Here is a 144,179-nt window from a genome sequence, read left to right on the forward strand (position 1 = left end):
GGTAGTGAATTTGCCTTTTTAAGCATGTGCTAGAAGGATACAGCCTGTCATTCAAGGGTTCATGAATAGTTTAACAAAGGAAGGGCAGAGCTACTGAGTAATACGGACTCATTAATTGTGTACTTGCCAGGACGAGCTGTGCTTAAATCATTAATGCAGGCAATGTTTCACTGCTAAGCCATCAGAAAGAAAAAGGAGCACTTTTTGATTCTGCTGTCTGGAAAATACAATAATATTAACAGAAATAATGGCATTTCTGGTTGTTTTGCTTTTGTTTTTTACTGGGTCTACAAAGATACAGGTATTTTATATAAATGCTTGTTAAAAGTTGTTAATTATGTTTATTTCAAAATATGGGGTAGCTTAAGAGTCAAAAACTTCTGAGTTTTTCAGGCTGCTTTTGTGTTTATTCTTTCAAAAAGGAATTTTATAATGCTGCTTATTTACTTTGATAACAATAAAGATACAGAAAAACATCTATATATGCTGATAGGTAATTCTGTGATAAAATTAAGGGTTTTTTGTTCTTTAATATTGAATATTTTACAGATCTTGTGGAGGGTAGTTAAATAAGATGGCAAAATACTGTAGCTAACAGGTGTAAACATTTTTACTCTTGCAAATACTTTTGTGTATCTAAAAGCTTATTAATATCAGTTTCAGTAATGGAGTGCTTAAACTTCTGGGGCTTTTTTTGTTTTCATTTTCATGATTCTTGGTGAAAAAAAATGAAATAAATCTTTGCCCTGTTTTAGGCTGATTTTTCTAATACTGTTCCTGGAACAACATACAGTGTTACAGTTTCTACAGTTTCTTCTTCACTCTACAGTTCACCTGCGAGTAGAACATTGACAACAAATGTGACAAGTGAGTTAATAATGACTATGAAATTTGGTTGATCTTTTTTGAACTATGATTTTTATGTATTTATTATGTGCACAGGAATATCTGAGAAAATACAGTCAGTTTTGAACCATCATTAGAATTTTTCATATTCTCTAATAGTTCAAAAATACACTGTATCTAAGGTGTTCTATGACAGCATGAGTTCCTTTCTTTATCAGATATTTTTAAGCAGCAGCCCTGGATGTGATTTCTTGTGTTCATCCATTAGTTGGCTTATTAAGAAGAACAAAAGGGAGGTGGGGAAGGCATAAAGGGCAACAATTTATAAACTTGTGAAAAATTTGCTGTGTCATGTAGTAATATCGATACCCCAACTTATATGTATAGTGGTATATTTTGGAGACCTTTCAAAAAATGCAGCCAGATCAGACACGTTTTGTAAGAGAGTGGAGTTTGGTTTTGAATGGTTTTAAGGAAAGGAGCTGAAATTAAACTGCTAGAATACCTTAAATACTAAATTGGCATTAAATTCTGTTTTGTTCATGAAGATCTTGAATATTAACATTTTTTACATCCTTTATTTCCAGTGTTCCAAAATTCATTTAAGCATTTTTGTAACAAGACTTCAGCCAGGAAAAAAAGATTTTTATTCAACAGTACCTTAGTTTCATTAGTTTTACCAGTTTATGCTGGCAGATGATTTAATTTCTTTATAGAAGCTGTGAAGGTGTCTCCATTATCTGGAAACTTAATTAAAACCTGGTTTATATGTGTGTGTTTGTGTATGTGTACATTAAAACAATTACTTTTTGGGTATTTTTTTTAGATCCTGGGCCCCCTGCGTTCCTTGCAGGTGAAAGAGTGGGCTCTGCTGGGATTCTGCTGTCATGGAATACACCACTGCATCCAAATGGGAGAATTCTCTCTTATATTGTTAAATATAAAGAGGTCTGCCCGTGGATGCAAACGGCTTATACACAAGTCAGAACAAAGCCAGACAGTTTGGAGGTTCTCCTTACTAGTCTTAACCCTGGAACAACTTACGAAATTATGGTAAAACCTTTATGAATGCCTTTTTGTATTTTGAAATCTAACTTGCTGTTAATTGTATGAGTTTATGGTAGTTCCATATAGTGTTTTCTGAAGGACCTTACTAGTTAATGTTGTCATATAACAAAATGTATTAGCCAGGTATTTTTTGCAGTAGTAGTTTTTAAATCTGCTTTAAATAGTTTCCAACCAAACTAGTTTCTTCTGTTGATATTCTTATTGACACATGGCATTATGTGGTAAAAAGTAAAAAGCAAAGGGTAGAATTTTTAAAAACGTCCAGATACTTCTTCATCTTCATTGAGATTCAGTCTTTCAAATCACTGGTGTACTTTAAATATTACATGTAGAAATCATCTCAGCCAGATTCGGAAAAACACATAGGTACGTGCTTCTTTCTTTGATTTTAAACTTAGTTAGTTTAAAAATAAGTTTTCTTGCCTGAATATCTGTTTATCTGTAGCCTGTAAACACCTTAGTCTAGTTTCCCTAAACCTGGGAGTTTTGCCTAGTATCTCCTGATACAAATGTCATACTCTTTCATTCCCTCTCCATAGATTTTACTGCCTATATATTCACAGTGAATATCTACTGTTAAAATCAGTACATGTTCATGACTTCAAAATCAGTTCATGACTTCTATATGTAGAATTTGTTTACATTGAGATTAGTCACACCTTCTCCAAACCCTTCAACAATAAATGATTTCAGGTGGACAGAAATGAATTGCTATCCTCTTGGCACTATTTTCCAAATAGTTCTTTGCCTGATTTACTTCTTCCTAAGAAACTTGGCGAGATGCTTCTTTTCAGTATCAAGAATGAAATGGAATTATGTGCTTGATTTGCTTCATTCCATATCATGTAAGTTCATACAGTGCAAAGCTATATAAAACACTGAAGTTGACCAGACTATGAATAAGGCCTTACAGTGATTCTTTGCAATGGTGGTGCGTGTAAGAAGGTAAAAATGTAATTATGCCTGCCGTTGTGGGAAAGTTGCTCACTGTGAATCTAGTTGTGATGGCCATGCTGATAAAAGCCAATATATCCACAGCTGGAGAAATGTTTATCCTTTGATCTTTTGCCTGCAGTCATCTCCAAACAACTCCCCCACCCCCCAGGAAAATAACACACAAAAAAGCCCACCAAAAAAATGTTTAGTTACCATTTCAGGAAAGTATTATCATTTAGACTCTAAGCATATTAATCTCCTCAGAGAAATGAAGTTATTAAGAGAATTCAATTTACAGTTGAGTACATCAGTAGCACTTGCACTATTAGAGGTTTTCCATTCTTTGCTCCATATATGAATCTTCCCTGGGAAAACTGGGGGATATTTTAAATCATTTGTACAACTTCTAGCAATAATACTTTGCCCTGTGTTGATATATCTGACAGGCAAGCCTTCCCATTGCTGGTGCCTGAAACATTGAACTTAGAGCAGAGTTTGAGTTGGAAAAGTGACTTGTGACCCAACAATCTGTCTAGCAGGGACCACATGGCTTTTCTCACAAGTGAATAAAAGTCTGTTGGCAAGCTAAGGGTTGTTATGTTACGTGCTCCTTTGGTGGGTGCCCTGACAGCCTGACCTACAAGCAACCTCACAGATTAAATAATGACTCAGGTGGAAATACTTTCTCTACTTCACAGATGTGGTCAAAAAGTTACATTACAAATTATCTTACTCTTGAGCAATTTCTTGTGGGTCTTTAGTTATTTTTTGTTGTCTATTGTGTCATTTAAAAGTAGCTCTTGATTTTTGCATAGATGAAAATTCAGTATTGGTTTAGGCTACCTGGCTTGGTCCTGCTGTGAAAATCTTTCTGGTAAATACTGCGGTAGCAGAGTTCAACAAAACTTACAAGCTTTAAATATGGATTTCCAATCTCTTTTCAAAAATTCAATCTTGATTTCTTTACATCTAATGAAAAGAAAGAAAAATAGCAGTTACAAGTGCTAATTTGGTAAATATTGGAGAGCCGTGTATAATATTGAACATCTGATCATTGATAACCTTGTAAAAATACACACTCAGAATTTTTTCTAAACTTAAATAATTAGCAGCAATATCTTTAAAGCATAAAAATTAATACTCCTTCCAAATGTGAACTGCAGATCCTTGAACTTTGGGTAATACTTTGTTTTCTGCATAGGAAACTTTTTAAGTGTTTCCAAGCTTTTTTTTTTTTTTTTTTTTGTAATGGCTTTTTCTGGCAGTGATCTCTACAAGCTAACAGTAAACTGTGTATGCATTTATTTTGATTTCTGTTCAAAACTAATTGGTGTATGTAGCTGACACCTTTACCATGCAAATATTTGCATACTTCTGGCTTAGTACCTTTGAGTTCTCTTGATACCACACATATGAAATGGGAGTTTCCGTGTCTGCCTTAATGCGAGTTTTCTTTTCTGAACCCCTTCTGCAATACCTACTTTGAGAAGAGATAACAAAAAAATCAGTGTCCAGGTGAGGACATATCTTTAGATTTGTATGGTGAAATTTAAATGCTGTCAGAATTTTCTGATTGCCTGTCAAGCCCCTTACCAGGCAGTTTCCTCAGCTACTGAAATCAATGCTAAGAGCATTTCAAGTCATTCTCTCTGTGACACAGAAGTAGGTGGGTTTGGCTGGAGTCATGAGGTGTGCATGCCTAAAGTGCAGGTGTTTACATGGCTTGGGAAGGAGCTGGCCAATGATACAGATTCTCCCTCACCAGCAGAGCATGTGCTGTACTGGGAGGTGGTCACAGGCATATGAGTCCCTTACATCCTAGAAGTCTTCCCCATTGCTGTAGTTCGTCTGCTGTGTCTCAGTGTTTTTGTTTAAAAAGTTTTACAGTCTTCTGAAAGATGCATAATTTAGTCCTGGGAAGTGATTACAACAGTTATCCCATCTGACCTGCTGGTTCTTGCACTCCCTTTGCCCAGCATTACCCCCTATGTGCTGTCTGTTCCTTCTACTATGATACACATGTAGTTTCACACATCTTCCCCTTCTCACCCTGCCTTCCCCACAGTCTGCACTGTCAGTTCCATCAGCACCTTTGCCATAACTTTGTTACCTGACACTGGCAGAAGGGAATGACTCTACCAACTTTAACCTTGTTGGAGAGCTTTTCACTTTGCTGCTTCTTTTACACACCCCTCACCATCATTATTGGAATTCTGCTCAGGTTTTACCTTCTGTTCACTCTTTCACTTCTTTTGAAAATAAGGAGTCAGGCTTCATTCCTCTTTCATTGTAAGTATTGCATGCCATGGCCCATCACCAAGTTGAATTGTCAGTAAGTCATACTGCAGAGCAAGTAGCATCGTTATGTTTATATCCATAAATTCTAACAAAGTCTCAGTGTACTATGTTAGTACAAAGTCTTTGTTAGTCTTCTCGTATGAAGAAATTCTTTACAAAAAAACAAACAAAAAAAAACACCCAACCAAAAAAATCTTAACAAACAAGAAATTCTTAACAAAGACTTTCAAAGTCTTTGTCAGTCTTCTTCAGCAGGAAGATTCTGCTATGATAGCCAGCACTGAGTGCATCATAAGGCGCATCCGTAGTTCCATGGCCTATTATGTTTCTGCCAAAAGACAAGCTCTCCTTGGGTTCCTGCCCTGGTGGAAGTTAACCTGCTCTTGCTGTCCTTCAGGAGTTCAAGAAATAAAGGAGAACCTATTTTCCTTTTCCTCTTTTAAGTTATAGTACAAGTAAATAGGAATGGGGGAGCTGGTATAAGTGAATTGTAGTAAGGAAAAGGAGTGTTACTGATGTTATTCTTGCTGTTGATTTTAGCTTAAAATAGGGACTCAGCATTTTTGAAGTGTGGATATGGCCACATGTTTTTTTTAGTTTCTTACACTGTTTCATAAGTCTTCCATTTTATTTTTTTTCACATTTAAATGATGAGTGTAAATTAAGCAGAAGCTATAAAAGGCACGTTCATTCAAATACACACAGTTTGAAAGGTAGAAGGTTTTCATAGTCCCTGAAACTATATATTCTGTAGGTTATCTAATGTGGCTTTTTTTATTTTCTGTAGGTTGCTGCTGAGAACAGTGCTGGTGTTGGAGTATTTAGCGAGCCTTTCCTTTTTCAGACTGCCGAAAGTGGTAATTTTAATAAAGCTACTAAGTATCCATGACACATTTTACACTTGAACAATTCTAATGCATTTAGAACAAAACCCTAATCCTTTTCTTGTTCTCTCACTGAGTGGAAAAGGTGAATTCTGTCCTATTTGCTAGTAACAGCATTTTGAACGTTCACATTATGGATGTTTCTTATAGGCAAACTGTTTCTGTTGGGGTTTTCCCATGCCAGCTTTTAGGTAGGCTGCTTTCAGAAAGCAAGGTCACAGGAAAGCGGAGGTACCTATCAAGTGGACCCATTTACTGTTGCCTGCAGCAGTACAGACAGACAGACTTTGTTATTGGAACAGCTCAGGCATTGCCTGCTGATGTCAAGCCATATTTCTTTAGTGCTTGGAGTCAGATGTCTTCTCTAAGCAACACAGCACGGAATGTATTTCACTAAGTTTTTACTTCCTAGTTCTGAAGGAAAAACTAAATAAAAATAAAATGAAAGTTTAACTTGATGGTTTTGGAGATTAAAAATTGTAACTGCAGTCTGAATTTCCATAATATTTATTAATTTAGTGGTTTTAGTCTTGCTCATGCTGCAGGAGCATTTGTGCTTTGCCTGAAGAGCTGGCTCCAGGTCAGTTATGGTGGGGTGAACCTGTGTCACTGGCATATAGAATTTGTGCTGCTGTAGCAGCAACCATCCCTTCGTGTTTAGGAATCCTGGTTGGTTTCTGTAGCTATGCCTTATCTCAGTTAATGGCAGGAAATCATCACTCTGCATGAGATTTCTGAGATAATGCAATAACTTATAAAACCAAGTATGAGAAAGGATAGTAAACTTGCCACTTGTATGTTATTGCAGCTAGAAATCTGTATTGCCAGGAGATTTATTTACTTGTGCTTGACAGAGGACAACAGTAGCATTTCTTCATATGAGGCCTTAGATGCATTTTGGCATACATTTTTAGTAAAGCTAAAATCCCTTATTATAAGTGTAATTTGAATTTTTCTTTAAAATCTAGTTGAGAGTTACCACATTTATACTTTTACCTTCTCAACTTTTAACTCTCACTTTGGTGGTTAAGGAAGACCCAACATCTTGAACAACAAGAAGAGTTTCAGTTTAAAGTGTGAAAGGTAGCCAAAGGATGGAATTCTTTAAATACAAGGGAGGAAGGGGAAGGAGGTGAATACCCTGCAAAAGATTCAGCACGGCCTAAGTAAGAACTACATAATGGGGCTTGGATGACCTGTCTCAATTCATCTGTGGAAGATCTGTAATTGTGGACAGTTTTATGTTTTTAAGGCAGCATAACACTTTTCTCCCTAGTACTAAGAATAGCTATTGCAGGAACCGTCATATGGTCTTAAACAAACAAAAACAGGCCAAAATTTGCTACTTCTGACACAGTAGATGGGTTGCTTCTAGGAAGGATGGCCAAAGTTGACCAAACCAATTGCTATAGTATTAAGACTGAAATAATTATAATTCTCACTTTAGCTAGATTGGAAAAGAGCTGATTGCATATCAGCCACTTTATATGTGTTTGTGAATGCTTGTTATTTATTTGCTCCAGGGCTTAGAAGTGAGAAATGTCATTACCAAAATAAAAGGTATTTTTTTTTTGTTTCCAGTGCTGAGATGAAAAGTGTGTCTCACTGCTTTTATTTGTTTTGTTTTCAAGCTCCAGGTAAAGTAGTGAATCTCACAGTAGAAGCCTTAAACTATTCAGCTGTAAATCTGATCTGGTTTCTCCCTCGGCAACCAAATGGAAAGATAACTAGTTTCAAGATTAGTGTGAAACATGCAAGAAGTGGAATTGTAGTGAAGGATGTCTTGGTTAAAGTAGAGGACCTTCTGTCTGGGAGGTTACCAGAATGCAATGTAAGTGCTACAAGCCTTTTAAATTACAACTAGACTCAAGCCAGAGAATATAGTTTTACATTTAAATTTTGAGACATAAAAAAAAAATTTGAGCTTGCTTTTCAAAACAATCCCAAATACTTTACAGGCTTAGGCCCAGGGAAGGATATAATGCTTGAAGAAAAACCTTTCTGTTCAAAATAGATTAAATGGATGCTTTTCCTTGAGAAGCTCAATTTGATCAAAGAAAAAATGTTAAGATTCAATTAGGCATCCTTGTAACAGGGAATAATGAAGTAGAGAATTTTTTCAGCTATCAATGTTTAAATTTCTATTTTATACAGCATTCAACTAGAAAAAGCTAGAATTGGTGGAGGGGTTTTGGTCAATGGCAACATATAGGAATGTTAATATCTTTATATGTAGCATGATAATGATTTTTATGTTTTAAATGTGTACTCTGTGTACCATTTCAACGTTTGAAAAATACTTTTCATATTAAAATAAAAAGTCCCATGATTAACAGAGTGATTAAAAAAATGCTTTTAGTCTGAGTTGGTCTTTAAAGAAGCATTCCTTGAAAAGTTTCTGAATTTTGGCTATTCATCAGATTCAGACCTGTAACCAATGTATACATTTCAGAATTTCTTGAGGAAAAAATCTCTTTTCTAGTATTCATTTTCCTTTTTATTCTGAGCAGTGTTGTTTTTACCCAGATGTCAAGTTATCAAGCTTTTATTTCCCTTTGCTTTCCCCCCAGGATTTTAGGCTCAGTACTTTAATAAAAGTGCCATTTTAAATAATGAAAATTATCAGGACTTCTGTTTCAGATTGTATTTGGAAAATCATTTTAGGCATTGTGAGGGCTCTCACCACCAAGCTGATTAAATTCAGCACTGAGAAGGGAGACTGCCACCTGCTGAATCATAAGCATTGGTTACTGTAAAGTCTAGCAGTTTTTCAGAGGTGTCTCTTGACAGTCTGGATTAGGAAACCCCTGTCTGGTCTTATCCGTGATACATGGATATATGTATGCTATATATCTCTATACACATAAATACATATAACATACATATGATGTAGAAGGACTTCTCTGGAGAGGTTTTTTTTCAGAGACAGACAGTGCTGAAACTGGAATCTGGGGATAGTTGAATGAACCCTAGAGAGTTGCTTCTTTCAGTCAGATTTGAAATCTTCTGGAATAAAGCAGGAAACTGTAACAGTGTCACTAACAGGTTATACTAGCAATGTCAACTGATGAAAAGCTAACCTGAATTTGGAGACTGAAGGATAAAAAGAACCAATTTAGGGTAATTTTATTTCAAAGGGGGTCTGCTTTTTTTGTTCTACATACATTTACAGTTATAGAGTATAGATGCATCTTATCATGTTTCATATTTTGTCTTTGTAGGATAACAGTGAATCATTTTTGTGGAGTACTACTACTCCTTCAACTACTTTTGGCAAATCCACAATTCCTTCACGGACTACGGTTACACCAAGTGCAGAGCCACCAAGTCAAATGAGCTCTGTTTGGAACGAACCAATTAGTTTTGTTATAACTAACCTCAGGCCATATACCACCTACCTTTTTGAAGTCTCTGCAGTTACCACTGAAGCAGGCTACATTGACAGTGCAATTGTCCGAACACCAGAATCAGGTATTTACTGCTTTCAAATGGAAATACAGTTCTCAGATTTATAGGAGAACTTCACAATATCAAATTGAAGTTGTGTTGCAAGATACTTCAGTTCAAATCTGCCTTTATCGGTATCATGCTTTTGTATTTACATGATTACTTAATTTTACCTGATGGACTCAACTGAAATGATATATAACTGCAATGTATCTGATAGTGTACAGTTATTATTAAAAGTCAAAAATACAGAACTGTGCTCAAGATAAGTCAAATTTTATGAAAAACTGAAGATACTTTAAGAACTGCAATTAATGACAGGATGGGAGAAAAACTAAAAATACAGATGAAGGAAAAAGGTGTCAGGCATACTATTAAAAATATATGTGTATTGTATAGATAAAAATGCACTTAAAGTTTATTTGCCCTTGTGAAAAAAACAAGCAATACGAAGAAAACGCCTGTCCTGTTGTTCCTCAATCTGTACCTATTGCAGAAAGTTCTTCAGTGCTGAAAAAAATCTTTAAACACCAGGAAAGTTGTTTGGGTTACCTGCAATAAACTGAAAAATTAGAGTTGGAAACAAACATTGTCCAGGAACAGGAGATTTGTAATGGCTTAGGTAGTGGGAAACATTATTAATAGAGCCATCCCCAAAAGATGTTCAGAAGAATGTTATTCTGTCTGTCTGTTAGTACATCATTCTTTTGCCTGAAGCAGGTTGATGTTACTGGGTTTCCCTTTCATAGCACTGCTGAGATGAAAAAAAAAAAAAAAGTTAAATTCCTTCCCAGCACTGTGCATTTGAATTGCTTTGGTAGATGTAAAATATCCTTAGTTTGCTGTTCTGTCTAGGGTTAATGAAGTTTTGGATAATTTCTGTTCTAATGATCTCAGGCTAATTTCTGGTTTACTTTTTTACCTTGTTGATATTCTAGTATAGGTGCACTGCTAATAAGAAAACCCTGGAAAGTGATAAAAACGTTATGCAGTGGGGTGTAGATCTGCCAAATACATAGGAAGATGTGAGCTGTTTGGTAGATGAAATCTTCAGTCCTTGTGTACTGGGTACCTTCACAGCCAGGGTTCATCCATTAAAGCATGGTCTGGGAAAAGGGAGGTTGGCCTGCTATGCAGTGTGGCTCTGTGTGGCATGCACAACGCCACAAGCACAGTCAGCCCTCTGGCCCAAGCTTCAGTAAGTCCTTCAGTTTAGCAGCACACTGGTGCACCCAAGCTTTTGGACCCACCTGTATTAGATCCTCACCTTATGAGCATTAAGCAGCTTGTTAAAGTGCTCCCCATGAGTTCTGCATGCTTGTGTGCCAAGGAACCTTATTCAGAGGCTGGCGATAGAGCTAGTGGTTTGCTAGAAAGGCATTTGAGCATCTTTATGTAATCTATATAATGATACAGTGCATGCCAGATTTGGTGGAATCCCTGCTACCTTTGTCTTTTAAGCATTATTTGCATAGTTTCAACTCCCTTGAAATCTTTTGTGATACATTCTTACCTTTTCATTACCTTAAAAAAGGAAATGAAATAAAAAAAGGCATTTTACTGAGGTGCTTATAATGTAGCTTCCCTTCAGAATATTTAATGTTTATGTTTAAAATTAATTGTCTGATAATGTGGTTCTGGGAAATCCTAATATGAATTATTTTATGTTCAAAGACTTTTTCCAATATTGTTTAAGTTCCAGAAGATCCACCACAAAATATTGCCAAGAGCAACATTACAGCAAAGTCTTTCTCAGTGGTGTGGGACCCACCAACCATAGTAACAGGGAAGTTTAGTTACAGAGTTCAGCTGTACGGACCATCAGGTAAGTCACAATTGATGTTTCTATTTCTATTTCTTTTTAATGATTATTACCTTACAGTTGCATTCTTAGTGTCCATGCCTATCCAGAATGAATATTTGAAAGCAGTGCTGTGTATCTCTTTTACTATTAGACTTTTAAAATTGTTTAGATTATTTTTAAGGTAAAAGTCAGTCTGTTGTGAGGAAGAGTATGTAATTAAATTCACATGAGATATTCTTCGAAGTGGAGGAAACCAACTTTCCTCATCCATTCAGAGGGATGACAGGCTAAGATAGCAGCTTATCATTCTGTATCTTACCTTTACTCTTTCTGTTAAAGATTTCTTGAGGATTTGAATTCCTGTGCAGTATATGATCAACTGTATGAGTCTGTTTTGTCAGGTTTCTATTTCTTTTTAACTTGGACATGCATATATAAAGAAATTATACAATTGCCTGTCGTTAAGTAAGAAGTTAATGAGCTGTATTCTGTTGTTTTTATGGGACCACGCATAAAAAGCAATAGGAGTTAATTTAGAAACAAAAAAATCCCTTCCTCTTAAAATACCATACCTTCATGAGGTTTTTTTTTTTTGTCTGTTCATTTTTTTACTAGACATTCAGTATTATTTCCAACGAAGTTGACTCCAGATTAGCATTTTCACAAACAAATTTGGCTTTTCATCTTTCATCATCCTGTAAAGTGGCTGTGGACTGTTTTTATTTTTTAGCTAGAATCTCTTAATTTTTCATTCCAGGTCATATTCTGGATAACAGCACAAAAGATCATAAGTTTGTATTTAGTAACCTTGTGCCGTTTACAACATACCATGTGTACATCAGTGCTGAGACGGGTGCTGGGGTGGGGCCAAAGGCTAACCTTACAGTTTTCACTCCTGCAGATGGTAAGTAAGCATGGAGAAGTGAAGTAAATATGCTGCATATAATAACTGGTTTCAGTTTCCCTTCAGATTCTTTTAGGTACTTTGCAAAGGAAAGAATGAGTGTGTTACAGGAGCATTACAAGAGAGGGATAAAAAGATAATGAAAGAAATTAGCTGAGAATTTATTACATCAATTAATTTATCCATTTTTTTTCGAGTTCGTGCACTGTCACTAAATTTGCTTGCTGTCAGAGGCCTGTAGGGATTGTGAAAGAAACGTATTTTCTGCCTGAATGAAAGTAATTATTTTTGGATACGGTAATTGCAGATTCCGCGCTTACCCGTTAGATGGCAGCAAGTGGAAAAGAAAGAACAGCGCAAGCTTCCCCACCTCTGATTTGTTCAGCCTCAGTGTTTCTTACTAAAGCTCTCATCTGACTCACTTTCACCAAATCCAGGACCCCATACAAGTCTCTTATGGAGCCACCTTTATCAGAGACCATTGTTCTGAGGCAGACCCAATGCTGAGTTCTTGTCCTGTGGTAGTCAAATGGTTGGTTCTGCCCCTGAACCTGGGAGTTTTGGCTCGCAGTGGTCAGCTCACCAGGTGAGGGTTCTTTGCTGTATAGAAATGCAGCTTCAACTTACACGTGTGAGAGATTGTGCAGGATTTTTGATCTGCATCTGAAAATGCAACCAGAAAAAAAAATCAGTGTAAAATAAGCAGGTAGTTTCAGGATGGTTATTTCTGTGTTACATTTTTTTGCCTCCCCACACAAACGTAGACAAGCTCTCAACAGTGATTGCTGCAATGCTTGCTGGCAAGGTGTATCAGCAAAAGGAACACCCATCCTTATTTACCATATGCTTTCCCAAAGTATCTGCTTTTTTCAGCTCTCAGAGACAATTTCCAGAAGTGGCCAGCCTCAACACAGTCATGCTTATTGCTGTCAAAACTCTGTGTCAGAAGCAAAAGGGTATTTTGGTATTTTTTGTTGATGTATTGGGGTTGGGTTTTTTTGGAGTGACATAGAATGTCTCATTTTAATGCCAAATCTACAAATCTTCATTATGCAAGTGATTTCAGGTTTGTTTTTTTTCTGAGTTATGTAGGAAACAATTACTTTTCATATGAACTCTGAGTATCATTGAATATAAATGTATCTGATCTCTGGCAGTCCTGTGTAAAGTTCCATATCAAAACTGCATAGTTAAAGAAGAAATCAAGACAAAATTTGGTATAAAAGATATCACATGCTTCTCTTATTTCTTTTTTTTCCAGCTTTTTACTTAATTTTTCTATGGTTTTGATGAATTTAGAACTAGCCTTTCAATTTCAATATACTTAAGATTCCATACAGTAAGCTAGCATAGGTTTGCTTGCTTCTAATGCACTGACTTCCTGATTTACATCATCTTAGGATCTGGCCATATTCATACATATATGTCAAAAAACTGTGTTCATGCTTTTAGAACTGTAACTTGTTTGCTAAGAAACCATGTGAGGTGACTCTTTACCTGCATAGCAGCAAACAAAGAGATAAGGGTGTGAAATTTGATTAAATGCCCATTGTACTTTTCATGCAGTGCTGGAAGACCTTGTAATAATCACAGATGCTTAATGAAACCAAGTTTCTTCTTGAACATTTAGTCCCAGGTGCAGTATCAGATTTACATCTAGCAGAAGTGGAAGCCACATATATAAAAATTGTTTGGAGGAAGCCACAACAACCAAATGGAGTCATTACCCAGTACAGGGTTAAGGTAGACATGCAGGAAACTGAGGTGACTCTGGAAAACACCATTCTCGAAGGAAAAAATAAGGTATTCTTTTTTTTTTTAAATTTTTTAAATATGTATTTATTTGCTAGATTAAATTTGTTCCTCTGCCTTATCTGATAGGTACGGAATGTGGTATTAGCCACCATAGATGAGTTGTCAATGCTTTCAAAATCCACTTTCCTCAACCCACCCTCTTTCTCTGGCTGGGTTTTAAAGAGATTCCATTAATACTGTTTCAACAACATGAAAACAACACCTAATTCTCATAGAATGATCCAGACTGATGTAGCTGCTGAAGTCAGGAAGCCATACCTACAGTCATATCCTTTCTAGCCCTTGAGTTCTGTGCAGCATAGGGTAACCTAATAGTGAGACTATTCAGGTGCCTAGATTGAGTCATAGCCACTCAAGCAGACTCCTAGAAGATGTCAGTGTGAATCCTATGGAGAAATGAATTAAACAGAAATCTCCCAAGGCTGGTTAAGTGCTCTGCTTGCAAGGCAAACACCCCCAGACTTTCTGCCCCTATTTATATCCTTGAATTTACATGTCTGATGCTAGATGCTGAACTCCATGCTAAGTATATCTGTACACATCTACTGGATCAAATCATTTAGGGAACTTACGCTGACATTCAGTCTAGCTTTTGGATTTAGGGTGCTGATGTGCTCTACATGCTTAGATGGCATAGCTCTGAGCATGGAGCACAGAACAGTAGACTCCTAGACTGCATTCAGTTTGGGATTGAGTGCTTTCTGAGGTAGGGCCTTTTGGTCTGAATTTTGGGCATGGGTGCCTACAGTTTTCATAATTCCTTTTTTTTAGATAGTGGTGTCTTTCTCTGAATCTGACACAGTGTCTACATTTTTGTTGTAGAGCACAATTAAGGAGTTTTCTTTCAAGTTGAATGGTGTACATTAAATAGAGCCCTGGAGCCAAACATTAAATAAGGAGTAAGGAGGAGAAAAATGGGGATAAGGATTCGTTCATTAAACCAGGCAGGCATCCTTGGAAAATTAAAGTATATAACTCTGTAATTAAAGATCGTATCGTAGTACAGACACAAAAAAGATGAAACTTGTCTGCACAGAGCTGCTTTAATGATGGGATTTCCTAATTTTTGAGTTCTTAGTGTAGCGTCATTGTGGCTTTATTGCAGTTTATTGAATGTATTTTTTTTATTAAAAAGCAGATAATAAACATTACTTTATTTATAACCACATTGGCAAAAGCTCAGAGCAGCTAGATCCACAGTGCTAATGGTACTCAGTAAGTAGTAGAAGCAAAAAGCTGTTGTCTTATGCGTGGAAAAGCCTCTGAAGGAAAAATTATTTCCATGTGGGTTATTATTTTGCTATAAAATGTTGGTGAAGATAATGCATATATAGCTTTTACCTGTTGGTACTTAGGTGAGATTGGTGCTGTATCTCTGCCTGTGGTTAATCCTACCCTACTTAAAACAGAAAAAAGCTGCTTTGCCCTCTCTCCACCCAGAGTCTGTAGGGAAAGAGCTAATGTGAATTAGTTACATCACTGTAAAAGCATCTTTTTCTGGCAGTGAAGTGGGCCATATGTGTGAGTGGGGAGCATTCACAGATGACAGCAGAACAATTTAGAGACACTGGAGTCCTGGATTTGGTCCCAGATTCTGAAGGGGCATAATAGTCTAGTGCTTACACACCATTTTGTACCTATGATCTAGCCCCTCTTTTCTCTTTTTGTTTTTCCTCTCTTTGTAGGTCTTGCCCACCTTACATCTACTGCCACCCCTTTCCAACATTTGTTTTTTGCCCCTTCTGCCCTGTGGACCTCTGTATCACTTACCACCCTTTCACTCTTTCTTTTCATATATATACTCACTTATTTTCCCTCTCCCTTATATTTGCCTAGTAGAGGCATCTGAAGCCCTGTTATTTTTAATGCCTGCAATCCTGTTTCAGAACATGCTTAGCACAAATGGAATCTCCAGAGCTCAAAAATGGATTTATTCAACATAACTCCAAGGATAGAGCATTAAAGTTAAAGACATTACTCTAAAATTGCCACGTTACTATAAAAATCATATTTTAGGAAATAAAAAAAGTGTTTGATTAAACAATAAAAATGAATAAAAGGTTGTAGCCTATGGGCAGCTGAGCTTTTTTGTGACAAATACTGTGTTTTGCAAAATGAATTATTGTTGTAATGTGATGTTTGTATGCCAATATTTATATAATGTGTATATATATATGCACAAATATACAAACACTATTTCTATGTTATACATAAACTTAATTGAACACTTTAGCAATGACAGTGATTGTGATTCATTCTTACCTTTCTAATTTTTAGTATTTGGTTGATTCTTTGGAACCATACATGATAAATGAAAACATCAAACCTTCTCCCGCTTGGAATTCAATGGAAGCAGCCAATGAATTATATGAAGGTTCAGCAGAAATGTTTTCCAGCATTCAGACAGAATCCCCAGTCACATTTACAAGTGTATCTGGTGATAATTTGCCTGCTATAAAAGGAGCTGCAGAATTACATTCTGCTTTGGGTAAGATATTTTAGGATATCTTTCTACCTGCTGCTTTGTTCTGAAGGACCCCCATCACTGTCCCAGATATGATCTTTAGCACATGGTTCAAGCAAATGATGAATGGGTCATTTGTTGGAGTCAGATTTTTTTACCACCAAAAACCTTCTGCACCAAATGGGAATGCCACACAGGCAGGAACTAGCCCCTTGTCACCCAGCTGACCTTCTTCCTAGTGAAAGGAGGACCCAAAAGCCATCAGCCAAGCTGCATAGACAATCAGTTATTACAGTTGCCAAAGCAGGTGTGATTGTCAGGGATTAACATATCTCCAAGCCCTTCAGAGACCTTGATTTCTGTAAGCCTTTTGACTAATAGGTTTTCAGATGTCAGTGAAGGTAAATAGGTCAGAAAGTTACAACTTTTCTATATGGGTGACAAACAGGTGGACATGACCCCATGACATGGTGATGTCATTAGTGTGTACACTTGTTCTGTATTATCAATGGACAAGTATTTCTTTACCATGAATGGATATTTACAAATCATTAAGCAGGCCTCAACTGACAGGCAGGGACTTAACATACCAGTCTGAATTTTTACTGTGAGTTTTGAAGACTGGGGAGAAAGTCAGGTTTTTATTTTTTGATTCTCTTTTATTAAAGTCACTAAATTCCTCCATATACACCAGTAACTAAACCTGAAATTTAATCCATTAGTTTAAACTACAGTGCATCTTTTCTGTACTATATTAATCCTGGAGAATCTTTGTCATGTAAAGAAAAAGTACAGTGCTTTAAATGCAGATCTTTTTACAGCCTCATTCAGCTTGCAGTATTGAGTTCCTAAAAGATGCCTGTGTTGCTGAAAAATTGATTTCAGTGTCTGTTGTGATCTAACATGAGTATTATTTTATAGTCTTTCCTGTAGTAGTTAAAGCTATTGACAGCCAAATTTTCAACAGGGTTTCTGATTTTTAGATGCCTTCCTTTTAATGCTGGTCTCACAAAGCTCTGAAGCTGATACTCAAGATATGTGAAGTACCCACACTTTCATGTTGCAGTGGCATAATGTCTGCTTTGTAAGAGATGATTTTGACTCCCGCAGTTAGATTGCAGGTGACTTCAAACTTCATTGCAGATACACCAAAACCTCTTTGTAGGCATGTATGACTTCTTCATTCTGCTGACCATAACATTTTTGCTAAAAATACCAGTGTGAAGGGACCCATGAGGGAACCATCTCTAGTTATCATAGCACCTCTGGGTGACAGAATCTGCTTTTCTCTATTAAAAAAAAAAAACCAAACAACAACCCAACAAAAACAAACCCAAAACTAAATCTCCATTAACTTAGATTAATTTAGGAGCCATGGTTCTGAAGTCACTGGAAAGACTAGGCCATATGCTTCCCATCCTTTCCCCACCCTGGGGAAAAGGGGGATTCAAGGGTTCCTAGAGGATTTCTCTCATATTTTGGAAACAGCTGAGTATAAATCTCATGCATTTAGTTCTTGCCTGTTCATTCTTTTACCTAGGTGAATCTATTTGTTGTACACATGAGAATGGACCTATACTAGCCTCTCCTTAATTGTATTAAAGAGGTGGAGTGTAAACTTTTCTTTCTATTTTTGTAATTGCCATGAAAGTTGATTCTTTAGGAGTAAAACGGTTCCAGGGTGCTGTGTCAAAGTGAGTTTAGAATGAAAAAAAAAAATCAGTTTATGAATAAGTAACTATTTATCTTCATTTAATCACAGATAACATTTTGGCTGAAGAACTGTCATACGTTATAAAAGGCCTCGTACCTTTCACAGACTACACAATCAGCGTCTCTGCTTTCACTGCTGTTGGAGAAGGACCGCCATCAGTTCTTATGGTCAGGACACATGAACAAGGTGAAATGTAACTCTATTGCTATCAAAATTAACCTACATGACTTTTTTTACTGAACTTTATTTTTTGTTTTAATAGTTAATTTACTTTTCTATTTTTCGGTTTTTGTTTAAGTTCCAAGCTCAGTGCAAAATATATATTACAAGAATATTAGCTCCTCCTCTATTTTGCTGTACTGGGATCCTCCAGGAAGTCCCAATGGGAAGATCATTCATTATACTGTTTATGCGATGGAACTGGATACTAAAAGAGCATTCCACATGACAACTTCGAACAACAGCTTACTTATGACAGGTACAGTGTCATTTCATGAAAAAAAAAGTAAAAATAAAAATTGCAAATACATTATACAAAATATTTTTTTTCAACTTTATGTAATATAGCCATTTTTAAGGAGACCAAATCTCCCCCCTTCACACTCAGGCACATCCACGCACTCACTACAACTGCATGTAAAAGCAAGGTAGGATCACTCCTGAGAGGTTTTTCTACTGTGGAGGGGTATGTAGGGAATGTGAAATAGGAGAAGAGGGCTAGGTAAATTGAGCAGTAATTTGTGAAATGTGCCAAGTAGGAATTTCTGAAATATACTGAGAGGTAATTTGTGAAATGGATTTCTCCTTGGATTTTTTTTCCTCAGCCTCTTCTTTCCACATAGGAAAAATGTTCCTAAATTGTAAATTCTTTTTCAAACTTGATTTTTTTTTCACAGCATTCATCTGACATTAATAAGAATTTTCTTCTTCTAATGCAATAATTTTGATAGCAATTGAACAAAATGCATTCCTTATGGGTTTCAGTTATGTATTAATTCTAATCAGTATTATGCATATTTTGATGTACACATAAACATCCTTTGTTTTGACAAATAAAGCATAAAGTTTACAAGTTTGAAGCTGGTTAACTTCTTTCAATATCTGTTGATTTAACTGAATGCCTATTTGGCCTTCCTTAAATAAATGGTATTCTACGTATTCTGTCTTTTAGGTGGCAGATGTAATCAAAACCTCTTAAGAACAGTAACCATTTTGCTTGATAGTTTTATAAGTAGCTATGAGGAAAAAAAAATGTTTAAGAAGTCAGAATTCAAGGTTTCTTTTCTTAATCTTTTTAGGTTTAAAAAAATACACAAATTATAAAATGAGAGTTGCAGCCTCTACCACAATTGGCGAAAGTGCTTTGTCTGAAGAGAACGATGTTTTTGTTAGAACCCCTGAAGACGGTAAATACATTGCTTGCAATGATGATTTGAATTCTGTATTGAAGTTTGTGCTTCTCAGATGACTGGGTATATACATAAGGAGGGGAAGAAAGTGTACAAATAAAATCAGTATTTGTTGAAATTATTAGTTGTCTGTCAGTCAGTGACTTCATTCAGACCATTTTTAGGTAAGTGCTACAAATAATGGCGAAAGCTGTAGCATGAACAGCATTCAACAAATTTCAACTCTGATAGACAAAAGAAAGAAAGGTTTTTACAGTGAATGATATTATATGCAGTTGGCTTTGTGCAGCTTTGGGACTTTATTAATTATAAGACTAATCAGTAGTTTTAATGTAGGGTATAATACTGCTTTGTGAAGATTTCTGGATCTTCCTTGCTTTGCTTGCATGGCAGTCCCCACGCATGAAGGCACAGGGTCAGTAGCTGGAGTTGCTATTGGCCTTTGCAAAGAGGATGTGGGAACTTGATTTACAGGGCAGATTCATGAGTGTTAAACCTTAATCTTTTCCCATGTCTATCAGGTTTCTATTTTTCACTGGTTTCAGCAAAGTTATTTCTAGTTTTTTCAAAGTAATAAAGAAGATAACTATCCAGTTGTCGTTTGTCTCTCTTATTGACAAATATGCTACAGTATAGGAAAAACAATTAAGTGATAATAAAGGAGAGAAAAGGATTACAGGATTAAAAATCATGAGGATTTAAGAACCTTAGATGATCTGAATAACTAACCAAAATATCAAACAGTGAAACGTAGTCCTCATCATTTTTTTAAAGGTTGCATGCATCTGTGCCGTTAGTAGTTTGGAGAGGAAAGGCGTATGGCAAGATCAGATAATTGCTTATCTAAATATCTTTTTTTTTCTGAGAATTTGCAGTATCTTGTCTTTAAGCGTTACAGAAATGTGTTCAGAGTGGAGTTTAAGGCCAACAGTTCATCCGCTGGGAAGAGGTGTGTTGAGCCTTGAGGAAACTATTGAGAACCTTCCCCCAATAATTCCTGCCTTTTTGTAGGGCTGTGTGTAATTACTTTTTTCTTCTGAGGTCATTCAGGTTGAGATTGTTGTTTCCTAACTTTATTCAATCTAGGAGTGACAATTTGTTTGAGTCTAGAAAAGAGAGATACCTCCAAATGAAAGGTTAACTACATCAGTCTTAGATTATTTATGTTAGGATGGAAGACACTAGGCTGTTATATTTAAATACTTTACCATGCCAGATAAACTGCAAAATGCTTCTCAATTGAAAATTAAGCTTCTTCTTATGGGAAATATCCATGTGGGCAGTCTTATCATCCAGAGAGTAGTGATCTGTTACAGTTAACACTCTTCATTCACAGGCTCCGAAATCAGGGATGAAAGTTGTTTGTGAGGCCTTCTGTTGTGAGACAAAAATAGTCATGATAAATTCTGAAATACCTGTGTTATAGGTATTTATATATAAACTGGATCTCATAATCCCGGGTTCTTAGTACATTTTATTAAATTTTATAGGCAGGATATTTCAGAGGTGAAGTGGCGAAGCCTTCAAAGGAATCAAGGTTGACATTCAAAGTTTGTTTATTTTCTTCATAAGTGTGGCCCACTCACTCCTTCAACACTGCCATGCATTATTAGCTCACTGGAGTCACATGAGCTCATATGTTGACAGTAGATTTAGCCAACACGTTACCCTGGAGCTGGACTTGTTTTGTGTGTGACCTTCACACCAGTGTATGTGAGATTTACACTGGGGTCTTCATGGTCATCAATTAGCAGCTGTATCAGTAAACTAAAGGGAATTTAGTTACCGTGCATACAGTCCCTTTTTCATTCAGTGGCTGGTTGAGTGAAATGAGGTGGATGGTTATTTAAGAAAAAGCAGTAAGATGGCATTCAGTTAAATTTAATGAGCCTGAATTTGAGGAAATTTGGAGGATCAGTCTGTATGAGAGTAGTAGACAAAAGAGATTATATCTTAATAAATGCAAGTTTTGGATAGATTTATAAGTGGATTAGAAAAGAAATTGCGGAAAAGCTAAAGTGTCTGGGATTCAAAAACGTGCCTAGTTTTACAAGTGGAAAAGAAGACATACTAAAATTAACTGAGTTAAAAAGTGGCAAAGTTTTGAGAAGGAGAGTGAGCGAGTAGCAAAATGGTAGCAAAAGGAGTAGCCCAGTTAGCTAATCTAAGCGTTAAGATCCAGTAGGTTTATGGGATCAGTTCTATATTCAGTTAATTGAAAGTCTCAGAGGGTATTTTTTCTCTTTGATTTCTGTATTGCAGAACCAGACTCTCCACCCCAAAATGTAGAGTTAATAAATGTAACTGCAACAGAAATAAACCTGAGATGGTTACCACCTGAGCAGCCTAATGGTGTCATAACTCACTATGAAGTTCTTTACAGTGATTCCAATGATGTATTTACCAAAAATGCCTCATTTACAAATATATCACTAAGTGAAATGAAGCCATATACCATCTACAACATCTCTGTAAGGGCATTCACTAGACTTGGCCATGGGAATCAGTCATCTTTCCCGCTTCTGGTGAGAACTTCTGAAACTGGTGAGTATATATTAAAAAAAAAAAAAGAATTTGTATTCTAACACAGCTCTTTCTCCATGCCTAATGCCATTGATGCTCAGAACAAAAATCTGAATCCCAGCTGCGTGTGATAGAGATGAGAAGCTTGAGAAGCTGCAAAAATATCTTGTGAGACAAGAATAAAACTAGGGAAGGGTATGGAGAACAGAGAATTTTGAGGGAAATGCAGCCTATTAATGGGCTGGTGTGTTTGAAGAGCTCATTGGAGTTCTCCATTACTATTTTGCCATGAAATTAGGCAGAATTGTAGGCTGATTTCATTGCTTCTTATGGCATTTATCCCCTTTCTGGATATTGCATAACCAGAAATTACCTAGCTTTTTGAATGCAAAGTTTCATCAAGTGTTAGTGCATTTATAAGAATGTTTAGGGCATCCTAAAACCATCTCCATGGCTTACTTGACCTTCTGGGCAAATTGTGTTGTCACTGTAGGATTATGATTTTCTGGAATAAGGTACATTATGCTGTCAGTCCAATTTTGGATAATGGAAAACATATTTGTATATTTGTCTGGGGACAGGCAGACACATGCACACAAAACCTGATTGTCATGACACAGCAAGGGCCAGCTGCTTTGTAAGTGATGGGGTGCCAAGAGCATCCCTGGGCCAGCAAGGCAAGGTCCTCACTAGCTGGTGCTTGTCCCACCAACCCCCAGTGAAGGGACCAGTTTGGGGGTGGCAGCCAGAGCAGCCTAGAGTTCAGATTGCCGAAGTCCACATAGATGAAGCAGCTCTGAGGTCGAGCCAGGAAAGTGAGTTATCAGATTCAGTGACACTGAGTCAGATGCAGCCCAGTGACAGCTGAGCAGGTCTGTAGTGTTGGGGCCAACCTGAGGCCAGGCTGCAGCATCAGTCTGCAAGTCAGGGTCTAGATCAGTGGGTCCATGGCCAAGCACAGCCATGGCAGTGATGCAGCAGGAGCTGTAGCTCAGGCAGGGGCAGAGCACGAGAGCCCCAGATGAAAGCAGTTTGCAGGGCCAGCAGTCAGCCCAGGCTGCAGTCTCACTGCAGCATTGCCTGGGAGCATGTCATGAGCAAGGAGGAGGCAGTCCTCAGCTATGCTACTGCTAAACTGGCCCTCCAGAAGGCGGAATGTTTTCAGGGCCCTTACAGCAATATGTTAGGCTCCCTTTGTTTTTCCACACAGGTATTTACTTATGCAGTTTGTATAGATAACCCAAGGAAATAAATGCAAATTATGATACAAAGTATAAATTATGGCAGCAAATATGGGAAATTTCCTACCAATGGCTAACTTGGAGAGATGCAGGGATAAGAATAGGGTGTTAGAAGGAAAGTTTAGTGTCATGCTCAAGATTTTTTTAACTGTTAAGATTTTTAGTGACCTGTACCTTGTTGTTACAGTGTGTATCTGACATGTTTTTGATCTTCCAATTAGCCTCTTTTAACATTTATTTTATGCAAAAAAAAAGGATAAAAATCCAAATGTTCACAATGTGTTTCATTTAAACTGGTTTAGGGAAATGCTTAACAAATCACTGAAACTGACAGTAATCTGTAAGTCTAAATTTTGTCTTCTAGTTCCTGATTCTGCACCAGAAAACATAACCTATAGGAACATCTCATCCATGGAAATTGAATTATCATTTTTTCCACCATCCGCTCCCAATGGAATCATACAGACCTACACAATATATCTCAAGAGGACTAATGGAACTGAGCAAAGAATCATAAACACTACTCTTCTGACACTACGTATTACAGGCCAGTATATAATGATGTGGAACTTACAGCAATTGTAACTTGTTCTGAGAAGGGATCAACAGGCTGATGTAGATCAATTATTTCATTGGTTGGATATCATTCTTCTTGTCCTTATATAAAGTTACATGTTACATTTCTTGAGAAATAGCCTGTTGTGACGTGCCATAATATAGTGAAATGGGGCACAGATGTTATAGTCTAATATAAATCTTGTTGTATTTTAGACATTTAAAATACAGGGAACTTCAATAGATTTCTTTGCATATCTATCATCATACCAAAGCAAACACCCAAGTCACCTCTGTATGTTTTCCTATTTTATTCTGATATGTCTTTGTTACTGAGGCATGACACAGCAGTTAATGCTGGGAACTCAGTACCTTAACCAGCAGATTTTCAGAGTAAAGCCAAGAACAAACTAAAGCATTCTAGGAATACGAGCTGCAAAGTAGGGCTTTGCCCCTTCTTGTTCATGCAGAATACTTTGTGTTCAAGTTTTGTGAATGCATATTTCAGTCTCTGAAGACACAGATCAGTGTAAATTAAGGGTCACATCAGAACTACTTATGGTCCATTCAAAAACCTGATTTGGCCCAGTGGATGGTGGTTTTATCGAATTATTCTTCTTTATTTAGATTTAAAGAAATATACAGAATATACTGTACAAGTGTCTGCTAGTACCACAGTGGGGGAGGGCCTTCGTAGTTCACCTCTGCATATACTGACTGATGAAGATGGTAAGTCAGAACAAAAGTTGCATGTATCATCATCTGCCTGTAGTCCTAAACTATTCTTGCACTTCATGTCAGATATGTGTTGGTTTTGCATACTTTTTTTGCAATTATATCTCTGTATTGATATCTATACTTGTCTACACACAAACTTTATCTATCTATCTATCTATCTATCTATTGGTTATTTAATGTTTTTATGAGTACAAGATATGTGAAATGGCATGATTGTTATGCATTGACATTTTGGTCTTACCAATATCTTATTAATTTGAAGAATCTTAATTCACTAACATTATTTTTAATCTAATACACTGAGTAGTTAAATAGAGTGTTTGGTTCTAGATGTGTAAGAGCTGGAAAAAGGGAAAACCACCAAAGGCAATTTGAATGGTCCAGGGACATTTCTGGTTCTTCTTTTTGGAGATTTGTGGATTCTTCTAAACAGATGGATGTGGGGATACACATTATAGATGTAGAATTATTAATATTATGAAAATGCTCAAAGTCCATTATCTGTAGTGCTGGACTTCCAAACTGAGCAGGAGAGTGTTCTGCACTGCAGGTTGATGGTAGAACACAGTCATTGCGTACCTGCTAATTAGTACAGTGGGTCATAAATCTTCAGAGGAACTTTAAAATTGTATTTGTACTTTCAGTACCCAATTTAGTTGTAGAAAGTTATCATTGGTCCCCTCTGTTGTTTCTGGAGTGGAATCCTGAAATAAATTCAAAGCAGAATCTCAGCTTAGGTGCTGTGGCTCAGATTTTGGAGGAGTCTGTCTGTGCCTCTTCATTGCATAGGGAGGAAGTCTCTGGGACTGTAGCTGAAAGCAGTACTGACACAAATATCCCAGCAGCCATTCCTCAGTTAAGTCTCTTTTCATGTTTTAGGGAGCACTGACTTGCTTAAGATCCAGTTTTTGATGATAATGGATCTTTGCAAATCTCTAAGATGTTGATGGGCTTACTTTCATATTGTCAGTAATAATCTTTGCCCAAGAGTAACGTTGCTGGAGCACACTGGGAACAGCAAATTTGAATAAACACATCTTTTTCATAGAGTATTTTTATTTAGAAGAATGTAGATTCTATTTTTTAGCAAAATATTCACTGAGTAAGAACTGTAGCATGAACTAGACAGTAAAAAAAAAACTTGACATTCACAGTATGACAGATCTTCTATTATATAGCCACTGAGGATAATATAACAAGTAAAACACTAAATACAGCTGTCACCATTTTTCGCTAGTAAATACAGACATTCACTGAGTTCAGTGAACCTTTGTTCATAAAAAATATTTTTCTTTTAAATGTAGAGAGTTCTGAAACCTTTATGCCAACTTTTGAAATAGTGAAAGATGGAACAACAACTGAAAAACAATATTTATAATGCACCACATGTTCTTTATTCAGAGGAACACAGTGTTCCAAGGTTCAGACCAAATGTTTCATAGATTTGCTAATAGCTGTGCTCATATTCTCAATTTTCATGCATGACTACAGCTATGACCTGAATTTTTAGTGCATGATGCTCTTTGGTTTAATTTGAGAAAAACAAAAGTAATTCTAATATTACTTCATAGTGATACATATATCTGTGAATCAAGATGAAGAAAGATCTACTTCTCTGTAACATGCTAATACAAAGCTATATTACTTAACGCATACATAGGTATATTTTTACTCAGCAGTATTTATATGAACTTCAGAATGAAATGAAAAACAGTCTAACATTTTCGTTTTCTTATGTTGTTTCCCTACACAGTTGTGACATGGTGTTGTGTAGAGTTCATCTTAAAATTAATTTTAAGGGTCTCAGTCAATGCCTGTCTTTATATTTTCCCTTGTGACATGTTAAATGTGTGAATGTGGTCCTTATTTGATGGAGTGAATAGATTTTACCACTGCCTAGTAAACCCCATTTTTATAATCTCTCAATGCCATGCTTAATCATTTTCCCACCTTTTGGTGCTTTGTATAATTCTTTACAGCACTTCTTTTTCCTCAGGGGAACTATTTACTGTTTTTTACATGTGTTCATACCTATAAAGCTCTTGCTTTTATTAGAAGGGGAAAAAAAATTACAGCAATGTATTTGGATGGTAGGTGAATCACTGTGACCTACCCGTTGCTCTGTTTTCTCATGAAGTACTTTTTCCATTGAATCACAGAAACAGATGTTCTAACACCACCATGCAAAATCTTCTTTTATCATCTGTCACAAAAACGGAAAAGAAGCTGCGCTTTAACAGTAGTTGATGGGTAGTATACCGGTGTCATACAAAGTTCACTTTCCATCACAAATAATTAAAAACCTATTTAAGGGTGCTGTGCATCCCATCGATCTTAGCTGTTTAACAAGATCTTGTGTCCTGTTCTCTCATTGTATAGCTCCAAGTTCTCCTCCAGAATCCCTCTCTGTAAAACAGTTGTTGGGTGTCATTGTGAAGTTGTCATGGAAACCTCCGCTGGAGCCAAATGGAATTATCCTCTATTACACAGTTTATGTCTGGTAAGATTTTCTGGAAGTAGTTCTGAGGATAAATATTAATCTGTAACCTATCAGGAATGTTAGGTTTTTCTTACACAATGTGTTGATTACACGTGTTTGGAAAGCAAATATTCATCCAGCACTTAAAATACTAGCCTTTTGTATATACAAATTCAGATATAATGTAGTAGCTGAAAATTGAGGTATTAAAACTTTGGTAAGCATTTCCAACTTATTTTCTAAAGGTTATGGTAAATGAATTAAAATTTAAATTAGAGCATGGTGACTGTTTTCCTTATATTCTGATTAGGCCCATTGTAAGTCAGGACACAAGCCTATGCTAAATTGTCAAGGAGATTTGAAATAGTCTTAAAATAGAAAAATACTGCTTTCTGTTGTAGAAAGCGTGTAAAAGCAATGTTAGGAGTCTTTGTATTGCCATCAGTTATGTCTACTATTACATTCTGTACTTATGATATTCGTAGCAAATCAGTATTTTAAAATGGGGTTTATTTACTGTATTGTTTGGGTTTTTTTTTCTATCTATTATTTCTTTTTCCCTATTTTTTTTCTGTCATTCCTCCTGGGATCTTTTTCACCCTCAAAAGTTCTGTCACTTTAAAACTTCTAGTTTCTGTCCTACTGTCTGCATAACTTAATTTGGTCTAGTGATGTGGTATCTCTTCAAAGCTCTGTATAACTTTTGCTGGGAGAGAGATTTTGTTAATGATCACTTTTAATATACTGTATTCATCTGCAGTATTTTATTGCTACTACTAAAGTGCAGGAAGCAAATGCTAATGTGCACCTTATGAGATGTGAACCAGATGTGCAAATCAGCAGTTGTTATAAGCACACTACTATTGAGCTTACATTTATTATTTTAATGTCACTTGACAGTTTCAGGGTAGGGTTTGGCCTCAGTTCCTACTGATTTATTTTTTTTAATTATAGCTGCTGTTTAAGTGGTGATAAAGGGAACAGGAGTAAGCTCTTCTTTCCAGAAAAGTCAAATTAGGCTTGTCTTGTTACTTCTGCTGTGGGTCTGGTGCTCTTTAACCACAGAAACAAACCCCACTAAATTAAAGACTATCCTCTGGCTAAGGAAGAGTTAATTCACAATAACGATTATGGTTTTGATACAAGCTGTGTTTGAAGACTTGAGGTTATACAAGTTTACATCCTTATATTGCCTTAAAGCTTACTGATTTTGTTATTATGACAAATGAATTAGTAAGAATTGTTTTTTTAAAACTGTTGATTGAGCCATCTGTCTAAATATATAAATCAAACAACCACACAACTTTTTGCAGTAAGCCTTGTCCTTTTTCCTTCCACATTCTCCTTGCTCTGTTTTATCTGTCCTTACTGTGCCATATCTAAAATTAGAGAGGTATTAGGTATCATCTTGAGGCAAGGACAGTGGACAAAAACTTCTGTTGCCTTCAAAGGGGCCACAACTTCACTCCTTCCTCAGAGTTTGGTTGGAGTTTTTTTTGAGGGGGGATAGGAGGGAGAAAAGGACGAGAGGGAAATTTTAAGTATTTAACCGAATTGTCTATGCAATTTCGTGAAGTGCATTGTAGTGTGAGATTTGACAAGGTAAACTGCCATGCCATAGTTGCTGCATTTGGGAGGCATTTGATAGATTCTGGGGGAAACTGCTGATCCCAGAGCTTCTCAATAAGGCAGAAAGAAGAAATTTAATATATGCATTAAATAAACGTTCCTTCCCTTAAATATATTGGAACAGCTATAGAGAATTTGATAACCTTTCTTTAATGTATTCGGAACTGCAATCCACAACTACTAGTATAAAAAGGGTAATATCTGTAATGTTTTCATTGTTATTATCTTTCAAAGCATTTGTCACAGGACAGGGTACTTTTGGGTGCTAGCAGGCAGCAAAGCAGCATTCTGTGTGCCTTAAGTCTACAATATTCATACTACCTGGGTCTGCAGTTCTGGAGTATTAATGGCATGTTAACAAAATTGCTGAACTTGCATATAGCTATTGCCTTTTGGCATTATCCTGTTCTTCCTAACTGTGCCTGCTTTTGAGAATGTTTTCTTGGAAAATAAGATGTCATAAGAATGCAATTACTCAGGGCAGAAGTGTTTGTAGCAGTAAGCTGTGGATTTTCTTCTTACTTAAATTATAGCCAGCAATGTTTTTCCATACTAAGAATATATTAGGCACAGATCCAAGAAAAGATGTCTTTTCTTTGTATAGAGTTTGATAACTGCAGCAGCAACCTTTTATATTTCTTTGCTGACTATTCAAAATATCAGAAGTTTGGGGAAAATGTAGTGTCCCTTCTTTGTTACTGAGAGCATTTCCCATGTCAAAAGACATTTCATTCAAAATCTGAAAGGGATAGGGAGAATTCAGGCTTTTCATTCTCATGTTTTCTCATTCAAATAGTTTGGTAATACAACTTTATTTCATGAGTATCAGACAGTGATCTTTGTTAATGGGACATTCATTCATTGATCAAAGGATGAAAATCAGCCCATCTATTAATTTTGAATCAACATTTCTCATTTTTTTTAGTATTAGAACTCTTTCTCTTGTTTGTGAAGAGCTCCTTGGTGACTTCTGGAGCAAGATATTCAGTTTTACTTGTCAAATTATCATCCCTATATAAAATCCCATTAAAGATACAGGGCACAGACTCATACAGAAATCAGGAATGGAACCTTAGCTGGCTTTTTTTCCCTGCTACTTTTTTTCCATAAAAGATTAAATTAGTTTAATGAGAAATAGCAGACTTTTTGAATTCAGGTTAGCTATTTCTGTATCTTATTTTACTTTCTGATAATCATTTCATACCTATGCTAATACCAGTGTTTTATTAATGTTAGATCTTACGGTCTTTCTAGGCGGGTTTTGACCTGACTAGAGTTCCATTCTGATCCCCTGCTACATTCCACCAGAATTAACTCAGCACCAGCTAATTCCTGTTCCATATCATCTTCTATTATTCCATTTATAACTTCAGCCTTCTGACCAGTTTCACAGAGTCACAGTAGGGCATGCTCCCTGCTATAATCTTTTTATATTTCGCTATTCCTGTCCAGGGAGACAGTTTAGTTATGCCCTACTGTGTCCTTCCCAAGGGTACCACATTACCATTTGATAGTAGTTACTAGATGTACCTGCTTCTCCTTGAAATTCTGTATAATCTCTGTCTTTGCTGATGTAATTTACAAATGTATTTCTGTGGGGGTTTTGTTCTGGTTTTGGGGAGGAAGGGTTTAAAGCAAAATTAAAAGCACTATTGTGATGCAACATTACAAGTGTGCTTGTCAACATAAAAGACAAAAGTTATCTTGGGCTTTTTAAATGTCAAAATATTTGTAGTTACCACAATACTGAATTTTTCAATTTTGTATTGTATGCCACAGTTGTATACATACAGAAATGGTGTGTAGATATAATTAATAAAATAACTTTTTCTTTAGGAATAAAATGTCAAAAAGGAGTGTTAATGTAACAGAAACATCATTGCAGTTCACAGACCTGGAATATAACTATGAGTATAATGCTTACCTAACAGCAAGTACAAGATTTGGAGATGGGAACATAAAAAGCAATACTATAACATTCAGAACTTCTGAAGGAGGTAAGCTTATGTATAGTATGATGTTTTTATTTAATTCAGGCTTACATTTCTGTCGGCCTTATTTATGTTAATAAAGCTACTGGAAGTAGGAGTGGCATTTAACTGGTCAAGAAGAGATATTCTACCTGCCTGTCTGCACGTGTGTCTGTACATATATCTATGGCTCTATAAAGTTATGATGGGTATTTCTGTTAATTTACTGAGCAAAACTTTGCATTTCCCTTCAAGACAAGGAAGATTAAATTAAATTAATTTTAAATTTTGAAATAAATTAATTTTATAATATATTTTAATAGCTCTTTGCTTTGTCTTGCTGTGATGCAACTTCTAATACAAAAGATACTCTTTAGAGTCTATCTCACAAGTCTGAAATGGTTTTAATTTGAAAATGAAATCTGTAAGTGTATAGTGATTTGTTTAATTTAATGACTTTGTAATTCCAACACAGTAGATGACTTTTGTAAAGGATCATAATATATATACTGTGCTTTGAAAGTCATTCAATTTAATCATTGTTTCTGGTTTTCCTGTCTATCCTATTGCTATAACCCGTTCCAAAATGGATAGTATGTGGGCATATTTCAGAATCATCCTGCATAGATAAACTGATTTCCCAACACGCAATCACTGGCAGGACTAGCCATCCAAGCCATCCCTCAAAAGACTATCATCTAAATTATCAGGCTATAGGTATTCCCTGTCTTTGCTCTGGAAGCTGTAGTGGAAACATAAACTGACTTTTTAAGGCAGGATTTTTAGGAACTGATTGTGGAGTTCCCCTGGCAATTAATATTTTAGTATTTTAGTATTTTATACAGACTTGAAGAGCACAAAGCAAGAGAGATAAGGTAATTTTATAGTGTTCAATATTCTGTGGCATGTTGTGTAGAGCACTTTCTTGGATGGCAAGAAATACGGATTTAAATTCTCTTAAACCAGCTTAAGGAACTGAATAAGCGTTTCCTACATTGCTGTGCTACTGAAAAAGACCATATGCCCATATGCTGCCATTCTATTAGGAGGAAAGGCAAACTGAAGAAGACATAAAGGAGTCCTTCCTCCATACTAACAGGCTGGCAAAAGAGGAAGAAACAGAATTGCTTATACTGTCCAGGCTTATGTATCTGAAATACCTACTTGAGTATGGAGCCTAAATTATGTTTATCATTAGCAAAAGGAGAACAATGTTTTTAATTTAGTTTTCATGAAATATTTTCTTTTTCCCCTATAAGCACATATAGTGTAGAGGCCTCAGTCAACTTCCATGGCTGCAAATTAGACTTACCGTGTGCCCAAAGCAGTGAGTACAGGACAAATTCTATAAGAGTATCTGCTTACAAATGCAGCTAAATACAAACAGGTATAAAAAAAATAAAAAGAAATTGCATTTTCAGAATTTATTTATAACTCCTATTTTATTTCATCATTTCCAGAAGCAGTTTTTATACTGTAATCAGAAATTTATTTAATTTAACATAGGATTTCAAACCTATAGTGCATGTATCTTGGGCACTAAAGTGTACAAAACCTTGAGTTAGTTATGCTAAACTTAACATTCTTCCAGCACCAAGTGATCCACCAAAAGATGTTGTGTACAGGAACCTTACTTCCACATCAGTAATACTATTCTGGTCTCCTCCTCAAAAGCCTAATGGAAATATACTGTATTACTCAGTTTACTTCAAAAATAATTCAGGAATATTCATACAGGTAAGCTTTTTTTTTCCATTCTTCTTTTGTAGAATTCAATAAAGTGCTCTAATGATTCATTAAGGATGAAATCAGTTTTAGGGTTACCACTATATTGTTTTTTTCATTGTCCTTTATCATAAGGAAGTTTTTAAACTTATAAAAACAGAAGAACATCTTGGAATTGTGCCTCTCATTGGACATTCATCTAACTGGGTATTAGAGCAAATAGGTCTTGTGTATATTCTATATATATTCAAAGTTCATATGTACGTGCATATATACACATACATCTAATACATGAACAACATAGTTAGACACTGCACTTATTACAAATCCTTAAGATTGTTTATTTTAGTCTAATCTTCCAATTTGAATACATTTCTATGACAGTTCTGGTTTTACTTTTTTAATGCATGTTTTTACAGTACTGAAAGCAAGAAGACAATGTCTAAGTAGTGAATACATTATTATTTTGTTTTTTGTTACTCTTCAAAAGAAATTAGTGTTCAGTATATTGAAATAAAGATATTGAGATTCCTCAAAGCATAAAAGGCAAAATGTTATAGGGTTTTTTGTGATCTGCACTTTTCTATATAGGTTTTTCTGTTGCTACTTTCATCCTTAGTTATGCACCACATATATTAATTTTATACCTAGTTTTTCTATTTTCCTGTCTAAGAATATATTATGATACAGAAATACAATAAGAAAAAAATAAGCTTCCTTATAATAAGAAGAAATAAGCTTCCTATACAGGTTTTTGGTCACAAGCTTTATACATGTGGAAGAAAAGAAAGAAATATTAATTCATGGAGAAACTAATGCATGAAAAAACACCTCTATTGAATAACCTCATGCTCAAGTATGTATAGTGTGAGGTATGTGTGTGTTTGAGCATAACTAAAAAAGTGTTCACAAATTTTGCAAATACCTGTAGCTGAGTAATTGCTGTCATACTTCAGTGTATACACTTCTCCGACTTCTGTGAAGTTGTGTGGTTGCCAGGCTCTGTCTGCATAGTTTTAGGTGCAGGCATACCATGAATTGACATTCTGATGAGATTAAAATAAGGGCTACAGTTCAGAGCTTCAGCCTTTGCTTGCACTGTTGGTACACTACTGTTGGTAGCATTTTTCTTAGCCTAACAAACCCCTGGAGAAACCTTTATACCTGAATTAGCCCATCTGATGAATAGCGTCTACATTTATTCAGTTCTCAGTAGAAGCAATTTTAGAGGAAGACTATGGACTTGGGCTATTCCTGCCTTTAGGAATGCGGCACTCTGAGTGAAATAAGCTGAAACTATTTCACTGAGAGCTAAAATCCCTCTGGATGTACCTAGGGCTCTGGAAATAAAGGAGCAAGATAGGGAAGATGAAGCAAAGTATCACTGGTCCAGCAAGATGAGGGTCTGTGGCATATACAGACAGTAATAAGCTGTATGAGTGTATGCACACATACAGTTTGCAACTATCTGTAACATAGGAGTATCACCCTATAGCTGCAGGGTGTCTTGGTAAGTTTTGTATTGCATGTGCTTGGAAAGAAATAATCCTTAGCTGAATACTCTGCATCTAGGTCACCATTCTGCTTATGTTTATCCAAACTGTATTTTCAGTTTGGAAATTATACAGGTAAATTTAAAAAGTATGATCTTTTCAAATTTCTAGGAACCCCACCTTCTCAGACATGTTGCTATGGACAGTCATTCTCTGCTTCTTTGTTCAGGACATAGTAACAGAGGTCAAAGTTTTAAACCATATCTTCTAGATGCTGGAAAAACCATCCTGGCTGATGCTCAAGAATATCAAGCAAATAAGCATCTTCCGATGTTGTCATAATCTGAAATAGATATTAAAGTCATACTAAAGCTAGTGCTACTCTATTGCCTCAAACTCTCAGTTCTCACACACAGGCTTTAGTATGCCTGAGGAGTTTGAGAATATGTGAGAATCTGGTTATGAATATGTTAAAATCAGCTGCAGAGTAAAGGGAAAGAAGTCAAAGGATCTATGAAAGTAATTGGCTCATTGCTAAATACTGATCTATAATTGATATAATTGGCTTGAATAAACTCTTTTATTCAAGCTTTTTATACTTATATTTTTATTAGAGAGAAAGTGGGAAAGGTGCAAATTTCAGTACAGATAGCAACTGTCCTGTTCTGGCACATCATGCAGGGGAGCCAGAAGCTAAGTAGACAAAAAAAGCCCACAGCCCTTCTAGAGACTGAACAGTAGACCCCAAACATCCATCCATTTGTACTTCAGGCCAACCTAAGTGAACATGACTGGATATAGTTCAGAGTGAAGTTCAGCTTGGTCTGTCCTCAGCATGCAGACAAGGGATACAAGCAATGTGTTACCTTAACTTAACAATCAAGTGTTTTCTTTTACCAGTATGAGCAAAATAGGGATAAAGAGGAACTTTCCTAAAATACACTATTGCACATAAAAAGGAAACATCTTCTTCACTTAGGTTGATACTGGAACAGTGTAGATTATGCTCCTTGAGGGATGGCTTGGATTAGCCCTCACAGTGTCACCACTCTCACCTGATTACCAGAGACAATGAACCTAAAGAAGGAAACAGAAGGGGGGGGGGGAAAGGTTAATAGTGAAGAACAGCTGCACTGTGTTGCCTGTACACAGCTAGTTACAGCTTTATGCCACTGGAAATTTCTGCTGCTTCCTGAGGTGAAGATACTACTTTCTGCTGTCACTTTCATGGCTTGTGTGTATTGCTTACACTTAGCTGCTTTTAATAATCTGATACTTTGCTATGTCAAAACTTCTTTCATGTATGGATGAAGAAAGAGACAGAAGGAAGAATTTCTTCAGCTGTAGCCAAAGATCCCAAGCTGTTTGCTTTCATCTGCAGCCACAGTTAATTGTAAAACTTCCTATAGTGTTCTATCCCGAGGGTACAATTAGTACAAGTTCCATCTTTTCTCAGTTTGTACCCACACAGTTCTTCCTGCTCACCCTTACTCTTAATTGTGTTCATTCTTTTCTACGTTTTTGTTTAATGTAATCCCCAGTCCTTCGGCTACTCATAGACAGGGACCTACCACTTGAAACAGCTTTTGTTGAACCACCAAAAAGCCTGTTGTTATAGTGTTCATATTGGTTCACTGAGACCCTGAGTGCTGGACAGCTGACTAAATTCTTAATGTATGCTTTTTGAATTAAGAGGTGGATTTTCAGCTGTTCATACTTGTAAACTATTAAATATAGAATCAAAACTTGCTGTGGTACCTTTGACATTTTTACCTTGAAAACTGAGAGAATTAGTTAAGGTCTTTTAAAAAATATTAGATATTGCAAAAAAAAGTTAATTATTAATAATTACAATATCTAATAATAATAGGAGGAGAGTAAAATGGTGCTTCTGGGTCAGAAGGTTATACTGTGCTTGAACATTGAAAAGTTTAATTAAATACCTTAGAATTTGACTCTCCTTTTCCTGTCTCTTACCTTACCTTACTCAAATGTAAAGCAAAGGTCTTCACAGACCTTTTTGGTTAGTTACATGCAGATGGTGCAAGCTTCCATCTATGTTTAGAAGGAAGTCATATATTAAGGTGAAAGTCCTTTGCATTTTGACTGATGTTCACCTAACCACATCTTTCAGACAAACCTAACAGTGTGCTTTAATAAATTAATAGGACTGGATGTAAAAATGTATGCTGCCAATCTGTGCAGCACCTGTTCTGCGTCCAAAACAAAGGCTTACATTTTCATTGACAGACAAACTGTTTACTTAGGTTATGTGAGCACTACTGATTGTAGGCGAAACTAGGTCCTCAAATACTGGTGTAAAAGTCTCAGGTAAATAAATGACAGTATCACGTATTGCTTTCTGCAGAAAAAAAAATCATTTTGTCTGTACAAATATTGGTGAAATGTTACATTAGTTATATAAATTGATATGTATTGGTGGCAGTCCTCAAGATTGCACACTGAACTATCAGTTTGCACTCAGTACAGACTCAACTGGTAGAGCATATCACAGTGGCTTCTTCAGCAGGAATTTTCTTCTAGAGAAATATAACCCATTTTTTAGGATGTGGTTTTAGGAACCTCGTGTTTTTATGTGGTATTTCTGAATTTAAATATACAAACACTGCAGTCACCTTTGTCCTGTTTCAGCAAGTCTGCTATCACAGCCTCTCTTTTTCAGGAAAGCATTTAATTTAAAGTCAGCTTTGATTTTAAGGAGATAGAGTGTGTGAATAAGATGTTACACCGAAAATTGTGGGCAGGCCAAATAACTACTAGGCAGTGCATCAGGGGGTGGACAAAATCCAGTTCACCATGAAAATATTGCTATGCAGAAAGTCCTTTGCTTTCCATCATTCAGATCAGGCAAGGAAGTCACATAAGTGATAATGTAATCAATCTATGGGCACTTAGTAGATGATACTTTTTGTTGTTTTCTTGTTTGCAACATGGATAAACTCATTGCAATATTACAGATGCAATGTGCTTTAATAAAAAGGTGGATTGGCAGTCAACAAATACAAACAGGGGAAGCAGTCAATTACATACTCTGTAGTACTTATAGGGAATAACAACAGACAATAAATACAATAAATTACTTGAGTATTTCAGTAAAAATCAGGATTCATTAGGAGTCAAAGTTTAGGTCTATGTCTCCTGAACACTAAGGTGAATCATCTGTTGGTGGTGGTGATAGCTAAATGGGAAACTGGAAAGAGAAATCAGTGAATAAGTAATATTTTCAATGGCAACACTTATTTTATTTCCTTTAGAATTTCACAAGTTATGGTAATGACAGCAATGGCAATATGTCCCAGTCTGCAGTTCTGGATGACTTGGCAAAATACAGCCATTATACTCTATGGTTAACTGCAAGCACAGCTTTTGGAGATGGAAACAAAACCAGTGAAATAATAGACGTGTATACAGATCAGGACAGTAAGTTAGTAACTTTTTTAATGCTCAGTATATATCCGTGCTTCTATTAATTAAATATTCTCTAACTTTAAAAATCATTTTACTGTTATGATGGCAAAGTTAAAAAAAACCCAGTAAGTACTGCAGTATTTTTCTTGGCAAAGAAGACATTTTGATCTGAGTCTTTCTCTTTTAATACTGAGAACATAGTTCACAAGTTGTTTCTTTAGATACCAGCAATACAAATATTGTCTTAAACTATCATTAATACTTTTATTAAACAAATTTAACATAGATGGCTGTTCATACATGCCTTCAAAATATTTTGCTTTTGATAGTGAAACATAGAAGACTTTTAAAAGTTGTAAAAACACTACAAGTGGGATTTACAGACTAATAATACTTTGAACATTTATTTTTGTTTTAGTTTTGGATGCTTTATTGCTGTAATCCATGCATTTATTTTTTGCTTATTATCTCTCATAGTCCCAGATGGTTTTGTTGAAAATCTGGTCTATCAAAACATTTCTTCATCTTCTGTAAATGTAAGCTGGCTTCCACCATCCCAGCCAAATGGCTTAGTCTTCTTTCATGTTTCTCTAAGTTTATTGCAACTGGGAACCAGTAAGGTATTGTCTTTCATTACTTACAACACAAGCATCGTTTTTGACAACCTGGAGAAGTATACTGATTACATTCTGAAAATCACACCAGCCACTGATAAAGGATCTTCTGAACTGCATGCTCTAAGTTTGCATATAAGAACTGATGAAGATGGTAAGATAAGTATATTTTATTCATTCCTAAGGAAATGTAGAAGAAAAAAATAAATAGCTTTCTAGAAGGGGAAAACCAGAAAAGATTATGTTTATTTTTCTCATATTACTTAAAGCTTTTTTGTTATACAATGACACAAACAACTGCTAGACATTTCTGTGTTGGGACCATGAAATAGAATTTTCCAGTCATAGCACAACTTTAACTGATATCTAAAAGACACTTTTCATTGTAACTAGTATTTTCCTGAGGTTATCCTTGTTTTTCTTTTTCTTATTTCTTCATGTAGTTCCAGAATCAGCACCAATAATCAAAACATTTTCAAACCTCTCAACTACCTCAGTAATGCTTTCATGGGATCCTCCTGTTAAGCCAAGTGGTATTATAATAAGTTATGATTTAAATTTATTTGGTCCAGAAAGGAATAGCTCATTCTCTACCACCAATAATTTTATCATCTTGGAAGACCTTCTTCCGTTCACATTATACAGCATTTATGCAGCTGCAAGAACAATAAAAGGACTTGGTCCATTTGCCATGCTTCAGTTTTACACAGATGAGTCAGGTGAGCAAAATCAATTGTAACCAACTTTGAAATATTTGCCATATGTTACTGCATCTGTCTTAGATCTGAACATCAGATCTGGAGAAAGCTGAGATGAAAGATCCATTTTCCATTGGTCTCTGTGTGAAGAGCTTTTTGAAGAAGGAAATGCAACAAGGGGAGTGTTTTCTGAGTTCTCCTCCTCCCACCACAGTGTAAAAGAGGAACTCACATTCTGCATAGGATTACAAAAATAACTCCAGGGAGAAATGTCTTTTGCCTTTGGAATGTGTTGCAGTTTGCCAAGTGTCAGGGATTTTGAAGCTAGCATCAATACATTTCTCTTCATACCTCCACATAATTGAGAAATTATAAAACATGGAAGTATTTCTGAAACATTCACACAGGTCTCCTTTATATGGACATCTTCTCACCCGCATGGTAAATGATAGATCTTGTAAATGTATATTGAGTTGCACTCAGTATGTGATGTAGGAAGTGGATTGCATTCCAGCAATATACATGATACGACTTTTGTTAAATGCCTTAGTTCTGACAATGGGGTTTAAATGATGACTAGATTAAGAGATCTCTAAAAAAATCCCTTGCTGACTAAACATGTATTCCAGATTAATGGAATTTGATGCCAAAGAGAAAGAAAAATATGTAAATAGCAAGGAAGTACTGTTTTGTTGAGTTTAGATACAAATGGTAACAAAAATTCTGCTTCTCCAGAGTGCTTGGTTTTCCCTGGATTATTTGTAGTTTGGAACTCAATAGCATTTCTCTTTTGCAGTGCCATTAGCTCCACCTCAGAATTTGACCATTGCCAACTACACTGCAGATTCTGTGTGGCTAAAATGGGATCCAAGTCCTCAGGCAAATGGTGTTGTTATGAGTTATAATTTTAAGATTTATCAAAACAACACGGGAAAACTATTTTATCAGGTATGTTTATCATTAGCAGTGTTTAATTTTTTTAAATACTCTTTTCATGCTCTGGGAATATATGACAAATATCTTAAACGTCTGTTATCCTCGGAGAATTATGAATCTCCTTTAAACTCCTATTTATTAAGACAGCCTCCCACCATGACTGTAATTAAATTTCTAAAATTAGATAGAAAAGAATTCTTAGATTTTAATTTGCTTTGAGCTTCTAATATTTCATTAATTATGAGCTTTATTAATCTTTAGTTCATCTTTCAGTATAAGTATTATGTTAGCTAATGACAGAAGCTGCTTGTTTTGTGGATTTCTTTGTTGCTATTTAGTATCTGCAGACTTTCAAAAAAGACATGTTCCTCGTCATCTTGAAAAATGGCTAAATCTGTTTAGAGGCTTGCATTTTTTAGTTTTGCCAAATAAGGATAACTGAATAAATTTTAGCTGAAATAGATGCTATAAAATTATATGCAAAAATTGACCAAGTCATTTGTATTTGCTTAAATTTGTTTGCTTGGGTGGCATCAAGGGACTGTAAAGGCAGCAGGCTGAGGCCAGCATTGTATGTCAGGCTTGGAAACTATAGGATCATAGAATCATATAGTGAGTTCTGTTCACCAGAGACACTCGTAAAAGCTACAGAGAAAAGATATTGCTGCAGTGACGTGAGTTTAAGACATGCAGGTAAGGAACCTGTGGAACTGTGAGGAGCTTCATTGTTCCCATCTGCCTCAGCAATACAGTTCTTGCAGAGCATGCAAGGAAGTGCTTGTGCTGTTAAGTGTATGCATTGTGGAAATCATTGTGCCCTACTGTGCTACTTCCTATACAAGCTGCTGTTATTCCCAATTGTGGAATCAAATGCTGGCACCAACACAGTTTCTTCCATAGTCCTTGGAAGAGGGGAGCACAAGGATAGAAACAGTGGTTTTTAAAGCCAGCTGCCTTTGGAAATACGTTCTTTGGGCACTCATGGAGACCACCAAAGATTATTCTCTTCTGTCCATCTGAAGCAGACTCAAACCCACTTAGAATACAGAAACTGTCTGGAGCACTTGAATGCTATGCCTTACATTTTTTTCATGTGATCTTACATGGGCAAGAATTTAGATTTAGGTTGTGGCAGCAAGACAGGCAGAGCAATTTCTATAGAAATATTGTAGTTAGGCACCATAATTCTCCTATAACTTGGATCCCACAAGATGTTCACAAGGTTTTCTTGCTGAAATGCAGCTCTCTCCCTGTTGCTGTTATAATTTGCCCAACATTTGCACGAAACATGCCTGGCCTGCTCTGGGAAAAAAGCTACCAGGAACTGAGCTGTGTTTTTTAGCTTTTTCTAAAGCTATTCATTAGTCTCTGTGTCTGGCTAAGGTAGATTAAAAGAAATGAGAAATTATGGTCCAGGACATCTTCCACTGCAGAGATGTAGTGAGGAAGTAGAATTTCAGAGGCAGTTGATGTGGCAATGTGGAGGTGACACGAGTCTTCAATACTGGTAAAGAAAAGGCATATGTGGAGTTAATCTGTTCTAACAACACTATGGTAATTATGATACCATCCTTTGGCATATCTTCCTTGTGAGCCACAATGAAAGAGGGAGAGGAGAAGGGAAAGGAAGAATTTGACCCTGCATTCTTTTTCGTTGAGTTCAACAGACACTTTGACTGAAAGCTACCCAGAGTAGAAGAGGCAAGACTGTGGCTGTAAATCTTCTGTTCATTTTAGTGGGTTCAAGGTGAGGCCCACAATGTTTACTCAGATTAATTGCATACTAATAATTTTTCCTTCTTTAAGAACATTTCAGGTTCAAACCATGAGGCAAACCTTGTTGGATTAGAACCATTTAGCCACTATTTTATCAGTGTCTCTGCATTTACCAAGCTTGGGAATGGCAATCAGTTCAGTAATGCTGTCCAATTTACAACAATGGAATCAGGTTAGATATCACTTTTTCTAAGCTGCACTTCTGTTTATATGTATTTTCCTTGTATAGCTGAACAACAGTCTTCCTCTTCTCTCCAAAGAAAATGTAACATAACACTATCTCGTCGTCTTCTGCCTGTGTAACATTGACTCACATTCCTATTGTACCGGATAGGCTGGGTTTGAAGTTTGATGTCGGAAGTATAGAATTAGAAATGTCCTCATCTGAAATGAAAGGCTTATATGGCTACTATAAATCTTTTAATAGCATCACAGATAAAGGAAGGAAAATTAGATAGATATCAGTCTTTGCAGATCAAAGCATTAATTCAGATCCCTGTGAAAATAACTGAAACTTTAGCAGTATCAAAAGCAGCTGGGCAAAAGATTGGCAAATGATCTGGAAATTGTATTAAACAAATACAAATTTTTAACATTTTTTATGATTTATTTTAGGAAGGGAAGCTAGCCACTAAGTATCCTAACTTGTTAGATCTTATTCTTCGTGACAGCTGGGGAGAACTACACAATATAGCGGGCTTGATTAATTATGTGCAGTTTTGGCTTGTGCTTTCTACATATCTTTTGAAGCTGTAGGTTATTTTGAAATGAAAAGTTGTATTACATGAAAGTGAATATTCAGTGTTCACTAAAGAGAGCCAGGGAGCTCTGCAGATTTGTGAAACAGGCCTTTGTGCAAAACTGTAGCTCCTTAGCCAGGTCAGAGTGATGTTCAGGCTCATGTACTTTGATAAGGGCTGTCAGTGCCAGGGGACTAGCATGGGTTAGAGGTCTGTGTCTGAACATCCAGGTTCCTTTAAACTAACAGCAAAGGGAGCAGATGGAGTACCAAAAGATCCCATCAGGTGATTACATTTTTTTCAAGATCACACTTCCAGTGAAATATTCTTTCCAGAGCTGATAAAGCAGGGGTTCTGGGAGAAATGATGCTTTTTGTTGTACCCAGAAGTTACAACCATGAGACATCTGGACCATTGCTGAACTGATTCAGGCTGGCAATTGGATCCCTGCAGCTGGACGTTGTCCTGCTCAAGAGCCATGGTCATCCATCAATTGTCTCATTTCATCACTAACATTCCATACTTATGGTACTTTCTTAAAAAATGCTGGAAAGACATTGCCCACAGGAGTGTGGTCTAGTAATTTTACAGCTTTTGTCAGATTTTATGCTCAGCTAGTTGCAGCATTGTTTCTTTTCCTCCAGCCCAGATTTTGGAAATGAGCCATCTAATGAGGACCAAAACAGATTTTTGTCCTCTCAGTGTGTTTCTTTTATCAATTTGTCTGCTACTGGAAAATTTGACCCTTGCTATAAACATCGGGTCTGCTTCTCTGACTATATTGTCTGTGATTACCATTTTAATTGTGTGGGAATGTTAATCCATGGTGCGTGTGTATCTTTAAAGTACCAGATGCTGTTCAGAATTTTCACTGTATTGCAACAAGTTGGCAATCGATCCTGGTGCAGTGGGACCCTCCTGCTTCATCCAACGGTGTAATTACTCATTACATCATAACAGTTGAAGGAAATTCTACAAATTTTTCATTTTATGATACACTGCATACTTTTAGAAATCTGCCTTCCAATATTACCTATCAATTTAAAATAAAAGCTGCAACATCTGCTGGTGGTGGTGAAGAACAGACCTGCAATGCTACTACACTTCCAGAAAAAGGTAACAAATTATTCAAGTTAATCCTATTTAATTTAAATGATTACTATGAAGCAAGCAGGCCTAAAATACCTGCTTCAATTCAGGCAACTAAATCCTTCTGTTGTTTAAATTTCTTGCTAATAGTGGATGAGAGAATCAGGGCTTCCTCTTTCTCCTGCTTTAGAATAAACTTGGTGTTGAGAGTTAATTGCCGTTTAAAAAGCACAGACTACCTTTTTCTCTGTTAAAATTGAATGGGTATTTTATTAATTTCTGATCATTTGTTATTTTTCTGTTTTATAATCTCTGCTTTGCTCCTTATGCCTTTAACGTATTTGATATTGTACATCTGAACAAAAACTTGGGAGCAAAATTCTTCTTGTTTTGTTTCTACCAGAGCCCAATGCTATGACTGCATTGATTGACAATAAAGCTGTTCATAGTTTGTGCTTGACTTCAAGCAAACTTTGTCATTACTGTCAATGGATAGTAATTTTAAACTTTTAACAAGAAAGAAAATTGTGAGCTAAATCCAAAGGAGAATGTAGGCAGGCTTTTTGGCATTGGAGTAAAAAATTGTCACCCCAAAGTGTGTCTTCCTTTCTCTTTCCATGCACACTTCACATTTCATCTAATCCTGGCCGTGCTTTCATTTGAAACTTGAAACCTGGAGATGAAATTATATACAAAATAGTGTTGCTTCTTTGTAAATAGCTATGTGCCTAGCTTCTAAACTGAAAGTGAAGAGGAACCTCAGTCCCAGTCCAGGAAGCAGAAGCCTGTTTCAGTTCTCTTGCCCAGTCAGAGATGATTTCTGCTCTTGGGATTATTTATCTTGGGGTTTTTTTCCTTCTTCAGTGATATTTTAATATAAAAATAAAAGTAATGCTCAGCAAGCAGGACCCAGAAAAAAATACTTAACTTTCCTACTGAATTACAGGAGTGATGACAACATTTATTTTGGTTTGGGTATTTTTTCCCCTCTCCAGTGGCATCAATTCATGCAGTGGAATTGAGGAGCTCTATAATTCAGAACAGCTGAATCACTAGGAAGCATGGGGGTGGAATGGGGAAGCACAACTGTATCCCCTGATGCTTAGAAACCAAACCTAGCTTTTGTAATGTTGAATAACTTAAAAGATGAGTTGCAGCTCTTATATACATTTCAACTGAAAAAGTGCATTTTGCTCAGCTCTGTCAAATAGTAGTCTGCATCAGCAAGAGTGGTTAGGTTCTGGATGACAAGTGGAGGAGGGCAGCAGAGCCCTGTGCAGACATCTAAACTTTGAGGAGATCAGATTTACCCTTATGCTTAGACTTCCTGTTGGTGTCTTCCTGAGTGGCATGCAGTTCTTCAAGTTCAGCCTTTGGATCTCTCCTAAGAGGATCTCTCCAAGCTTTCATTTCCACATTTCTTACAATCAAACTTGAGAATGTGCATGTCTAAATGAATCTAGACCATGTCTGTATCACCAGCTGAATTACTCCTGCTTTGTTTCCATATCAAATGGCTGAGCTCCAAATGAGGACAAGCAGAGCAGCCCTTTGCTGGTATAACATGACCAACATTGTGAAAATGGCTGGTGTTGTACTTTGATGACTGACCCTCATAATACTGTCAGTCCATCCTACTAAAGCCTGGACACATTTCCTATATGAACTATAAGGTGGCACATTCATACCTGTTTATAGTAAAAATGTTCCTTCTAAATTCCCAAAAAGCAAGAGCTCCCCTACGAATTCTGCAATTTTCTGATCCCTTCTGCCTGGCTCCTTGGTGATTTAAGACTTCTGCCTGAGTAATCCACTCTCTTGTTTGCTCAGAAACTTCTGTCCATCAGCAAGGTTTCAAATCCACTTTTGAAGGAAGTGTTAAGTATTAGAGATAAGCATGCTTGTATCTCACAGGATTGGCTGGAAATACTGTAGTGAGCTTAACTGCTGTGCTGAACGTGAATGTATGTGATCATGCATCTAAGTACAGTTCTCAATTGCAGTTGAAACTCTCTACCCTTTCTTTTAAATCAGGGTTTCTAACCAGCAAACCCTGGCTCAGAGTTCAAGCAAGACTGGAATGGGTATGCAGACAGGTGGGCTGATGCCTGATTAAAATTGGACTTGTCCAAAACCTTCATGTGTTGGACGTGGTCTTATAAGAGGCATGTTACCCTCTGGTACAGACAACAGCAAGCTTCACAGCTTCCTCAGTTCTTGGAGGATGTGGGAAAGCCTTCTAGTACTATTAAAGAGGTCTGAAACCTAGGAAAGTTAATTAGTGTGATTTCTGAGAAGTCTGGAGTTGGCTATTAGTTAGTGCTCAAAGAGAGCCTGGAGGAGCTGTGGGTGTGGTATTAAGACTGAGCTTGAGAGGCAGACTGCCAGCCTGTTGTGGTATATGTAACACAGAGTTGTAGTAGCAGGAGAAAAAAGAGCATACTTTATTTTGTAGCAACCTGTGGCTTACGAGTCTTATCACATGGAGTTTTCCTAAGTGAAGGATTTATAGGATTTATACTACAATACAGGTTGGGGTTTGGGGGTTTTTGTTTGCCACATAACACTGTGCAGACCCTTTCTGGCTGTTTTGGCATTGGCTTACATGTTATTGCTTAGTCATATTTACAACAAACTAGTTATTATTAGGACGTTTCCTTCACCGTGTGTTTTCATGAATTGTTTTGTAGTGACTAGGTACTAGGAATTGGAGATTCATGGATGGGAATGGAAACAGTTTTATAGCTGTTGTCAACTTCTTATTTATGGTGCTCTAAGATTAGTCACAGCATATGTAGCCAGCACTGAGTCACTGACAATGCATTTATTTCTGACATAAAGTGAAATCGAATTTGGCTCAGTGTCTCACTGCATAGTGTTTGACCTTTACATTCTTAGCAAGATTATTTGCCTTTTTTTTTTTTGATGTAAACTTGTTCATCTCTGGGTGCAGTTAAACATGAATCATGAAGATTAAATTTATGAGGAGATTTGTAGTTTTGTGTCCAATCTAGCTCCAGTGTCATGGTAAACCACCTTTGCCAGGCTGCAGTATGTTCTAAAAACTGTCTAGCAGTAGTATTGTTTTGTGATTAAATATATTATAAAGGATATGAAAGATAATATAGCAAGTGCATGTGCATAAATGTGTTAGGATTTTATGACTGAACAGCTATCCTTGGATTATTTTCAAGAAAATGCACATATTAAAATGAAATTTCATTAAGGTGAGTGAGTTTTTAGAAGGGACAAAGAGCCATAAAATGGTAGGAGAGCTCTCCAAAAGCCATGCTAAAACTGTGAAGATTCAGTTAACTCACAAGTGTGGGACAAGTGTAATAGTAACTCAGTTAAGAATAAAAATAAAACAATTGGGGAGTTCAAAGCATGAATAATCAAAAGAAAACTTCTGCTTCTTTCAATCTTTTTAATTTAGATTTTTCTTGATAGATTTTTTTAATTCTCTGAAAATATTAATTGTATTGATTGTAATATTAAGATGTGCAGAGTAATTTTTCCCTTCTTACTGCTAGTCCTACTTAATATTGTAAGTGAACACAGTGTCTTGGAACAGGTTGAGGCCCCCACCATACTATGGTGACAGTCTTTACCATTTGTTTTCTACTAAACAGAGCTTCATTCATAAGTTACATTTAAAAGAAATATGACTAGAAATTTGTTCAAAAAGCATTTTTTTTTATTTAATCTGTGCTTAATCTTGCTGGCTAATACTAACTTGTAGCTACACACAAAAGCATGCCATGTGCATAATGGAGAGTAGTGTCTCAAAAGATCAGTAACAGATAAGTTTCTTAGGTGTTTTGGTGTGCAGGTAGCAAGTTAACATTGCCTGTTTTTACTTCTGCACAAAATATCTTTAGTCTCTGGATAGGAGAGCCTTTAAAGATTCTGTATTTGTATCTCCAGGATGGAAGTGCCCGTGGGAAAATATGGACCTTTGTTTCATCTAGGCCTGCACAAAGCATAGGAGGAGCTTAAAACCATCTTCATATCCAATCAAATTCTCTGTTTCCTTCACCATAAATCCATTTGTTAAGACATGGCAGCTTTGAGTTGGTGTTGCATGATTTCCTCATTAACTTGAGAACTATAGATGACCATATTACATTGGAAGAAATATTTAAGCTTGTACCCTAAAGGGCTATTCAGGGCCCCAGCATATGCAATGCAGTGTGCAGTGCAGTGTGTTGGCCTGATTATCCAGAATGATTAACCTACTGCAGAGCCACAGCATTGAAAATGGAAGAGCTTCAGTGTCCCCTGTCACTACTACAGATAAGAGCAGTGTTCCACATATGTTCAATTGGTGCTGAAAGTTCATGTTTCCAAACTGCATTAAAGTAAAAGCATACAAAAATTATAGAGTGAATCATGACTAAGAATCTTTGAAACGCTTCTGTCCAAGAAGACTGAAACTGACTTTTGTTTCCCAAACTTCAGTTTTCTTTATGTAATGAGGAGGGGGTTTTTTTTAGATTTTTGGAATAGTTGTTATGTCCAAATGTAAATTAATGGCTTTGATGTTGATGGCAAATCTTCACTAGACCAATGCAGATATCACTTGGTTGCTGCCAATGAAACTTACTGATGTTATTTTTATAAGCAGGTGGATAAAAATAGAAGAATCGTATAGTGTAAGATGAAAGAATTTTTTTTTTGTAAGGATTAGGTCAACTCTGCATTAATGTATAAGAAATTATAATGATGTATACATACAAAGCTGACATTGAAAGCATTTACAGATCAAATGTATTGTTTACTGAAAAGTAGACAGTAATCCAGTTTGTTGGAAAGCTGAGTATGCTTAATTTAAAACCGAGTACTCACAGCTTTTCACTGCTTTTCTAAGCTTAGCTTAAAGGTATGCATTTCTCCCTAGATTTGTAGGATTTGATTTGTCAATGCTTAGATCCCACAGTTAGAGACTGTTTTCTGATGGGTCAAGGCCTAAGAAATACGGTCCAGAGAGACTTTTTTAAGACATGTTCTCAACTGTGCAATTTCCTTTAAAGCATGTCTGATAGTATCAGTCCCAAGTCATGGGAAAAACAGCCTGCAGGGTTTTTATGGTTTTATGTTAGTAAAATCATTTGGGACCTATTTGTGATGTCCTTATTCATATTTATATCATGACCCCTGAAGCTAGCAGTCTATACGAAAGTAGCGTTTAGTTGATTCAGGGTTATCAGCTTAACCAGGGAACTCCTTTGGGTAACTAAGCTTTCAAAAATTAATAAAGCAGAATATTACATTTCTTTTCAGGTACCTCCATTTTATAAAGTCTTTTGGTTGTGTGCCCATTGCTATCTGTTCTACTTTGTTCTTCACTTTCCTCCTGTTGATGCTCTTAATACCACCCAACAGACTTCTAGGCTGCCGCTGTTCTTTTAATCCAAACTCCAGCTACAAGCAGCTGTTCTGTAGGCAGACTTTTTTTTATTAACTTCGTTAGGAACTATGCCCTATCATGTTACCATCTTCTGTTCCCGGCCTGCACAGCTGTAGTCATTGCTTTCCACAGAAGTCTTTACAGAAAGCCGTAACTTCTTTCTTTCTCAGTAGTTTATGTGTGTGTGTGCTTGTCCTTTCCTGCCCTTAGGTTAACTTTGTATTGAGGAGAAGACTTTTCCTACACAATATTTCTGCTGGTTCTCACCAGTTCCACTGGCCCAATTCAACTTCATCCGAGTCTTTTCACAGTCCTCGTGCCTTTTCTACCAGGAATTTATTTTCATTTAGGTTCTCAAATGAAAACTTAATCTCAGAGCCATCCACCAGCTTTGGAAAGGCTGATTAGCATTGCAGCCAGATGAGCATAGGGAACCAGGCCAAGATCTGTGAAAGTAACTTCTATTTAGGTGCTTAGCTTCCTGTCAACTTCAGTGGGAGTTAAGGCACATAAATAGGTTTTAGAAGCTTAAAATCCCATGTGGATCTGGCTTCAGGCATTTTCTGTTGGAATTTGGCCATCATGTGAACAATGGTGGATGAACCTGAAAATACCTCATTCCTCCTCTAGGCCAGAAACTGAATTCACCCGTATTTCATGGCCAGCTTCTCTGCCAGCACCCTGGCTGGCTTTCAGAAGCTGAATTAAAAGCTATTAAGTGGAAAATGATAGAATGCATTGTAACAAAAATATCAAACTTTGAAAAACCCCCTACTCCCAAGAGCTAGCTGGATTATAACAAATGCAATATAGTTAAATAGGTAAAGACTGTCAGATACGTGATGATGAGACTTTAAGGGATCCTACCCATTATTCTTGGGAAATTTAAATATAGAATTGGTACTGTTATGCTAGCTAACTAATCAGCAACTTGTGTTCTACGGCACCATGAAAACAGCCTTTTTCATGCTTTTTCTTTAAATGCACCTTTCTAGAAACCAGGAAGAATAATCTAGTCCCCATTAGTCACATATCAAAGCAGCAGTGTCTAAGAGCAGATACATAGATTTTTGTTATGGTTTCAATTTAATCTGAAGGAATAATTGACAAAGATGCAATTTTTTGCTTTAATTATTTTTGGTGTGAACAGTGATCACTTCATCATAGTTGAGTCATGTTTAGAAAATTTAAACAGGCTGCATGATTACTCTAGGAAGCATGGAATGGTTTGTTCAAATCAGTACCATCTGTGGACAGAAAAAGTTGGAGAAATTTTAGTCATTCTTGAGGAATGGAAATCTGATTCTCCATGCTGGAGTAATTGTAATCCTCTTTGTATCTGTAACCCGATAGTGTAGTTGTCTTGAAATTGTCTCGTTGAACACAGTCATCAAGAACAAGAGACACTGTGCCACTGGGTGTCACTGCTCCTCACTGTGACCCTCGGACCAAACCTCTAATTTGCTGAGATCACATCTTTTCATATGATCTAATAAACGATTACACTTGGATTTGGTTTGTCTGTGGAAGCAATAGGATGAAATTGTCTAGATTTTAAACTAACTAACATTTAGGGCTCTGATTACATTTTAAAGGTCTTTGTAGGCATGCTCAGAGAAAATTTTCCTGTGTCTTCTCCTGAGTGACCCTTTCTTTCATAGATTACAAATACTTTTTTATGTGGTTCATAGTAAATTGAAAAAAAAAAAAAAAAAGGTAACATAAAATAGGAATAAAAGCTTTTGCATAAAAGAAGTATTTGTCAAATCTGTCTGAAATCATGACACCTGCAAGTTGATCTTTCACAATGATGGGTTTCATGTAGTGTTGTCAGGATAAACACACATGCTATCTTCAGCCTTGTTGAGGGTGATGTATATGGGCTCCTTCTGCAACCAGTAGTAAAAAGGATGGAAAGAGAAAAATAATTTTTCTGCCTTCCATTCTTTCCCTTGATCTCTGGGAGTTTCTTTCCACCAAATACAAGGAGAGCTCAAGGAGACTGGCTTTATTAGACTTTTCTAGGTCTGTGTGAGAGCACACAAATCAGAGCCACTGTTACTTTTCCTGATAAGATTTCTAGTTCTGTGAAACTGCTAAGCATCTTTTCCATCTTTACTGCAACATTGCTAGCTCCCAGTTCTTTCTAATGTCATCATCCATATTGAAACTGAGCAAAAAGTGTATTCTCCTTGTGAAAGAAAGCCCACCATACTACCTAGAAATGGGCATTGCTCTTTCTGCCTGTGACTAGCTTCTTTAACCTGCCTTGTTTTAAGTGCAAAGACCGCAGTTGTGCCAACCATGGCTCTACCAGATGCACATTTGTGAAATGAAGGTGCATATTTCCACCATTCTCTTGGCAACCACCAAGCAACCAGTTGCTATCCACTTTATTCCAAGCCCATGTATTCAGAATTTGATCCAGTCTTTCACGTGCAGTATAGTCCAATAATCAATTTTCAGCAGACAGAAGTTAGCAATGGTAGACTAAGAGGCATTAGAGCCAGTTGTTTATATCTCCATGTCACATACTTTCACACTTTTATTCCCAACCTGCCAGGTCTGGCTGTTCCTATAGCAGCAAGAGTTGCTGGAGTTGTATACCTGAGAAGGTGAGATCATATTCTTTATCAAAAACAGAGTAATCCCCTCTGAGTAAGAAAGAGAAGAATTGAATTTTCTAAAGTTCTTTTAATTTTCATCTGTTCTGGTGTCTTTGGAATTGCTGACATTTAATTTTTTAATTTTTGTAATGAGTAATGGGTCTCAAAAATACTTTAATTCAAGTTCCGAGTAAGACTGGTGGTGACTTTCATTTCACACACTACAATAGTTTTATTCATTCTATCCCACATTTTATTGTCATCCTAATTGAGTGTGTAGCATTCATATTCTTTTCAGTATCTTAACAGATATTAATAACTTATATTACAATAGATTATTTTTAAGGAAAATACAGATTGTTTTTATAGCAATGATTGAACACTTCTCTGCCTTTATTTTCCACTAATTATTGGTATAACTAAGTCCTTTCTTGTTATTTACAAACATAGCAAAACCAGTTTATAGAGCTATTATGAAAATATTGCAGTGTGGGTTTTTTTTCTTTTGACAGGGGACAAACAGTATTACATCTCCGGAACTGATCAAGCAAGAGTGTTAATGCCTGCTTTGTTTTTATTTGCTACTTCCTGTGCTTCTCTTCATGCTGATAACAATAGAGCAAAACGGCTTTAATTTTCATATCAAGGAGTATGATGATGATGAATGTTGTTTCTAGCAAAGATTTTTTTCTTAGGCAGCTCACTCGTGTTTTGTCTCTGGTTAGTGTGTAGCAGGGTGGGAGCATATAGGGCTATAATAAGCTGCAGTGTTGTGTATGTGTTTGTAAGATCTGGGTTGAAGGATAAGGGAAATGCCCATGGTTCTTGATCCTGGCTCATCTCCTGAAGGCTCCACTTGCTTTGGGCTCATTTGAAGAGATCTGTATTTCTCAATCTTTCCATCATCTCAGCTTGCTTTAACTCAGAATTCACATTTCTTGTTAAATATTTGTATTTAGTGAAAACGCTTCAGCCTGTTACGTTATGGTGATTTTTAGAAATAAATTGTCGCAGATGAAAGCAGAGATCAGATATTCCCACAAGGATTAAAGAATAAAAAAAAAAAAAAGATAGGGTTTTCTCTTTCTTCCCGGTAACATTGGTCTGGGATCCTTTTATTCTTCCCTAAGCCTTGGGGCTTCTTTAGTTTCAGTTTGAGGATGTATCATGTGTTTTTCTTTTACCAGTGATACTTCTTCCCCCAAAGACTCTAAAGCACTCCTTAAAGCTAAGTGCACAAAATGATTTCTGAGCTGATTTCTCTGCACAATTTTTGCCACAGACAGTATTAGTATTATCTTACAGAGTCTTAGAGATAATATTAGCTTACTGTATGACTATGTGATATAGCACAAAACCATATGTTGCATCCAGTCTGTGAGAGCTGGAAGTACACTGTTGGCTTAATTTAGATATGGACAAATGGGTGTGCATGTGTGTATGTATGTGCATATATGCACTACTGTCTCCATGCAAGTGAATATAACCTGTGTATACCCACATATACATGGAAGCAAAGTTTATGGGAAGTTGCTTTATGTTGACATGCCATTTAGTTCTTCCTGTTGGTGTTTTAATTTGTTATTTGTTGAATAGCATGTAAAGCACTTATATAAAAATAAATTAAACATATTGCATGTATTGATACTTTCCATTCATAAGGTGAGACAGGGCTCTTAACTTAAAAAACCTCGAGGTGTTGCTTGTGGATTTCACATGTTACCAGGAGAGAGGGAGACAAATGAGTATTTCTAAATGAGAGGTGAGGAATCTCAGTTAGCAACAGCAGTAAAAGATGCTATGGGTAGGCCAAAAATAACTTTGCTTGATATGCCCTCCCTCAGTTGGGACATTGCTCCAAATGTAGCATCAGAAATGTCACACCTCTCAAAGCTGCCCCTGCATGCCACACCTAAAAGTATTTTTCTTTATTTCAAAAGCTATAGTAAACTTACACTACCTATATGTGTACAGTGTGATTTACACCAATGGAATTAGTCCTTATAAAACATATGAAATTGAATCTTCATCTTTAGACATGCTTATTAGAATAGTTTTTCAACACTGGATAAATGGGTTATAGTTGCAATCACTTTTCATTCAAATGAAGATATCTTACAAATGTTTTAATTTCTAGTTCCTAGTGCTCCCAGGGATATTGTTTTTTCCAATGTGCAATCAACAAGTGTGACCTTGAATTGGAGATCACCAAAATCTATCCTTGGATACTTTCAAAACTACAAGATTACCACACAGCTACAGTCCACCCACTGCAGTGACTGGGAAAACAAGGAATGTATTGAATATGAAATGCATCAATATTTATATAAAAATGTGGTGGATGACCAGATAGAAGAGACAGTGTATGGACTGAAAAAATACAGATGGTACAGATTTGCGGTTGCTGCCAGCACAAATGTTGGTTATGGTAGTTCTTCACCTTGGATTTCTACGCAAACTCTTCCTGGCTGTAAGTAAGGATGTCTGCCATGTGTAATAATTCTGTAACAATGTGATGTCAACTAAACAAGAACAGTTGGTAGAAGTTATTTCTTCATAGACTTACAATACTGGTGAAGTTGTTAAGGATTTATTGCAGCTCTTTATGTATGAAATATCATGATATAAATCATGTGGTAGCTCTAGATCATTGGCACTGCTTCAGATTTTAATGCCTTTTTTATGCTGTACTATATATATTGCTTACCCAACAGCAGTTTTGTTCCTCAGCCCTACTTCATGTCTTGAACTGGTAAGTGTGAATTTTGGGTTGATAAGCCATTTTCAGTACATCTTCATATGTGAGGTGTGTCAAGGAAAGTAGTCCTTTTTCTAATTCCTTGACTAAAATTCTGTTCACTTACATTGTAATGCTTTCCTGAAATTCTGTTGTATGCTCCTGGCAATAGAATTTAAACAATAGTTTCAGACTAATTAAGATTTCTTTCCAATACCATATCCACCTAAAGAGACTACTAGTCAGAGTAGCCATGTAACTCCTACAGGACTGCCATAATACATATTAGAACTGTCATGTCTCAGCTAAGGATTTTGGTTTTTAAGAGAAGAGTTAGTTTCACAGGTAAGTCATCACTAGATATTTGAGAGAAGTGAATGTGAGACATTAATTATTTAGGCAGTTGTCATGGGGACATATGACCTTCCCTCCTAGTCTGCAGCCAGCCTAGATCAGAGCATATCTGAGATCCAGCCTCCAGCCCTTGTAGAACAACTGAGAACCACCATGAACGGCCTGACTAAACCCCAGCTCCTTCACTCCTTTCCCCTTTCAGATCACAATAAAGATACTGAGGACTAAATAGCTGTATACCAAAGGCTGCTCAGTGGTCACATACTTATGTAGTTCCACTCATGTTTTTCCAATTACATAATATGAATTCAGGGGACTTTTATACAGTGCTCATCTCTGTACAGTAATACACCCATCTATTCTTAAATACCTCTCTGTTTTCCCACTAGGTAAGGAAATATTGTTGTCTTAATTTGCAGATGAGAAATTGCAGTATAGAAATTCTAAGCCCCAAAGGGCAAATAGATTTGGACACACACCATGAGAGTGGACATCGCAACAGCCCATTTTTCATGTAAAGCACAGAAGCCGTCCTTGGGATTGAAAAGTACTGGAACCAGCTGCAGAGTCGTTCTCATATGCATTTAATTTCTTTGTCCAGTGGTTCTTATGGGAATACTATGCCTGTAAATTAATGCAGTATTTTAAATGAAAGTGGCAAAAAAAATATCAAAAAACCATATAACCCCATATAGCAGTGAATAGCTAGTAGAAGTTGTACAGCTCTTGAGCCAGCAGCTCTGGGGAGATTTCTTACTATTAGATGGATAAATCTCAGCTGCTAGTAAGTGCAAATACTTAAAATAATTGCTTAGTTTAGGAAATTTAGGGATTTAAACTGGACAGAGAGAGGCAGATAATGGAAACATATATAAGCACATAAAGTTAAGATCCTCTTTGTGATTTCCTCTCTGGACAGTAATAATTTGCCTTACAAGAGAACTAGTTTCCTATCAGTCCTACTGAGGTAGTTAAAGGTATAAAGATCTCATTAGGCTGCACAAGCCCTTTCCATGGCAGCAAAGTGTCATTCTCAGCAGTAGGTCCTCCGTGTGCTCTGTTAGCTGGTTTAACAAACAGTGGTGGGGTAGAAGTTAACAAAGTCCCACCAGCCCAAGTGTCTGGGCTTGCTGGCCTGTGTCTCTGATAAGGGAAGTGAACAGCAACAAATTTCCTGTGAGCTAAGTCAGCAACACATCAGGAGGTGAGCTACCTATAAAACACACCACTGTGGAGTCAAGGAAGCACGGCCACTATTCCAGATGTTGTGGTGGAGTGCAGGTCTTTCTTCTGGAGTGATGGCAATCAGCTGAGGAGGCAAAAAAGGGGAAGGTGACATGTCACAGCTGGGTAGCCAGCTGGCAGCTCTGGTGTGCTTTAGCAGAGCTGGGAGCTGCCCTGAGCAGCAGATGAGCTTTAGCAACTGCAGGCCTCTAGCTACCTGACCTCATACTTTCTCAAAGACTCGTCTATAGAGATATTGTTAAACCAGCTAAAAAACCTTAGTTCCCCTCTTTCTTTTCCAAAGGTTGCTGCCTGTAGCACAGAAGAGAAATTCAGGATGCACAGATCCAGCACTGGGCAGCCTTGCAGAGTGTATCAAGAGAACAGGTGTCGATCCCCCTCTCCTTTCCCTCATGAACAGGGCCAAGCATCCTCTGGATTAGCCTGCTGGTGCACAGCCAATATACATGGTCTGTTAGGGCTTAGGGGTGCTTAGCTGCTACGTAAAATACCCTGAGTACTTAGCCCATAAAATCAATGTGAGTCGTGTTTGCAGATTTGAGGGCAGAAGTGAGGCACTGCTGCTGATTTTCAAGAATTGTCTCTGCAAGACATTGCTTCTGCCAAAGGGAAGGTTACCTTGGTTGTGAAATAATGGGTAAATACCTTTTCTTCAGAAGTAATTGCGTTCTCAGAAATCTGTGTTTCTGTCAAGCCTAAAGAAAATATTACAGTTGTTATATTCAGGAAATTACAGCATTTAAGCTGAAAACTCTTAGACTTTTCTCCCAGAATATGAAACGTCAATAACAGCAAAAATTACATAAGAGAAACCCTAAGTATTCTTTATAAGTGCTGAAAGTTTGACTGTTGTGCTAAAGGAGAAATACCTAATAATTCCGAATATCCAGTGACAAAGGTGAGGATTTTAGCTGTTTATTTCAGTTGCTCATTATGAAGGTAAATTTAAGGCTACTAAAGTGCTCTGCACTGAGGGTGGTTATAGTGTTAGTCCATGGAAAATATTATAGGTTGTTCACTACCATTCAGTTCTCACATTGCAAAGAAAAACTATTCAGCTTTCTGTCTTGCAGATTATCCTCACAGGAATTGTCCTATTGTCTCATAAAGTAGTTTGATGGCACTGCTATTACTTAGCTGATGGATTACACAAGAGCCAAATCTATTCTGCAAGATGAAATATTTTTAACATAACCTAGATTTATATAGTTACCAGTACAGAAGATCACAGTGTTGTGTCACAGTAAGGGAAAGGGCAAGAAGTGTTTTCCATACTTAGGGAAACTTTGTTCCCTCACACCTGCACTTACCCTGAGTTTTACATTTATAAGGAGAATGAGATTGGCTAAACATCCTTTCTAAGAGAAAAATCATTTCGGTGAGTATGTGTTAGGTGGAAAATGAATTGCATTGGGATCACTGACCTCCTTTTGGATCTCATACAGTTACACAATGCAGTGCATTTTGGTAAACTGCCAAGTCTCCTAATGCCAGGATATACTGAGATACAAAGGAAAATCCCAGATGTTTGAATGTCCCATGAAGGCTAGGACATAGATGCATGGGGCAAAGGGTTATGCTTCTCTTTTCAGCACCTTCTTTCCCAATCCCTGCTGATACCTGGTTGCTTGGTAGACTTAAAGAAATGGGTGAAAAGTAATGAGATTTCATCTCTTGTTGCATGCCCTTTCTTCTGGCAGGTTTTGCCTGAGAAAACTTGTTCTTTGTTCTTTTCATTCTCTCAGAAAGTAAATATGTCCTAGTATAACATTAAATGTTTAAATGTGGGTAAAAATAACCTAGATGATTGCAAAATAAAATAAATGAACCTCACATTTAATTTTTATTGGAAAAAAGAAAAAAGAATCTGGTCGTAACCAAACTGGCAAGCATAGATTTCTGTTAGAAGACTACTCAGTCTTATTTTTGAGGATTATGCTAAATGATGGGCTATCCAGACTTATCTTAAAGCTAACACACTTAACTGCTGCCTTAGCATCAGGACACAGATGGATGGGAAAGATGACCCTGACCTCCATAAGACCCACATTCCTGTGCAAGGATAGAAGCATGATAATCAGGAAATGATGGTTATTAGTTACAGAAAATGCATTATTGTGAAAACCAGGAGGAAAGTGCTTATGAGAGGAAGTGATTGGATTATGGGGGAATGAGAGAATAAGACCAGGTCATTTCTACTGAGTAAATTGCTGTGATTTATAAGAGAAAGGGTATAGTGATATCATGGCCTCGTATTGACTAGATTCATTTCACAAACAAACCTAAATCAGAACATGGCAGTTAGTTACCCACTGAAGCAAACACAGTCTTTTTAAAGATGTTTTTTTGTAAGACATGAGACCCATTAGACACATTTTTCTTTCTAGTTCTCTTTCTTTGTAATTATACTGGTTATTTCAGAAAATATTCCTAAATCTCAGTATCATTCAGTTGTTGTCTGATTTTGTACTTTTCATGATGAAAATAAAGCAGGCATTGATGCTTAGATGTATTTTAGATAAGTATATTTTTTAAATGCAGCAGACTCAAAATTTTCTTGCAAATATTTAAAAATGCATCAAATGCAAACTGCAAATGAAAATTATCCATATAAATAACTTGAGGTTGGTTATGCTTTAAAATTATTTCATGCCACTGTTGTCTAATGCATAAACCTAAAGTGACTTCTGGAAAAAAAAGATAAATTGAGAGATTAAACGCTCTATTAATGCTATAAAAAAGTAAGGAAAAATTGTCCTTGAAAACTTGGTGGGTTTGGAAACTAAGCTGTATGTGACTTTATACTGTGTTTGAGAAATAGCCTGCCATGGTTACTGAAAGCATCATTTACACTGCTTAAGCAACAAGTCTGACATTCATTAACTGCAAATTGAGCTTAATTGTGCTAATTCTAGTCTTTTAGGAAACATACTTGCACTTGTATTTTATCTGTTCTAGCTCCCCAGTCAACAGCCAGCCTTCTCTGAGCTCTGCTTTCATCACCCCTCATATGCTTTCATAGTTCATTCAATTACACTCTTCATTCAGTTGTTCACATTATTCAATATTTTTGGGGACCGCTTCCAATGGCTGAATTTGATCCTGCCTACAAAGTCTAGTATATTCCTGCTAATCCCAGCACAGCAATCTACCTCCAATATCCAACACCCTAAACTTTTCATATGACTTTATCAACTCTCAAGTCTTCCTGTTTTATTCTGCCACTACAGTGCAAAATTTTGACATTCACAGTGCAAAATTTGTGATTTATCCTCATTAATCTTTCACACATAATTTTGATAGTTACATACGTCCTTCCATGCTGTTTTTCCTTTTCCTAACCTGTTTTGTACCTAGAAAACTGAGTAGCTGAATATACACTCCAATTTTGCCCATTAACCCCTCTTACCTAATGACCAATGGTGAAAAAATGCATATTAATGCATTAATCATGTTTGAAAAAAGAGACTGCGTCTTCTGATTCACATAGATATTTTCTTATGTTTTGTAACAGACTGTTCACTGGTATGTGTTAATCATAGTTGCATTTTTTCCTGGTAGACAAAGGCACCCTCAAGCCAAGTTCTGGAAAAATGTACAAATCTGTTGTTGCTTTTACAACAGGCTGTTCACTGATATGTATCACAGTTGTCTTTTTTTTTTTTGTAGTAGTAGATCCCAAAAAAGGCACCATTGGATCCAAGTTCTGGCATCAGCTACACATCTGTTGTCACTTCTATCTCCAATTTTAGTTTTCCTGAAATTCACCGTGTTCATTATGAAAAAGTAGTACCACTTACTGGGAACTGCTATGTGGTTATGGTTTCATTAATTTCTTATTCATGAATAAGTAATAACTAGGTTAATTCACACATCACCTTAACAAAAGGAAATCTTAGGAAAATCACATTTCTTAATGTGAACATTCTTGCCTGCTTACAATACCTATCACTTTTGTGTGTGTGTTTTTTGGAGTTTTTCAACATGTTAAATATAAGTTGAAATGAAATCTAGAAAATATTTTTATTCTGTGTAAAATTATTTGTATTATTATTTTCCAACATTACTGGAATTTTTTTTCTAGCATGCAGACAACCTTGTGTTTGCACAATTTCTTGTTTGCATGATTTGTTTGACATAAATATATTATGCTTGCCTATTTGTCTAAATGGTTGTATATATTTTGCTTGTGTCATGTAAAATACATATAAATAATTTGTAATTAAAAAAACCTGTAATTTCAATTTAAGATGAAGTTGTAGGCTGTTCATGTTCTAGAAAAGTTGTATTAACTGCAATGAAAGATGTGTTTCTAAATCACACTGTATACTTTGTATATGAAAAAGTTTTATAATTATTTGAGCAGTGTATAATGTTAAATGTTTAAAAAAAACTACTTTCAAACTGAAAAATGCTCTCTACTAGGAGCTAAAATTGCTGGGTTATTTGTTGAAACTTCTTTGGCCATGATTCACATACATATTTTTTTCTACAGCTCCAGACAGTCCTCCAGAAAATGTGTCTGTTTTAGCCACGTCTCCGCACAGTATTAATATCACCTGGAATGAACCTGTCATCATTACTGGACCAACATGCTACCTCATACACATTACCTCAGTAAGGCAACTCTGTTTTATTGTTGGTAGTTAAACTGATGATTGCTGATATAAACACTACAGCAGATATTCTTACAGGAATTACAGGACAGACATGACTGTCTGGATTGGATTGAAAAACCTTATACTGTGTCAATTTCCACATAAACTCCACATAAGAATTAATTGTACATTTATAAATTCCTTAATGGGAGATAGACTAGTTGGTATTAAAAAAATTGTGCTAATTAGAGGTCTTGGATTAAAACCAGGTGTAGCTATAAATGTATACAGAAAAACAGTAGCAGAGCTTTGCAGAGGTGTACCTCTTTCTAACAATAATGATGCTGTTTACCAGTAAAAATAACAATTTTTTTTATTCTTCAAAGGAAGGAAAAGTTCATTGTCATGATTTTACAAACCAGAGTAGAAAGCCTAGCTAAAGGAAGTGACCTGTACAGTGTTACACTGCATCAGTCGAGTCAAGCTAGATTTCCCAGTCTCCACTTAGTGCTCTGTCTGTGAGATTAGCTGTAATTTGGTAGCACAGCAATAACACTTCTTCCTCCTTGATCTTTATAAGCAAAAACAGAGGCTGACTTAAGAGAAAAGCTCTAGTGGCCTTTCTCTTTTCATCCCCTACTACCCTTACAATACTCTTTAAAACAACCGTTAATAAACCTCATTTCCTGCCTGGTGGCAAGATATGAAACTTTCTAAGGTTAGAGCACATGAGAAGTTTTGAATAGGATATAGATTCCCTGTACTTCCAGAAATTATGCAGACAGGGATATTAGTGAAAATGGGAAGCAGTTTACCAGACTTTACCCAGGAAATCTTGCTGTTTGAGGCTTCAGAAGTCCTGAATCAGCCTGTTTGTTAGGTAACAGGGAAAAAAAAACCCAAAATTACTTTAAACTATGTAAAGGCTTTAAACAGAAAATTCTTTCAGTTATCTGAGAAGAGAGTAAGACTATTATGTGTATATTTTCAATGTTTCTAAGTTAGGTGTAAGAATTACACATTTGCTAAAATATTAATGCTGAGATTTTTGTGCAATCAAAATTGCTAGAGATCAGTAAAAAAATACCAAATATTTTTAAGCTCCTCAGTAAGTCTACAGAGTAATTTCTGTAATATTTAATAGATTTTTCCCTATGACTGATAATTCCTAGATTATAAACAGAGTGTTACCTGATTCTACACTATGAAAATGTTATAAATACCTTATCAATATAAGTGATAGTAAAATTCCTGATGTAAGATTTCATGTGAGAGCCTGCCAGCATTTGGAAGGAACTTAAAAGCCTGTTTCAAATGCTCAATTTGGAGGGCTTTGGTTTTGGTTTTACGAAGTTGTTCATTTGTTTATTTCAAATATATTTCACATACCTAGCTTTATGTTTAGGGATTCCTTGTAATCAGATGTTGTTTGTGTAATAATCAGTCAAGTGTCAATTCTTTAGATAATCACAGTAGACAAATCTATTTCTTCTTAAAGGCCAATAAAGCTGTCACTATCTTTTTCAGTGAAAATTTGAGTATACATTTTATTGTCCCCGTGGACAATTTTTTATGAAGACTCCAAATTCCACATATTTTGTGTATGTACAACTTTGCTCTTTCTAATACTCAACTGAGAGTCTAAGGATTTATAAAAATTGGCTCATAGAACAGAATAATTTCAGATTTCTACTCTGGGTGATGTCTTTATTCCTAAAAGGTAATAATCAGCACATATTAGTGAATGTTGTAGAGTTCTGTTTTAATTACTAGGATGTTCCTTGTTGTTTTATAGATAAGAAAAACTCGAAAGTACTCTCATTATTGTTCCTTCAATTCATGGTTTAATTTGTCTTGCTGCCTACTATAATTAGAAGTAGTCCTGAACAAAACATTACTGAAAATGAATAAGGAAGATGAACCATTTAAACTTCAGGAAGAACAGAAATGCATTTAATGATATAGTGCTATGATTGTGTTTTAGCTCTTCTATAAATGTTTATATGCCAGATTTTTCACAGTCAGATAGAAAAAAGTGTTTCAGTTCTTGATGGCCATCCCAGGAAATGAATGTCTGTTTAATCCATCAGAAAGTTTAGTTCAGGTTAAATCTCATAGGGATATATGCATATCTGTCAAATAAAAGGTATGCCTGAACTATTGTAAAGTTTTAGCAGCTGCATTTAATACAGATTTCATCCAGTGGGAAAACTACTGTACAGCTACCTAACCCTCTCTTTCAAATTACACACTGAATAATGAAAACATCATTAACTGAAGTAGTGGGAATAGACATAAAAATAATTTTGTAAGCGATACCTAATCAAATACTAGAAAAGCTTCAATTTTTTTAATCCTTTTTTAAACTAACATAGAAGTGATTAATTGGATATAAAGCCCAGCACAGAACTACAGATTATTTGGGTTGTAGGGATGATAGGGATCCCAGGACATAGTCCAGTCCATATCCTTCTTTGACACAGAAAAAAAGTGTATCTGCAGTCTTTGTCACAAATGATTCATTATGCTGTTCTTAAAAATTTCCAGTGCTGAAATTGCTCAACAACCCTCAATAGCTTGTTCTAGTTTTCAACTAAATAGTCATAGTTTTAGTTGCATATTTAGGTATATCATTGCAGGTTCTGTAATTTTTAATTCTAATAATTTTTTGGTGCAAATAAAATTTCTGTTTGTGTTTTCATGAACACTAGGAACAATAGGTTATCTTCAATTTAGTAACATCCTTTTTTATACTTTGAAGTCGTTACTATGTCTTCCACCATTCTCTCTTTTCTAGATAGAACCCAAATTATGCTGCTTTTAGCCTTTCTAGTGAGAGAATTAGTCCCTCCCTGCTGTCTAATATATACTGCTTCTATTAATAAATCCGAGAGGAATTGCATTTTCTGCGATCATATCAACTTTATATATTGGTGTTCAATTTTCTTTTTGTTAATTTATATTCCAGACAGTTTTCTGCTATGTAGTTATTCATCCTCTGGATCTTTGCCCAGTAAGATTCCCATTTCAGGTCACTAGAGCTCCCCTCACCCAGTATCTACTGACTGATTCATGTTTGTTTGGTGGAAGACAGTATCAAGCAGGCAGCCCTTTTCCTTAATCCTAACTATGTGAAGTGCTAGAGAGGGAACACATAGGTGAGATGGGAGTGTACTCTCCTGTGCAAGTTTTTAGACTTGGTACCTAGAGTGTATTTGTGAATCCTTCTATACAAATGGTTAGAAAAACTGAAAAATAAAAGTCAAATGAAGTGTTCAAATAGTAATATCCTGCTTTTGACTGCTTCAAGTCTTGAAATATTTTTATTATTATTTTACAGGTAGATAATGACAATTATAAAGCTCAATTTCTGAAGACAAATGATGAGAGTAAAGTCTTAGAAATTTCTAATTTAAAAGCATTTACAAGGTATTCTGTAGTAATTATAGCCTTTACGGGGGATATTAATGCTGCACTCCTTGAAGGCAAGGCTAGTTCTCCAGTAATTGTCTCCACTTTTGAAGCAGGTTTGTATTTTTCTTTACTTCTCATGAATTAAACTTTGCAGGGTTTTTTTCATCTGGCAAATAAATGAGTTTTGAACACATAGTGCACTTTTAATGCAGATTTGTTCTCACAGTATTTTTTCTTTAATATTTAGAAAGGTGACAGTCAACAAAAAATGTGGTGGTGATAAATACTAAGATTTACCCTTAGGAAGGCAGAGATCTTAGTTTGCTTCCCATAAATATGGATGACTGGAATACAGCCATCTAGATTACTTATACACAATCAATGTCAATGAAGTCCTATCTGTATTAACATGTATATATCTGTATTAGGAAGGGGTGACTCCCCCTGTGGAGGTGACTGTTTCCTTAAGAGAGTATTGAAAACTCCATACAGTGTCTTTGGTCTTGATGCAAAATTTCAACATAAAAAAAATAAGTGAAGTGAATCCTACCATTTATAAATGGTACCTGTACTGACTTGAGGACATGATCTGTGTATTGACATTGGAAGGAGGTTGCTAGTGAAGGCCCACAGGGATCTGTGCTCAAGTCAGCTGTTCCACAACTTCAAAACAATCTGGAGAGTGAGGTGGATACTGAGGTGAAAAAAGCTGCTGGTGCTGTTTAGTTACTCAGAAAAATAAAACTGAATGATGACAGTGAGGAACCGTGTAAGGACTTTATGACACTGAGAGGCTGTGTTACAGAAGAGTAGATAGAATTTGCTTAAGTATATATAAACATATGTACATGGGGAGATACAGTCCTAGTTTTATATACATATGCTCTGTCTAGTACCTTTGCTGCTCTTGCAGGGGGGTTGGACTAGATGATCTTTCGAGGTCCCTTCCAACCCTTGGGATTCTGTGATTCTGCAATTCTGTGCTTTTAATAGAATCATAGAATAGTTAGGGTTGGAAAGGACCCTTTTGCATTGTTCATTGAGGATATTTAAACAAACAAACATGCCAAACAACAAAAAAGTATTTTCTGAAAAGATGTTGAAGTTTTGTTTCATTCAAACTAATTATCAACAGTGTAAAAACTATAATTGCCTTATCTCTAGTGAGGTCAGCTTTTTCAGCTTTATACTCAGTTTAATTTCAAATTTAGACATACTACACGATTGTATTTATTACTTATCTTTCCTTTGATGTATGAAAATCTGATGTCCACAATGGTATGTGTGTGTATGTATATATATATTTATCTCTTTAATGCCTTTAATACATTACATTCTAAGAATTTCATGGCCTGTTTATATCCCTAGGGGCTGATATGGCCCTTTACTGTGGAAAAGTGAATGAATATTGAATCAGGTGGTAGCTGGGTCTGTCCTGCAAACTATCCTTTTTTGGTAGCCCATTCTCTTACGTAAAAACACGATACATTAGGAGGTGCAGTAACTTCAGAGAGGAACAGTTATTTTTTCCGTATCTTCTTGTCTCATTTGGTTTGTACAATTTAGCATATTGCCAAGTTAGGACCAGTTTGCACAGACTTACTCCAGGGAAGCCTGAGTAAGCATTAGTTGGCTGGTGTAAAAAAAAATGGGGGAAAAAAAAAAGACAACTGCATTTAAATCCATGGCTGAGGGAATGTGTTTACCTTCAGTTTCTTGCTTTCACTATTTAGAGGTCACACTACATACTTGTCTGCTCAGGTAGAGCAATAAATAATTTAGCTGACTAGAAAGAATGTTACAGCCTTTTCTTTCAGATAGGGGTATTGGGAAAGTGATTTATACCTTTGCTGTCCAGAGAATAGGCTACTGGAATAAGCGTTTGACAAAACTGTCTTTGGGAAAAATGTGTGTTGTGTTTGTGTCTAGGCATCAGCTAGTGGAAAGTTTTTCCCTGGAGTTAGCTGTGATAAGCAAAGGCTCTCAGGAGCATGGTGGCTTGTTTATATATTGGGAGGGAGCTTGCTGTTGACAGAGGGCTTTCACAAAAGGATATTCAAGACTAACACTTGCTTCTTGCTTGTCAACCAGTGCAAGGATTTGTTCACCCTGGATGTATTTCAAGGTGTAATGATGCCTTTAGGCTTTCTGAGTAGAAAATAAGAAGAAACTTCTCTGAGTAGAGACTGCTGAGGGTTATTTAATAATTATTTTTTATATTTCTGTTATTAAATGCTATCACTAAGAACAGGATTTCAATAAGTATTTAGCTTTTTATTGTTTTTATAAATATTTAGATATGTAATAAGTATTTGAGATATCTTTAATAAAAACAAAGACTACCAATAAAATAATAGTTATATGCAAAAATATAATTTGTAATTTTTCAGGTTTTACTTTAATTATAATAGTAGTAAGCTGATTATGTAGTTCATTAAAATATTTATTTCAGTGCCTGAAGATCCACCTAACAATATAACATTTCAGAAGATACCAGATGAAGTAACAAAGTTCCAAGTAACATTTGTGCCACCATCTGAACCAAATGGAAATATTCAGGTGTACCAAGCTATGGTTTACAATGAAGATGACCCTGCTGCCATCCAGATCCACAACCTTAGTGTGATTGATAAAACAGATCAGTCAGTCACTGCCATGATAGAAGGACTAAAAGGAGGACATACCTATAATGTCAGCGTAAGAACTGATAATTTTTCTTTGGATTTTTTCTCTCAGAGTGAGAAATTAGTCTGAATAGAGAGCTCAAACCTAAGCTAAATACAAGATTTTCATAGTGTTAGCTGGGCCATGAAGCTGTTGTGTGTTAGCTGACATGTGAAGAGAGACAAGTGTGAGGAATGAGGGGAGCAATGAAGAGGACAGAGTGGGAGCAACACACATCATCAGTGGTTAGTTTTGTACTCTGGACCACCAGTTCATGTTCTAGTAAAGCAACCTGTGACATATTTATGCAGGTACAAGACTAACTCTGCCCCTTAATTCCACTACTAGCATTGTTCATTTGGCTGAGATGAAAGGTCCAGTTCTGCAAGGGGAGCTTGCTAGAAGTATGTGCAAGAAGTCCTTTCAAATAAACAGAGACTAGGACATGAGGGGAGGCAACAAAACTGTTTTAAGTGGGCTTTTCTCCTTTTTGTAAGAGCTCCATTACAAGCGATGAAGTGTTACTGTACTTAGGATTGTAAATAAATATGAAGTAAGCTCTAGCAAAGTGTGAATGACAAGAAGAGTATTTCACCATCCATTGTTGGTTCAAATATATCCAGATTTGGCCACATTGAAGCTATTGCAAATACTAATTTTAAAAAGTGTTTGTTTTTTTTTAAGGTATATGCAATTAATGGTGCTGGTGCAGGGCCAAAAATTCAATTGAAAATAACCATGGATATCAAAGGTATGTCTCATAAAGTATCCTTTAGCTGAACTCTCTATAAATGTTGAAGAAATTGTTTTTCTACCTATGACTATACAGCTGTGTGCCTTTGTCTATTATATAGAGGCTGCATAATGTAGGAATGGGAAGACAGAACTAATGGACTTTTATTGCAGTGCTCAGTTTTGCTCCTTGTCACTGTTCATATGCTCTTTGTATCTGAATGATACTGTAAACCATGTGCAGACTCAGTGAAGCAATCATGTTGACTTCAGTATTTTAGTTACCATCAGTGAACAGCTTAGAAGAATATCGCAGAGCTATTGCTAAGTATACAGTGTCACAGTTGTGGAAAGAAATAGTCATTGATTGAAATTTGATGAAAAACTGAGACTCGATCTTTTTATTGTTTTCTCTTTGAATGGAAAACTGATATGAAGAGTTATTTATCAGAACACAGGTTGTAGAGCCTTAAGGCATTAAGCAGGACATTAGATTGTCCTGAAAATATGCTGAAGATTTGCCCTGCATAACACAGCTATGTGCCTGAACAAAACTCTGTGGTATATCTTTGTTTAAAAACAGAACCGCCACGACCTAAAAAGAAGCCAGCACCAGTTTACGACACCAATGGGGCATTACTCGTCACAGATACAACAATGACAATCAGAATGCCAGTATGTTATTACAGTGATGATCATGGCCCTATCAAGAAGATACAAGTTCTTGTCGTGGAAGCCGGAGGTAGAATTATATAAGTTCTCTTGAAATCTGTTTTCAAGGGGTTTTATTTCTTTAGCTTCAGGCTGTTTGTATTTTCTCTTGTGTTTCTTTTCTTGGGTCTCAGTAATTTCACGTTAGAAAACAGTAAACAAAGTCACTTTAGCTGTGGCAACAGTCCTTAGAGCAAAGCTTTTTCACAAGACCTGTGGGCTGAGTAATGGATTTTGGGAATGCTTGCCAACAACATCCATGCTGTTTTAAGTCACCAATGTTATTCGGGGCCTACTGTTTTCAGTACATCTATTTCCAATTTCCTTGGAAAAAAAAAATACATTTGACATTTTTGAAAGATAAATAAATCTGAAATATTTTATTACAAGGTTATTTTTCTGTTGCTATTAGTGTTGCCTGTAAATGTAAAATATCAGCTGCAGTCATGTGCAGTTGATGTTTCCATTTCATAATAGGGCAGAGGGATTTAGATAAATCCCTTCTGTAGACTGTGGGTTAGAATGTGTATTTCTTTGTACAGATTGATCAACATAAAAACAATGCCAGAATACTCTTTTGTGTGAATGCCCACCAATGTGAGTGGGAGTTTCGTGATAGGACATCATATAGTCAGGGTTACTTTACCTAATAAGGACAAATTCCAGGTTTTTAATTAATTTGTTTTGCTTATTTTCAAAGTATAGAAGTAAAGCATCCACATTAAGTGAATGCACATTAAGTCTCTCACCTTTTTCTGAATTTTGTATTTTAGCACTGATCCTACAGGCATTTACTTTGTAGCTATTGCTGTGAAATTTCTCTTCAGCTGATTGATATGCAAATACTATGTTAAACAACCTTTTAAAGATTTTTCTTCTGAGTTGCTGGGTACTGTTCACTTATGGAAATATTAATTTTGTTTATGAAGCAGTCTTCACTGTCGTCAGAGGAAGCATTTTTTACTGTCTTTACTATCTATGCTCAGTTTCAAAGTCTTGTACAAGAGATATCCTCTACGGGCAGAGGTCATCTATGAGACTGCCCCTGGAATTTTCTAGTTGACTTACTCTGAGTCAACAAAATGTAGATAGTGTTGATAATAAGGAAATCTGGGTTCAATTGCAAATACATTTATAGACTTGGTTGTGTAAATAGCATTTATAGCTCTTAAAAAATCTGTTTCCTACTTAATTTCTTTAAATAAGTCTGGTTAGAATGCAAATTGTATCTGATTATTCCTTTTCTTGACAATAGCTCAGCATGATGGGAATGTTACTAAGTGGTATGATGCCTACTTCAACAGACCAAGACCATATTTTACAAACGAAGGCTTTCCAAACCCACCATGTACAGAAGGAAAAGAAGATCTGAGTGGCAACGAAGATATATATGTCATAGGTGCTGATACTACCTGTATGTTACCAGGTAGTCAAGACAAAATATGTAATGGCCCACTGAAACCAAGAAGGCAGTACCTGTAAGTACATTTGTCTCTATGTTTGTCCCAGAGAAAGATTTAAGTGAAATATGCATTTATATAAACATACAAAATGTGTAATTTGATTATGCAAAGGTGGAGATTGAAGTGACTTTCACGTATCTCTGATTTTAAATGTTTTGGCTGAGCATGAACATGGGAGACAATTTTTTTAAATGCTTCAGGTACCAATAGGTGCTTACTGTCTTCTTAAAATAAATAAACTCAAACTCAAGATAAGTAATCAATAGTTTGATTGTACATTTAAGATCTGTTGACACTGAATCGTTGATGCCTGTCATAATGTCTCTTTAGCAGGTGAATAATGATTCCAGCTTATGTTATACTAAAACTGACAAATCGCTTTTAGTTTCTAAGTGAAATTAAATAAAATGAACATAAACCTTTTTTCGTTATTTTTCTTGGTTTTGTTTCACAGATTTAAGTTCAGAGCAACTAATGTTAAAGGACAGTTTACAGATTCTGACTATTCTGACCCTGTCAAAACATTAGGTAAGAAGAGTGTAATTTACCAAAGTATTTCTCTATTTCCAAAGAATCTAGACAATTCCATATTTCTTTTTAATACAGTAGTTTCCCTAAGGTAAATAATCTCTATTTTTGTTGCACCTAGCTTAAGCAGAATGGCTGAGGAAACTTACCCATTCCCTTGTATGTCTTTTTGTGGTTGTCAGGAGGTCTCACCTCAGCCTGGACTCTGAAATAAAGAAGCAGTGTTTATTAGAGTTTATTAGAAGAGATTCAGTTACACCCATAAAAATACCATTTTGCCAGTATATCTCATCTTGCTTGGTGAACTACCAGAAGCTCTACTGCTCGTGTAGTTTTCCTTTGTGTTGGATGCAAAGCTATTACTGCATATGCTTTTCTAGGTAAAAAGCTGACTGGATAGACAGTCCCGAAGAGTGCTGGTGAATGGAGATAAATCCAGTTGGCAGCAGGTCACATCAGGGTTCAGTACTGGCACCAGTTCTGTTTGACATCTTTATCAAAGATCTTGACAAGGGGATCTAGTGCACTCTCAGTAAGTTTACAGACACCAAGTTGGGTGGGATCTGCTTGAGGGTAGGAAAGCTTTACACAGGGATCTGGGCAGGCTGGATTGATGGGGTGTGGCCAATCGCATGAAGCTCAACAAGGCAAAGTGTCAGGTCCTACACTTGGGTCAAAACAACCCCATGCAATGCCCCAGTCTTGGGGAACAGTGGCTGGAAAGCTGCTGGGGGGAAAAGGACCTGGGGGTGTTGTTCAACAACTGGCTGAACATGAGCGAGATTGTGCCCAGGTGGCCAAGAAGGCCAAGAGCATCTTTGCTTCTGTCAGAAATAGTAGGGCCACCAAGACAACGGAAGTGCCTGTCCCTTTGTACTCAGCACTGATGAGTCTGCACCTCAAATCCTGTTTTCAGTTTTGGGCCCCTCACTACAGGAAAAACATTGAGGTGTTGGGATGGGTCCAGAGAAGGGCAATGAAGCTGAAGAAGGGTCTAGAGCACAAGTTTGATGAGGAGCAGCTGAGAGAACTGGTGTTGTTTGGCCTGGAGAAAATGAGGCTTGGGGAGACCTTATCGCTCTTTACCACTACCTGAAAGGAGGTTGTAGCAGGGTGGGTGTTGGTCTCTTTTCGCAAATAACGAGCAATGAGACAAGAGAAAATGACCTCAAGTTGCACCAGGGGAGGGATAGATTGGATATTAGGAGCACTTTTTTCCCTGAAAGGGTTGTCAAGCATTGGAACAGGCTGCTTTGGTGATTATCGCCATCCCTGGAGGTGTTTAAAAGATACGTAGATGAGGCACTTAAGGACATGGTTTGATGGTGGATTTGGCAGTGCTAGGTTAACAGCTGGACCTAATAATCTTAAACATCGTTTCCAACCTAAATGACTCTTCCAGTAACCCTAGCATAGGAAAACTTTCGGCTACAGATTATTCCTTCTACTAGCAGCTCAGAGGACATGACTCTTTAGCTCTTCATCCTTTAGATGCAGACAAAGCTCCATATTAATTAATAAATTGATATCATCTAATAGAAACCTTCTGGTCCTGGTGTCACTGGCCAATAGACTGGCTGTTATGGGGTCTCAAATCCAGCATAAATTCCTCCATGGCAATGTTGAAGGCTTGTGGCAGATCGTAGTAAAATTTGTAAGTTCTTTGAATATATTGGTAAGCCAAAACTTACTTATCTAAGCGTTAGCCCTGACTTTCTGAAAATGGATCCCAAGACAACTGGATGAATACCCAGAAGAATTTTAGTGGGCACATATTTTTCAGTTGGCATTCATCTTCTGTGATATGATCTCCCTTATTCATTCAATACATGTTAGAAATTCACTACATGATCTGATACTGAAGATCCTGAAATGCTAATTCACTACCTGAATATTCTGAAAGGATCTGGCACTATTTCTCTAGCCCTGACTGTTTTGAAAAGTGCAACATAACAGTTGTCTTTATGTGTTCTGTGTATAAAAGTTTTAAGTCAATGAAGCAAATAGTTTACCCACTATGGGAAAGACAGCATGTCCAGTCAGGGAAAATAAGTTTATTGGAAATGAGTCCAATTCTAGTCAGTCCTCTGGGCAACTTTCTCGTTTCTAACAGAAAAGTCTGTAATGCTTAAGGAAGTCATACTTTACTGGCAGACAGTGCAATTCATTCACTCTTTGTATTGTTGCTTTTGCTGTAGATCATAAAGAAGCAGACCTCTTTCGATGCTGACAAAATGTCATAGGAAAAAAAATAGACCTGATAAATTTCTCAGGTACCCATGGCTCCTCATACCCATCCAGTGCCTTCTGTGCTAAAATTTAATGTCAAACACTGCTTTTAAAATGGGCACTAAAGAAAACTCTTGTCTGGCCTTAACTTCTAAATTCCTGAGCCTGTCCTACAAGAAACAAAACAAGGGGAAAAGATAAGTAGAAGTTTCTTCTATATATTCTTACAGGTGTTGTGGAAGAACATCAAATTGATATATCATAAGACACATTTTCTCTCGAGATACATAACCTGAGGAATCTTGCCCAAGTGTTTCCTTATAGAACATGCTCTGGTTATATGAACTTCAGACTTGCTCTAGAAGCATAACCCAGAAAATTTATCAGAAAGATCAGTAGCTCTTAGGTATCTTTGTGACCAATTATTTCTATTTCACCTGTAACAGCATCTTTTCAGAAAAAATTTATGCTGCCTGAAATCAGTATTACAATTTAATTATAAATCACTTATCTTCTTCTGTAATAATAACTGAAATTCTTTTTTTTCCAACATTACACTTCCATTTAGTAGATAAAATACTAATTTGAATTTTACATTATTTTGGTTCCTAAGTCTACTTATAGAAGGGGTAGATCTGGGAAACCAGAAACCTAACCTTGTGTTTGTGCGATTTAATACTACATGTTAAATATGCCTGAAGCAGAAAAAGAATATGGAAAACCTGTGAGAGAGTTCTCTGTGACAGGCATCAGATGCTCTTGTTAAACAATAAGAATTTTGCTAGGGAGGAACACTGAAGCAGAAATTACTGGAATGCACAGCTGCAATAATGATTTTTTAATTATAGTGAAGGGTATGTTTTAATATGGTGCTCCCACTCAACCATACTTGGAGTATCACAGCTCTCCTCTTGAGATGGAGAAGTGGAGTTTCTTCCTCATAACCCATGACTGACATTGCAAATGTAACATCCATACTACAATGAAAGGTCAAGATTTTTCCATGAGGTAATTAAAATGTGGTGACAAATACTATTTAAACTTCTAATACATCAAGGCAGTTTATAACCTTTTCATAAACACTAATAACTAGTTCAGCAAATCATTGTGAGGCAGCTGGTAGTCCTGTGTAAGTGTAGACTTTTTTCATGTCAAATACATAGCTGATGAGTCAGGAAATAATCAAAATGAGGTTTTCTGACACTGCCTTTTGCATAGAAACCTACTTTGTGACATTTTGTTATCGGAGTTTGTTATCATCATGTACTGAGTTGTAGCTGCTCAGAATTACACAACATAATGTCTTCTGTTTTGTCTTCTTTTCCTTGCCCTTGGTCTTCTCTACAGACATGTATAGTTCTTCCCTGTTGCAAAGAAGTAGGAGAAAGTTATTTTTGTACTCTTGGTGGGTATTCTGCCAGCACTGTTTTGTTTTAGTAACATTGGCAATATTTGGACTGATATTAACTGGAGGGTTTATCATTGACTTCACTGGATAGATAGATAGATAGATAGATAGATGGATAGATAGATAGATAGAACTTTTCTAGAGGTTTCTCTGGAGATTTTTCTACTCTTCTTCAGCATTGCTAATATTTGGGCCTTATCACAGAGAGCAGTGAGTGGAAGGGACGTTTCCATTCCTTTTCTCCTTGCAACATTTTTTTATAGACATACTTTTCTATTCTCTTTCTCTGGCCTAAATTGTTCTTGCCTTACAGTGAGTGATAGCTGCACTCTTTAGAGTTGTGACTCTTCCACTTCTGGAGTTGAATTACTCCTGTTAGAGCAGTCTGTTCTAAGCTGAAGTAGGAGCTCAGCTCAGGCTAGTGTTCAGACTGGTGTTACCGCACTCTAGACTTACCTTCACCTGCTTAACAGGTAAAACAGAAAAGCCTCAGGGGATAGCTGCACACATGGCTGTAGACATATACTATTAACATTACATAGAGCAGCAGTGCTTAGGAACCTTTACATAAATTGTTTGGGTTTCTTACATTTTTCTTTCCCAAGCAGCACTTCTAATGACACAAAGTGGATGCAGTTGCACAGAGAGAAAAGTCTCTTGTTGCTTCCTGATTTCACCCTATCAGAAATGTAAAAATCTTAATGGGTCTATGAAATACTAAATTTTCACTTTCTGTTGCAGGTGAAGGAATGCCAGGAAGATCTGTAGAAGTTATCCTTGCTGTTACATTGTGTATACTTTCAGTTGTTCTTTTGGTAGCTGCAGTATATGCCTTTGCAAGGTGAGATCTATGTATCCTTACCATAACATGTTTGCAAGCATTCAGAAATGTTTTGAAGAAGAGTTGAAACAATCCTAGAAATGGATCCAATCTGTCATTTCAAAATGCATTGCTTTTTGTTGTCTTTCACGTAGAAACATAGAGAGGGATTCACAAAGGCTTTAATCTAGTGAGAGTAACCTCCATAGATGAAGGAGAAAAAACAATTTCTCCAGAGGGTAAATTGGAGCAGTAGCCTATCTTACCCTTTTAAAGTCACTTCTCTATTGACTTGAGGATACAGATTAGCATGTCAACTGGCTGAAGTTAATGTGATGCCTAACGCTATTGGCAGTTTGATATGAAGTAAATACTCTAAACTTTGTATTGTCTCTTACTAATAAATTTAGCAGTTAAATACTTTGAAGTCTCACATGGGGAAGAAAAATTGAATTTTAACTCAAATTGTGAAAAAGATGTCTGTGTAAAGAAGTAGACTGGGTACTGCATAGGTGATGTTGTCAGCTCAGTAATCAGAAGTTCTGTTCTTCCTCAGCTGCATCATTCAGGCATTGCCAAAGGATTTATGTAGCAAAACTAAGAATATATAGTCTAGATTCTTTCCGTATGAATTTTAGACAATGTAACTGTGGGTTTGCCTAAATTATGCTGTTGGAAGGGACAGCAGAATAAAGGCCAGTGAAGGTTTGCTGACAAGCAGTTTTCAGTTTCAGCCTGACTAATCAAAATATTGACATATGTGTCCTTAAATCTTTTCCATGTTTATTTTTCACCATTTTTTTCTGTTCAGAATTCGGCAAAAGCAAAAAGAGGGAGGCACATACTCCCCACGAGACGCTGAAATTATTGACACAAAGTTCAAACTGGATCAGTTGATCACAGTGGCAGACCTGGAGCTGAAGGATGAGAGATTTACACGGTAAGGGTACTGCTTAGGCAAAACAGTAGTCCAAAGGGCCTGTAGCCATGACCCCTTTCTGACCTTTGCTTGTTTGGAAGTGTTTGTGGTGTTCTTTATTTACACAGGTCACTGAGATCCTCTTTCAAAGAATGACCTCCATCCTCAAGACACTTCTCACTAGCTTTTAGAAAATCACTTAATCTTCAGCTCTTTTTACTACAAGATAAAGATCTAAGTGCAAATCACTGTTTAATTGTATTACCAAAAAGAGGGCTACATATTTTTAAACATGAAGAATTTCTGAGGTTTTTCTGATTGCCCAGTTTTTTGTGTAGACTGCAAAGCTCCATATGCATTTTGAGAGTCAAACTCCCAGAATTCTCAACTAATTCAGGAACAAATCTGCCATTGTTTAATAGAAATTCAGAACGCATGGAGTGTTTTCTTCTTCTTGTTTTTTTTTTTTTTTTGTTTGTTTAGTTTGAGATTGAGGGTTTTTTTCCATAAGGGAATTTGCATAACATCTGCATTTCTATGGGCTCAGCACACTACCTATCCTGACATCAACTCCTTTAAGTCGTGTGCATCAATTCCAGGCTATTCATATTTTCTGTCCGACAAAGACTCTTGTCAGGTATTTATCAGAAGGAAAACAACTCTTTCTGACTGCCAGAAAAATTGATATTATTCACCAAATAAATACGATAATGATTCTCAATAATATATGACATCCAACTGAGTTAGAAATATTTGGTGAACATTCTTTACCTGCCTGTATTTTCCCTGCTGTGTCAGAGATGAAACACTGTGGTAAGCAGTCTCCTTAAAGATGAGAAGCCTGAAATAGTCTTGCCCTAGCAGTCAGGCATCCTACTGTTGCAGACTAGGAATAGCTGGAAGATGAAAGGTTGTAGCTGTTGACCTGTTTTGTTTGAGTGTGTATATGTCTATGTGTGTGGTACAGAGTAAGTTGCATGTACAAACCTGTTCAAAATAGTGCACGCAGGAGTGGCTGCTTGTAACAGATGAGAAAACATACTAAGAATCATCTCGAAATCATCTACATAATGGCTGTGGTATGTTCTGTGTGGGGCACATGTCATTCAGATAGCATTGTTTTCTAATAACAGTGGAAAGTATTCTCTGAAGAAAGAGCCATTGCCAATGCAGTGTGATAACTTGTGACTCATAAATAATCTTGGTGGATCTTCAAAATGGCCTTGTTTCCAAACTGTTAGCTGAATAAGAATGGTACTAATTTTGTTTATATTCTAAAGTGTTAATGGATTTTACTTCCAGATACTCTTCATTTTTCTTTAGACGCAAGGAGATATTTGTCATCCAGTAAGTTCTTTGTATTATTGAAACAACATGGTGTGTTTTCCATTGTGTTCTCTTGTGTGCTACCATGCTACTTTCAATTATATAGTTAATTGAAATGTCATCTTTGCAGCTATACTAATAACAGTGGTATTTGTCATCATAAAATCATGTTTATTTTTAGTCCCTGATGTTAAAGTACAACAATTTCTCAACTATTTTGAAATAAATCAGGGCGATTTTTACATGGACATTATAACACATGATGACAATATAGCACTGATATATACAACCTATACTTGAAGAAAATGTAATGCAAATGTGACAGAAGAAACATGTTGTTTCTTTCCTTCAGCAGTTAGCAGTTAGAATGTGTGTAATTAAGAGAAGTTATCTTTCCCTTCAACTGCTTTTTGTACCCACTTACACTGCAGCTGTTTTGTACTATGCCACTTCAATCTCAGCAACATATCCACACAGTCACATCCTTTATCAGTTTGCAGAGTACTATTCTGCCACTTTTCTGTCTAAATTATGTGTAGTTTAGATTTGTACAGTCTCAAACTCTACAGGGTAATTGCAAACTATAATATTGCATACTTACATAGTTTACATTCAGTAGGTGATTTATGCACAGCAAGGCCTTTTCTGAACAGTGAGTTTTAGTTACATCACTCTTATTTTAGAGCCAGTCTCACATTTTGTTTTGCAATTTGTCATGTCCTTCCATCTGTATTTTAATCTTTCCTCCTTCCTCACTCCTTTAATGGCCAAAATGAAAGACTCTCTTCTTCTGCCAGTCACGTAAGGTACATGATGCAGCTGTTAAATTTTGGATTATTATTTTTTCAAACAGTAGCAGCACTGAAGCTACAGCAGGCTCCTTGCCCAGGTCCGTTGCTGGACATTAAAACACATTGTTGAAGTTTGAAATGCAGGCACTAACAGGACAGGATTCATGCCATATTTTCAACTAGAAGTCAATAAATGTACTATGGGACGCTACTAGATAACATGCATGTAGTAATGAGGGACAGGATATCCCTCATCTGCTCAACATTTTTTAGCTTATTACAGCTTTTTTGTAAGCTTTAAAGAATGTTTCAATACATGGAAGATTCTATACTGGTACTGTCAGTGACCAAATACAACTTTTTAGGAGTCTCTAAAGCTGTCTTTCATATAGATACATCCTTCCTAATCATGATGAGTTATATCAAGAAGCTGGCAGAAGCATGGCAGCATGCACAAAGGCAGCTTAATGCAAAACCTAATGTCTAATATTTTTGCTCCCTGTTTTCAGCCTTCCGAAGTTACACTACAAAAAAGCTCTTCTACATGATGCGTTTGAGGAATAGCTATGTAAAAGTCAATCACAGTCCCAGTTTTTGTGTTGTCCTTATCATTCTCATGATTTGTGGTTAAAGCACTGACATTAGCATGTTAAATTATTGTGTTACATGTTGATGACTACAGTGGAAAAGGACTGTGTATCACTTCATCTGCATAACATACTGCTGTACATCTGTGCTATACTGTCTCAGCTGTATTTGCAAAGCGTGCTATATTGCAGAATGCTGGTTTCAGTTCATAGCATCTTGTAATTCCATGAGGAAAACAAAGATGGGCAGAATTCTTTTCCAGGCTAGCTTGTTTGGATTTCTTGGATAGCAATAAATCACCTGAAGTCTCGTCCAACTAGGTATACTTTCTACTCTGAGAGGGTGATGGGGAGTTCCTGTGAAAATCTAAGGTGATAAAAAACAGGAGAGATTTTTTTTTCTTTACCTACTAATCATCCCATTCAGGGCTCATTTGAAGGAGCTGGTTTGGAAGCCAGGTGTTTTGTTACTTCTCAACCAGTATATCATTTATCATGTTAGCTATTCTAAATCAGTAAAGGGACGGACTTGCAGCTGACACAGTTCATCGACACAATCAAGATACTTTAGCCTGCTCCATGAGATCCTTCTTAACTTTCTCTCGTATGTTGTCTCTTCAGACATTCTCTCATACTTAGTGGATTGCGGCCTATCATCTTGGCTCATATTCTCAGAAAATTTGTGCAGCTGGTATCACGTGAGAAATAAAAAGAGGTAGAAAAGGTTTTTTTCTGTTCTATAGGAATATGACTTGAAATATTTTTTATCATTCTTAGCAGATCAAAAGTTCAACAGCTTGAAAAGTTCAATGAACCAAAACTCAGCAAACGTTCAATGTAGGTTAATCAAAACATTTTATTTCATACATTTTTATGACTTTTTTAGTATGAATTATTTTGCATTATGAGAGTCAGTTTAAGTAGAAAAAAATATCAAATGTAAAAGCACCAAGTATCTCATTTTTTCAATTTTGAAACCTTTTTGGGGTCAACTTTTTTTCAAATTACAGAATTCATGGTAGCTCCCAGTTCCCAGGAAATTTCTTAAAATAATGCTCATGAGAAAATAATTTACTTTAAAAGCCTCAGTGTTGGAAAAATACTAATACTAGCTTCTACATATACACCATCTTTCGTCAAGTCTTTGTTAGGCAATCAATTAATAGGATGTAGTTTCAGAGAGCATGCAGGGAATTAAGTTCTACTGAATTTGATGGAAGATGAGACCTGCTTTATGAAGCCAAATGCTAACTTTGAATGTTTGGACATATGTTGATCTCCATGATGATGGAGCTGATATGAAATAGGCAATAACAAAAAGAACAACCCTTTTCTAAAACATACATACCCTATCAGTCTAAATAGAATTAAACATTGATTCATTAAGCACAATATATGAATACTGGGGCCTTTCATCACTTTTTGTACATGTCCATAGGGTTTGCAAGTCAAGTTTCCAAGCAGACACACATCTGTGAATAGATTCTGTCTTTAAATTTTCAGGGTGCTCCAGGTTTGGTGAGTGACTATGAACTCATTCTGGGTGCTCACCTAAGAGACAACTTCTCTGGCACCCTCCTTTTGCAGTGGTTTCTGCAGAAAGGATAGAGCCATGTAGGTACCCATTTCTCAAATTCTATTCTTGAGAAGTTGCACCTTGTAGTGGATGCTTTGAAGCTTTTGTTTCATTCTGTGTGAAACAGCTTGTCAAGCAAATAGGGCACAAATTCAGAAGAAATATTTCTGAATTACAGGCACTGTAACACTTGCAAACACTGGGTAAGTAGAAGTCTTTATGGAGAAGCATTGCATATAAAATTGTATGATCTCACCTATATACTGTACATTCAGTAAGTGTCTGTATTCAGAGTAACACTTATGCACACACATTGTTTTCTCTAGACCAGCCTGTTTCTTCTTTCTTTGGATGGGGATAGGCATAGCTCCTGCCTTGCCTTTTTCTTCAACAAGTTTCCCTTTAGTAATCAACTATCAAAAATAGGCTTCCTAAGCTTTGTATCCCAGGAGTACAAGGTTTATGAATGTACGTGTCCTGGTACAATGGCAGAAATGACCATGTGTTCTCTTTCCCTAGGCTTTTAATGTTTAGGAAGGGTTAAGCTCCATATTGCTTTCAATTAACTTGCTAAAAATTAGTTCCTCCGTTGGTCCTAGGAAGTGTCAGTGGTGCTTATGAGTTAAGCCTTTTGCCTACATACTCATTTCTGTTGTTTTCTATTTGGACAAAGTTTTAATTCCCTGTGGATTTCAGATGATTGACCCAGAGAGAAAGCTGAGTCTGTGTGACAATATGGTCTTCAGTTACCACTGCCAACACAAATAAATGGCTTCTTTCTAGCTCTATCATAAGTAATCTGAGTGGGATTCAGATTTTTGATAGACTTAAAAAAATCCCACACATGAAACAATACACTGTTTTAAAAGAAAATCAGATTTAAGGCAATAAAGTGTTCTTTATCTTAGGGAATGTTTTTCTTTCCCGGTTTCAAAGTCAGACAAGTGGGAATTTGGAATTGTCCAGCTGAAAAAGGGAAATTTGCAACTTCATTGATTGATTCTAAATTGTGCTTATCAAGATTTAGTGATACATGCTTGTGTTTTATAGAAAAGACTGGGAAATGTGAAGAACAATATTGCAGGTAGATGAGTATTTTTTCATTGATTAAATACTGTAAGATTAGTATTACATATTCTAAGTCAAGAGACTTGGGAAAAAATACTAATTTTGGAAGCCTGAGGATGCTGAAGCTGAGCATAGCTGTCTTTACTGAACATATGAAATTCATCTTTTCTAAAGATTCTTACACAACAAAGCCAACATCTTTGCCACAGTCTTCAAGTTAGACATTATTTCTAACATAAGCGCTTAAATTGTTCTATTTTCTGAGCTGCCAAGACATTGCAATATGCACTTGCTACCAACAAAAGTGTGGGTTCAGTAATTCTGAAAAATCAAGTTCTTCACTTAAATGCCCACAGATAGATTCAAGTGTCAATCTGTAGGTGCCTTCTTTAAAAATGGTTAGTGCTTGTGAAAGATGCTATATGCTTATGCCTTAAAAAAAAATCACCTGTTATTAATATTAAAAATTAGCTAGAAAGCAGCATGTGGAACACTGTGTTTAGTTCCTTTCTTGAGCTATCTCAATGCTTTACTTCCCTGCTTTGAGTGAAAGTAAAAAAAGAAAATATTGAGTATGTGGTGCTGTTTGAGTTGTGCTGATTTCCTCTGTTCTTTGCTGTTGGCTCCATGTACCTTCAGCACTGAAACACCAAATGGTACACTCAGGTTGCTTCTGTACAGAATAGATGTAATTTGTATTCACTAATGATCAAACTACATTTGCTTGCTGCAAATTAGGTGCAGTAAGTCCCTAATTGCTATCAATTTGAGAGGAGGAAAGACAGTAGTATTCAAAAAATTACTGGGATGTCAACTGGGAGATTATATTTTTTTCCTATGGTGAAGGTAGGTAAATTCAAAGGAAAAACAAATGTAATTTCTTGGGAGAAACTGCTTGTAATTTTCTCCTGAAAAAAAGTTCTAAAAAGTTTTCTTTTTGCTCAAAGACAAATTTGTGTGCAGTACACTGGCACAGCTATTAATACTGTTAATATTAAATTTTAATTATTTATTAATTATTAATACCGAATAATACTCTTTCTTCCATAAACTTTAGGCCTGTAATGTTGCCATTATGTTGCCATTATTACTAGAAGATAGTTTCATCTGCCATGTAGTGCAAACAACATAGTGATACAATATCACTGGCTAGATGTCTGATCAATCTGAATAGAGCTGCATGCTTTGTCATCTTTTGTCTTTTTTTCATTCTAAAGCTCTCCTTCTCCCGGTAAAGGACATTGTCACTTTGAGTTTGAGCCCATTTCTGTGAATTCTTGCACGTCTTCTTACTCCAGTGAGACTGACCCAAGGCTTTCATAGCCTGTTTGCTTTTTGTGAAGAGAGCTGTCATAACAAAGTACATAGTACAAAGGCATCTTCAGCAGCTTTAAAATTAATTTGTCTGATACTTAATAATAAATGATTCAACAATTGTGTTAATCTATTTTATTATTTAATTTAAAATTTAAATATCTAAGAATAACTTCATACATCAAAGTATTTTTAAGGCAAATTGTCCTCTCTACTAAAATTATGGCAGTGGTAGACATTTGTATTTCTATTATAAAATCGGTTTTGTAATATTTGCATGTAAGACTGCATGATTTATGGAGAGACAGACACATAAAGATACACTTTTATCTTTTTCAAAGTGGCAAGTTATACTCTAGACTGTATAAATTTAAACGTTTTGGCTTGGTCCTTTAGACAAGCTTTGGGAATCTGAGTGCCCAAAGTTTAGTGTCTAAATCCATACTGTTGAGACATTTTTAAAATGGATTCAGAGGTGATGCTGATGATGACCAAATTTCAAGGTTGTCTGAAAGTCCCCTGAGTATAGATGCTCATGTATCATCTTTGTGAAACCTGCTGTGGGTTCAAGGTAAAGATTTAATATGTAGCACAGATTTAAAATCACTGTGCCCCAAAAAGAGCAGTGAACATGTAAAAATTAGCATGAAAACAGCCACTCATTTTTAAAATCTTTATGAAAGCAGCCTTAGCTGCTTGACTTTTGTAGAAGCATACCTGTAGCATGATTCTGCTGTGACCTATTTTAGATATCTGCTTAAAATAAGATAAATATCACAGCTATTTCTTTTCACTGATAATAAAAGGAAGTCAGAGTGACTTGCTCAGAAATAGGTGTCAGTATTAAGTCAGGTGAATCCTATTGTTATGCTCTGAAACGGCCCTAAGAAAAATATGGATATATAGCATAAAATGAAGCCTGTCAATGTGTATGAAGTAGTGTGCTAGAAGTATGGATTTCCCAGGGCCATATGAGCCCAGAGCACTGTAAAATGGTCTGAAGAGATTGATAGGAACTGTAACTATCATACTGATGTCTGCCAATACCCAAGATAAAAATGAAGCAAGACAATCACACAAGATACCTGACGTATAATAGTATTTGAATCCATGAGAGAAATTAATCTGGCACTTCAGTTACTTGCGTATTTAATCTAAAACCTATTAATATGCACAATATTGGTTAATTCTCAGCTTGCTACATTTAACAAAAATCTCTGTTGCAGGTTGCTTAGTTATAGAAAATCCCTCAAGTAAGTTGATTAAAGAGTTTTATATTGTGGTCATTGGTGAGTCTCAATGTGTGGTTCTCTCCTCTGTTTATTAGGAAAAAAACTCCAAGCTGCGTATAAATCATAAAAGCATGACTAATTGCATGGTAACTGGAGAAATGCTTTCTCTCTCTCTGGGGTGAAGCCTGCATGTCTGTGTTTTAGCTTGGGAAGTAATACAGGGATACTTAAACTCCTCAGGGTTTAAAAACCATGTCATTATGAGAATGAGGTCACTGCAATATTTTATATGTCTAAAATCTCGCAATGTATAAAATGTTTTCTGTGTGACAAAGAAGTATTATGTACTTTAGAATGCAATGGTAACTTTACAAATTTCCATTAATGTCAAAACCTTGCCTTGGAATGCTGTTACCTATAAAAACAATCCAACCCTACGGTACTGTTAACTTTAGCAACATTAGGAATTTGTTGAGGGGAAAAACAACAGGAGAAAATGCTTCTATTTTATGTGACTGAAAAAAATCAAGTAAGCATGCTGTAAGCAATTCACAGTTTTCTGCCTCTAAGTATCAGTTTCTACTGAACTGAAAAGCACTGTTTATTAATAAACTGCAGTTAAATAAGAATAAAAAAAATGACATAGAAATTCCCTATAGGTTTCTAATTCTTCTGTCATTACTTTCAGGCCAATAAGCAAGAAATCTTTCCTACAACATGTTCAAGAGCTTTGCACAAGCAACAACCTAAAGTTTCAGGAAGAATTTTCGGTATGTTGCTAGCAGTTGTCACAACATCGCAAGACCTTCAGTCGTTTCGTGTGTCACATTTCATGTCCATTTTAAGCAGACAAGGCCATGAAGGACTCTGGCCTTGATAATCAATACCCAATTACCAGGTTGATTGTTTAGAAAGTAATATTACACTGATTTGGATTCTTCAGTCTACATTGCAACCTGATCAGAACTATTCACCTAAGTGTCAGCAAAAGATGATCTTCTTTAGACTCTGATCTTTGCAAGAACACCAGACATTTATGCTTTTGCATATGTAGCAATGCCTACGCAGTTTACCTGATAACAGCTCATTTATAAATATTTTTCTAACATATATGCAGATATATTTAACTGCTTTAAATAGGTTCATTTTCCTGAGTGATGATGACCTCAAAACCAGAGTTGATACTTATTCTGTGAAATGTTCAGGCCCCAGTCATACTGCCAAGGAACTCAGAAATGTTTTTCTTTCATAGGTTTCAGTACAGAAAAGTACAGAAAGTAAAAAAGTTGTGCATGGTACTTTGCTTTTTGTTCCTCTACAAATAATGGGTCATACTTGTCATGCTCTTTAGAATCACCTCCATGTGAATAGCCTTCAACTCCTTATGTGAGTTAGATGAACACAGCAAGCCTGTCTTTCCTTCTGAAAAGAGACCAGCTTTCAAAATATATGTTACATATAATGCATATACACTTTCAATTTAAATCTCAAAGTTTTCACTATTTTCATTAAGTAACATTTTTATGGCTATCACATTTTTGTTCTCAACAATATCTTCTCTTCTTGTTATTTCAAAATCTTTGTCATCATCATTTTTAACACATACAGTCATTTTTCCCCCACAAAAATAATTTGTCAGTCTCCAGTGTCTGTATTATTTTGGATTGATAGATTTACCATGAATGGCTTAGCAGTTGCATTAATGAAAATGAGGACTCAACAACTGGCTTTTCTTCTGCTGGATTATAATATTTCAGTCTCTAAGGGAAAACCAACAAAAGTGTAAAAAGATTAATGGTTATTTCCTACAGCTTTTTTTGTTATGCTCCTTAGGTAAAATTGGTCTGGATTTAATAATAAAAAGCAGCATAAAATTCTCTGAGCAATAAAGTAAGAACTTTTTTCGAAGAGCAGAAGTGTTATTTTACTTGAACAAGAGTGATTATACTTATATTATGCATGACTCAACAGATGAAAAGTTTTACTAGCAATAACATTTTCACATATCAATGTTCATCACTGGAAAGTTTCTAGTATTATTTCCTTGAGGTGTGACCCACAGTGGGTAAGCCTTACAGCATTGTAATGCCTTAAACAATAGTGTTTTATCAAATCAAAATCCTGGCAATCCATTTCAAATTTAGAGAAATACAAGTAGCTGAGGCCTCATTCAACTAAATTATAAAGTCGGCTTATAATTAACAGTTTCATATGTCATTTAGGCTTCCAATGTTCCCTCTGAGCTTCAGCTTCCATCTTTCAAAGGGCAGTGATAATTTCCCAGATGGCTTGTCCAAGGGCAGGCAGAATTGGAGGGTGGGTCCAGTCCCTGATTGAGGGTAGATCTATGGTATCTGTAGTACCTGTTTTACCAGGCGAATAATAGGATTAACAATGTGCTTGAAATTACATCAGAAATACAGTGCACAGAAATGAGCACTGCATGCAGAAAACAGGCAGACCTTGTGACCTGCCCTGTTTCCATCCACATTGAGCATTTAGTTTCAGGTAAATGACTGAAGGCTTCTACAATGTATGTAGGAGAGATAAGCTCAAGTTGTAAAACCATGGGCCACAATGTCTGAAGCACATAATTACAAGATGCTGAGCTTGCTTGGGCTCTCTGGCCCTCTCTGTACTAGTAAATTCAACTATACCAGGCACTGGAAATAAGAATATGAACATTTACACTAATAAACTGTTAGCATGTTCCCTGACTTGAATTTTGTTTAAGCTACCAGTCTTCCTGGGCAGTTCCGAGTTAAGTTTTGGTAGGTAGTCTAGGGATCATTTACAATAGGCAGTTTATAGACAACAAACCTGTTTTGGAATTATCTAGGATAAATTTGGCTCTTTCTCTTTCACTTAGTCTTGGAATCCAGGGGTATTCCTGGTCTCATTTAATTTGCTATATTGACCAAGCTTCTGTGCCTGGAAGATTTCCAGGGTTGTCTCAGTCTACATGCAAACATGACCTGTCTGTAGACATGATGGAAAGAGAATCTGGGCCTCAGAATGGATCTAAATCTATTGCTTATCAGAAAAGAAATTAAAGAAAACATAGTTTTTCTGGTATTAAATTACTGAACAGAAGTACTTGTATAAGAGTTTCACAGTAAGTTCTGTTCTTGAATAAAAATGTAAAATGCCTCCAAATGTTACCATAGTACCATGAGATTACTATAGTAAAAAAAGTGCAAATCAATTCTTTCAGTTTTTTGAATCTGCAAAGAAAAATGGCATCTATGGCAAATTGTTATTGAATCTGGGAATCCAAATAGTCTTTCCCCAGTTCTGAACATAATCACTTAGACAGAATTGGTACAGGGCTTCTGAGCACATGTTCAGATACAAACATATCATTACAGAAATACCATAATCTGCTTCTCTTTTCCTTCTCTACAAGCTAAGACTCAGAGGAGTCAGGCAAATGAGGCAAGTTAAAGCTCACATGACACACACATGATATGGAATCCCATGGCCCATAACACCCCATTTCATCTGTATTTTTCCTTCTTGCAAAATTTAATAACAGATACTTTGTGGGAGTGTTTCAGCTTTCTGAATGAGAGGAATTTTAGCATCTCCATCCTTAGATGTGTTTTACAGTTCTTACCAAATCCTGACAGGAATGCACAGAAGTCACTCTACTGTGTCTTGCAAACAGGGATTGTTCTATAGGTTCATTATAGGACTGGGGCTTTAGTGCTCTGAGGGATTGTTGAGACAAAAGGCAGAGGCAACTGAATGGGTAAAAGAGTATTCTGCCTTAAATGTTGCAGAGGTTGATTGAAAGACGATTTTAACTGTAAAGAGTGCCCTTAAATACATTTTTCTACAGTATGTTACAATCCTTCATTTATTTTTTTATTTATTTCATGTCTGTTAACTATGCTTTGTAATTATTTAATATATGGGTATAAATGTGAAATAAACCATTCTTTATAAGGTGATTTTAAGTCAGAAGCTTTCTTTTTAGAAGGGGCGTAACCATATCATCCCTAGGAAACATAGGCACTTAGAGAGATTTTGAAGGGCATGGATGGGATCTAGTCCCTTGTTAATTTTCAAAGGGAGATGAGCATCTAGTTCTCTGTAATTCTTCCTCTAAGTCTTTCCCCATTGATGTGTCAGAGCCAGGAAGAGAAGTCAGGTCTCTTGTCTGAAAGTCCTTTGCTTTCATTGTGAAATCATCTTTTGCCTCGTGTTCAGAAGCACTTGCAGTTATATTATTGAGGATATAATTAGAAAAGTGGAGTAGTCCTCATGCTTCAGGCCACAGGATTTTTGTCAGATAGTGAAAAAGAAACAAGTTTCTAATGGGGTAATACTGCGTATGATACAGTTCAAGGGTTTTCAGGTCTCTTTTATATGTCAGGCATTATTCATCGTACAAAAATAGGATATCAGATTAGATGAATTATTGACTTAGTTTATTAATCAGGTTTTAAACTATCCAATTTTGCTAACGTTTATCTTAAATTATTCTTAGTATCTGAACCCATCAAATAAAGCTGACAAAATATTTGAATTAACAATGAAAGAAAAACACTGGAATAAAAAGTACTTCTGTTTTTTCCATTTTTCATTGCCTCTTTCATCTATTTGTTTGTTTATTTGTTAATAGTTGCGCATTAAATTTTATTTATTTGTCTCAAATACCTGAACAAAAGACCACTTAAAATAATTAATATTGAATCTGATAGTAGAGCAGTCTGCCCTGCTTTTTGAAGTAGCCCATCTAGAGACTATTAATATTAAAAGACAAATTTTGAAGGGATTACTCAGCACAAGCAGCAAAATTTTGTATTGTACTCTTTCAAAGCAATAAGTAGTTCTCTACTTTTGTGTCTTATCTAGGTGTTGAAATAGACTTGCCTATAACATTTGTGAAAAAGCAAAAATCTGTTACAGTTCATGTAGTTATTAGAAATTCTGGCTAAATTCTATCTTTGAGCTTTCTATTCCTTATCACACAAGATCATCACATCAATATGTTTTCTCCATTAACAAGTTACGAAGTTGTCTCCACTCTTTTACTCAGCTTTGGCAATTATGCCTATTTATGCATACAAACACTCCCATCAAATAAGTTCCTCAATATGAATGATTTATCAATCTCTGCCTTTCAGTAATAGAACTAATGACCAGTTATGAAACTGCAGTTCAGCCCAAAAGAACTCTTCCCACCCTTTTCACAAACAGTCCCATGAACAATAGCTAATTGCCAGTTGTCTCAACTTAATTAAATTCTCATCAGTTCTCATGCTGTGGCAAGAACTCTCCCAAGCTACAGGAGTCAGGAAAAGGCATTATTCAAGAGTAAGTTTGAGTCAGTAGGGCATGGTAACCAAGCATGTGACTTCATGAAAAAACAGAAAAGAACTACAAAAGGTGAGAGGCTGACTTTACCCAGACTTGTAAAGGTGAAAGTTCATGTAAGCTTTAATTGTTCAACTTGACAGCATTGTCTGCAGTGCTGCATCTAACACTGCTGGCGTAACTGGGGTTGACAGTGAGGTGGAATGTCCTGTAATGCTTCCAGCTGTTCTTAGAAATGCACTCTGTTGCAGAACTAAAGAATTCTTCCTCTTACTGGATGATTGTGTCATTTTTTATATTCACAGAAGGTGGAATGCAAAGGTATGCCAACAAACATTTATTCCTCTACAGGAACTTCCCAAGTTTCTTGATGACCTTGCTTCAACTGATGCTGATCTGCCTTGGAACAAGTCTAAGAATCGTTTCCCGAACATAAAGCCATGTATGTGTATTTACCGATCAACTCCTGTTTTGTGATCTACCTTCAATCATGCAGTATATATTTGGAATGCAACTCTGTTTGATCAGCCTTTGAAATGGCAGTACACTCATGTCCACATTATGAAATAATTTTCAGTCAAGTAATCTATCTTTTCACAGTGTTTTTTTAAAGACAGTTTTATTTGTGAGTAGCTTTAAACTTGCTCTCACAAGCTTTAAGATGCAGGTGCAAGAAACTGTAGCCTCAGTAGTTTCTTAGCTTTGTAATTGAAACTCTTTAACATTCTTCCTCATCTTTTTTCTTTTCGTCTTTAGTGAGAAGGAATTTTTTTTAACATATAAAATCCACGTTTGTTCATTCAGCTACCTCAGGAGCCAGGGTGTGCTTTTTTGTGGATATGTGTACATATGCTGCAAAGTTTCCACAGAAGATCAGAGTGACTGTATGATAACTTATAAGCCAAGGCTAGATTTTATCACAGGAGACGGGAGTCTGTCTCTCTGTACTCAACACTGCTTCATTTTTCAGTTAATAAGACAAGAAATGTCATTATTATTTTAGGCATTAGTTGCGATGTGAGATGAGGAGCATGGCATTCCTTGGTTAATAATGCTACATTCTGTGCTATTAACTTTTCAGTGCAGCTGTTCCTGCTATCTCTTGCCGTGTTCAAGATATACTCCAAGTTACAGTCACTAAAAATTTATTTATTAAATATAAACAGATAAGTTTCATAAATATTTTAACATTGTATTCTCTCTTTTTTTTTCCTAAGCTGAGGACCAAACGTTAAACGTTGAAATGTTTGGTTTCAGCGTTTACCCATTCACATACAACATCTTTCCTAGGTTTTGTCATTTCTGCATATGAACTGTAGGCTCAAATCAGAATGACCTTACCTTATGTAAAAGAATGTAAAAGTGCCAAGATCAGGCTCAAATCTGTTACCTGGACAGCAAGTATATAGGAAAGACTGACAGACCCTAGACCCTGCTGCCTGATTCACACTGAGGTTGTCTATGTTAGAACAGTATGACTTGAAGTGTGCAGGCTACCTTTAGGCAGAGGATTCTCCCATACATACACCAGATTGGAGGTTTTGGCACGTTCACCATTAAAAAGTATTTTATTAAAGTATGTCTGGAACATTAAAGGATCACAGTACAAAACTGGAAATTGTTTAGATTCCTTTTGTAATTAGTGTTCTACTATATCAAGTATTGTTAGTTAGCAACAATAACAGTATTTTTGATCTCTTAGCACTCCAGGAACACTTGTTACATATGTCAGTGGTTTTTTGGAACAAATTTGTTAGTTAACTAGACTTTGTTTCCATGATAGATAATAACAACAGAGTAAAGCTGATGCCTGATGCTGGTATTCCTGGTTCTGACTACATTAATGCCAGCTATGTGTCTGTAAGTAGAAAGTCTCTCACTTTTTTACTGTTTCTGTTTTATGGTAGAATAGAGAGTCAAAAATCACTTGCAAGAAGAACAGGATTCTAATTTTAATCTCATTCACTACAGCTGCTACAGCCATGGCATTGTTCAAGTCACTCTTGCAGCACTGAACTTGACTACTTCAAAATATAAATGATCCCATTTTCATTGCTAAGCAATGATTTTCAGTGATAATCAAAACTGTGTCCAGCAAATTAGTTTTCATAAGTTGTCTCATACCATTATCATTAAAGACAAGAGTAAAACTCCCACTGAGGTCAGTTGTTTAGTCAGGCATTATTTGATCTCTTGGTTTAGGAGCTGGAGTTATTGGTTATGAACAAGCAATGTAAATATAAGTGAACTGAAAAATTTCATAGGAATAGGTAGTAATTTTGGTGAGCAGTATTGGTATGTCCTCATTATTTTGTGAAAGTTATGATGAGTTAAAACTTAAAATGGGAAGTTTAGACTGGATATAAGGAAGAAATTCTTTACTATAAGGGTGGTGAGGCACTAGAATGGGTTCCCCAGGGAGGTTGTGAATGCTCCATCCCTGGTGGTGTTCAAGGCCAGGTTGGACAGAAGCTTGGGTGACATGGTTTAGTTGGAGGTGTTCCTGTCCATGGCAGGGGTTGGAACTTGATGATCGTAAGGTCCTTTCCAACCCTAACTATTCTATGGAGTAAAATGCAAATAGGCTTCCTGAAGAATAATATTGTATTTCTCATCCCCAGCTTTCTTCCTAGACTTTCTATTTTCTAATTGTGTTCTCAGTAGATTCTTCATCTATATTTTTATCTCATTTTCACCCTGCTGAAGCTTCAAGAGTGACATAATTATGCTTTTAATTTATTGTAGTAGTGGCTGGTGGTCTCACATGCAGTCAAGACTTGATATGCAGTAAGCACTATTCAAACATATAGCTAGACATGCAGACTGTAGTCTAAACAGATGAAACAATGGCAAGTAGAAACAGTTATTTCCAGGTAACTAAGAGACATTCACAGACAATAAGCAATACAGCTTACAGCATCTTCCTCTGTAATTAGCAAAAGCTGTTTATTCGCTTTACACGGAATGTCCTAGTTCTGACAGTTAGCAGGTAGGAAGAGCCATGACACATTGTTAGCTGGTGTTGGGACTATACACAGAATTATTGAGGAGATCAGAAGGCTTGGAGCGTGGCCTAGTCTTTACCATTCCTGTCACTAACTGACATGCCAAGGCTTAGGCAGGGAACAGCAACAGCAGCTTCCAGAAAAGCTGCAGCAAAAGCAAGCTGCAGAGACTGTGCCCTGCTGAGATTTTGCATGTGTTTACTGCATACAGGCATCTTGTTGCATGCTGACTTTAGGTCACTGCTTATCAGTGAATAGACACCTGTGATGTTACCGCATCTCAGGGCTAAAGCTTTGCCCTTCATATGCTTTCATTTTCTATATTTGTGGATGTATATATAAATGCATATTAGCTGTAAATATACATGTGTGTGTGTTTACATAATTATTTAGGTTAATGTATATATGCATGCATTAAAGAAAAGGAAAAAGAGGTCTTTATATAGTTTTAATAATGGGGACTTGGCTTCTACTTTTGTTTTCATTGGTTAAACCACAAAAAGTCAGTAACTGAACCATGAGCTTTGCATCCCTGAATTATAGCTTCTCACCTCACTCTTAAACTAGGAAGGATTAACATAGTTTCTCACTGCCACCTGTTCTGTATATTATAGATGGAGTAAGTAACAGGCAGCTGTGAATTACAGGGCTATAATGCCAACAAGGAACTTTGGTGGTGCTATAAACCACTGTGTCAGTTGTTTTCATCAATAGGCAGAACTCTGTGATATTACAGACAGTTAGCTCTGCAGTATTAATTTATTGCTGTTGCTGCTATTGTCATTATTTTAGACTTTCTGTAGTATGTAAGAGTTCCTGATTCTTTGTAGAAACAGACTCATAAGAACCCATGCACTGACAGCGTTTACATTGATTTTGTTCAACAAACTTATTTCTCCCCAAGATTTATATTAATTTATAAATGAACTAAACAGCAGAAGCCAACACTGAAATAAAAGCCAAGCTGTACAGTAGGTTTCTTGAAGACCTTTTCCCTTAGACTGTTTACTTGGGTAAGCTCCATGCCTAAGTTACAGCAGATCCTTGGTGATCACTGGAAGGACAAGGTCATGAGTGCAGTGTATAGCTTACACTAGCTCTCAGACCACTCCTTAACTGCTTCCCTGGCTCCACTGCTCCTTAATGCTATTTACTTTGTTGGCCACATCCTGACATAGTTCTTGGTGGCCTCTGGGTAAATCTGCAGTAAGACTATGTCCTGGTTAATAGGGAGGCTTAGATATATTTAAATGGGAATTACTGACCTGATGTCCCTGTAATTTCTCTGCTAAATTAATTTCTATCAGGATGGCGTTTCCCAAACTTTATTAAACCATTGGTTCATAACTCATCTGTTTGGTGGATAAAATGCCATTACTTCCTTAGGTTTCTAAGGCCATCTGCCACGCAGTGATTAGCCAGGCCTATGCCAATTTGTTTAGCATGTTTGACAAGGTTTTAGTCTTAGGTATGGTAGCTACAGGCACAACTATGAGTCACATACAGACTTTTTTCTTCCTGGACAACTTCTGTATTAAATATTTTCTTTTTCTTAGGGTTACTTATGTCCAAATGAGTTTATTGCAACTCAGGGACCATTACCAGGAACAGTGGGTGATTTCTGGAGAATGGTGTGGGAGACAAGAGCAAAAACACTTGTGATGCTTACACAATGTTTTGAAAAAGGACGGGTGAGTTACCATTGTACAAATTAACAGTATTTGAGATAATTGGAAATTTTGTATGTAGTTTCTGTCAGGATTATGATATGATCATTGCTAATTAGTCATCATCTCCCTGCAGATAAGATGTCATCAGTACTGGCCAGAAGATAATAAGCCGGTGACTGTGTTTGGGGATATAGTGATTACTAAACTGATGGAAGATATTCAAATAGACTGGACCATTAGAGATCTAAAAATTGAAAGGGTAAGCCAGAACTGGAAGGCGACTGAATAAAACCTATCCGGCACCTCAAAGAACATAAAATGTGCTCCATCCCACCCAACTACCCTTCAGTATTCTTTTAATCTGTTAATGTGTATGCACTGTACTGACTGGTTTTCCAGCATTTTATTTTCATTCCTATTTGGTTTTGGTTTGGTTTAGTTTCTTTTTCCTGAGAATTGTCCCATTTTCTGTCTCAAAGAGCTCAGATTTTTGTCCAACATGGTATGAAGGGGCTGTCAAGGTTACTGAATCTCTGGTCTGGTGGGAGGTGAAGTTTCTATTTGGACACCTCAGTTGTCTCTTCTAGAAAGGAGTAATCCTAACCATTCTAGGATCAGACAAATCCCTTTGAGTGTATCCATCTCAGATTAAAGGGCAAGATTCTCTGGTGGGTGCAGCTGCTTTGCATTGTATCACCAGACGTATTGGCCTCCACCCCCAGCAGATTCACCCAGTACAAAAGAGATTCATCAGTATTACTCCCACTCCACGTCCTGGGAAGGGGGCTGGGGGGGCACACCATAGGTGTTCATCTTTGCCACAATCCACAGCTACAGTTTCTACTCTGGAAAAATTAGCACCCAGCTTTAAGTCAGACTAGCAGGTAGGCTCAGAAAGCAATCTGGGCATGATGAATCACAATGAAGTTACCCTTCTTTTTCACTCCCACCATTGACCTGTGTTGTATGTAGTTCAGAGATACACTAGGACCTGAAGTTGGCTATCCCAATACATGCATTACCGTCCTGTGGCATGTGCACATGACAAAGGGGATTGCCTTAGTCGTCACCCCATAAAGATATGTTGTGCACATAGTACAGGACAACTGAACATTTTAAAATTGGAGATGATATACTTTTTTTCAGCTAAAACAAGACATAAACAAGACCAGAAGAGGAACTATTTAGAGTAAAAATGCATGCCAGCAAAATGTGAAGACACTTGTGTTAATCAGAGTGAGGCAGAAAGGAGAGGAGAAAGGAAAAAAGAAAAAGAAAAAACCTGAACTAAGTGATCCATTTACTATAGCTGAACTGTGCTGCACAAAAATCTATGATGTCCTTTATAAGCATGTCATTGAATGTGCCATATTGCTGGCTTTAAGATTGTACTTCATCTTCCATTCACAAATAGGTAGAGTCTTGATGATCTTCCAATGAAGGTAAATGGCATATGTGAGGCAAATCATTCACAATTATTACCATACTGTGTCCAGAGTAATTTCTCTTTTGGTTTTATGCTTAGCAATTTTAAAAATACAGACTCACAGTAGTTGCTCCATATAATTGTTCACAGTTGTTCAGTTTTTCTTGCAATGTGAAGAGTGGTTGGTTCAAAATGTAAAAGAGAAAGGAACTGGTTCATTACACAACAGTCGCAACTGTGGTACTCCTGCTGCTAGATACTGTGAATACTACAATCTTATAGGGCTTCATAAAATCTGGAGAAATTAGTATAAGAAAATTCTGACAACTACTATTAAATTTTGAGATACCAGCTCTTGACTGAGGCAGTTCACAAGTCACAAGCTATTAAGAATGGCAATGGTGTTCTGTGAAGCTAGATACATTTTTGTCATGTTTTGTTGGTCTAGACAGGCCTGTGGCATGATCCTGTGCTTTTATTCTTATGCCCTTTGTAGTTAATTTAGATATCAAATCATAACCTGCTCTTTTCTTTGAGTCCCTGTTGTTGCTGCTCTCACTGAGAGAGTATCAAACACTTAGAAAATATAGCTGTTTACCAGTGTATGTGTGTTAGCCTTCACTGCATTAGATCAACCATACAATGGTTGCTTTCTCCTAAATAAATTTGTCATCCCAGTTCACTAAACTTCTAACTGAGCCATAGAAACCTCAAAGGGTAATCTACAAATTACATTGATACAGTGATTGAAGCCAAATGGAGAGTGACTGTTGAAGTCATTAATACTTCCTGAAAGATGGACTTGGTGTGATCTCTCAAAAGACCTGCCATCTGACCCATGCAACACAAATTATCCCTTGATAAAAGTGCCTATTATAATGCCGCTATTCTGACTTTCCTTTTTCACATGAAATTGCTGAGAAGGTTACATGTAGCTTATTGGATCTTCTGTCACATTTCTCTTGCAAAACTGCCTTATCTTACATTCTTCAGCATGGAGACTGCATGGTGGTGCGGCAGTGTAACTTCACTTCTTGGCCAGAACATGGAGTCCCTGAAACTACTGCACCAATTATCCATTTTGTAAAACTTATCCGTGCAAGCAGAGCACATGATAATACACCAATGGTGGTTCACTGCAGGTAAGCATATTCACCAAATCATCAGTTAGTATCTTAGAATTTCAAATGCATATTAATGCTTAGGGAAGTTGCCAGGAGACAAGGAAAACTGAGTACACAGGTATGGTTTGAGTATGGGCAGCAGTGAAGTTTTGTTTAGCAGAGCTCCTTAGTCCTTTCTAGGAATTAGAATGTCAAAGCATGTCTATTTTTCTGTCTGTGAAAATCCCATTGAGGTGATGTCAGTGAAACACTTAACAATTACCGTAAGGTATTGCTAGATTTATCTCAATTTTCCCTTAATCATAAGAAGAGGAATGACATGTGTTTAATTACTTGTATTATAATTATAGCCCTTCTTAAGAAGTAAGTTTAAAAAATGTATTCATAATGTATGTCACATCAAAAAGAAACTATTTGGGAGCCGCAGCGAATGACAAATAGCATTAAAGGTTTGCATATGCCAGACTTCAAACTCAGATGCCTGTAAACAGCTAATATCTATATTTAGGCTCTTAAATGAGTAGTTTGGTGGTTAGAGTTGTTCAGCTGTCATGGTTCACACTGATTTCATACTCAACACCATTAAAGTGCTTTTCAAAGAGTGTGTGGGGAAGGCTAAGTCTTCACAAAAGTGGTGAGTGTGCCTGTGTTTTGGAGTGTGCCCACTGAATGAGTGGGCACACTCCAAAATAGCAATCTAGACTCAGAGGTCTGCAGCTAATTCTTTCTCATTGTCACTTAGCATGAGTCTCAAAATATGTGGAAGGAAAAGCTGGGTTTGGTGCCATGAATCTCTTTCCTAACTATCCAGTTTATCATGCATGGGAATTCTTTTTATTTGTCCTCAATGTCTTACGGGGGCACCCACAATGGGAGACTAAGCTTCATTTTATTTGGTATGGTTGTCACTGACAGCTTAACGTTTCTCTCTACTGCAGGGGCCAGGGAGACTATTACTGGAGAAAACCACAGGTTTTGTTGTTTTGAGGACAGTTAATGTTCTCTGGGGCCACTCTGCAGTCAATCCTGTCCCCTATTCACAACACAGCTACTTAAAGCGGCCAGCAAGGGCCAGATACCCCACCTGTGCTCAAATTCCTGATGGTTATAAAGTGGCATAATGTATTCTTATGTTCAGAAAACTCATTCATTATTTCCAGCTCATTAGAACTTGCAAGTTCAAGACAGTTTTGCTTACATTTCTTGATTATCTGCAGTGATATACTCTCTATTTATTACACTGATTGCAGAGTTATTACAGTGATAGCAATTTTGAGAAAATCCTGTGTTGTTTTACCCCAAATACCAAAAGCATCATAGAAGCAAAATATGATTTCACAAAATCTTGTGATGTCTTTTTCTTTGAATTAGTGAGCTCTAGAAAATGCACAGAAAAGTTGAAGAACCATTTTTCCATTTATAAAGGTTTGGTTTAGTTATATCTCGTTTGTCAGGTGCAACCCCTTGCAAATCAATCCAGATTTCACTTGATCCCATTCAAAAGGAGACACACAATTAAATACGGAAAAAGATTTATTTTTCTGAAATTTTCTTTTCACACTTTAATTTAACCAAAATATTATAAGAAAGTTATGCTGAAAAAAATCCAACAAACCCAACTTCCTTTTATCTTGTGTATTGTGTTTGCAGTGCTGGTGTTGGAAGAACAGGTGTTTATATTGCACTTGACCATTTAACCCAACATGTAAATGACCATGATTTTGTGGATATCTATGGGCTTGTAGCTGAGTTAAGAAGTGAAAGAATGTGTATGGTACAGAATCTGGTAAGATTTATATATTTATAAATATTAATATATATTATATGTAATAAAAATAATAATATATTTATATATTTATCTATATCTTGACCTCATCTTCAGCAACTGCACTTCAGAGCATTTTGTGAGACCTTCTGGTGATAGTATGTCATGCTGCTTCTTGTATGGTGCAGCCTGATTACCAGTTGCTTTCAGTTTTTCCATTTGAAGTCTTGCTGCAGCTAAACAAGTGCCAGGACTTTCCTGTGATGATAAATTGTGGGAATATCTTTTTCAACATTGTTTTGCACTTTTTACTAGGAATAGAATAATTTGGAAATAAGGCAAAGTCTGGAGGAAAATATAATGTCTTCCAGTCATAAAAAAAGACTTTCAAATAATTAAGAATATCATTCATTCTAACTGGGAAAATAACTTGTCACACATGTATACCCCAGGTATGTATGCTCCACTCTCCCCTGGCAAACCCAGAAAGATTTTCATTGCTAAATGCTCACAAGTAGCCGTACGAATGCAAGAGATGATGGAGCTTTCAGAGTCTGCCTTCTGAACTGGAATAAGCAATCTTAACTCCATTGAAGCTTAAGACTTTTGTTCTAGAAATCCATAACTGTCTAGTGGATCCGTTTATCATCTTGCCAAGTCAAGTACAAAGGCTAGTTTGAAACAATGCCATGTTATAGCTTCAGTAAGCAAGCTGTTAAAAAGTGTAATGTAATGAAGTACTTCATACTTCAGGGGCCTGTGAAAATCTGCTTTAATTACCCATGGCTCTAGAGCTGTGACCCTGAAACATACCCTTGTAAGCAAATTTCTCTTGTAAATCTGAGACACAAATGAAAAACTGATGGCAGTTCTGAAACAAAATAGCAATTGTTGAGCACAAAAATTACACTAATGTATTTACCTGTGCAAAAGTTAGGGGAGATAAAGTTATTTTGGTCATCTCCATCTATGGAGGTATTGAAAACCCATCTGGACAAGGTCCTGGGCAGCATGCTTTAGCTGACCCAGCTTGAGCAGTGGGGAGGTTGCACATGATGATCTCAAGAGGCCTCTTTCAATCTGGACAAGTCCATGATCTGGCTTATTTTCAGCCTGTATATATTTTCCTGCTGTTTTCATTCTCTGTTTCATTCTTACACTGCCTTATTTTTTCTCTTTTCAGCAATCATTACCCAGAGTTACTTTATGTCCTTGGAAGTATGCAATTAACTTCAGATGACTACTCTTTCAATTATAGTCAATTAAAAATGATCCTACAGTTCAAGTATTACTAAAAGTAATGCAGGGCTTTTTTGCTCTTAGCAATGGGATATGCTCCTAGAACACACAGAGTTAGATTTACTTTAATTTTTGCATTTGAGTGCACCCTGCTGGTTTTCTCTATACTAGAAAGACAGAAATTTTCTTCTAAATATTGCATTCATGTGGTTTATTTTCTTCAGTCTAGTGGCAAAAAGTAATCAAATGTATTTTCATAGAACAAAACTTTACAGAAAATGATGGAATAGCCAATTAATCTCAGTTATGATTAGTCTAATTTCATATATCTTTACTGAGCATAAGGATTAACATGGGTTGAGAAATTTTAATGCAGTATACCTTGTAATGAGTGAAATCGGATCAGACATATGCCACATAGTCAGGTATTGAGATTGCTGACTTAAACTACAGTTACTTTGAGAACATCTTGATGTTATATGGAAAATTTGAAAGCTTTTTTTGTATTAGAAGTACATTATTCTTTTAATCAAATGTCTTTACATTCATGTCTTACAGGCACAATACATATTTTTGCATCAATGTGTATTGGATCTATTGACAATCAAAGGAAGTAGTCAGCCCATATGTTTTGTAAACTATTCAGCGCTGCAGAAGATGGACTCTCTGGATGCCATGGAAGGTACGGAGCTACAGATTGTCTCAAAATCATTTTTTCATTGCAGGTGCATTGACTGTCAAAATGAAGAAGCAGAAAAAAATACTTTGACATTTGGGTTTTTGCTTCAGTAGTGTAAATTTCTAGATTTTGCTGCTTTTCAGTCTCACTCATAAAAACAGTCATTGCTTAAGGTTTCCACATTTTTCCCTGCAAGATCCTTTAAATTCAGCCAAAGCAGTTATCTGCCATTAGTCACTATTTATTTACTAGTTAAGTTAATCAAATGTATCTGTTTCTTTTGTAGGTGATGTGGAACTTGAATGGGAAGAAACTACCATGTAAATACTAAGACTAAACATTAAAGATAACGCGATTTTGGAACTCAAATTCATATTTTTCTAAGCACAGGAGCCAAAGTGAATTCCCCTATTTTGATGATTAAAACAACCACAAATGACTGAAACATCTTTTCTTCTATCAATGTGCCTTCATAGATACGTTAAAGTATTTTATCCAGATCACTGAGCAATAATGATTTGCACTTCTGGTGTTACATGAATATTGCATTCAGTATATATTTAAATAGAAAGTGTGTTTAAACATACTCCTTTTTTCCAGTTATAAGAAAAATGAGCCAAATATGATGTAAAAAATTCATATTCCCATTGAACTTATTTTGATGTGAATTTGCTGTGTTCTTTGTGGTTTGTTTTTCAGTAAAAGCTACATTTTCCTTGACTCTTTCTTGCTAGATTGCTTTCCATGTTGTCAGCTCTTGCAGATTAATTCCAATATTACCGCAGTGATCTTTACCTAACTGTATGTTCTTGTATTTTAAATCTTTCTTTTTTACGAGTGGTAGCATATCAGCTCGTGATCCCGAACAGCTGAAGAGTCACCTTCTGACATGGGGAGGATTATTCCAGTTTTACAGAGCATACAGTAGCTCTTCAAGGACACTTGGGGCTATTTAAGCTATTTTATAAGAAGCAGGTTGTGTTTTTTAGATGTACAATGGTGATTGCATATGTTCAGTGCTGAAGTTAGTATTGTACAATCCTGCTACTTTTTCAAGCAGAAAAAGTAAAACTATACATTTATTATGTATATTACAATTGTTCTATTAGATTGACTTGAGTAATATCTATCAACAGAGTAATATCTATCAGTATTAAATTGACACAAGTAATAGAACATTTATAATGTATTCACATTTCTTAAATATAACACTGGTATTTTGAAAGGTTACTCAAGATTTAGTAGCAATATATTTTATATCACAGAGTTGTCAAGTTAAAAAATTTTTGCTCCTTCCTCGGGTTTAGCAAATCACTGTAGACACTGAAAAGTTTGGGAATTAATATTTGGAGATTTAATAAAAAAAGCCATCTTCCATGCCCGCTGACTATCATTCTGTGATTCTGTGATCTGTAATTATCAGAACTAGATCTGAAACAGGAATGAGAGAAGCATTCTCTTATTTGAGAAGCAAAGTAAAAAGTGGCAGAGTAGGAAGACTAGAGAGACAAACCATGTACCCTGGTTTTACATGGAAGTGACAGATTTAGCCAATACTATGGGGGAGAAGAACTGGTTTCTAAGGTTTTCTCTGTGTAAAGAAATGTAGCATTTTGAGTAACACTAAAACTGTGACCTTAATCTGAGATGCAAAACATAATAGCAAAATGACTTTGGAGTTGCCATCTTATATTCTGTTTAGACAATAGAAATCCATAGCCTTGTTGAAGCATCAAGCTCAGGGAAGTCAGACAAACCTCATTAGATCCTTGGAGGATGTGTGTCTGTGGGTGTGTTTGTGTGCACACACTCTGGACAGGATAGTAAATGAACAAAACTTGCCATCTCTTAGCTGTAGCTTGCAGACAGAAGATGCTATACAGTATGTGACATGACAGTTTTTCATAAGTAACGGTAGGTGTTTGATGTCTTTTGAGAAGCTGGCAAGGATGGTGCAGTGAGGCGGTGAGGACCCTTTGTAATGTAGCAAAAAGTGCCAAATACCTAAAATGAAAATCAAGAGACAGCATTTAAGGAGATGGAAATGGTCTGCAGAGATATTTTGGGCAACTTGTCTTTCAGGAAGACTGACAGTATTGTAAACATCACCTGTCAAGCTAAAAAGAAAACAATGCTTTTTGAAGCTGGAGGGAGGGAGAAAGAGGTGATGTCCACAGCTGTTCAAGTCTCTGGCGGAGCATTCGGTACAGCTCTAGTTTCATTTGATTCCTATGAAACATGTGTTCTTCATTTATTATACATGCACTTTAAAGTATTCTGACAAATTGCTTATAGAGACTTACAGATGTTTTTCATGATTTGTATTTGTACTTGGTAGCAGCACATGCAGCACTGTGGTAAATTGACGTCATAGAGTCATAATCTTGTATATCCACAGTGGTGGGATATCTGTATGTATGTCATTCCCCTTTGAATTAAAAGAGAAAGCTAAGAAGCCGTATATAACTTACAGATGAACTCCAGAAGTTCCAAGTGTGCTTCATGTTTTATAAAATACTTGACTTAACAACGAAGATTCCTACATCCTCCTTTAGAGGTGGTCAGACACTACATTCAGTAGCATGTTTGTCTGACAACTTAGCTACTAGAAAATGGGACTCTCATTTCTGTAGGGGAAAAATAATAATAATAGAAAGTAATTCAAATAATTTATTGTATAATTTGATGAAAGCAATCTGATACATGCTACCTTGATACTTTTTGTATTGTCTTTAGGATAAAAGTAAATATTAAGCACAAACTGGCCACAATTCATAAGATACATGATCAGGAAAAGAAGTCTCTCCAAGCAGTTCTTTCCAAGAACTGATTTTCAGTATAAACACAGCAGCAGTTCACTGACCTTCTTGTGTGCCTGCCTGCCAGTGGTTTACAGGGATAGGGGAAGACCTGTATAAAAGGAGATCCCCTATACCACTGTTCAGTCATGAAGAAAGAATTTTTACATAGTCTCTTATCATCTTCCAGCCCTCCTTCATTTACACATTGGCACCTGTAGTGTGCTACTGACAGAACTGGAAAGCCAGAAGCAAGCAGAATTTGTCCAATTGCTTTCTAAAGAATGAATATATATAAAAAGCAGCACACCATTTTCATTTTTAATGATGCCACTTAATTTTGTACAGATTCTTGGTGCTAATAAGATAGCAAGAGTGTACTCTATCAAAATTAGAAACGGAATAAACAAAAACTGAAGAATACACAAATTTTGTAGGATTATTACAATTGTATTGAATTAGGTCATACTGTATTAAATTATTCAGGTAATTTCTATATAAACAAATATATCTCCATATACAGAAGAAACAGCCTTTATAGACAGTTATGTTAGATATCATTGGAAGAGGCTACTGTCAGTTTCCTCAAAAACTGATCAGATCTATTTACAAAAGTAATAGAAAGGCAGAACATCATCATTTAAAATGCTTTTATATACTGTTACAGGAGTGATAAAATACTTATGCATTCAAACTTGCTCTTTTACTGTATATACCGAGCTATTCAGTAATTTAATTTCATAACATTGTGTGAAAGATCTATAATGTGTATTAATCTCTGTAACATCATCTGTGTACTGCTGCCATACAAAGTATGCTCATACGCAGTTACTAAGAGACAAAGCAGCAAAGAATTAATCAATCATACTTCATCCTGAGGTACATGGCAGCAAGCTTTCCTGGTTATGTATAGATATGACAAAGCCTTCTATATGTGGACATGAATTTGCAGAGATTTAGGAGACAAAACCCCTTGAGGTCTGTGGCCAGAAGAGATTTTTTTCTGACAATATTTGGACAACAAGTCAAAATTAAACTGGAAAAATACCTGTTTCACAGTATGTATTCCATGGGTATTAAGCGTTACACAAGATTATTGTCTCTCCATGGAAGTAAACAATTAAAATAGATCCAAATTCATTTTTGTTTTCAGATCTAGGAAAGTTCTGAAACAGCTAACAGAGAGTTAGCTCTCTGTTTTAGGGGATATCCATATGGTAAAATTGAATTCAGGTTTGTTTTACAATTAAGTTACATGCCCATTCAGTACTGCAAAACCTGCAATGCATTGGGTGCATAGACTGTAACTGGAAGCCATTGACACATGGGGTTGGACATATCTTTGTCAATTTTGAGTTTAAGGAAATAAGTCACAGGAAATGTACTGAAAGTGATCCACTGTTTCAACAACACTTCTCCATGACTGCTGTGTAACCAGTCTGTGCATGGTGTTGAAAAGACAACTACTGTTCTCCATTTTATTCTGTTTCCTAACACTGTATTGTGACTATATTAGAAGGAATTGTAAACAGTAATATGGATCATCTGAATTCAAATCCTGCAGGCATGACCTACATTTATACATCACTCTTGGATAAGGTGTGTAGTGATTTTATTTCAAACCTCTCTGTCCCTTTCCCTATGAGTTGGTTTCCAGATGACACACAGAGTATCAGCTGCATTTCTGTGCTGGCACTTGCCCAGAATACATTTTCTGCCCTATCCTCTCTGGGGCTATGTTTATGAGGTATGAGACAAGCTCAAACAGACTTTTGTGCTGATCTCAGAGCTGAACTGTGCTATCACTTGTACATCTTTGCAGGATTGCCACTGTATACAATTGTAAGGATAAACTGTTTTCCTATCCAGAAGTTCCCTCTACTGCTATAGTAAATCCTCATACAAATTGTAGCGCTGGTTCAGTTCAGTGTCAGCTGAAGACAGCAAGATGAATCCAATGTTTGGTATTTTACAATGTTTGGTATTTTGCACATTGGATGAATCCAATGTTTGGTATTATTCCCTTTTCCCAAATGATGGTGAACTAATAACTCATTTTAGTTAGTTATTCTCGCAGCTCACTTATCATGTGGGCTCTTTCTCACATTCCACTATGGAAGGAAAACCGATGTCTGTGGTACCTTTCACAGATCCGACACCATCATGCACAGTTTGCATGAAGTTGTGTCACTGTAATGCAGTTGAAAAACAACATTTAGAAGGTTTCAGTTATATTTGGATCATCTTACTCTGCTTGTTGATTGGTGTTACCAGGGTGATCTTTTTGTAGGATGACAGCTGCACCCAGCTACCCACTGTAATCATGAATAAACCATTCCAGCACTCTTTACAGTCAATAATGAGCTGAAGGATGTTTTACAAGGATGTTCCCAAAATACTTTACAGGAGATGGAGTTCTGAATGATTTAAAAAAGAATACTTGGATACTGGAAACCTAATATGCAACAAAAGCTCCACCATTCACAGTTGCATTCCATGAAGTCTGCTGAACAGGAAGTGCGTCCTAGAATGTGCAGAGCATACCTGGGACAACATCACACAACCTATGAGCTGAGTCCTGCAAGATATAGGGCACTCTTGCAGGATAGCACTTCAATCAGCTTTACTGTCAAGTGTTCCTACCTCACTTGAAAAACACTGATTATGGCAGCTGGCAACATCCTTTGTGGTTCAACTTAGTGCTAGGAAACAAAGCACTCTAGTTAGTCCATTGTTTCACTAATCTTTTATACATAAACAAATATTTTGACACCACAAATGTAGAACATGGGCAGATAATACAAAGATTTTTCTTCTGCTAATGGAGGCATAGAATCATAGAATCATAGTATAGTTAGGATTGGAAAGGACCTCAAGATCATCTAGTTCCACCCCCCCTGCCATGGGCAGGGACATGTCCCCCTCTCTCCCTAACAGTCTGCTGTCTGCATGTGCTCATCAGTTGAGTATAACTGCAGATAAGTAAAATCTATCCACTTTTAATTTGATTAATACATTGGTAATCCCTTTCTCAGAATCCAGCATATAGCACTTACAGAACTGTGCCTTTTCATTTATCAGTCTTCTGCTGGGATTCACAGTAGCTCCATTTAACTATTTTTCTTACAGAACTCTACTAGTTCTCTGCCAGTAAAAAAGAAACAATGCACATAACATCATTCTGGGCTTGTGTATTGTGCACAGGATTCTTAAATGACCTGCAAGAACACAATACTGCAACCCAGGCATGCACAAGGAACTGACCTGAGGGGACTAGCTGCCTAGCATGAAATCTTACTCCCTTCTGAGAGCAGGATAGTTATCTGACAAGGCACTGTCCGGGTCAGGGAGTCCAGAGGAAGTTCCCAAAACTGACTGATGTTTGCATGGAGGATTTTAACCTGAACCTTTCTCTACCAAGGCTAAAAAGAAAATTCAGGCTAGCATTGCCATAATTGTCAGCAACTCATCTTCACTGCTTAGGACCCTAAGAAGCAAAACTGCATGTTCAATTGGTATTAATAGTGCCTTACACGTATGAAGACATGCTGCCTTTATCACAATTAACATTTAAAGTTTCACACATTTCTCTCCTTTATATCTTTGTGGTTTTTTTCTCTTTTAGACTGGAAATTTGGGAATATGTTGACTTTTGAATAGTTACAGGTTGCCTTAGGAAAATACTGAGCTGTCTTGGTAAAGCAGCCAGAAAGGAGGATGCTTTGATAAAAAGTATTCTATAATAATAATGTCCATATTGTTGCAATTTCTCATAAATATGCTTACTTCCTGTGGGGTGGCCATTATTGTAGGAACACATTTGCTGAATGCACTGTACACTAAGATTGTGACTGAGTACTCAAGAAGGCAGATGTATTTGTCACTTCTTGATTTTCCCATTCTTTTTGCCCTTCCAATTCTTCTTGTCCTTTACTGTCACTCCTAAGCAGGTTTTGGGAATGTATCAGGTTGCTGGTTAATGGAGGTTAATTGTGTCACCTATACCAGCTCTGAACCAAATTTAATGAGGCAAACATTCCTCTCCTGCATACTGTTATGCTCCCGGACACAGAAGGGATCCCTGACATTGCTGCCAGAGCCAACTGGCAGTCAGAGAAAGATGGTCCTGTGCTAGTGTGGGAGAAAAGCTGTGTTTAGTTCAAAGTTTTCACAGACGTTGCATGTCTGAAACAATTCACTTAATTTCTGGGTATCTCAACTCCCCAAGCAAGCAAGCAGCCAAGAAACTTGCATTAAACCTTTTTTCCTAATATTTGTGTTATATGTATTTGAAAGGGCTGTGAGGAAAGAATTTCCTCCCAAAATGCCTTTTCACACCACCTATCACAACTAAAAACATTGTCAAAGTAATACATTCTTTCTCTTATAAATTCATCCCAAACCAAAGAAATGGCCAGTAGATTGTAAGAGCCACTGTGGGCACCATCACTGCCACACAACACACATGTTTTACTTTGCCGGCACCATCCCTTCTGTTTTCTCAGCCTGACAATAAAGAACTAGTGGTAGGGAGGGGATTAGCTAAGGCAGCATCTGCAGGAAGCTAACATCATCTTTCTAGAAAGGTTCCAAGTGAACACCCCCAGAGCCCAGCAGGTACATGTCACAAAAGGCATCTTCCTGTTTTTCCAGTCCTTGGGGGAAAAAAAAATCTCTTGGCTGTGTGTCTGGAATAACAGAAAACTTACAAGTATTAACTTAAGATGCCAGTGTTTTTTAACTTGTGATTGCTGCTAAGATATCACATCCACACATCCTTTATCACACACACATGCACAAGCAGATACTCAAGCTCTTGAAAGTAAAGGTACATCTAAATTGGTCAGATCAGGCGTGATTAGCTTGCTTTAGGTTAGCAAAGGGAAGTATGACTTGGGTTAACAGTCATGGCCATGAAGTCTTGATATACAGAAATAACTGATTCTTATTTAAACCAAAAAGAACTTGCAAGGAGTCATACTGAAGCTTTCCCTTTCTGACTATGGACTGGAACAAGTGGTGAGTTGCTCTGACAGAGCTCTGAATCACTTTGGGCAGTCATTATCTGGTTCTCCAAAACTGGGAAAAAAGTTCAGCAGTGTCTTGTAAGGAGACTTTGTGAAATACAAAATTGCTACAACAGCTGAAAGAAGGAGAATGCTTTTATTGAGAGAAAACTAATGAACAAGTGTCAAAATAGACAGTTGGTGTCAATTCCAGAAGGATTTAAAACGTAGACATGAGCTTGAAGAAACCATGTTAATGGAGCCAATATCTGTATGAAAAGAACCTTGTACTTAACAAAAATCCATTGTGAACAACATATTTGACACAGCGTGTATTAAAATACTTAGGAGAGAAGAACAGTGTATTAATTATATAAAGAAACATTATATTCCGCTCATATTCAGCATCATATGATGTGTTTTCCTTTCTCCTGAGAAAGAAATTCCAAACACAAGTCAGTATCTTAGTGAACTTTGGTTAGAAATTAATTGTTCCAAAGAAGCAGATCTGTGAGGAAGCCTTTATGGTGTATTTCTAAGAGATTGCAAATCGAATGAAACAAGATTTCTTATTGCTATTTTTAAATCATTCTTTATGATCTATATAGGATATTTTGAATCACATTTAGGAGATCAACATAGTATATCCTGTAGAAGAATTGTGTGTAGTTCTGCATAGAGAAGGACTGCACAAATACTGCACAAATAACTCTAGGCTGTATATTTTAGCAGAGGCTAGCCTTGTGTTATACACAGCTTACACACAATTAAAACACAGTTTCCATGCCAAAGAAATATCCCATGACTGGCAGTGAGGGTCTGCTGGCATTGCTGGGTAATCCAAACCTCTGACTTCAGGAGGAAGTGAGCCAGTAGAAGCTGTTGAGGCCAACATCATCAAAATAGCCCAGACACTCAGCCCTGTCCTGTTTCACAATGGAGCAGTGAGATCACAGGGCAGTCAATGCCATCCATCTCCTGCAGGCGAGCCTTCCAAACATGTGCCTTCTTCTGCTTGCCTGTATACCAGGCAGACTTGTGGCTCTTGAGCACAGGAAGTTTTCAGTATACACACCAGAGAGATTACAAAACACTCCATATTCCATGGAGCTCTTCTGTGTGCAGAGTTCTACTTTTTCTCTCAGTCTTTTATTTATTTAATTTTTTATCAGAAGGTCAAAGAGAGAGGTATAGAAAAAGGAAAGGAGTAATGACATAAAATAGGAGCTGGCTTGTGCTGGAGAATTCCAGGAGCATGTAAATGTTACAGTGCTTAAATCTTGGACATCCTGCTGTTGAGCAGAATCCTCATCTGACAAGTAAGATGCCAAACTGAAAGCATGCAGAGAAACAGCCATTTAAGAAAGGCTCTCTCAGAAACTGTGACTGGAATTTAGGAGGCAACAAGGACTGACAGTGCAGATAAAAGTGGCAAAGTACACGTACCCACACAGCTCTGTGGTTGTTCCACCCTCTTGTTAAGGAACCTTCATCCAATTATGATTTAACTGTCTAATTCAATTGGAATTGCCAATTCCGATTTCCCCTTCTAAAAAACACCCAGGAGAAAATCCCTTTTAAGCACTCAAATAATGCATAGGAGACAGTGATTTACTTTCATCCTCTGCTTGATTCACAACAGGGGTCTGTTTATCCTTGTTTGTCACATCTCAGGCAAATATGCTGATCCCTGGGCTAAGGCTGCCAGGGAATCACATGCGCACTCTCTGTCTTGCCCCAGTAGTGCCACTTCCAAGAATGTTCAGATATTCAGAAAGGGCTGTAGCCTGAGGGGGGCAGGCTCTCACATGGAATCTGGAAAGCAACTGTTCAAACAGCCAGGTACAGCATTAACAAAATTACAGGAGCCTGGCTGGATCTTCTCCCTCCCTGCAGGAGCTCTCATACCAAGACTGCCTTTCTTTTTCCATCCTTAATTTCCCTCAGTTATCCCAAACAAAGTTCTTTCTAACAGGGAACAATGACAGCACAGTTCATAGCAAAATCAGGCAAAGAAAGGAATTTTAGCAAGTCCCATAGTCTGTCGTGCTTTGCTTGAAGGCTACATGACTCCTGGGAGAGGTTTATATAGCTGCTGCTCTGCAGCTAAGACAGACTAAATCCTTCCATCAGGAAACTTGCTTAAATGTGCCAATTGCATATATTGTTTTCTATCCACAGAATCACCAGCACTGGTTTACTCTATTCCTCTTTGCAGCAATTGTTACTGTTTTCTTGATCACTGCTAGCACGTTCTCTTTTATCTTTAACACCACATCTATTCAACATTTACTCAATGTCTCTAAGCCTCTCATCAATTCTTTTTAGCATTCTGTGTAGCAGACGAAGTTATAGCTGTATCTGTTTTGAGATGCAGTGCCTGAAAACAGGCACAGGGTTACAGCTGAAGTCTTACCAGCCAGCTGAGAATAGGATGAAAGGACTACCTCATGCACCTCCTTCCAGCTGGCATGTCCTAGTGGCATGTGTGTGTTTTTTCTAAGCATCATGGCATATGTTCATCTTATGATTCACTGTAACCATCAGTTTCCTTTTGTAGAATTACCACCTACATAGTTACTCTGTCCATATTTCTGCAGTGAGCTGGCTTGCCTAAATGCCCACTTGTGCCTTTCTCCTCTTCAAACCGAAACTTATTTAAAGACCAGAGTTCTGATTTGTAACAATCAGTTTGAAACCTAAGTATGCCCTCCAACAAGCTGGCGATTCATGTCACCTCTGTAATAATATCTGCACATTTTATGACCATATTCTCTATTCAACCATCCAAGTTATTAATTACAATATGAGTTCCCAGAGCAGAACCCTGGGAAGTCCCTCATCTGAGAGTTCTCCTTTGATGAGTTTCCAAGGAGCTGAATACCCATAGGAGTTTCATTTTTCCTACTCTTCATATAAGGACGTCATGTAAAACTATAAAAAACATTAAAATCAAGAAAGTGACTTCTGCTTGTCCCATAGTCACAAGAATTATTCTGCTATGTCAGGACAATAAACAGATTTGGCATGGCACAGTCTTGAAGATTTTTTAATGGGAATATGACTATTCCATGTTGGTGTTATTCACCCCTTTGTATTCTTCCAGGTGCACACAAATAATGTGTAGATTTCCAACATTTCCACAGAAACTTGGGTTGAACATTTCATCTCCAAGTCCCTCTTTCCTACTGTTTAAGAATATGCCCATCTATACTCTTCTTTAATCTCACTCATAACCCACAAAGATTATCAGGAGCTGGCACTGAGATCAGTTCAGCCAGTTCTCTAAGTACACCGAGATAATGTTTTACTTACATTTTAAGACATAAGTTAATCTAATTGTTTTACCTGTTGGCTTTCCTGTCCTGACTCTTTCTCCTTTTGTTATTAGGGCTAATAATTTAGCTAACCAGCTAAAGGCACTTCATCCTTTAACCATAACTTGAATTGACAGAGGCATTAAGCACAACATCGTCTGTTAATAGCTTTCTGTTGAAGCTCCCTTAGTTCTCTTCCCATTGCAATACTTAATGAGAGGCTCTTTTTTCTTTTGTGTCTTTTTATAGTGATTTTTTGCTTTGTCCTTTGCCTTTCTGTCTCTCTCCTAACATATCTATGTTATCCTTCCTTTCTCAGTCTTAGTTCTGTCTTCTTTTTTTCTTTCCTGTCTTGCTCATGACTGCTCTCAGAATCAGAGAATCATAGAATCAACTAGATGGAAAATACCTTTAAAATTATCAAGTCCAAATGTTACCCCAAGACTGTGAAGACAACCACTAAAACATGTCATTGAGGGAGTGATACTAAAATGTTTTAGTAGCAATGACACTGTAACACCACCAGCACTTTATGGCACATGCTTTGCCATAGCTTGCTTAGTAAGAAAGAAATCAGTACTTGGTAGGGGCAATGTGGGCTTTAGACCAGAATATTAGGATAATTTAGGCTGGAAAGGACCTCCAGAGGTTATCTCACCCAGGGCCAATTTCGAACTTTGATCAGGTTACTCAGGATCTTGCTGTGTCAGGATCACTATTTATCTTGTAGTTTCATGAAGAGGTACCTACAGTCTCATGAAGAAGAGTGACACTCTGGTAAGTCCTGAGCTGCTACTGAAAACACCCCTGACAAACTGTGTTCAAGGTCAAATCTAGAAAGTGTGTTCTGAGTCCATCTGTTTTAGTTCCTGACAATTTGCCAGGTGAAAGCACGTTAAGAATAATGCACCTGCTGTGCCAGCAGTGAGGGATTTCTGCATAAATCCACAAGATGATATTTAGATACCTCTGGAAATTCACTAGAATAAAACATTGTACTTAGACTTTTCAGACATCTCTAAGGTTTTGCAGAAAGGCCTGGAAATCTGTGTTATGAATTAGCCACCAAAGAGGGGCACAGGCCCTCACAGTCCCGTGGGGAGCCAGCTCTTGATATTACTGCTCATTGGCATGTGCTAACCTATACATTTCCTGCTGTCCCTTGGCAGCTCTGAGATCCTTCTCATGGTTAGTTTAAGAAGGTTTATCTATCTGGGTTTCCCTTTGCTGGCTTGTCCTCTGGGACCTGTTCCTGCAAGCTCCATGTATCAGATGTGAGTAATTACAAAAAAAAATTCTTTGGGAAGTGAGACACTATCTGGATGCTCAAAAAGGGATTAGATAAATTCAGTATGACTATAAACAGGCACTAACAGAACCAGGCAGGGATGTGCCCTACAACATCCCCGATTAGACAACTGCTCATAATAATGAAGTACAAAGGGAATGGATGACCAGAAGTGGCCAGTTTCTAAATAGCCAGAATATTCTGCTGGATGGACTGAGCCAGCAGGGAATTTCTCACATATATTTCTTATATGGAACTTGTTTTTCTAAGTTGGAAGAGGCACTTACACTGATCCAGTAACTACTTCTGTAAGCTTACTGTATTGAAGAACAAGTGTGTGAATGATGGGCATAGACTCTACATATAAGACAGGCCTGATGACTCTGGTAATTGTTGAAGGAAGTCATTTGGTTCAGCTCAATAGTTTCTATCACATATGAATTCTTATGCTAGAAAGTAAAGTAAGGATGACTGAGATAAATCCAATCTGTTCTGGCTAAGTACTGCATTGCCTCAGGAATGACAGAGTTAAGATCATAAAGATCTGAACTAAGATGCAATCTTGCTGAATTGATGCTAGTAAACTGGACTAGGAGGGCTATAGAGGACAATGAGAACTTGACAAGTCCCAGCATGCAATCTCTTCCAAGAATACCAGTAGTGCCTTTCCGGTTATCTTCACCATAGTTTGGCATGGCTGCTTCTTGAGATCAGCAGCGTGCAATGACAGCTCAGCTGAAAAAGCTGTTGATATAACTTGGACTCATCAGACACAAATCAATTCTATGAGTCTGTGATTCTGTTGTCTTGATGATTCCAAGTTGCAAACAAATGAGGAAGAATACATGCTATTACCTCATCCATTTGTGATGAAAATAATCCCAAGTCACTTCAAAACAAAAGCTCTGACAGTCAGAAAGCTAATTCCTTGCAAGGGCCTGGTACAGTTAATAGAACAATCCTAGATCATGGCTTACTTGGAAATTTTGGGGCTCTTGAGAAGTCACATCAAGCAGTTTGATTAATTTCAGTTTTATTTACAACTGTGTATACTGTTGTCAGTTTGAGTTAACAGGTATGACTGTTGGACTGTGCATGCATGCATGAGGCTCTTGAATGTGGTGTGTGTAACTAAGATGACTGACTTTATTCAGAAATAAAAACAGGGTTACAATGTCTTTGTTATTAGACAGCTCCTGTTGGTGGGGAAAAATTGTTTGAGCACTTCGAGCAGTTTCTCTATTGATAATTAAATTCTTGCTTCAATTTCCATTTGGGGACACTGTGAGCCCACATTTATCTTCTGTCAGAGAATGTTGTACAACTCAAGAAAGTGACATTGCTCTTTTCCAGTCTCATATTTTCTCCTCTTACTTCAGATATATGACTTCATGAGAAGCTTAAAACTTCCCCAAAACGCTAAGCAAGTTCACTGTTAACTGAACCTAGCCTCAGAACATAATCTCAGTACTGAACAGCTGGAATTCTGGAAAATAGTTTATGTGCAGTGCTACAGAATTTCTGGAACCATGGAAATGTCACATTTGAGATGCTTGACTGAGAAAGCTCTCCAGTGAAAGGTGATAATCTGAACATCTGCAGACTCTTTATTGTTTATAAGCTGCTGCTGCTACCTGTGTAAAATCAACTTCTTCAAAGTCACATCCTGTACCTGGAAAGACAGCTAAATATAAGCAGCCATAAAGCATTGATGCTGCTTGAGTATATTCACACACTACCTTTCAGCCAGCATAATGAATAATACGGTTTGTAACCATGGTGCCAATTCTGTGATTATTCAATAACTCCTTGTTCCATTAAATACCCAGGCCTAGCATCAGCTGAGACAAGACAAAACATAGATGGATAGATAGATAGATAGATAGACAGATAGAGATAGGTATAGATACAGATAAAGATACAAATGTAGACGTATATATATAAATACAGAGATATAGTCTATACAGACTGAGACACAGAGAGAGACAGACATAGAGAAAGATCTAAAGATAGAGCTGTTCAATCGAGAGGTGATAGAGATAGATACAGGTAGAGACATACAGACACAAACATATAGATATAGATATATAGCTAGATGTAGATGATATAGATGATATAGCTATAGCTATATAGGCATAGATATAGCTGTATAGACAGATATAGATATATAGACATAGATATATATAGATATATAGATATAGATAGACATAGATATAGATAAATAGATATATATGGATATGATAGAGATGATATAGATGATAAAGATATAGCTATTTGTATCTATGTCTATCTATAGCTATAGATACAGACATAGATGATATAAATAGATATAGAGAGATATATAGGGATATAGAGATACAGATACAGTCTGTTCTATTTTTTCTGTTATTATAGTTAATCAATAATCCTTCCAAGTAATTGCAAAGCTTAGCACTCCAGACAAAATTTCTATTAGGCTGCTCTGATACACAAATGTTGTTTACAAATAATGACTCTGCAGGTCAACAGATTCTGCTGTAAGCCAGCTGTTTCACACTTCACAACAAAAATATTTTCTGGCTATTTTCTCTATGTCTAAACATAGCTGTATGCTGTCCAGTTACCAGATTCAGGACACAGATTTAAGATTGCCCTTCCAGAGATTCATATCTAATCAGAATAGGTGATGTTTCCTTCTCCTAAACTTTCCCTTAATGTTTAATTGTCAGATCATTTCTCAGAAAACATAATTTTAGTACATGTTCCCCAAGAACCCAGGCACTTACAGCCACTCAATTGAAGCCTTATTTGTTGTTATTTTTGCAGGCAGAAAGGGCATCTGGCAGTCTTCTCTGGAATGTTCTGCAGAGGAGTCTGGTGAAAAATGAGATATAGGCATTTTTTGACCATGCTTTTATGAAATCTGTCTAGAAAGAGAAAGGAAAGACTTATTTTGTCATGCAGAATTTCTGAATGCTATCCTCTTTTCATTCCTGTCTTGTGTCTTATGTACCAGATGAACTGCACAGGGAAGAAGAGTAGCACATTCAGGAGACCATGTTATAACACCTAGATCTCGGTGTACTATAAAGAACACATTTTTGAGCCTTCAGGGATCTCAAAGCAACTGAAATCTCAGTGTATAAACATGCAGAAGTTATTAAGTGAAAATACATTAAGGGAACAGAACACAGAGGTGAAGGAGTGCAATACAGACTGCTGTACTTCTTGCACTGACAAATCACAGGTAACCAACCTTGTTTACAAACATGAACCTTAAATGACACACAGCTGAACACCAGAATGACCTTCACAGCCTGAAACAGTTCCGCAGCTGTGCAACAGGTTCCAATAACAACATGATACAATATATGTTGGATTCAAGGTCATTCTTGCTATATTAATACAGTGCAAATTTCTTCCTGGAAGACTTTATCTCAACGGCTTCTGCTTTCCAAAAGCAGCAGCCTTCCTTTTGAAAGTGCATGTAGGTAAGATACCTGGGGATTCTGTATTAACATTTTCTTTAGTCCCAGATGCACTATACAGAATTAGTTTTTTAAGTCCGAAGGTGATACATACAGGCTGTCATGTTTGAGGGCTCACACCAATGTAATTGAAGGGATTAGAAAGAAACTTCTCTGTTGAAACCTCTTCAGAGCATCCTGTATCTTCCACTGAAGCATCTGACATTCACAGAAAATACAGATGACAGATTTGGTGGACAGCACTGTGGCACCTTCAGCACTTCATCCCTGTATTTGATGGGACATAAACCTCTAAGGACTTTTGAGATATCTTACAGATAGACAGCTGACTAGGTCATCATGAGGAAGGGATAGTTGTACATTTTATCTTTCAATGATAAGAAGCCAGCAGATGCAGGAGACTGTAAGTGATGCAAAAGGGCTTCAAAATATACCAGTTGCTATTTGGTGTACTAGTCCAGCCCAAGTGGAGATGGCATGAGGAAATTAAAAGAAAGAATGAAAGCATTTGAAAATCAATGTATTCTTAAGGGATAAAGAAAGGTAGATCTGTGAAAACAGTTTTTTTCTTGCTATAATGCAAAAAGACAGGAACAAAACAAGAAATGTTAAAAATGAATATACAAAACTTTTTTATTATGATTAAAGCCCAGTAAACCCAATGATTATGGAATACAGCAATCAAAAGATCTGTGAAAAACCACACACAGAAAGGGCTTGGAAAGGGAATGGTCACATATTAGACTACCCAAAGTACATGCTGTGAACATTACATTCAAATACATTTTGTCCGGGAAGCTAGGAACCTGTCTGGGAAGCTAGGGATCAGGTTAGGAAAGCTAAGGCCCAGTTAGAATTAAACTTGGCTAGAGATGAGAAAGATAACAGGAAGGGACAATGTGGGCCCACTCTGGAAGCTATCAGGAGAACTGGCTACACAGGATTTAGAGAAGGCTGAAGTTCTTAATGACTTCTTTGCCTCTTTCTTCAGTGACAAATGCTCAGACCACACCACCCAACTCTTGGAAGACAAACACAGAGACTGTGAGAATGAAGACCTTGCACCCACTGTAGGAGAGGATCTGGTTCGAGACCACCTTAAGAACCTGAACGTACACAAGTCCATGGGACCTGATGAAATCCATACGCGGGTCCTGAAGGAGCTGGCGAATGAAGTTCCAAAGCCACTGGTCATCATATTTGAAAAATCATGGCAGTCAGGTGAAGTTCCCAATGACTGGAAAAAGGGAAATATAACCCCCATTTTCAAGAAAATGGATGACCCAGGGAATTACAGACCAGTCAGTCTCACCTCTGTGCCTGGCAAAATCTGGGAGCAGATTCTCCTGGAAGGCATGCTAGGGCACATGGAAAACAACAAGGTGCTTGGTGACAGCCAGCATGGCTTCCCTGAGGGGAAATCCTGCCTGAACAATTTGGTGGCCTACTATAATGGGACTACAGAACTGATGGACAGGGGTAGAACAGTTGATGTCATCTACCTGGACTTGTGCAAAGTGTTTGACACTGTCCCACACGACATCCTTGTCTCTAAATTGAAGAGACATCAATTTGATAGGTGGAGCACTCGGTGGATAAAGAACTGGCTGGATGGCCGCATGCAAAGAGTTGTGGTCAGTAGCCCAATGTCCGGGTGGAGACCAGTAATGAGTGGTGTCCCTCAGGGATCAGTGTTGGGACCCATCTTGTTTAACATCTTTGTTGCTGACATAGACAATGGGATTGAGTGTGCCCTCAGCAAGTTTGCTGATGACACCAAGCTGTGTGGTTCGGTTGATACGCTGGAGGGAAGGAATGCCATCCAGAGGGACCTTGACACACTTGTTAGGTGGGCTGATGCCAACCTTATGAAGTTTAACCATGACAAGTGCAAGGTCCTACACCTGGGTGGGAGCAATCCCAGGCACAGCTACAGATGGGCAGAGAAGAGATTCAGAGCAGCCCTGAGGAGAAGGACTTGGGGGTGTTGGCTGATGAGAAAATGAACATGAGCCAGCTTCAGTGTGCACTCACATCCCAGAAAGCCAACTGTGTCCTGGGCTGCATCAAAAGGAGCGTGACCAGCAGGTCAAAGGAGGTGATCCTGCCCCTCTGCTCTGCTCTTGTGAGACCTCACTTGGAGCATTGTGTGCAGTTCTGGTGTCCTCAACATAAAAAGGACATGGAACTGTTAGAACAAGTCCAGAGGAGGGCCACGAGGATGATTAGGGGACTGGAGCACCTCCCATATGAAGACAGGCTGAGAAAGTTGGGGCTGTCCGGCCTGGAGAAGAGAAGGCTGCGTGGAGACCTCATAGCAGCCTTCCAGTATCTGAAGAGGGCCTACAGGGATGCTGGGGAGGGACTCTTCATTAGGGACTGTAGTGATAGGACAAGGGGTAATGGGTTAAAACTTAAACAGGGGAAGTTTAGATTGAATATAAGGAAGAAATTCTTTACTGTGAGGGTGGTGAGGTACTGGAATGGGTTGCCCAGGGAGGTAGTGAATGCTCCACCACTGGCAGTGTTCAAGGCCAGGTTGGATGAAGCCTTGGGTGATATGGTTTAGTGTGAGGTGTCTCTGCCCATGGCAGGGGGGTTGGAACTGGATGATCTTAAGGTCCTTTCCAACCCAAACCATTCTGTGATTCTATGAAGTCAGTCAGAACATATTTGCAGAAATAGAATGCTGTATAGACGATTTTCAAAGCTAAGACTGTCTCAGCAAACCTACTCATTTTACCTAAGGAAGAACTTAAGGACAACACATAGGACATAGCAATAAGCTCTGCTAAAACAGAAAACGTGACAGGACAGCAAAACCAACATTCTGTATTTACCGTATACTGTAAAATGTTGATGACACCCAAATGGTCTCCAGCAAGTCTTATCAAAATACATGACACCAGCTTTATGTGTTCAATTAAGAGCACTGTAGGATGTGGAAAGCAAAAGGTAATGATGTCACACAGTGAACAAAACCTTGAAGTACAAGTCATGTAAGTTGCACAAAATCCAAATCATGGTGAAACCAACACTTCTTCAAAATGATGAGCTGAATCAGTTTCCAGGAAGGCAGAAGAATACTGAAAATAAAATGCACAAATTTAGAAATTATAGACAACAGAGGAAAATACTTTAAATCTCATGAGGAACAGAGAATTCCATGGGGCTATGACACGACTGCATTACTTCCAATATTGTAGTTACATTTTGGCAATAGTAGTATCTCAAGAGATTCCCATTTCAATTGTTTCTGTGTTTTAAATCCACATGTGCATGGAATAATTGAGAACTGAATTTATGCAGCACCAGGAAATAAGTCAAGACCAAGTAATGCCTGTATTTGACCATAGCTTATTAACTTTATCTTAACCATCCAATGCTATGTACCTGCAATCAAACAGCTCATTACACTGGCACGCCTGTATGTCAGAGAGCTAACATCAGGAAAGCAAAAGAAGGTTTGCCATGGATGATGAAACAGTTGAATACAATTTATGTATAAAAAGAGATCATTCACAATAACCATTTCAGAAGTTGTGACATGCTGTTTTAAATAATTCCTATCTTACTGCTGAGGAGGGAGTTGACTACATCCATTACCTTCATTGTATTTTCACAGCTTCCACTTCCAAGCCACCATCATCCCAATTTTCCATGAAGATCCACAGCTGTGCAAAAATCCCTTGTGAGCCCTTGAAAAGTAAGCTGCAATTTTTCCACAGTCTGAGCACTAAGCTTTTTCTGTCCATAGGCAGCAGAGATGTGGTTCGCCTGAGTGCTGGATCCAGAAACTATCTCTCCACACCCTTTCCTCCCTGATTTCTTTTTGCAGAATTAAAATGAATATTTACTTTGTTTAGTAGTAGCATTTTGACTGAGATTAGGTTTAGATATCACAGTCATCATGGTCTAAAACTACATAGTGTGAAAATGCACTCTATGCCTCCAATAGGTTGTAGTGTAAACAGACAAATAAGTATATGACTGTAAAATGCCCTTTCATGTAATTACAAAAATTGTGAATGGCAAAAATATGATTGTATAGCACATGATGTGTCTTGTACTTGTGCCACATTCCATGTCCCCCATTTTTTGCCTAATCACAAGCAGAAGACATCTGTCATTATTACTATTGTTAAGGAATGCCTCCTTGCAGATAGAACCATGGAAAATGCTCATCTCAGCCAGCAACAGCATAAGGGGCCTCCGGTTTCTGACTGGCACTCCCTCCTCCCCAGGAAAATGTCTTGTAGTAAAATAAATGTGTTTATGCAGTGGTGACTATTTGTCACTGTAGACCCTGACACAGGCATTAAAGCATCTGCCATTTAGAACTGTGCCTCATAACTGCCCAACATGAGAGCTGTAATGAAATCCTACCTTACTATGTTGAACTAGAGAAGTCTGTTTAGTTAGCAAGGTTGCACCTCTCAGATACTAACAGGACTGTAACTGATATGAACACTAAAGTCCATATCCAATCAAAGGAAAACAGCAATAATTTGGAGCAGCTATACAGCCAAGGCCTCTGTGAATAACAATTTTAAAATATTCTCCTACAAAGACCATAAAAATTATATAAGTTGTCTTTTCCAGGTTTCTATCTTTCTGGCTTCCCAGTGCTGAAGCATATACATACACCATTCACTACTCCACTTGCATTTTGAGGGATGGTTGCTCCCATATGCTTTTAAATTCTCTGAAATGACACACCCTTGCACCCATGGACTGGCATGTATAGTACACATACTTCCTCTAGTCAGTTCCTAAATCTCCAGTGAGAGTGCATGGAGCAATGGGGATATGCAAATAGTATCATTTCCTTGGACAAGCATATCTGAATAGGGTCAAGCAAGAGTCTAGGTAAATAAAGGTCAGCTGATAGTCTAACAGCACATATAAATGAAAATCAAGAATTAAAGCTGGTCTGTGTTACCCCTGCAGACCTCTATGAAATTCAGGTATTTTAAGGCAAGAAGAGATAACAAAGTTCAGCTAAGAACTGCTCCTATGTACCACAACCCCCGAAATTCTGTATGTTCACTTCCAGTAGTAGCAATTATACTTCCATGAATGTCAGTAAAGTTCTTTTGCATAAATTTCCCATCCATCATTGTCAGCATAAGAAATTCTGATCCCCTCCACTGCCCAGGCTTTCAAGAAAACTCATGGAAAATTTCTAATCTTTGCTCACCAAACATTTCTGTAATAAATTGTAAATTTGGGGATAGATACATGTTCTTTACCAGACTACCTATCTTTTGTGCACCAGCTTTCCCCTTATAGTTTGCACATCTCTCGGCTACTTCCAACCTCTTTAAAAAATAAAGATATCTCAATCGTTTCCATCAGTTTAAAATTTCCTTCTGAGAGATGAAGTGTCTCACCCTTCTTAGTTTTGCAATTCTTCTCATGATATACTCTTTCAGATACACTCTTTCAGCAGCAAATCTCTATTGCAGCAACATGCTGACGTTTTCTCTTGTTCTTCCCAATGAACTGTGACTATGAATACATTAGCAGGTAATACAAGTGCATCAGGAGCAGAGCTGTAGAAACTGGTGGTGCTGAAGACCCAGCATCCACTTCACATCTTGGGTTGCCTTCCAATTTAGTGTCTCCTGAACAGAATCCAGACAACACACTGACAACACCCTGTAATGAGTATCGAAAGTGCAGTAAGGGACTGTAGTGACAGGACAAGGGGTAACGGGTTAAAACTTAAACAGGGGAGCTTTAGATTGGATATAAGGAAGAAATTCTTTACTGTTAGGGTGGTGAGGCACTGGAATGGGTTGCCCAGGGAGGTTGTGAATGCTCCATCCCTGGCAGTGTTCAAGGCCAGGTTGGATGAAACCTTGGGTGATATGGTTTAGTGTGAGGTGTCTCTGCTCATGGCAGGGGGGTTGGAACTAGATGATCTTAAGGTCCTTTCCAACCCTAACTATTCTATGATTCTAAGTGGAGTATTTCAGAGATTGGCTCCAGAAGGACCCTCCTGGCAAATTAAAATTAGAATGTCAGTGCATCCTGATGAGTATTTCAGTGCACCTTGAGACACTCTGGGAGGAATGGCAGACAGTTAACTCTCTAAGAGCTTAAACTGCTGTCCTAACTATGCAACCTACAGGTTACAAGTGACAACAAAACACAGGCGTTAACACACATCCCCAGACATGTCACCTACCCCTACATGAATGCACTACCAAACTCATGTGAAAAGGTATTCTGTGTGAACTCAAACTGGGAAAAAACAGGACAGAAGTAAGAGCCTAAACTTCTTCTGTGGCCAAGAGGTACTCTAAGTGGTTGCCTAGATACTCTATAATAAGAGAAATTAGATGAAAAATTATAGAATTTTAAAATTGTGTTATTAAAAAGGTGTTATTTGCCTTGGGAAAAAAAAAGAAGTATGTGTTAGAAATATGAGTAGACGATACCAAGTCAAATGTTAGAAGGATTTGAGAAACTTGGTGAAACACAAGTTTGGAGAATATGAACTGTTTGAAAAAGAAATAAAGGCAGAAGAAGAGCATTGTGCATTAACAGTAAAATAAGTTGAAAGGGCAAGTTTCTGCTAAGAAAGATAATGTTGAATGTGAATGCTAAAGGAAAAGAAGAACGAGGATGTGAATAGAAAGATTTCAATATCTGGAGTGCAAACAGACTCCGAGAACCCCACCATGCCCAAACCTGGTCTTATGCTGCTAACCTGCACTTCATCAATGTGCACTAAACAACATAAGAATCATTACCTGGAAGTCAGGTATCTAAACATCTCTGAAATCAAGGGGGGCATTGTACCATAGAACAGGGCAACAGCAAAGACAGGATGAAAACGTCATCTTCACCTAGGTGCCACGTAGAAGTGGATGTCTCTGATCCCTAGTCATTAATGATGCCGCTGCAGAGAAGTGTCAAAGAGATGCAGCTAGAGGGATCTTGATGAGAGTGAAAGATTAAAAAGAGGTATTTGGAGTGGTGGGCGGTGTTATGTGGGTTCTAGATGACAAAATACTTCTCTGTAATTCTGAACTTCTGCTTAAATCACAAGGTGTTAAGAGTGACCTGGGCATTCCCAGGCTCATTATGCAACCACAATTATCCAGAAAAGTTTATGTGGCAAAGTGCGTTTGGAAGGGTCAAAGTTCTGGAGATCAGTTGTGACTAATTAAAATTATTGGATTTGGGTCATCCTGAACATTTACTGAATTTACCACTTGCTGGCTTACTGAAATACCTCTTTGGTAGGATAACAGACCTTGTAACCAGTGAAATACAGTACACCTCATATTTTATTTGTGTAAATATTCTGAGAGTACATCTTTAGTATAGCAGCACAGTATTCTGGTGGAAGCAGTCACAACTGAATAAAGAACAGGCTGACAGTGAGTTTTTCTGTAAGGGGCTATCAAGCCAACTGAAGTTACAGGTGGAGTGCAGCAGTGATGCTCCTTCCAGTTCTATGTCCAGTCGTTCTTATTCATGCAGTTTTACTTCCTCTTATGTGTTTGTGCTTACATCTAACATAATCTGGAATGCAAGGTATGAAGAGAAAAAAGACCAACACCAACTTTTGACTCATCCACTTTTGTAATGGAGAGCATCAATGAGGACATTCTGTTCAAACATGCTGGGGTTGTTTGCTAGCTGTGTTGTGTTCACCGAGGAATTGCAATGGGAGATGTGGTGTGAAGGCTATAGTAAAACTCAAGCTCCTTATGTGATGGGGAAACTGGCTGACTTAATCCAAATCAAAATTCAGTTACAGTTAATAGAAGTTTTGCTCCATGAAGGCCTAATTATGCCATCTCCATGTTACTGTGAGGAACCAAATCTGTTTACTCTAGCACTAAGTGCTGGAAAGAAAGAACTTACTTGGTTTCCTGTTAAAAAACCCAAACTGCTGACAGCAATTAAGGAGCATCTGGATCCTAAACTTCCAGCTTCCCAACTGCTTAAGTTCAATTAAAACTCTGAAACAGACAACAAACTGGCAATGAGATTTCTCACTGAAACCAAGTTTTCATTTGTGCACTTTACCAGTAAATTGATCTCATTTCTGGCCTTGTTCCAAACATTACCAGAGCAACAGTGAAAAAACTAAAGATTAAAAGAAAAAAAATACTGTAGTAAAAGTAAAAACGTTTAAAGTAATCAGATTATAATTTTTCCTTTCTTATTATTATTGCTACCATCACTAATGGTATGGGACAAACATCCCTGTGGGACTCCAAAGCATGCAGTGCCAAGTGGTGGCTCCTCCCTGGATAGTCAGCAAATTAATTGAGAAACACAAGGGACAGGTAAAGGTCAACATTATTTCTCTTTTTAAAGATAGAAAACTGAATCATATGGAAATAAAGTCACTAGCCAAAGGTCAAACAGAAAGCCATTTGCAGAGCATGGAAACTGGGAAACTGTATCTTACATTCAGCTGCTTAACTTAGTTAATGAGAAGAAAAAAACTCTCAGTGCTAGAATATTAATATCAAAAATATTTTTGCTGAGGACAGTCTCAATTCCTCTATCCCATCCAAAACTGGATATTGTTCTGCCTCATTAAAGCAGAACCAAGGTGAATGTTAGCAACACTGATTTGGTCAAAACAAAAACACAGCTACTCTTTGAAATGTCTGTACTCTGAAATACTGCTTTGCAATCAGTTTCAGAGAAACAGTCAAATCAATGATCAATTCCAGGGTAGCTTTTGAGAAATGAACAATAATGAAACAGTTCCCTCCTGAAAGAATGAAGTTAGAAGCTACATTTGAGAGATATTGTGATATTCCAGGGGCTTCATCCACTCTTCATATTTTGAGTTTCTATGAAACATAAAGATATGTATGTGTACATACATGTGTATATACACACACAGAAATATACTTGTTTATCCACATAAATACACATACATGTGTGTGTGTCTATAGCTATGCACACATACATATGCATCTACACACATATATTTACATAAGCAGAGAGAAATTACATGGGATTTAAGGAACACAAGGCAGTTCAGGGAAAGAGGCAAACAGGCTATTTCCCCATACCCTCTCTTTCTTGATGCAAGGGAAGCCCAGACATGATGTGGCATGACAGTATACACTAACAGAGAGTGACCATGAGTTCTGCTTTTAGTCTCAGCGGCTAGGAAGCTCTACATGCCTTGCCAGGCCCAAGGGATTAAACTGCAGTTACACCATATGCCTGGGATCTTCTTGCCCTGAGCACCGTCAAGGACAGAGGCAGTCAGACTGTAACCCAGTCACCTGGAATCACTCCCATCACACCTCATGGAAGACTTGGAAAAGTCCATAGTAGAAGACAAAGCCGAGGTGCAATAACCATGGGTGCTTCCGCACCGCAGCAAGGTTCTGGCTTGGCAACCTTCCCCCCGTGTGTGGAGGAACAGTGAGCTTAGCTCCTAACCTTGGTCTGGCCCGGGTGGCTTGGGTCACGGGAATGGCATGTTTCAAGGGGGGTGGGGGTGTGTAATAGCAGGGGCTTCTGGCTTCTTCTGAAAATATTAACCTGTCTATTCAGAGAGCGATGGCTGCCTTTGAAATCACTCCTTATAGACCTATAGCCAGCACTGGGGCACCGAGGGTGCGCTGCGGTGTGTGCTGCGCGGGGTGCGCTGGGGCAGAGATCCCTCTGAAGTCCCGCGCCTTTGTCTCCTGGCCATGCCTCGCGGGCCTGGCAGCGGGCACCGGGACTGGGACAGGGCCGCCGCAGCCCCCACCTCAGGTCCCTTCGCTTCACCCCAGTCACAGTCCCAGGCCTCCGGGGAGTGGGGACAGGAGCTGGGTTGTATTCTTCTTTTCCGATTGTTTTACCCTTTTATTTTAATTTGCCTTCCTCTCCCTGTGCCCCCCCCCCTCTCCCCACCCCCCCATTCGCCCTTCTAAGTAGTAGATGTTCTCAGGACAGCGCCCAGGAGACTGGCTGGAATCAGTTTTGGAGGGTGATACACTGCGACAGCTAAAAGTTGGATAGGGTTTCAGCAGCTCCTATATAAAGCAGGGAGGACTTATGTCACTGCACTAATTAAATTCCATCTGGGTTGTTCCTCGGGGTGTTTTTGAGCCTGCCACCAAACTCAAGCCGGCAGAGAGTCCGAGGGACAGCATGATGGACCTTTTTGAAACTGGCTCCTATTTCTTCTTCTTGGACGGAGAGAATGGAGCCCTGCAGCAGCTGGAGATGGCCGAGGGATCCCCGCTGTACCCAGGCAGCGACGGCACCTTGTCCCCCTGTCAGGACCAAATGCCGCCAGAGGCCGGCAGTGACAGCAGCGGAGAGGAGCATGTGCTGGCACCCCCGGGACTACAACCCCCTCACTTCCCCGGCCAGTGTTTGATCTGGGCTTGTAAAACCTGCAAGAGAAAGTCGGCCCCCACGGACAGACGCAAAGCAGCCACGCTGCGGGAGAGGAGGCGACTGAAGAAGATCAACGAAGCCTTCGAGGCCCTGAAAAGGCGGACTGTGGCGAACCCTAACCAGAGGCTGCCCAAGGTGGAGATCCTGAGGAGCGCCATCAACTACATTGAGAGGCTGCAGGACCTCTTGCACAGGCTGGATCAGCAGGAGAAAATGCAAGAGATCGGGGGGGACCCTTTCAGCTTCAGCCCCAAGCAGGGAAATGTAAGCACTGCCGCCCGGTTCCTTCCGCCGCCCCGGCCTCCAGCTGCCAACCCACAGCGCCCGTCCCCACCCCTCCTCCGCCTCTGCGCGGCCTCTGCCGCGGCCGCGGGACGTGCGGGCTCCCCGGGCCCGCGGAGGGCAGCCGGGCCGGCCCGGGGAGCTGCGGGCCGCCTTGCTCATAGCGGCCCGCCTGTGTGCCGCAGGTCCCCAGTTCAGACTTCCTGAGCACCTGCACCCCCGACTGGCAAAGCGTTTCTGACCATTCCCGAGCCCTCGGAGTCAGCACCAAGGAAGGTAACTCGCACCGCGGCTCCCGCCCCTCAGTACCGCACGCCGCCGGGCCGTGCTCACCCGTCGCTGCCTCGCGTCTTTCCCTTGCCCTAACGGTCCCTGTCCCAAACGGTCGCGGTCTCCAATTGCCGGTGTCTCCCCCCCCGCCCGCCGTGAGCCCCGCGCCGCAGGCCCGGTGAAGACGAACATTTTTGCTCTTTAATCCGTTTTCTCTCGTTGAGCAGGAGGCTCCGTCGTCGAGTCGTCGGCCTCCAGCAGCCTCCGCTGCCTCTCTTCCATAGTGGACAGTATTTCTTCCGACGAGCCCAAACTGCCCAGCCCTGAAGAAGTGGTGGAGAAATAAACCCGGTTGCCTTGGTAGTATATTTAACGGATATGGAGCCCCCACCCCTACCCTCTAAACTAAGTAACGAAGCAAATTAAGGCAGTGGAAAGCCCAGGCAGGGGCCTCGTTAAGGTCGAGTCAGGGTACACCTATCCCAGAGAAAACATGGCTCTTCCTGATCCGAGCCAGACTTTCCCCCCTTTTACCCCCACCCCGAGTTTTGTTTTCTTTAAATGTGTTGCATAGACCATCCCACCTTTATTTCGCCTTTATTCTTTTTTTTTTCTTTTTTTTTTTTTAATTTAAGATACTTACCTGTGTACCGGTGATCAGCTTTGTCTGAGGCTCACCGGAAAGTTCATTCCTGTCTGAGGGAAGCTGTTGGTTGCATTTAGCGTTAATCGTATTTAAGAGATCCCGCCTCGTTTCGTTCCTGTAAATAATTTCAGTACTGTCTTGCCTTTTTTTTGTAAACATAACAAATATTTAAATTGTGGAATGTGATATTGTATATAAGAACAGATTTCTTGTATTGTAAAATAAAGCTCTTTGTGTTACCGTGTTTCTCCTTCCTCCCCCCCCCCCCCCCCCCCCCCCCCCCCCCTCCCCTCACCTCCCGGTAATTCAGTAACTCCAGGCGATCCTGGAGTTAAAACCTGCTACCGGCTTCAGCGACGTCGAGCCCCGGGGAGTCAGACGGGTACTACCGGTACATGACCCATCCAGCTGGACACATTTCTTCTCCGTTTCCTTCTCCAAGACCCCTCTCTCCTTAGCTGGGGCACCACCGGCTGTGTTACCGACCCTCTCCCGGGGCAGCGTCCGGGCAAGGCGGGCTGCGGCGACCCGAGCCCTCGCTGTGCTTCGCAGCGGACTCCCCCCTCCCCGGAAAAGTGTTATTGCTCCCCTAAAATGCCCGGTGATGCCGCTTACTTAGCTGGGCAGGCAGGGACCTTCTGCGGCCTTGTCCTGCATGAGACTGGAAGGTGGAAGCGCAAGGACTCACCCTCCCCCCGATCCTTAAGAACGGAAAGTCTCAGCGCCTCTCACCTTTTCCTCTCGGCACTTGAACCCAGGCCTTGTCTGCGGCAAAACTTCTGGGCCCACTGCCCTAACGGGGCAGCAGAAAGCAGGGACAGGAGCCCGCTCCCTCGGGAGCTGGGGGCCGCGGTTTCTTGTCGGGCAAGGAAACTCCCCTTGGCTTCTTGAGCCTGAGGGAGAGCGGAGCGGGGTCCCTCCGGGAGGAAAGAGTTAAGCGGCCGAAAAGGGGGTTGGGGAGGGTTACAACAGATGAAGCCTTTCACTCAGTGATGTAAACCCCCCAGCCTCTCTCAGGACTGCGGAGTGGAGCTGCTCGCAGCCGGAGCGTTACGGTTTGTAACAGATTGTTGATACCCCCGGGAAGGGGCGACCACCGGGGAACAGCCCGCTCTGCCCTGCGCACGCACACACGACTCCAGAGTGCAGACAACTGCAAAGGACAGCAGCTCCAACGCTGCTCCTCTCCTCAGCTTTAACCCGTTGTGTATTTTAAGGGTTGGTTATTTAAAGGCCACAACCGCATTTCGGGAAGGTCTCTTCGCCCTTTCCCGGCCGGCTCGGGCGCGGCTGCGGTCGTCGGAGAGGGAAGCTCTGGGAAACGGCTGCTCCGAGAGCCGGTGCCTATCCCACCGCACTGCCTCCTTCCTCCTCTTCCGTGCCGCTGCCGCCAGCCTGGGTTTTAAACCTGCGGAGTGCTCGCTCTAATTGCTCTCTTAACGAGACAGATACTCCGGTGTAAGGAGTACTTCCCGTTTTTCTCGTTCCACACAACACACAGAGCCTCGGGGTGCTTTTGGGCGCTTCAAAGAGAAGGTTCCTGCGTGACGTCTTGCATTTTGTTAAGACGTCATGGCTTGTTTCCGTAGCGAGGTGACCTCATCAGAGTATTGCTATCGCTAACCTCAACCAAGGGGCCTGTCCGCCAGCGGCAGCGTCTCCTCTCGCAGCAGGGTAACTCGAGTGATTGGAGTAAGTTTGCCTACAGGAGAAAGTACTGGGTTTTTTTCATTAAATAAAATGCCTTCCGAAGAGACTCTCCATGACCCCCGTGCTGCGGCTGACATGCGGCCTTCCCAGTGAGGGTCCTCAGTGTGTTTGCAATTAAAATGTTTGTCTTTGATATTAATAATGATAATCTTTACCTAAGCCCCCAGCCAAAGCAAACAGGGCCCTGGAATCACAAGATCAAAGGGTAATAACGGGGTAAGGACAAGCAGGTTATGATTTAATCCGGGCTTTCTCCAGAGGGGCCACGCACAGAGGCATCGAGGTTTTTACACGACAGCCGCTACCCCTTCTCTCCCCCTCTGCCGCGCTCCGGTTTATTTAACGGGAAGGACGAGGGCCGGAGCGCTACTCCAGCAAAGACGACTAAATCCTGCCCCCCCCCCGCCCCCACCGGACCTACTCCGCCCGGAGCCACCTGCCCGCTCCCGCGGGGGGCGCGGATCCGCCGGCTGGACCAGGAGGACACGGGGTGTCTGCAGTACGGCTGCGTTGTCCCCGCTCTGCTCTGAAGTGACAAGACCGTGTTTAACGCCTCTTTTTAACTTTATTTTTATTGCGCATCTTTGTTTTCCTCCTTAACACCGGCCGCAGCCCCAGGAGGGAGGCAGGCAGCCGGCAGCGGGCTCAGTTTATCTTCCGAGGCCGAAGGCAAGGCAGGCAGGCTTCTGTCCGGCAGGTATTTCCACGGGGAAAATCCCTGCTGGAATCAGTGCTGCTTTGGGGAACCAGGACGACTTTTCGAGCTTCCACCTTTCTGTGGGGAACGAGCTGGGGAATGGGAGTGGGGGGCAGGGGAGAGAGGAGGCTGAATAATTGAACCATGTGCTCTCTGGGACGTCCCTCCGATAGCAGGAACTAGCGACTTTTCCCAGTCTCAAGGCTGCTAAAAGCCCCTCGCGTCCCTTTGATCTCTCTTGGGAGTCCGGGGGTGCCAGCAGAGGCCAATGCCTTCTTCAGCTGTCCTCTGTACAGATCCCCCTGGCAGGTACTAATGTGTTTACTTAGGTGCGCAGCGTTCCCAGCGCTGGGGGAAACCAAACGTTTCTCACACGGCTGGAAGCGCCCGGCCCTGCCTGCCCGACTGAGAAACAGTTTCCCGGAGGGGCGGCGCGGAGGAGCCCTCGCCGCCAGCCACGGCACCCACCGACCGCAGGAGGGGAGAGGCAAGAGGCGAGGGCGGCACGGAACGGCCCGGCAGTGTCGGGAGTCCCGTTACATACAGGACGTCCCTCCTGGGTAACCCGCCTGTGGCCGGTTGCCGCTCCGCACCGGAGGTCCGCTGGGAACCGCATCGTGCTTTGCAGAGGTGCGGAGTGCGCAAGGCTCTGGTAGGGCCCAAACACCTCTCGCCCCCTCGGGAGGATTTTGTTTAAATAGAAAATCCCGTTAAATAGATCACACGAACTGCGAACGTCCCCAGCGTGGGATGGAATCCCTCCAGAAATAAGATCGCTGCGGTTAGGGTGAGGACTCCATTTCATAGAATGGTTTGGGTTGGAAGGACCTTAGGGATCATCTAGTTCCAACCCCCCTGCCATGGGAAGGGACACCTTCCACTAGGCCAGGTTGCTCAAATCTCCATCCAGCCTGGTCTTAAACACTGCCAGGGGTGGGGCAGCCACAACTTCTTAAAGGGGTCGTGACACATTCACCATTTTCTCTGTGCCCGTCCACAGGAGCAGACAGTGTCTGATGGTCTGGCGGTTACCGCTTTCTGGACTTGAGTCGCTATTCTCCCCCACCCCCCAGCAGCCTCATTAGCCAGCCCTGTAGTTTGGGTTTTCTCTCCCCTGTCTTTAGTTCCACTCCCCTATTGCACTTCTGCAAACTTGTTTTGAGATCACTTTACCAGAGGAGCCGGTGGTTCTTAAGGGATACTAATTACAGATTTGTTTTTCTTCCTGAGTGACAGGCTCTTCCATCCTTTCTTCCCCTTCCCCCAAAATATTAAAGGAAAAAGGGAAACAAATTTTCCTAGCTCCTCAAAGACTTCTGGGGAAAGGCAAGTTTCTTAACGACCCCATCTCGGCTCTTCAGGCCGGGAGATGGGACCGATGGGGAGACCCACTGTGCGTGCCTGGAGAGAAACCCCTCCTTGGAAGGTGATCACAGCTGTGGCCAGCACTTGAAAGATCAAGTTTATTTGTGGACAAAGCATAAATCTGTAAACAGGGCTTATTTTAGCCTGCACAAACGGGGTAAATCACCGTATGTGTGTGTCCGTGTGCTCGCCACAGCCCAGTGAAGAGTTCAAGTTACTCCTGAGCAGAGCTCCTAACTGACGATGTCTTAGGAAAACAATAGAGAACTGCCCTGTTTCAGATGTGACACAACTAAACAGCAACCTGCCCCTCGGAGCGGCAGAAGCCTGGAATCCTGAGCTTTCCCCTTTCTGTAACTTTACTCCTTTATCAACTCCCGGCTTCTCCTACAGTATTCATTTCAAAGGGGCTCTCCCCGTTTATGGCCCCAAATAAACTGAAGCAGGCAAATGTAGCCTTCCCCAAGCTTTCGATAACTATGCATCCGATATTTGGAAGAAGGAGGGGTGTGTGCATGGGGCTTTTCTTTAAGGAAAATCGTTTAGCCTAAAAGTGGAAATCCGCCTTTTGGGGGTTCAGGGCTAGGGGGTAGATGAGGTCTCCCCAGCAGCAGGCGGGGGGGATCAGAAGGTTGTCCAGCACGGCACCTCTCTAAGGCGATGTTCCCTGCCCGCTTTGCTCACTTGAAGAGCAGCTCCTTGAGACACCCGGGTGGCCGTGCCCTTTGCGTTACCTTTTCCTGACGAGGGGCTAAACCGGAGTCACCTTTGTCCTGGACACACGGACCGGCTCCGTAGCGTTTGACCCGCTGCTGGGTCCCTTGCTCTCCGTTTGAGTTAACCTAGGTCAACATAATTTTATTCCCAGGTATGGAAGGTTCCTTTCTCCTTCTCACAATATTGTCCTCCAATACAAAAGCCACCTGGATGAAAACCAAAGGGTTCCTGCGCGTTAGCAAATGCCTGTTAAATGGCTTCATTACCGCTCTAATGACCCTTGCACCGCTCCGCTCAGCTACTGCTGCGGCTGGGGCTCTGCAGGGCTTTTGTCCCCGGCTTGTGTAAAATTACTTAGGGATTGCGGGGTTAGAAATTTTACACTTCCAGGAGGGGTTTGTTGCACTGGCAGCTGGGACGCATCTGTAACGGTACAAGTTTGCCTGAAAGCAGAAAATTAGCAAGCCCGAGGCACTGCTCGACTGTTGTGTCTCTGGCAGTGCCGGGTCACACGAGTAGGAGAAAGAATGGGAAGGGGGTTTGTCTCGGAGCAAACACGTACACTTTTCTTTTGTGAGTAGCCTTCCCTGTGACCCGATCCGACAGCACTAAAACCTGGGTCCGTCCGCTCCTCGTCTGGCCTGGCCACACGCAGCTGGGCATTTTTGTCCCCCGGTTGATGACACAATTTCAATTACAGGACAAAACGCTCAAGATAAACGAGCAAACCTTGGGTCTGAAGCGGGGGGTGAATTTTTTCAGGTTAGACGTGGACCACAGGCTGCGCGGACTAACGATACGCAAGCGGATGCTGTAGGTGCTGTGGGGAGCCTTCTACGTTAATTCCCCTGCGGGGAGAGCCAGTGTCGCTCCCGCTGCAGCGTGTGATGGGAGAGGGGAGCACCGGGACGAGGAACAGCTCTGTAGAAGATGTCAGCCGTTCGAGCGCGCTTACTGCCCCACTTTCTCTTCCCATAGCAAACCCGCGAATTCCTAGGCTTGGTTTCAACTTCGTAGATGGCACAAACAGTTCTGGGGAGGTCGGGCATTAGAGAAGTGCCCAGCTCACGGTTCTCCAAGGGAGCGGTGCGAAGCAAATTGTCTCCTGGGGCCTTGCCCAGACAGCCCCCTGCGGGGGATGTGGTGGGGTATGCTAATACAGCCTAGCCGCTGTGGACCAGCCTCCCTTTACGTGTATATATAAGGGCCCCCCGCATCAGCCAGCGGACACTTCGTCTCAGGTCGCTAATTACGGAGGAAATTGCCCCAGCGCGCCTCGACGAGAGCCGCCGGCTGCCGCCCCACGCTGCCCGTCTCTGCTGCAGGGATGGAAGTGATGGACAGCTGCCAGTTCTCCCCATCCGAGCTATTCTATGACAGTTCCTGCCTCTCCTCCCCGGAGGGCGAGTTCCCCGAGGATTTTGAACCCCGGGACCTGCCTCCTTTCGGAGGCCCCGAGCCCCCCGAGGCCACCTGCTCCGAGGAAGAGGAGCATGTCCGAGCTCCCACTGGCCACCACCAGGCCGGCCACTGCCTCATGTGGGCTTGCAAAGCCTGCAAGAGAAAATCCACCACAATGGACCGTCGGAAGGCGGCCACCATGAGGGAGAGGAGGAGGCTGAAGAAAGTGAACCAGGCTTTTGAGACCCTGAAGCGATGCACCACTGCCAACCCCAACCAAAGACTCCCCAAAGTAGAGATCCTGCGAAACGCCATCAGATACATCGAGAGCCTCCAGGAGCTCTTGAGGGAACAGGTAGAAAACTACTATCACCTGCCGGGACAGAGCTGCTCTGAACCAACCAGCCCCACTTCCAGCTGCTCCGATGGGATGGTAAGAGCGGGACAAGAGCGATGGGGCTGTGGGGACCCCACAAAGGCCCGCGGAGAGTCCCCCCTCAGTCCAGCGTCGAGGGACCGGTCTCATGGGTATGGGACGGGAGGAATGCACCAGGACATTAGAAAAAGGCTTACGGGCTGCGTTAGAAGAGGCCCGTTCTGTGATTTAATGCTAGGCACGCACACGGGCTTTCCGGGAATGCGGGGGGACACGGCAACGCTGCCAGAGGACACCCAGCAAGGGCCCCAGTCCCCGGGGGCTCGTTCCCTGCTTCCCCCCACCCCACCTTAGCTCGGCACAGGAGAGGAGTGAGACGTGGGGCTGGAGCATAGATAGGGAAGGGGAGAAGCTCCCTGTCTGGGAGCTGCTGTCCCGCTCTCCTGCGGCACCAGGGCTTCCTCCCCGCGGGCTTTCAGGGACTTTACCTCCGGGGGAGCATCCCACTGGCCGGGGGAGCAGTGAGGGCCTCTTGGCCGGCACTCGCCCCTCGCTATCTTGCAGGCTGATTGCAGCAGCCCCGTCTGGTCGGCGAGAGGCAGCAGCTTCGACGCCGTGTACTGCTCCGAGATGGCCCACGGTAAGCTTGGCCCGCCGGCAGCAGAGGCCGCGGGGGGTGGAGGTGAGGGCAGGGGAACCCGCCTCGCTCCCCGCGGTATTTGTGGGGGCCAGCACGGGAACCCGCTGTAACGCGCTGCCTTTTCCCCGGTTCCCCCATCCCGGCAGCAGGGTACGCCGCCGGGCAGAGCAGCTCCTTGTCCAGCCTGGACTGCCTTTCCAGCATCGTGGACCGCCTGTCCCCGGCGGAGGAGCCGGGGCTGCCTCTCCGCGACGCCGACTCCCTCTCGCCCAGCGCCAGCATCGACTCGGGGCCGGGGACGCCCGGAACGCCGCCGCCCCGACGGACCTACCATGCGCTATGAGGGCCCGGGCAGGCCCGCACCCCGCACCTCCCGCCGGGGCCGCCCCCTTCGCCCGGCCGCGTTCCGCAAACGCTTGTCGGGCGAGAGGGGCAGCCCCGGCGCTGCTTGTCCCGCCACAACCCGTCGGGGCTGGGGCAAAGCGCCCCAGCCGCCCGGGGTCGGCAGACCCTGGGGCTCGGGACAGCGCTGCCTTGGAACCCTGCTGCAAATAAAATGTGCTGTAAGAGAGCTGTCCGGCCTGATGGTTTTTTACGTGCGTGCCTTGGTATTTGGGAGGGGAGTGAGACCCAGCTGAGGGGTCCCTGTCAGCATCTGTGTTCAGCCCCAGCCCAGCCTCGGTCGCCCCCAGCTCCTGCCTCGCTCCAGTGGTTCTGGGTTATGGGATGTAACATCTTGCCAGTCTGGGGCCTGGGAGCTTGATTCTCCCTTCAGCAGTGTGTACTGCTGTGAGAAGGCTCATGGAGGAACAAAAATATGGAGGGTCAAATTCTCCCTCCATTCCTGTCCTGCTACAGGCAGAGTCACCTTTATTTTTTGCAAGTGTAGAAGTAGTATTTCATACGTGTTCCCCCTCCCCACCCTGGCAAAGCACTCACATCTTTCTCTGGGTGTGAAGACTGAACACATACTCCCAGATCTGATCCTAAAATTGTATGGTGACTTCCTTCTGTAAAACAAACTCTATGATCTAGCTCTGATACCCTGTCAGGTAATTTTACTCTCAACCACTCTCAGTGCTCTGCATAGACTAGTTTAGTGAAGTTAATAAGAGCAAACCACAAGTATCTCTTTCCCAATCCACAGGGTAGATTTCACAATATTCAGAAAGCAATTTTCTCCTAATGACTTTGGTTCTACTAGTTGGTTCTACTATTTATATGGACCTAAAAATAGAGAGGTAAAGTCTTCACGAGTTTCAGAATTAACAAGTATATCCTTCCAGACACTAAATTTCAGTCTTTCTACCGTGAAAAATATCCAGCCCTTCGCACTGTTCTAGTTGTAATCCAAAACCTTTCTAGGCCCTCTCCCTCCCCGCAAAAAGACAGATGAGAGGGAGAGTTGAGCTCCTTCAGTGCATCCAGAAATGTCTCCTACAAGAAACACTGTGTAGGAAGAGATGTGCACCCTCACCAGTGTGGGATGAGGTTGTATTTGCCATTTGTATTTCCGTTGTTAGCACTGGGTGGCCAAGGGGCCTGGAAGTGGTATTTCACCTCTGATAAATCTTTCACTTGAACTCAGCCCAGCTAAGTCGTGTCACTGACTGTTAACACCTGACTGCTCCTTGGCAGCACTTGTGAACTGAAGATGAAGGAAGCCTGGCTCAGGGATGGTCCCATCTTCTCAGCATACTGAGGGACTGTGTCTCCCCAAAAGGGCTATAGAGAAAGTGAGGTGGCAACTACCTACCTGAGCTGCTTAGCCAGGGAAGCAGGCAGCTCTGCTCCTGACACAGGCTGATGCAGGCAGCCAGTCCCTTTCCGGCACAGCTGCCCTCAAAATCACTTTTAGTCCTTGCTGTGTAACCTTGAGGTAAGGGTGTTCTTTCCTGCAGAGTAAATCAGGAGGAGCCTTTTCCAGAGTGGGCTTTTGGTGTATACAGCTAGGTCCCAAGTAATCATTAAATAGAAAAAGTGGCTTGAAACCCCTGGATTGCAGAGGTACAAACAAGGCAATCACACACTCTTGTCAGTACAGATCCTTCAGGAGTACACAAGTGCCTTAACTCAGGCACAGTTACAGGTGATCTTTCTTGGTTAGAGGCGATCACTTCCTTAGCCTTCTGTTTGTAGAAATCCTTATGCAAGACTGTGAACACCACTGTTTTTATTGATGATTTCTCACAACTGCTACAGTGCTAGCCCCTCTCAACCAAAACACCGTCCCAAGGATACTGCTTAGGGCCAGGACCTAGCACAGTGCAGATCCGCTTAAGTGATGGTTTAAAACAAGCTAAGCTGGAGAACTTTCAGCATTTCATTCTGCGCTGTGCTGACCTTGGCAAGTGATCTCTGGTGAAGTATGCAGAGTAACACTAGCAAATCACATGTTGGTAATGGACACCTCTGTTTGGCTGGGAGACATTTTAAGAGTTGCAAAAAGGTCAATACTTCTGAGAAGCAGCTTTTCAGAGAGTGAGAAATGTCCCGTCTGTAGGATGCTTGTCCTCAGACCTCCCAAGTCCTACCAGACTAAGTTACAATTTGTGGGTTCTGTTTTACACATCTACGAAACAAACTCTTGATTACAGGATATCTATAAACAAAGTTCCCATGAGCTGAAATGTGCTGTAATCCTCAGAAGAAATTGAAGTTAGGGCCATGAAACCACTTTTAGCCTGTGGATTGGGAAAAACAAGGGCTAAAGGGCTGCTGTCTTGGGATATACACTGTTTGCACATTAATAATAATAATAATAGTAGTAGTAGTAGTAATAATAATAATATAATGATGATGAACTGAAAAGAGATATCTGTATAGTATGTGAAACACGCTCATTTAAGGAAGGTTGTGCCCACAAATACAGAAGATGATGGTAGAGAAAACCTGGGCTCTACCTCTCAACTCCTGTCTCCTGGCTGAGAGCTGCAGGCTCTGGGACACTGCAGTGGTCTCATGGGCAGGCAGGCTGGCAGGTGGGATGAGCGATGCTCACAGTGACAGCATAATGTAACACAGGAGCTGCAAGTTTTCTGACTCTCACTCACTGCAAGGGAAGGGCATAATTGTGTGCAATTTAAAAAACACAGTCCATGTTATATTTCAATTTTACCTCTGAAAATTGTGCCTTTTTTTGGCTTATATCCTGACTGAGGGAGGCAGCTGTGCTTTTTTTTAGTGTGTGTGTGTGTGCAGAGCTTCTTCTGTCTTTTATCTTTTGTTAAGAAACCAAGCAGAGACCTTCAGTAAAATACTTGTTTTAAACTCAGCTCAAAAGGTCCAAAACTAACACAGGAACATAGCAAAGATCTTTTAGATATTACATCAAGACAAAAATCCTGCTTGCTTCATGTTTGAATTTCTGAATTGCTTGTGTGGAAAAACACCCATTTTCCCTGTAGGAAAAGATCAACATCTTCTCCTGTGGTAAGGCTTATGAGTGATAAAATTCTAGCAATTAATTATTGAAGGATGAAGGACTTTAATTCATAGTTTTTGTCAAAACGTGCCTAGGAATGTCTGCAGTTCATGGCAGCATTTTGTGGGAAATTCAGCATCTTCATCTTCCCAGCTAAGCCTGCTTGTCAGGAGCAGTCAGACATAGCAGGCAGCTCCCTTCTCCCCACCCCAGAACTGCTCCCTCCCCTCCTTCTCCTCCTCCTCATCTGCAGAGCCCTTGACTCGCTCATCACATCTTCTTACTTCTCTCCGCTGGACCTTGGGGTCCCACTGGAGGAGCCACAGCTGGCCAGCTGATGACTGCTGACCTTTGGCAGGCTCTGCACAGGGTATCAGCCTTACAGCTGGCCACAACCGCCTTCCTGGCAACTAAAAGACCTAATGAGCTTGTCCAGCTGGAGAGTGGGCTGGGTTTCTGCTGGCTCATTCGACCCTGTGTGAGGGATGGTGGAGTTAACCCCCAAATACGGAGGGGGTGAGCAGTGCATCTGTACATGTGCTGCCTCAGGGCATCAGGGCCAGCCTCTCCTGCAGCAGACTGGATTAGTGGAATGAGTGAAAAAGAGACTGTAGAGCTGTTTTTCTTGTGCTTCAGTTGAGTTTCCAGTTGAGTATTAGTTAGGCTTCACAGTGGCCTTTGCCCTTGCTACATGTTATTCTGTTCTCTCCATTCAATTGGAGACATACACCCATCCACCAGACCAGAGCTGAACTGAGCGAATTATTCCACTTTCCAAACACAGATCTTCATTCGGCAGGTGCCCCTGTGCCCTTTCCCCAAGGAGCTTATGCATCCTGGATACTCATGGACCTCATGCCAAAATCCACTGTAATGCAGAACCTATCTATTTTCTCAAAGGTTTCCTGATTTTCTTTCCCTACACCAGCTGATAGGTACATCCAGTCCTGGAGAATGGTTTCAATTTGGGCATGAGTAACATTTACAGACTAGTTGGCAATCTGCTGGAAGATGTTAGTGGCAATGATGCCAAAGGCATCACTGAGCTGTGCTTGAAAAAGGTGATAGTGGGCATAGTATATGAGGGACATCAAACCCAGTGAGAGAGAAAGAAAGGTGTCTGCACTAAATCAAGTGCAGTTGAATGTGATACTCTCTGAGAGGCCTTCAAACCTAGACTAGCAGCAGAGGAATAAATGTGGGGTCTTTTTATTTCTCTGATCTTCTATGAATATATGCTTTTGAACTTATACTATTTTCTGTTTTAAAAATTCCATGTAACATGTATGCTAAGTAAAAATAAACCCTATTGAGAAGCCCTAAAGCTTTAGTTTTGATAGTTTTGATTGGCTGGTTTTGGGGGATGTGTTTGAGGGTTTTCTTAAGTACCAATTCCTACCACTTGCAGTGGGACTCGGCTAGTTGACAGGGACTCAGGAACACAGCAATGGTCTTGTTGTGGTATAAAACTCAAGCAGGTGTGCCTGTAATACATTATAGGGGGCCAAACTGTGAATTAAATCAAGGTTGAATTAATCCCATTGCCTTTAATTGTTTGATTCCACAAAATTTATTGAATTAATAAATGAATAACTCCTTAATGAACAGTGAGCAAACAATGACTATCACTTCAATTACACCTATGCATAATCTCAGTGTGGAGATCTCATCTGCAGATGTACCACTACTCCAGCAACAATGTTCTTTTTATTGTAAATAAAAGGTTTTGAATCTGCTAAACTCCTCATTCTGTTCTCATTTCCATGTTTTAAGTATCCATATTTGCAAGGTGTTGTGGGTTCCTTTTTTTTCTTACTATCATGCAAAAACATTAGATTAGTTTGTTTTTCTGTCCACTCCGTGATGCTTTGAAGAAACAGAAAGGCAGTATTTCCATTTTGAAAAGTATTTATTCTACAATTGGTTTTTTGGAGCATTTTCAAACTGAGCTAACAGTGCAATTCAGAATCCTGCTGCCTGGGTGCTTTATAAAGCAGAGGAAGAAATGCCTCTGCTGGCTATGCTGCAGATACATCCAAAGTAGGTATCTGAAATCCCTCCCTCAAATTTAAGGCTAATATGTAGACTTGTGGTAAATGCCTTTCTAGACAGTAGAGATCACAGCAAAGATTCTTTCTTAGATTTCACTGAATTATCTCAATGACTTGAAAAAGTAGTTTTAGAAACACTAGAACTCCTCAGAAGTGACTGGAGTAGAGTCAGTCAGACATCTGGGAGATGGATGCCTTTACTTGGTCTTCATTGTCAGGATTCTCTCTTTGTTTGATGGTATTGAGATGTTATTAGAAGCAGATCACCAAACTCCCTTCTTTCCTAGGTGAATGCCTCCCAAAGCTTGTCTGTCATTCTGGTCCTATGACTCCTACATTTCGTTAAAGTTGTGCCTCAAATAAGCAGCTGGGATCCTGAATCCTTCAGGCCTATTTTTCTCAGGCCTATATAATACTGTAAACTCCCAAACAGTAATAGCTTAGCTGCAAAGCATCTGCAAATGAGTGAGCACTATCCTCCCAAGCACCTGCAGGACCTCAGTAGTGAACACTTGAGCAGCACCTAAGTAGTAAGAGTTGAGTTCATAATCCCTGCATGATTAAATGGGGATTTTTTTTTTATCTCATCCTGAGTTTATGCATCCACCCTCATCTTCCTTGCAAGCTCTATGAGACTGTCTAATTGATCGTGGTGTAGTGCAGGAGTTCATTACTGTAGTGTGACTGGCCAAAGAAGACATATCCTATGCAGGTGTCTCGTGCGGTGAGAAAGGGAACACCTCGACAATTTGAGGCTGATTGCTGAAAATACGGGTGGCTTAAACCCACAGTCTGGGAGGAACTGTCTCATAAATTGGGAATTCCCTTCGAATGATTAGTCTGGTGCCAGGAAAAAGGGCTCCTGCTGAAGCCAGGAAGGTGAGCACTGCAAGCTCAGAGGGCAGTTGTCACATGGCTGTATACACAGTATGGAGTAAAGGAATGGTGACTCTGGGCAACTGGGAGAAAGTTTAACAAACAACTCTAAAGTCTCCCACGCTGAGCATGAAGTAGGAGAGAAACCAAGTAAACAAGGACCGAGACAGCTGTATCCTACCAGTACCCGGAACGCGTATCTTGCACAGGGTACACATTTCTCACATGTTTATAGCCTGGGTAAAATACAAAAATGTCTGAACTTTGAAATGTGAAACTTGCTATTTCCAAACTTCTTAATAAGCAGGACAGTGCAAGCTCCTTCTAGAGGAGTGCTTGTGAAATCAGACTTCTCAAGCAGAAGTGGTCTGCTCTGAAGGGTGTCCTGACCATGTCTCCTCCCATGTCCCACCTCTCTTTTTTCTGTGGAAGATAAGGACTTTAAGAAAATAACATGTATTTCGGTGCATTGTCTTGCTTTAATACATCATTTCAGCAACACCACAGTTCCCTACATTATTATTTATAAAATGAATAGTCCTATTTTTGTTACTGCTTTTTATTCTCCATCTTTTCTATGTATAAAAAGTTTTAAGGTTTATAAACAATACATGTGGTTACATGAATCAGTTTGAATGCCATTTTGGTTTAATATGTATGGAAAAAAGTCTTTAACATCAAGTGAACTCTCTTCTAATCAGAAATAATGTATGATAAAGTAGAGCTAGACTGCTAAGTTTATTCTTGCTACAACTCCACTGAAACCCCTCGAGTTTCACCAGGAAAAGATTTGGGCCAGCAGGCCTAGAATGTAGTTATAATATATGATTTTCTCATGCCTCAGAAATGGACTCTGTATGTGCCAAGCTGTAAAGTGATATTCATGATGACTGAAGTCTGAACAACATTAAAATATCCAGATCCTCTGCTCCAAATCCTCTGGTATCCAAAACTGTTCCTTTCTTTTCAAAAGGAGAGGTTACTGCTTCTGAGGGTAAACAAGGGCAGGGGCTCAGCTTTAGCACTCCAACAGAAATCAGGACTAGCCTAACTATTGCTGAAGCTTTACTGCTGAGAGCCTGCGTCTAAGGTGCTGCCCCAGCCCTGAAGGCTGCCTTCCTGCTCCTGTGGCAGAAGCTTGATCCTTTCAGCTCAGCAACCCTTGGGGAAATGTGTTGTGCCGCTCCCCAGAAACTCCTTTTGAGAGGATGTTTTCTTTAAATGAAAAGTGCTGTGGAAAATTGCTTTTTATTGCAATTATAATGGATACAGTGGTTCACACAGCTTGCAGTGTGCTTGAGAGCCCAGGCCTGCACCCTGTTCACACACTATAGAATATCAAATACAATAACGTTTTCTGTTTGATTTGGCCATGATTTCCAGAATTAGGAGCTTGAAATTAAGCTCATAATAACTGCAGTGATTTTTTTGATGGTCTTGAATGGCAGTCAGCTCTTACTGAATACCAGGGTAGGTAGTAAAGTGCAAGGAAGCTCTTGCTCTGGAGCCTAATTTTGAAACACCCCACAACTTTGTTCATCTGTATGGTTAAGAATGGAGTCAGAAAGGAAATTTTGTTGAACATATAAAAAAAAATTTGTTTTTAAAAACCAAATTTTAGACTCCTTAAGAAGAAATCAGTGTGTGTAATATCTTAGTGTAAGATGCAATCAAGTTGTTTTCACATCATTTTGAACCAGTAGAAATACCCATGCACAGGCATACTTTATGTATGTGAATTTTAACAAGATCAAGGCTTAAAAACAGAGGTGAGGAGGTGGCTCTTTAAGATTTGGGGGAAGAAAGAAAAACAGCGTGCAAGTATTACCAGATTATTTATGTAAAATGACATAGGACTACTTTGTTGGGAGATTGGTAATCCTATGTTTGACTTAGTCTTCAACCCCCAATTATTTTTTATTACATATAATCCTGGTATATCAGATGTAGATGTCCATAGTGTCTCTGGCACAGCCTTTCCACAGTAGCATATTACTGCAGGCAATTGTTTTGGAAAGCTCAGGATCTTCGCTAGAGAAGTTAGAGGCTCATGACAGACAGCAGCACTGCAAGGGTGAGGTTCTGCATCTTTTATGCTTTTATGCAGCTGAAGAGCTTTGATCAGAAGCAGTGAGCAACATTTACAACTAATTCCAGAAAGAAATGCGCCTGGTAGATATTTTGTGGTTTATGAATGCTTTTAGGTTCCATTTTTTTGTGTCCTTTAGAAGAAGAGAAAAACAGCGTATAACCCAGTTGTAAAGATGGGTTATCTGAGAACTGACTGTATTGTAAGAGTTAGAACAGCAAATGAGCAGTGCTCTGACTTTAAACAGTCCTGGGGCTTGGCTGAGCCTTCCATCACACACAATGAAAAGTTGCTGAGCTGCTTCACACAACCTGGTCTTCCCCCACTGTCACCTTGCAGTGAACACACACCTGGGATGGGGATTTCAAGCTGTAGCTTTTCAGACTGCTTGGAATATGCCTGTGCTTCCTTTTAAAATACTCCAAGAGACCTGCATCACCTCATGCATCATATCCTGTGAGTCAGTGCAGTCCCAGGCTGGTGGGCTGTCCTGCAAGGACTATGCACAGTGGGGTTTTCTGTCTGGATAATTCAAAGCTATTTGATGATGTGCATACTCAGGCAGGACTCGGCCAGGTCTGAGCTGACGTTGGTTCTGTTTGGTGTGGCGAACCAGCAGACCTGGGCTCTAATTTAGAGCTGAAAGTGGGGAGAAGAGCTTCTGGATTAATTTTGACACTGTAATTCTCCCACTCCAATTAAGTGAAATGAAGCAATTGGTAGGAGAACAGGAGAAAACCCCCAGTCCATATTGAAAGCATATGATTTACAGCCCAGTCAAATGTGATTCAAATAGCTGTAGCCTTAATTTATAAGCATAACACTGATCCATCAGAAAGTGTAATGCATCACTATTTGTAAAGTTAAAAATAATTCAGCAGCACCCAGACATAAGAGTACTACTTGCTCTTAATAGAAGTGCTTACCTTCAAGCGACACCCTACTCTTGTGTGAGCTTTTACTCCCTCTGGCTTCTCCTGAGAAGGCTGCTGCAGCAGAGGCCCTTTCAGGTGCAGGAATTCAGAGCCAGAGAATCCTTTTTCCAGTGGGATTATTCTTTTTATAAGGCTCTGTGTATATGTTAGCAAATAATTTTGTCACTGATGTGGGATAAAGCATCATTATGCTACTTGGCTGCCACTGGGGAGTATTTGGATAGTAAATCTATTTTGGGCCCAGTAGTAGTAGTTCTAATCATGGCAAAAATCTTTCTGGTCTGAATACAAAATTTAGGAAGTGCAGATTTAAGTCTGATTTTTCTTTTTATTTTTCCTGCAAAGTTCTGAAATTTAAGGGACAGATTTTCTAAAGACTGTAGGGTTAAAAAAGTAAACTCTCTCTAAATATGCAGGATTTTAAATATGTGACTTAAAAAACCCAGCTGTACTATTTAAAGCATTGAAATCTATAGAAGTTAGGGACTTCTCAAAATCCTATAGCAGACAAAGGCTCAAATGCTCCACTGGGATTAGTATTTGAATATATTTGAGATTGAGGCTCCAGAGGCACCAAGCATGGTTCAGGACCCCCAGGGCCAAGTGTGTGTCCTAGTATTACAAAATTATTTTAGTAAGGGAGATTCACATCATACAGTGAGGCACTTGGGTGCAGGTGTAATGTCTGGGGATACATTATGCAAAGCAATGCTCTGCCTAAGCAGCAGAAAGAACTTGATGAAGACCATGTTTTACTCAAATGTCCGGATTGGAATATAGGGGCTTTCCCCAGTCAAGATTTTTCTTTCTTTCACGTACCTGAGCCCTGTGCTTCTTGGTCTAAGCCGGAATAAACACTTTCTTTACAAAGTACAAGGAGGGTGTGAACTTACTCCTCTTTTGTTAAATAGGTTATCATAGTGTGCACTCATGATGTGTGAAGATGAGCCAGTGTCTTTCAGTGCATATTTGAGCTGCTCCACTGCACGGATTAAACCACGTTGTCTTTCCAGCGGCTTGCAGGGAGACCTTGGCTTCTTGGACACTTAATTTGCCCCTAAATCAGTTTCCTCCTTTGCTTTTCCCCAGGTTTTGGGATGGATGAAATGTGTGGCCTATGATTCCCTTTTACTGAAGAGCTCTGCCGTGTCTTTTTGGTCATGTGACTGGAAGCACAGTTAATAAATGGCTAAACTGCTGGTGTTCTCCATCCTGCTATGTGAGGACATTCCATCTTGTGACAAGACCACTT

General features: G+C 38.8%; 3 protein-coding genes across 3 annotated transcripts; all 3 read left to right on the forward strand.

The window, feature by feature from the left end:
* The first annotated feature begins 247 nt into the window (after positions 1–247).
* PTPRQ (protein tyrosine phosphatase receptor type Q) lies at positions 248–100,530 on the forward strand. Its single transcript, XM_031047973.2, has 46 exons — positions 248–301; positions 756–867; positions 1,673–1,899; positions 5,936–6,005; positions 7,664–7,863; positions 9,254–9,503; positions 11,176–11,304; positions 12,041–12,187; positions 13,818–13,990; positions 16,280–16,490; positions 18,229–18,366; positions 18,479–18,658; positions 19,479–19,586; positions 21,852–22,133; positions 23,718–23,900; positions 24,536–24,637; positions 27,026–27,146; positions 30,591–30,751; positions 32,316–32,461; positions 37,218–37,383; positions 37,849–38,139; positions 38,429–38,704; positions 39,480–39,631; positions 41,426–41,567; positions 42,982–43,251; positions 53,378–53,710; positions 60,072–60,193; positions 63,515–63,701; positions 66,041–66,285; positions 66,937–67,003; positions 67,568–67,726; positions 68,951–69,173; positions 69,613–69,686; positions 74,065–74,164; positions 74,955–75,083; positions 76,365–76,409; positions 82,951–82,977; positions 83,645–83,726; positions 88,630–88,720; positions 90,062–90,138; positions 92,840–92,974; positions 93,087–93,212; positions 95,373–95,521; positions 97,154–97,289; positions 99,066–99,189; positions 99,473–100,530. Exons 1-46 carry the CDS (start codon positions 248–250, stop codon positions 99,508–99,510), a joined length of 6,960 nt encoding a protein of 2,319 aa, XP_030903833.2. The 3' UTR covers positions 99,511–100,530.
* Positions 100,531–125,132: 24,602 nt separating this feature from the next.
* On the forward strand, positions 125,133–126,346 carry MYF6 (myogenic factor 6). The gene is made up of 3 exons (XM_005147914.1): positions 125,133–125,712; positions 125,916–126,006; positions 126,228–126,346. The coding sequence occupies exons 1-3, from the start codon at positions 125,197–125,199 to the stop codon at positions 126,344–126,346; spliced, it is 726 nt and encodes a 241-aa protein (XP_005147971.1). The 5' UTR covers positions 125,133–125,196.
* Positions 126,347–132,462: 6,116 nt separating this feature from the next.
* Positions 132,463–133,895, forward strand: MYF5 (myogenic factor 5). The gene is made up of 3 exons (XM_005147950.2): positions 132,463–132,969; positions 133,477–133,552; positions 133,702–133,895. The coding sequence occupies exons 1-3, from the start codon at positions 132,463–132,465 to the stop codon at positions 133,893–133,895; spliced, it is 777 nt and encodes a 258-aa protein (XP_005148007.2).
* Positions 133,896–144,179: the final 10,284 nt, after the last annotated feature.

This window comes from Melopsittacus undulatus, chromosome 5, assembly GCF_012275295.1.
Source record: "Melopsittacus undulatus isolate bMelUnd1 chromosome 5, bMelUnd1.mat.Z, whole genome shotgun sequence".
In the NCBI taxonomy this organism is placed as follows: domain Eukaryota; kingdom Metazoa; phylum Chordata; class Aves; order Psittaciformes; family Psittaculidae; genus Melopsittacus; species Melopsittacus undulatus.

What these genes read in the sequence shown, in the direction of transcription:
- PTPRQ (XM_031047973.2), top strand. Translation starts at nt 248, where the DNA reads ATGGCATTTCTGGTTGTTTTGCTTTTGTTTTTTACTGGGTCTACAAAG. An exon ending in AGTTTTCACTCCTGCAGATG is followed by an intron (nt 12,188 to 13,817) that starts GTAAGTAAGCAT and finishes TTGAACATTTAG; the next exon opens with TCCCAGGTGCAGTATCAGAT. An exon ending in ACCTCATACACATTACCTCA is followed by an intron (nt 60,194 to 63,514) that starts GTAAGGCAACTC and finishes ATTATTTTACAG; the next exon opens with GTAGATAATGACAATTATAA.
- MYF6 (XM_005147914.1), top strand. Translation starts at nt 125,197, where the DNA reads ATGATGGACCTTTTTGAAACTGGCTCCTATTTCTTCTTCTTGGACGGA. An exon ending in TCAGCCCCAAGCAGGGAAAT is followed by an intron (nt 125,713 to 125,915) that starts GTAAGCACTGCC and finishes TGTGTGCCGCAG; the next exon opens with GTCCCCAGTTCAGACTTCCT. An exon ending in CGGAGTCAGCACCAAGGAAG is followed by an intron (nt 126,007 to 126,227) that starts GTAACTCGCACC and finishes CTCGTTGAGCAG; the next exon opens with GAGGCTCCGTCGTCGAGTCG.
- MYF5 (XM_005147950.2), top strand. Translation starts at nt 132,463, where the DNA reads ATGGAAGTGATGGACAGCTGCCAGTTCTCCCCATCCGAGCTATTCTAT. An exon ending in CCAGCTGCTCCGATGGGATG is followed by an intron (nt 132,970 to 133,476) that starts GTAAGAGCGGGA and finishes GCTATCTTGCAG; the next exon opens with GCTGATTGCAGCAGCCCCGT. An exon ending in CTGCTCCGAGATGGCCCACG is followed by an intron (nt 133,553 to 133,701) that starts GTAAGCTTGGCC and finishes TCCCGGCAGCAG; the next exon opens with GGTACGCCGCCGGGCAGAGC.